This window comes from Dunckerocampus dactyliophorus, chromosome 3 (genome assembly GCF_027744805.1).
Source record: "Dunckerocampus dactyliophorus isolate RoL2022-P2 chromosome 3, RoL_Ddac_1.1, whole genome shotgun sequence".
Taxonomy (NCBI): domain Eukaryota; kingdom Metazoa; phylum Chordata; class Actinopteri; order Syngnathiformes; family Syngnathidae; genus Dunckerocampus; species Dunckerocampus dactyliophorus.
This window is the reverse complement of record NC_072821.1, coordinates 24,829,334-24,973,512: the sequence shown is the minus strand read 5'-3', so window position 1 is coordinate 24,973,512 and position 144,179 is coordinate 24,829,334. Positions and strand designations below refer to the sequence as shown.

Here is a 144,179-nt window from a genome sequence, read left to right as displayed (position 1 = left end):
GTGTCCTGGGGGATCTCCTCCCAGATCTGGACCAGGGTATCACTGCGGTACCTGGACGCATGGAGGAGATTCCAGGAGACAGGTAGTTACTCCAGTAGAACTGGACAGGGCCGTAGAAAGTCCTTCAACCCTCAGCAGGATTGATATCTGCTCCTTTGTGCAAGGAGGAACAGGATGAGCACTGCCAGAGCCCTACAAAATGACCTCCAGCAGGCCACTGGTGTGAATGTTTCTGACCAAACAATCAGAAACAGGCTCCATGAGGGTGGCCTGAGGGCCCGACGTCCTGTAGTGGGCCCTGTGCTCACTGCCCAGCACCGTAGAGCAACATCATTCAGCATGACTGGTTTGGTGGTGGGTCAGTGATGGTCTGGGGAGGCATCTGGACATTTGGAGGCATCAGGAAAGATATTCAAGATCATTTTTTCCCCCAGTTTAGATCTGATATGTTTTCGAAGTGTTCCTCTAATTTTTTTGAGCAGTGTATATTCATTAATAAATCCTGCTGTTTTGTGGTTGAATATGACCCATTATTGGTTTAAAAAAATGCATATTTAAGCACATTTTTAAACAATTTTAAAACATTTTTTGCATAAATTACAAATTTTCACGCATAAAAATGGCATAAAATGGCAAGACGTAATGGTATAATAATTTTATTCTACACTGGTCACACACCCTGGACTCTTTGCCAGCCAATGGCAGGGCACATATAGACAAACAACCATTCACACTCACATTCATACCTATGGACAATTTAGAGTCTCCAATGAACCTAACATGCATGTTTTTGGAATGTGGGAGGAAACCGGAGTACCCGGAGAAAACCCATGCATGCACGTGGAGAACATGCAGACTCCACACAGAGATGCCCAACGGAGATCTCACAACAGGCACAATAATATCATATAAAAATAATAATCATAATGATAATATATTTAGGACTTTCACCAGCCTCAACTTGAGAAGGCCAAGAAGATTGCAGAGGACGCTTTATCAACTCAACTCCAGTAGATTTTCTTGAGTTTATTTTGCACCTCAACTATTTACAGGAGCACAGGTTAGGTTGATAACCTTAGAATCCGAGAGGAATGGCATCAAATTATTACTCGTTACTATGCAGTTTGTAACTTAGGAACAACAATAGCCGTCACATACCAGTGGTCTCTCCGGTCTTCTCTTCTTATAATCATTTGAATAGTTGTGACAAAGATACTCGAATGTCGAAAGATACTTTAAGAGTCTTTGTTCTTTCCATTTGTTTACTTTGTACAACCCCTAAGTATTAGTAATGTGTAATAATGTGTGTCATAGGTCTGTCACATAAGTATTGAAATTCATCACATAAGTTCTAAACGACCAGCATCATCAGTGTCATGTTCTTTGATGAATACACGTACAGTCATGTGACACTTATTTTTAACAATATTCTCAAAGAAGCCAAATTTGACAGAACAATAACATGGGCAACCCACGGCAATCTAAAGCTCAACTCTGAACACCGGACGTCACTTCCTGTCTAACACCAGAACATATTTATAGCAACATACACGAGTATGAGTCTTATTTTTGTCTTTAATGGCTTGTTTTCTGTTATTATGTCTACTATATTGGGTAATACGAGTGTAAAGGTGACTATAGGGGTGTTATTTTCTTTTTCAGTGGCTTTAATAACATCGAGAACCGTATTTAGATGGTTGTAAACAGGTTTTCTGTGCTCTAACTACGAAATAATATAATATAAATAAATCAGACTTTGCGGAAATTCACTTATCGGTCGGGTCTGGAACGAATGAACCGTGCTAAACAAGGGATGAGTGTTTATTAAAGCAAAGGACTTTTGCAGGGCTGTCGTCTTGTTTACGTACGCTCTAAGCCACGTGTCAAACTTGTGCCCTGGAGGGCCGAGACGCTGCAGGTTTTCTCTCCAACCAGTTTCTTCAGCAGGTGATTTAATTGATGAGCTCCTTCCCTCAAACTGAAGGTGTTGATCATTAAAATCACCTGCTTTAGTGACCGGCTGGAAAGAAAACCTGCAGTGTCTCGGCCCTCCATGGCACGAGTTCGACACCCCTGCTCTAAAACTTCCACTTTCAGACACTTTAACAAAACAAAAGCGGTCCTGTGAAAACAGCCTCTTGAGATCCATTAGGGTTGCAGTGTCAAGTTGTTCACCTGATTACACACACTTGAGCCTTTCAGAAACACTTGACTACTGTTTTGCTTTGGAAATGTTTGGAAGACAAACATTTAGTTTTACTCCAAAGCTTCATGCAGTCATCTGTACAAAACTATGCATATTTCCCAGTGATTGGGAAATATTATGATTCTGATGAATCATTAATGCTTGAGAGCAATTTGCAGCCTCATATGATGCATATTATTTATTATTTAAAGGTAAAATAATACATTGTTAATACATTGTTTGAATTAAACACCAATACATTATACATACAATTATGTAAATAAGCATTTTCAGGAAGGTTATGTCAAACAAGCATGACTTGTCATGCTTCACGAAGAATGTTGGAGACCCCCGTTATGGGGGGCTGTCAAAGTCTCAGCAAGCCAGTCATGTCAGTTGGTTTTATATTAAAAGCACACACACTTATGTAACAGTTTGGATAAAAAAGACAAGTATACATTTCAGGAGGAAAGGTTCTTGCACGAAACCTAATAGTGTGCGTGTACACAATACACCTCTGCAGCTTTGGTGTTGGGGTGACGTTTCAGATGTTCTGGAGAAGAAATAAGTCTGCTTTATGTGACCAACTGGAAAGAAGTTAACACAGCCTCACAGCAACTGCGTTATGAAACAAGAAATGAGAACGATAAATGAAAAGGACATTCTGCACCCTCTGGCTAGAAGAAAGCAGCAGGAAAGGACTCTTCCCTGCACAAAAAAACAAGCTATGCAGCGTTTGGTCTCTCTGTCCAATACGAGGATGTATAACTTGAAGGATGAGGAGGAATAGCAGCAAATGAGCTTGACACTATGGTTACACATTTTGTAAATAGTGAAAAGACTCAAGTCTTTGTGGAGGAAATTCTCTCAGAAATGTTTTGAATGCTAAAATATGCCACTCTAAAGGCTATAGCTTCTCTTTAGCCTTTCTTTCTGGCTCTGTGTGACCAGAAGGAAAGAGTCGTCAATGATCACGCAATTTAAAAGGCTTTCAAATTGTATTAAAAAATAAGAGCAATATATTTGGTTACAGCGTTGGATCATCAATGAGGAAGACCGGGGGAATAGCCCAAAATGAATGTAGACAAGAGGCTACAGTTGCCGTGCCCCTCTAGAAAGTGAAAGTTAAGTTTGTGTAGAAGTGAGAGTTTAGCTTGTGTGAGTGAGAACAACGCATCTATTGTGTGTCTCCCAGTATTTTTCCATCAGTCATACGTGCGTGTTGCGCAACTCTGATTGTGCTATGTGAGTGTTTGTGTGTCTATGAGAAGCTAGTTGAAAAAGCACTGCGCTATTAGACTGAATTTATAGGTGTAATAATAGCAACATCTAACACTACAATGGAAATCAATAGAAAACTATAACTCAAAATGCACACACACACACACACACACACACACACACACACACAACATAACACTAGGACTAACTTCAGCTTATTTAGCAGCTAAAGGATTAACCCAACAAGTGTCTTTTGCTTCTTTGTCTTTTTTATGCAAAGACTGCGCTTGCAAGCACATTTGTCAAGGGACAGCACACTCTTGACTGTGTTTACATGAACTGTGGTACGTTTTTACACTTTAGCGATGATTTATTTTGCCATTTTTTCCAATGAAAATATACAACTCGAAATCTAAACAGATTGGTGATCTCGTTGCAGAAAAGAGTGTAATATTCTTAAAGCTTTCCAGTAGTTTTTATCCAGAGCAAGGACCTGCTTTTAGTGAGCATTTTTAAAGCATGTGCAGTCAGATGGGATATTTGCCACAATTTTGTGACAATCCCAGGTCAAGCATTTGAAGGTCATGTTGCCACAGCCCCAGAGCAGTCGGAGGCTTGGTGCCTTGCTTAAAGGCATCATGGAATTGTTTAAAAAGCATCCATTCCCAAACTTCATCCTGCTCAGTCTATAATGTCTTTTTTTGTTTGCATTTTGGGGTTGAATGCTGGCCTCAAACCTACGTGCTTGTGATCCCAGGCCCATCCAATCCCTTAGTGGCTGAGTCATTCAATTACACTTTCAGCTGAACTGAGTGTATACACTTCATCCCCGCAAACAAAAAACTTGAATAATTGAAACACCCATAAAAATGTCTATATTTGTTACACGAGTAAACCTAAAATATATAGGCACTCACCACTAATAAATGATATCCTAAGGTGATCTATGGACAGATGGAATCGGTGCCACAGTGTCGCCAGTCACATCACACAACTATGGTGCATTCAAGGCCCGCCAGACAAAGTGAGAAATGTCAACGCTTGACGAAAAACATTATCAGTGAAGCATATAGACATAAATGTAAAAATGGTGGGCTTTATAACAGTGGTACATGTATATTTTACATGGATAGCCACATATTTAAATGGTCTTTCAATTGTTTAACGCTTTTCCACCTTCATTGCACCCAAAGCGCTTTGACACTGCTAGCATTTACCGACTGATGACACAGCATCAGGAGCAACTGGGGGTTCAGTACCTTGCCCAAGGACACTTCGACACGATCACAGGAGGACGGAGGACCGAACCCCCAACTTTTAGGTTGGGAGACGACCATTCTACTACCTGATGCCGCCACTAACTGGCGGAGCAACACATAGTTACGTCGCTGCACTGAGAGAAACGACAATGTCGCTTTTGTTCTTTTTAGTTAACTATTTTAAGTTTGATCTCCATTATGACTCCCAAGGCAGTGAGGCAGACTCATCTGGTGACAGCACATAAAAGTGAAAGTGAAATTAAACATCGTAAGATGCTCAGTGGAGAAATCAACATTGTCTCCATGTTCAGTCTAAGCTGCTGAAACATGGCGACCATCATGAAGGATAAAGATAGTATCCTTGAATATGTTAAAGTATCTTCTACTATGAAATGGACAGTGATAACCGCATAAGCAGCGTAGCGGTGTCATTACTGAGACTTCCTCCTCCCAATACACCTGTCTCTCAGTCCGTGCAACACCCCCCATTTTGCCAAACAACCACAGGATGTATTTGATATGTCTTTCGTGTCCTCTATGTGCAGTGTGAGTCACTTTGAAGTTAATCTTGGTAATATTATAATTCATTATAGTCATTATTAATTCTCTCCGGGTACTCAAGCTTCCTCCCTCTGACATTCCAAAAACAACAAATTGGCGACTCTAAATAGTCCATAGGTATGAATGTGAGTGTGAATGGTTGTCTATATGTGCCCTGCGATTGGCCGGCAACCAGTCCAGGGTTTATCCCGCCTCTCATCCGAAGTCAGTTGGCATGGTCTCCGTTGAAGTCGAAGTCAACATCAGGGGTGCCGCTAGGAATTCTGGGCCTCGTGGAAAAAAAAAATCATGCCCTTTTTTAATTTTTAATTATTACATATTTTTGGGGGGCCCTGTTAGTCAGGGGTCCTTGGAATTGTTCCAACTCCCACCCATATGGCGCCCCTGGTCGACATACATGGTTTTTTTAGACCCAAAATGGGCAATTTCTATGAAAATTGAATCTGTTTATGTCATCGTGTTGTAGTAACGTCAACATGGTTATAAGTGGACAATCGCTGATGCCGACATGAGCCAGCCAATCTGAGGGACGTCGACTGAAACAGGTTCCACTGTTGGAGAAGAGAAAAAGAGCGGTCTGGCGTGGAAGGAGAGACGGTGGCTGTATAAGTAACATCAGTCATCTTATTGGATTGCGTAGATGATAGATGTGGTACATACATGTGTGTGCACCAGTTCAAACTGCGGCGCAAGAGTTCCCGTTGACTCCATTAGCGGGGACATGCGGTTTCCCACTAACAACACAGAAAACCTGGTCCAAACCCGAGCCTCATCTCATCCCCCTGTTGCCTCTTCAGTTCACCTCACCGCTCCGGCAAATCTCTGTTTCCTTTCCCCTCATTGAATGCATTATTCATTCCCATGTTCGCAGGCTTTCTCCCATCTTGTGCTTGATCAATAAAACATACCTGTGTGCTTGTTCCCTCACCTCTCCATCCTCTCACCTTGTTCCAAAAGCCAAATAGTGAGCCCATGTAGAGCAGATAAAACAGCATAGATGGATGGTCTTTTCAGTCTGGGCAAAATTGACTACAATTCAGGGCACCGCACCTTTTGCGTGAGCTGGGTTTATAATTTGGGAGGCACCATATATCCTGTAGTGGTTTCTCCGCAAAGCCAATAAGTGCTGTCGGAAAACAGACAAATAAGAACTGCACTTCTTATTTTTATTCTTTCACTTGAGAAAATAAAAAGTTCATTTGAGGGGACTGAATCTCTTGGACGCCCACGGGTGGTTTAGAGTGTGGCGGAACAATAAAATGGACTGAGACTTCACTAAGCGGACTGTTTGTTGAAAGGATGTGTGCAGGGGGCTGCTGTTCACTTTCTGTCTTTTCCACCATGAAGAAGAAAGCATCAGAACACTTCATACCCACAAGCTATAGTGTTTGACCTGGAGAGCCACTCGCATCTTGTGTTAAGATGTTAAGAGAACCCACCTGTGTGCTCCGCGATGGAGTCGTGTAGTACCAGACAACGCCACCAGCTTTTTCCAGCAAATAGTACTGTGGTACTCACAGGACTGATCATTCACAACCGTGATTGTACAGTAGTTTGCCGTGGTGTGGAAGTGAAATATACTGTGATCTGCTGATGGTTTACACTGCCTGGCCAAAAAAAGCTCGCCACCTGGATTTAGGTACTAGGTAGCAAATAGGTAAGAACTCCCCGTTGGATAATTAGTTAGTTTTCAGTTAGTTTCAGCCTGCAACAAGTTGCTTAAACCTAAGGCCCTGTCCCACTGCGCTGTTTATCGATTCTGTAGGAATAACTAAGGCGTCCTTTGGACTTTTTATGGGTTTTTCAACCGGCTTACAGACGTATCTAGATGTTGACAGACAGCCGTCATAAATTGTGAACATGTTCAAAATTTGCAATAATTACAGTATCATTCACAGTGTCTTTCAATGCCTTCTATTTGTATTTGACTTCATTTAGCTTCAGGCTTTAAACTTGAAAATGCTTATTTTAGCCAAAAACTATGTAAAATTCGCTTCAGTGTGTATACAGTATATTTTGACTTCTAATAGGCCATATTCAACCACAAAACGACATGATTTATTAATCTATTTTTGAAAAACCGTAACAGAGAGAAGCCGTGAAACTTGAACTGCAACGTGGCGAGGGACGACTGTACTGTAATGTTTGTTCCAGGAAGAATCCAGGCCCAGACAGCATCCTTGCTCCTGCCGTCACGTCTGGGCTGATCAAATGTCTTCCCACAGCTCTAACAGATTTGCCACGCAGTGTGAGTTGCCATCTACTTTTATTTTAAACATTATAATTTTAGTCCCCAAGAAAGCTGACATGAATGACTCAAGGCATAGGACAAATCCTGGACCCCCCACCTGAGGGTGTCAACTACATTTCAGACGTGCTTTAAACACTGTAATCCTGATGAATGTATCCTTCAATGTCAACGTTTCTCCTTGCATCTGAGAATGGATAGTAGCTTCCTAACATCCATGCCATAGCCACTCTTCTCTGATGCAGAAGCTCATTCACTGTTTGTTCCATCATCATAACAAGTGTTGTAGCAAAGCATTTGCACTAACCCCACAGGGGGTGCTACAAACAACATGACAACATTTCTCAGGAATGTTTCATTTGCTTGTCTGTATGTGCCCGGCGACTGGCTGGTGACCAGTCCAGGTTGTACCCCGCCTGTTGCCCGAAGACGTACCCGCGACCCTCGTGAGCACAAGCGGTACGGAAAATGGATGGATGGAGGATATATTTTTTAATAATAAATAATTAATTCTGAACACTGTCCTGAAAAAGATGATAACAATGGGCCTCATTCGTGAAACGTTCTTACGCACAAATGTGTTCGTAGAGCCTTCTTACGAAGATTTTTGGCATTCACGAAACGTGTTCTTAACTCACAGTTCTTAGATCTAAGAACAAATTCCACGAACGCTCAGGAGGACTCTAACGCACAAATACAGCTTGCACTTTCAATGCGCAATCGCCCTCATGATGGATTTTGCAACCTGATCCCAAAAAATGTAGTGCAAATAAAATATCCCAACAATTATTTATCATCAAAACAACTAAAATATACTCCATGGATAAATATATATTCAAATCCCAATTCACTCATCCATTTCCCTACCTCAATCGCAAACGGTATCACTCAGTTAATATCCAAATAATCTCAGATTCGCAACAAGATTCTGAATGTTGTTGCAAGTTTCCCAGGAGGTACACACGACTCCTACATTTTCCGAAATTCCTCCGTTGGAATGCGCCTGAGTCATGGCGCAGCATGCGACGGATGGTTAATCGGTGCGTAAAATGTTAATTTCTTGCCTTTTGCATGTTGTTATGTGGCCATTAACTTATTTTACAGGTGATCCAGGCTATGCCCTGGCACCTTGGCTCATGACACCACTGAATAATCCGCAGACCCCACAAGAACAAATGCTGGATGTGTTTGGACACTGCAGGTGGAAGGCTGCTCTACAAACCAGAAAAAGGTACAGTAGGTTTTGTAGTATTTAATATTAGCTTTTAGTTTATTTATGCTTTGGAATGGCAAAAAAATAAGAGACAAACATTCTGATTCTTTGTGAAGGCTCTCACTAATCCAGGAATTCTCCATTACAAATATGTTTTATTTGGTAAACTGGATAAATAATTGATTCTCTGTTGTTGCAGGTGTGCAGGATCATAATGGCCTGCTGCATCTTGCATAACATCGCAATGAAACGTGGTGTGTCTATTGCGCACGAGCACCACCAGATAACGACATGCGCCCCCAGCCACGTCTTGAGCCAGAGCACGGGGCTGCTGTATTAATTAGGCAGCGTCTAATCAAATGTAACCACAGAAAAAACTAATTGTCACACACAAACTATGTATTTTGACTTTATTTTTCCATCATGATTGTGTAAATATTTTCTAGAGTTTCCGAAATGGTTTGGTTTCTGATTGATGGCCCACCTCCCGTTTCCTCCCGATCCCTCCGGTGCAGTCCAATCTTTTTTTTAAGTCTATTTTAAGTCAAAACACTTCTTTTTAACCTCTGCGGTGGTGCGTTTTTCCGTGGAAACGGCATTTATGTTTCCTGCAATGGTGCTCCATGCCGACTCTTTTTGGATGGCCTGATGACCGGTGGATACACGTGAAAATAAGGTGGTCTTGTGTTCGGTCACTCCTTGTAAAAGCACCTCTATTTCTGTAGAATTTAAGTTTTTCTTTCGTTTGTTGTCCAGCTGCTTCTCAGTCTTGCCCTTGCGCGTTGCCATCTCCGCCTCCAGCTGCCTGTTGCACACGGCACATTTTTGCCCTTATATAGGAAATAATAGGCGGTGACCTATGCAAATTAGGGCTCACATGCACGGGCATCGCAGTTGGCATTCATCAACCTAAGAACACCGGTGCGAACGATTATCCCTACTTAAGAACGTGTCGTGAATGTGGCGCAGTTTCCAACCCGCGCCTTCTTAAGTACACTTCTTAAGAAGACTTTTAAGAAGATGTTCGTGAATGAGGGCCAATGTTCCTGTGACCACAGAAGAATCACAACCTGTCACTTGGAGCGCTGATTCATGTATTCAGTCACTTGGTATCTCCTGTATCGCAGTCTGGTTTGCTGCTGCCACACAAAAGACAAAGAGCAGACTGCAATAGACAGTTGACCAGAAAGAATGACAAGTGTCCTTCCTGCACACCAGAAGCACCACTAGACACTAGACCACTCTCTACCCCCTTGCCATCATCCTGTGAAACATTTAACCAGTATGATCACAATGTCACTTTCTCACTTTTTGACACGTTACTGTTTGAAGTGTTATTAGTGCCTTGCTGCACTTTATCCTTACTTTTTCTTTCTTCTGCCCCTGAATCTGCTCATGTTGACATGCTCTATCATTTATGAGGCTTTTGTCTCTTTGTGTTTTCTATACAGACATATTGTATTTGGTATACTAGATATTGGGTATGTGGATAAGTAGTGCTATAGTGCAGTGGTCCACAACCCCCGGACCGCGGCCCCGAACCGGGCAGTGGGTCATTTGGTACCGGGCCACACAGAAAGAAAAAATAACTTCCATTATTTATTTTTTAATGTTTCATTTGAAAAGTGGCCGGATTGTCTCTGTTACATCCGTCTCACATGACACATGTCCATTGTGCGTGTGCTAACTTTATCTCATGCCGCACAGATAGACTACTACTGTATTTTTACCATTTTTCTTTCACCTCATATTTGTTCTCAAATGCTGATACTATGTGGGAATGCATAAAGGTAAGTTTGAATGACTTATTGGGGGCTAATGTGCACATTTGTCTCAAGTTAATTCATGCTAGCACACTGCCTTTTACCACACACGTCAAACAGCGATGTAATCATCTCTCTGGAAAAACTTGGCTGGAACTTGAACTGGTGGATGGTGGGTCGGCATTCATTTTGTGCTTTTAATTTGATGTTGTTCATGTCTTAGTTTTACACAATACCTAATAATTAAGATAAATTAGATCGCTACAATGTATGACATTGTACATTGGGGTGGGGAGATTTCGGGGAACACAAGCCGGTCCGTGGGTCAAAAAAGGTTAGGGACCACTGCTGTAGTGTACAGGTCGAAAACAAATGTCCTATTTTTATTGTACATTACAGACAATTATGATTCAGATGGTTCTGTTGAGAAGCACCTCTCATTATGATGCGGTGCAATTCTTCACCATTGCAGACATCAATCATAGTAATTAACAAATTGTTCCCTGGCTGTCTCAATGAAGACACGACTATGTTATCCTCATAAAGGTCCATCCATCCATCTATTTTCTATGCCGCTTATCCTCATTAGGGGTATGCTGGAGCCTATCCCAGCTGACTTTGGGCGAGAGGCGGGGTACACCCTGGACTGGTCGCCAGCCAATCGCAGGGCACATATAGACAAACAACCATTCACACTCACATTCATACCTATGGACAATTTAGAGTCAGCAATTAACCTAACATGCATGTTTTTGGAATGTGGGAGGAAACCGGAGTACCCGGAGAAAACCCACACACGCACGGGGAGAACATGCAAACTCCACACAGAGCAACAAAAAGTGAGTACACGTTTATGTTAAACTGTACAAATTGAACCCAGTTAACCATTTTTGTTCCCTGGGGTCATGTGACTTGTTAGTGCTACAAGGTCTCAGGTGTGAATGGGGAGCTGGTGTGTTACTACACTAATAACGCTAATTGTTATCGTTCTTACAGTCTTTCACACTTGTAATTGGAAGTTCAACATGGCACTTCATGGCAAAGAACTCTGAGGATGTCGGAAAAAAAATTGTTGCTCTGTATAAAAACATTCTAGGCTATAAAAAGATTGCCAACACCCTGAAACTGATCTGAAACATGGCGGCCAAGACCATACCGTGCTTTAAGAGGACAGCTTCCACTCAGAACAGGCCTCGCCATGGTCCACAAAGGAAGTTGAGCGCAGATTGTGTTTGTTAAATAGACGTATGAGTGCTGCCAGCATTGCCACAGAAGTTGAAGGGGTGGGGTGCTCAGACCATAACACCGCACACTGCATCAAATTGGTCTGCATGGCTGTCATCTCAGAAGGAAGCCTCGTTCTTAGATGATGCACAAGAAAGCCTGCACTCAGTTTGCTGAGGATTATTGGAACCATGTCCTGTGGTCTGATTCAATTCAATTCTATTATATTGAATGTGTTTATAAATTAAATTCTATTATATTGACTGTATTTATAAATTAAATTCTATTATATTGAATGTATTTATAAAGCAACAAATCACAACAGCAGTCTGATGAGACCAAGATAAACGTATTTTCTTCAGATGTTGTCAACCATATGTGGTGGCAACCAGATGAGGAGGACAAAGAAAAGCATGTCTCGTTTATAGTCAAGCATGGAGGTGGGAGTGCATGAGTGGTGCCTGCACGGGGGTGCATATTCCATCGAGGGAAAAATGAACGCCAACACGTATTGTGACATACTGAAGTAGAGCATGATGCCCTCCCTCAGAAACTGGTCCGCAGGGCGGTATTCCAACATGACAAGGACGCCAAACACACGTCCAAGATGACCACTGCCTTGCTAAAGAAGCTGAGGGTGAAGGTGATGGATATAAACCCTACTGAGCATCTGTGGGGCATCCTCAACTGGAAGATGGAGGAGTGCAAAGTCTTTAACATCCACCGGCTCCATGATGTCGTCATGAAGGCCTCCACGAAGAAGAACTCCATGCCCTATGCTCTAAATAGTCACACTTTGGACACCATTTAGACATGAATGGCTGTGTGTTGGACAGCAAATGACACTGTTATCCAAGCTGTACACTGACTACTTTCGATTGTATCAAAGTGTTGTTTCTTTAGTGTTGTCCCATGAAATGACATCATAAAATATTTGCATACATTTTAGGGAGGCGCTGACTCTTGACACAGCTCCATATCCTTATCTTTGGCTCGTTTCCCCTCTTCTTCCTTCCTCTTTTTTTTTTAAATTGTGCAATCAATGGTTTCAACTTTCTCTTTTCCGTGTTGTTTTGTTGACATTAATCATCATCACCCACTGCTGACACGTCAACAAGTCGTCAAGACAAAACCAACTCATATCAACTCACATTTCGCCCATTTTTACAGTGAAATAACATATTGTAGCGTGTTGGGGAAGTGCGCGCGTGGGATGCCGCGTGTTTGTGTTGCTCACGCCGTGGTTTGACTTTTTGCTGTTCTTTTGTGCTGTGGGTGAGTGTTTACTGGGCGACTATGAGCGAATAAAAGAGAACTTCCATTAAGCAAGTGGAAGTTTGACCCTGACCATGAGACTCGGTTCGGTTTTATCCATTTCACGTGAGCAGTTTTGGGGCACCGGTATCCACCTGTAGAGGGCTCTTAGCATAAATAAATATTAACGTTTTTTCCCCCCTTTGTCCTTGCATGCACCCTAGAGGATGCTGCACTGGGCAATTGCACATGTGGACTGATGAGGATGCTACCACAGTAAGTACTTAATAAATAACACCATGTTAGCATTTTCCCGCAATAGCTTCTGCGTCCTTGTGGCTAAGAATAATAAGGACTCCCTTTGTTACATCTCAAGAGAGAAATTTAGTTTTTTCACTCTCTTTTATAGAACATGAACATGCTACCCACTCACATGCCTTAAAAACACACACTAATGGAATAAAGTGAGTATTTTTTGCTAAAGGGCACATCAACTTTGCTCATGTTGCACACAGTAATATCAGTAACTGCGGGGGGGGGCAATCCAGGCAATTTCTGTATCATCATGTTTGGAAAAGATTAGCATCTGGACATCAGAGAGAGGCTGTGTTATCAGGCACATGCCTCCAGAGTTTTAAAAAATAACATTCATCATCCAATGTAGGGCACCTTGATTTGAATATTTCACGCAAGGCGTCAAAACTATACTAAGATAATGTGATTAGAGACTATGAAGTATGTGTGTGTTTGTGCGTGTGCTGTTTTCCATTTCATTTGAAAGTGAAAATAAAGTGTCATTTCATGGAAGAGGTTGCAATCGCATCTTTTGGTGGTTTTAATTGGAAATAGTTGCTCTTGTTTTCTAAGCTCACAGGCTGGAGCATCATCTCTAATCAGCCCGTTGTGAATTTCTCATAATTTTCTCAAGACTAGAATTTACACCCCATGCTTTTTTTACCTCCCGTTCTGTTAGGAACAGCTGGAACGAGAAATTGAAGCCCAAAGCAGAGACAACAGAAAATGTGTTGCTAATGTTTCAACGTTAGGTTAATTGGGTGACTCGAAATTGTCCACAGGTGTGAATGTGAGTGTGAATGATTGTTTGTCTAGATGTGCCCTGCCACCAGTCCAGGGTGTACCTTGCCTCTTGCCCGAAGTCAGCTGGGATAGGCTCCAGCATACCCCCGTGTCCCTAGTGAGGAAAATGAATGAATGTTCAATCACAAAAAGGAGCAGTCAAAAGGAGTGGAAACACGCACAAAAAGTAAAAACAAAGTACAACACAAACGCAGGGCGAAGCCACAAAAATAGTCAACAACAACGGGAGTATAAGCCAACGCTAACAAAGTTATAAAAATCCAAGAGAATGAAAAGGCCAAAAGCCTGTTACACATAAAGTAGCAATTACAAGTCGATCATAGTAGGCATTGTTACCGCAGGCGAAGCAACGAGGAGGCGGCAACCTTCCTCGGTGTATTCCCTGTCGCGCTCTTGCAGTCTATTGTCCAAACGAACTGCCAGATCAATAAGTTCAACAAGAGATTAGAGTTGGGCTGAGCTTGTAACTTTCAATTCTCTACCACAGTTCCTACAGATTTGACATTTCATTTTTTTCCAGACTGTTTCTAGACTCAGTAAATAGTTGTGTATCATTAGAGCTGCAGCAATTAATCGATGATTAATCAATTTGCAATTAATCAAGGCTGTGAACATTCTCATTCACCCAGGTCATTGTATTCTCACGGCATTGAATTGCAACTGGACTGTTCAGGTTGTCTTTGAAGACGTTTCGCCTCTCATCCAGCAGGCTTCATCAGTTCACGCTCAATGACTGGGTGGGACACGCACCAGTCAGACTAGATAGGACAACTGTAGTCTGAGAGCTTGGTAGATGATGCAATCTATGTATCCTCTAAAGGAGGAGGCACGTCAGTAATGCTTTTCTTTTTGGTTTGGTTGTGCAGTCGTCCTTCACGATATTGCGGTTTGAATACCGTTCCCTCACTATATTGTGGGTTTTCAAAAAAGAATTAATTTATAAATTATCACTGTTTTGTGGTTGACTATGGCCTACAGTATTATTAGTGAATAAATATTGAAAGAAAAGTTATATGTAGTACCCTGCAGGTCACGAGGCATCAGTAATGTTAGATTACATTACCTTTCACACTGCAGAGCTGACATGCCATGGCTGAGATCAAATGAAAATAAGGTTCTCTTGTCATTTTGTGTGAAAGTGGTAGGTTTTTGGCTCCTCTGTCCTTCTCCCCCGCTCCTTTTGAAACGCTCGACTAGCTTGCTACGCTAGCGGCGGCTGTCTGTTATGTCCCTGCAGTGAACCCGTCCTGCGCAATGTGATGTAAACAAAGAATAGAAGAAGAATAGAAGTGTAAAAGTGACTATTGGGGTGTTATTTCATATCCACGGGGATCTAATAATGTTAAAAAGACGTATTTAGAAAGTCTTAAACAGGTTTTCTATGCTCTAACTATGAAGATATTCTGTTTATTAATATTGAATCCTACTTTGAAATTCACTTATTGCGGTCAATTAACCGTGATAAATGAGGGACAGTTGTATTTACTTTCAGCTGCAACGTCTTTTTCAGACTTTCACGGAAACCACACACGGCCAACATTGCTCCTGTTAACACATTAGCGCACGCTGTTGTTGTGATCTCGTGAGCTCTATTCGGCTGCTACTGCAAAGACGTGGGGGGGACGCAGTCTGGAATCGAGGGTTTGTATCGGAGTGCCAGTATTGGAGAGTTTAGATGCAAGCCGATACAATCAGATACTCAGTCTTTTGCCAATATCAGCCATATATATGTTATCAATATCAGATTGGGACACCCCTACTTGCACCTTGGCATTCACTTCACTCCTCAAGTTATCCACCAGTTTCTTAGTAAAAATATAACAATAAAATGCATGGACAATTGTGTAATAATATCATGAGGATATTCACAAGGAAACGGGAATATTTTTCCATATGTGAGTTTCCATTTTCCATACTTTCAGACCTGGAAATGTATCAAATCAAATACCATACTCTTCCATACTCGATCTGGAGCCCTGCTACCAAAACACTAGGGGGCAGTGTTTTGCTGAGAGTGGCCAATCACGACTCTTGTTGGCTAGCTATGTAGTTTCCTGTGTGGTAGTAGTGAACAACTGCAACAGAAGCAACATCCACATCATTGATATCCATGCATAACGTGCCACATTTCATGATCTGTCACGGTAACGGTAATTAATCACACTGTTATTGGAAAACTCCCAACACTGCATTTCAGACTCAGTTCATATTAAAATCCTAATCCTAGTTCCCCTCTTTATATGTCTCTGGTGGGTGTGTCCCCTGGGGTTGGTCACTACGGGTTTGTTGTAGCCCGTGAATGACCGTTTTGCGTAATGATGGGTCGTTCACCTGGCTGGTGGCAAAAAAGCTCCATCCATCCATCCATCCATCCGTTTTCTATCTCGCCTATACTCACCAGGGTCACAGGGGTATGCTGGAGCCTATCCCAGCTGACTTTGGGCGAGAGGCAGGGTACACCCTGGACTGGTCGAGCAAAACAACTCGTTAACGGGCCATTTTTACCCAAGAACGTGATGAGAGATATCAGGACGAGTTTGTAAGCAGATGATAGGTGATGGTGTCAACCTTCTCCTTTGTTCAGAGAGGGCCTTTCAAGTTTGATGCAGATGGCTTCTTTCAAACCCGCGGTCCTCGCTATCCAGAATTTGGACACCATTGTCCTCAAAGGAACATCTCTCCTTTTGGAAATGCCTGAAGAACCTCCCGTCCTATGTTGTGCCATACGTTTGTGTCTCACCGATGTAGACGTTGTTGCACTCCTCACTACATTGCACTGCATAAACAACATTGCTGGGTTTTCTTCTTGTTATTTTGTCCTTTGGGTGAACCAGATTTTGTCTGAGGGTGTTGTTGGGTTTGAAATGCACAGGTATGTCATGATTGGAAAAAATCCTTCTCTGACAAACCAGCCACATGAGGTGCGGAGGCGAAGTTTGGTGACACCTTACGCCGGTCCAGTTGCCTTGATTCAACCTTCTGCAGACCTGGATGTCTGAGAATCTACACAGACATAAAGCGTGGCTTCCAACTGCCAAGCACACAAACACAAGCTTTTTGTTGCTAACAAATTTGCCAATCATGAAATAAAGTCATAAAAACATAACCCCTGCCTTGTGGGATCCACGCCTGGTGGAAGGAACGAGGCTGAACAGCCTAATTTGGATCAGTACCACAAACTGTAGATCTGGATCAAGATCACAACTATTTTTTCTTATTCAAATCCACCCACAGCCCTTTGCTGTTGGATGTTGGATAATATACAAACAAACAGTCATGACAAACAATAACCTCCTCCGTTGGCAGAGTAAAAAATAGAAGCTCGATACCTCATTGAGACACCTGGCTGCATCACAGACCTGCATATGCAATGCAAGCAGGTCAAAACTCCCCCTCAAATGCTGCAGGAGGTGAATTACAGTAAGATTTGATGTGCCAGAAAGTGGGTGCACTGTGCCGACTGCCGTTGCCAAATGCATTAATGCATGCTACTGAAACCCATTTTTGTCTCCAGGGGGAAAATATATAGTTCATGTGAGGACAGAATGGAGTGTCACTGGATCTGTGACAAAAGAGGAAAAGGGGAGCTGTTTGAAAGCTGAGTCATGTGCAGTCAACTGGTGAAAATATACAAATATATGCCAATACATTGTTGACAGTCTAGAGTCAGACTGGACATGGTCACTGACCCCAGTGCTGGAGGATGCCATGTAGTCAATAAAAACTAAGAACAGAGAAAGATAGCGGAGTTGTGTTTACGGTTCAAGCCAATGCACTTGCTTGGATTTAACCTTTTGGAGCCCAGGGTCGTTTTTAGCATTTTTACATACTTTACGTTTAGCTCTATAGCTCACCAGAAAAACGGTTTTATCTTGACTTGATTACTTTGTTTTGTTTTCAGTACAGCCTCCCGTGTATGAATGTATAGATATTTTTTTCATTTTGACGCATTCAGTGCATCAACTAGGGCTGTTAAATGATCAGAATTTATAATTAGATTAATCCCAGTTTTCTAAATAATTATCCATGATTAATCACAATTTGCAACTATGTCTGAAGTATGCCCATTTTTTACTGTATTTTATACATTTTATTTTATTTATTTTTTTTATGACAGGACACAATAATATTATTATGTATTAACATGCACTGAAAATACATGCAAAAATACATTTTTTCAGAATAATTCTTTAAAAAATTATTGCGTTTCCATTCACGGGGTAAGTCAAGTTATAGTTCAGGGTTGTTTCTGAATGGACCTCAGTCGTGCTTTAGGCTGGTCACAATAAAAGGCCACTCGAAAATGTGCAGTTTCTTTGTATAGGGATGAACTTCCCTAAAACGGTTTCTGACAGCTTTGGTTATGCACACCGTTTTTTGCAGTTGCTGTCCAGGTGGCTGGTCTCAGGCGATCTTGGAGGTGAAGTTGCTGAGTGTGGAGATCCTTACATAGGGTCTACGGTTGTGAGGCCAGTTGGATGTTATGCCAAATTCTCTGAAACCCCTGAAACATTAAATTCACAGGCAACCGCTCTGCTGGAACAGTCCTGCAAAACTTGCAGCATCCGAGCATCTTGTGCCGTGTGATAAAACTCCATTTTGCAGTGCCCTTTTATTGTGGTCAATAATCTGCAATAATCATGCTGTCTAATCAGTGTTTTTTATCCTTATCTGAACATCCTTCCATCTACAAAAGTGGGGCTTTTGGCAGGCTGCAAGCTTATGTAAGGGATACACTTCACACTCAAGTAATTAAGCAAAACATATTATGAAAGAACAACTGTTATACAACCAAGATCAAGTTGACCTCTTCTTTAGTGCAATTGGAGTTCACAGAAAAATGAATTCTACAATATAATACCACACCTGTAAGGCGGATGAATTATTATTATTATTATTATTATTATTGAAGGAGAAGTGGTCACGAACACAGATGTAGGTCTTTGAGTTCAGCTCATGAAAGATGGGAGTAAAAACAAAAGTACATATAACATAGATATTAGGGGTGTCACAAGATCTCATGTCACAAGAGAAATTAAAATGTGACAAGATTTCTTGGGGTAATAAATAAACAAATAAAACACAGACAAATGAAAATGAACTTGCTAATTTTGCTGGCATCCATACACAGTGGTGTGGAAAAGTGTTTGCTCCTTCTTATTTTTTTTGCATGTTTGTCACGCCTAAATGTTTCAGATCATCAAACAAATTTAAATACAGTCAAACCTGTCTATAGCGGTCACTAAAGGGAAACAGCAAAAGTGGCCGCTATAGGCAGGTGGCCGTTATAGACAGGTTGGCGGCCACATATTAACATGTCTGTGATTAGAAGCTTGTTGTGTTTGTAGATACATATAATTATACTGTTACATGTTGACCAGTAGAGGGCACTATGGGACTGCGGATAAAAGTTGTAAACTACTAGGTTAATAAACCGCTGTTAATAAAGCGATTAAAGTGCATCAGCGACATGAGTCTCTCCTCCCCCACAACAAGGGGCATTACAGTATTTGACCAGTGCACATTGTCTCACACCAGGAAATAAACGGTGTCACTGTCTGCAACAAGCTCCAAAAAAGACGGCTTTTTTTTATGTGGAACAACTGACAGTTTGTGTGGATCTTGTGAATGATTGTGACCGAGCTACATCTCAGTAATTAAAGTCTACACAGCTTCATTGATTAAAAAACAAAACTTTTTCGTACATGAAGCTTCTGCTTGAGTCGGTATTTTGGCCGCTGTATGAGGTCAGATATTGACCAAGGGATACAAAATGGGTGGCCGCTGGCCACATTAGACAGGTGACCGCTATACACAGGGTCTATAACACGTACATTTTCTGGGCGGGGGGGGGGGGGAGACTTTTCAGTGGCCGCTATAGGCAGGTGGCCGTTCTATAAAGGTGGCAGCTAAGACAGGTTTGACTGTATTAGTCAATGACAACACAACTGAACACAAAAGTCAGTTTTTAAATAAAACTTTATTATTAAGGGAGAAAAAAATTCAAACCTACATGGCTCTGGGTGAAAAAGTGATTGCCCCTTCAACCTAATACCTGGTTGGGCCACCCTGAGCAGCAGCAACTGCAATCAAGCATTTGCGATAACTTGCAATGAGTCTCTTTCAGGAATTTTGGCCCATTCATCTTTGCAGAATTGTTGTAATTCAACCACATCGGATGGTTTTTGAGCATGAACCACCTTTTTAAGGTCATGCCACAGCATCTCAATAGGATTCAGGTTACTACTTTCACTAGGCCATTGCAAAGTCTTCATTTTGTTTTTCTTCAGCCATTCAGAGGTGGACTTGCTGGTGTGTTTTGGATCATTGTCCTGCTGCAGAACCCAAGTTGGCTTCAGCTTGAGGTCACAAACAGATGGCCGGACATTCTCCTTCAGGATTTTTTGGTAGGCAGCAGAATTCATGGTTCCATTTATCACAGCAAGTCTTTGTGGTGGAAACTTTCCGTTAGCACCAATGGAAAGAAGAAATAAACTGCTCAATGGCAGTTCTGTCTTTTTTGGGTTTTTATTCTGCAGATGGGGGAAGACAGTTGAAGCAAACAGTTGAGAGTCTGCCGCAAGTGTCCCCCTCAAAGGACATGACAGAAGTGTAATTATACAAACATTATCAGAATTTTATCAGGTGCAAGGACGTATCCTGGGTTAATCAGAACCTGCTGACGTGGAAACATCATTGTCATCATAGTTTGTTCTGCCAGCAAATCAGTCTGACATTAATGCATATTAAATACTGTATTTGTTCAAATCAAATGATTTAATGCTAAAATGTAAGATTTCCATCACACCTTCCAGAGCAGCAAAACAGCCGAAGACCATCACACTACCACCACCATATTTTACTGGTGGCATGATGTTCTTTTTCTGAAATGCGGCATTAGGTCTTGGGGTTCATCAAGATGTTTTATGGCAAAATTGAGATTAGCCTTAATGTTCTTTTTGTTCAGCAGTGGTTTTCGTCTTGGAACTGCAGGCTGTTTTTGCCCAGTGTCTTTCTTATGGTGGAATCATGAACACTCACCTTAACTGAGGCAAGAGAGGCCTGCAGTTCTTTGGATGTTGTTGTGGGGTGTTTTGTGACCTCTTGGATGACTTGTCGCTGCGCTCTCTTGGTTGGCCGGCCACTCCTGGGAAGGTTCACCACTGTTCCTTGTTTTCACCATTTGTGAATAATGGCTCTCACTGTGGTTCGCTGGAGTCCCAAAGCTTTCAAAATATCTTTATAACCTTTTCCAGACTGATAGATTGCATTTGTCCCTTCCCTTTGTAATTTCATTTTTTTTGCATACTTGTCACACTTAAATGTTTCAGCTCATCAAACAAATGTAAATATTTGTCAATGACAACACAACTGAACACAAAATGCAGTTTTTAAATGAAACTTTTTATTATTTAAGGAGGAAAGAAAAAACAAACCTACATGGCCCTGTGTGTAAAAATGATTGCCCCCCTGCTAAAACATAACTTAATTGGGATTAATTGAGATCTATCAGTGTGGAAGAGGTTATAAAGCCATTCCTAAAACTTTGGGACTCCAGCAAACCACAGTGAGAGCCATTATCCACAAATGGCAAAAACATGGAACGGAGGTGAAACTTTCCAGGAGTGGCCAGCCAACCAAAATTAGCCCAAGAGTGCAGCAATGACTCATCCAAGAGGTCATAAGAGACCACACAACAACATCCAGCCACTCTTGCCTCATTTAAGGTCAGTGTTCATGACTCCACCATAAGAAAGAAACGGGGCAAAAATGGTCTGCATGGCAGAGTTCCAAGACCAAAACCACTGCTGAACAAAAAGAACATTAAGGCTCGTCTCAATTTTGCCAGAAAACATCTTGATGATCCCCAAGACCTTTGAGAAAATACTCTGTGGTCTGACGAGACAAAAGTTGAACTTTTTGGAAGGTGTGTGTCCCATCACATCTGACCTAAAAATCACACTGCATTCAGAAAAAGAACATTATAACAACAGCAAAATATGGTGGTGGTAGTGTGACGGTCTGGGGCTGTTTTGCTGCTTCAGGACCTGGAAGACTTGCTGTGATAAATGGAACCATGAATTCTGCTGTCTAGCAAAAAATCCTGAAGGAGAATGTCCGACCATCTGCTCGTGACCTCAAGCTGAAACCAACTTGGGTTCTGCAGCAGGAGAATGATCCAAAACACACCAGCAAGTCCACCTCTGAATGGCTGAAGAAAAACAAAATGAAGACTTTGGAGTGGCCTAGTCAAAGGACCTTAAAAAGGCAGTTCACGCTGGAAAACTCTCCAATGTGGCTGAATTACAACAAAGATGAGTGGGCCAAAATTCCTCCACAGGGCTGTAAGAGAGTAATCGCAAGTTATCGCAAACGCTTGATTGCAGTTGCTACTGTTAAGGGTGGCCCAACCAGGTATTAGGTTGAGGGGGCAATCACTTTTTCACACAGGGCCATGTAGGTTTGGATTTTTTTTCTCTCTTAACAATAAAAAGAGTTTCATTTAAAAACTGCATTTTGTGTTCAATTGTGCAGTCATTGACTAATATTTAAATTTGTTTGATGATTTCGGTGTGACAAAAATAAGAAACAAGGAAGGGGACAAACACTTTTTCACACCACTGTATCTATCCCTAATGACAATATTGACAAAAAGCAACAAGAGTATAATATACTGTAGATACTTGTTTCCTTTCACCTGGTAAAGTTCCTGTAACTTTTACCAGGTAGTTTTCACACACTTCATGTTCATTGGATTTGAGGACAGACAAAAAATGTGAGCTGGTTTACAGGAAAATTTTAGTTGTGTCTTTGAAGCAGCGTTGCCTTCTAATCTCCAAAACAAAAATCCAGACACTGACGTTTTCTTCTGTGGGAATAAAGAGCAAGTATTTTTGTTTTTACATCAGAGAATGGATGTGCCATTTGCACAAAAGGCCGGTGTAATAAATAACATTAATTGGGGCTGTTTCAACTGGTGTTGCCAGGAGCAGCATAATGACTCACTTGTATTGGACCCACAGCGCTCAATGATGCTTAGCTATAATGTCATTATTTACTTCTTATTTTCTCCTCATAGATCTTAATGGAAAAACACAATGAAGACCTGCGTTTTATTTCTTAATCACCATGTTATAGGATGGTACACATTGTTAATGTGTACACTGTTAAGTGTGAGATGTTAGAGTAAATTTAACATGCTGTTTCAACACCTGATTCAGTTTCAGTGCATATGAGACACAGCGGTTTGGCACTGGATTCTGCAAGAATGAACATAGATTGGTCCTTCTTTTCACTTTTAAATGGTCGGATTTCGCGATCAACGGAAAGGGCCTTAACTGGGTCCGGATCCAGACCGAGGTCCGCCATTTGATGATTGCTGCCATAGACATATGAATGAGTGAACTGTGCGCGGGAACATAGTGTTTTCCTCAACGTTGGCAAATTATGCTCTCAAAACGATGTTATAATGGCCAAATCACGCAGTCTATGGGCCAAATACTATCAAAGGTAATTGTTAAGTCTTACCTGCGAAATGTTATTCCCTGAGAGTTGGTTGCAGCACATAAATGAGGCATCTTCTCCACTCCGACTATTGCTGCATCCAATGCAATGACGACGTATGGCTCAGCTCTTGATGGTCTACACACACATATATATATATATATGTAGGTCTATGAGCTACCCCAGTCACCATTACTGGTGGTTTGACGACCCACCAGGTCCCGCCATCCCGAACATGGTTAAACAAAACATCGGCTCAAGTATATGCTGCGTGTTGACAGTTATGGTGACAGCAATGTGGCTGGTGGTGCTTAAAGGGCCATGTCGGCTTTCATCATTGGGAATAAAACCGATAACGAGATTGATATTGACCGATATTACATTTTTATGCCAATATCAGGCCGTTAATATTGGTGGACCGATATTATCGGACATCCCTAATTTAAATAAGACTCTTTGAAAGTCTTAAAAACATAACAAGCTTTTGATGAACTGAAGTCATTTTGCAGGTCATTCCATGCAAAGTGTGGAACGCCGTCTTAACCAACTCTGTTCTGACTGTAGGAACCACCATCAGTATGTTTTCTTGAGAGCGCAGAGCACACTGTTGTTGGTATTTATGCATGTATGAGCATCGATAAGATGGGAGGAGCCAAAGAATACATTTCTAAATGAAAGTCAACCAATGAGTCCAACTGCAAACATACGGAGACGGAGACCCAACTGCAGCATACAACATACAATGGTGAACAGCATTTCCACAGCCAGTCATCAAGCGTATAGCAGATTGGTAAACAGTGTCGAGCATTTTGAAAAGACGCTCACATGCATTCATAAAAAGGAAGTCACCATAATCCAGTAAAGGTAAAAGAGTAGAAGAAATTAAAAGGTTTCCCTGTATAAACAGACAGTAGGATTTATTTCTAAAGTGTCAACTCCAGTTTACGTACAAGATGCTGATTATGTTGTTTCAAGGACAGATTTTCATCGATAACAATGCCTAAGTACTTGTAAGACAAGATCGTCTGAATTTCTTTCCCTTCAGCTGTGACTTTAGGGAGCTGAGAGGGTAACTGTTTTCCATTTGACAAGACCAAAATTTTGGATTTGTCTGCATTTAGCACTAGCCTTAGCTGATTTAGATGCGACTGAAGAGGATCATATGCAGACTGTAAGAAATCATAACCTTGCTGGATTGATTGATGGACAGGAACAATAGATGACTGTCATCCGCATTAAAGTGAAAACAGGTACACATTGACACATTGTGACAAAGATTGTTCACATAAATGGAAAACAGCAACAGACCCAGGACAGAACCATGGGTTACTCCTTTAGTTACTGAAAGGAAAGCGCAGGACAGCGCAGCAAGACGGACACGGTGAGTTCTACCTTACAAATAGTTAGAAAACCAGCCAATAGCAGTGTCAGATAGACCGATTTTATACAGCCGATTTAACAAGGCGGCAAGATTGACGGCGTCAAAGGCTTTAGACAAGTCAATACATAGAGTATAAATAAGAGTATAAGTAGTAAATACTGTAGTACATAACTTTCTACAATGAACAGCCTTGATGATATCAGTAACTACTTTAACTGCAGCACTTATTGTGCTGTGTCGTTTTCAGAAAGCAGATTGGTTGTTTGATAAAATATGGACCCCAATAAATGTTTTAAGCTGTACAGCAACACATTTCTCAAAGACTTTTGCCAGGATACGTAACTTTGATATTGGTCTGTGGTGATGAAGACTGGCCCCTCAATGAGTCCCCTCATTTCAGCAAGGTTGGGACATAAGCAGACTTCCAGACAGCAGGGATAACATTGTTTGAAAGACTCAGGTTGAAAAGATATGGCAAAGGTTGAGTTATAAAGTCTTTTGACGATTAAAAAAAAAAAAAGATCAAAATTGTCTGGACCCGCAGATTTTTCAGTTGCCAGTCGAGGCTAAAGTAACTCCTGCTGACACACAATTTGCTTGTTTTGTTAGTTAATATTTACGTACTGAAACAACGTACTGTGTTGTGAAAGTGTGCGTGTGGGCTTCCCAGCATGCCTTGCGTTTGTGTTGATCGCGCTGTGAGTGAGATAGCGGTTCAAATTGATGATCGCTCGCAATTGATGACCCTCTGTTCTTTTGTGCTGTGTGGGTGCGTGTTTGCTAAGCTGCTATTAGCAAATAAAAGAGCACTTTCACTTTCACACGTTCAAGTTTGCAACTCAAACGCTCCACAATATGCGTGAGACTCTTGCTCTGTGTTTGAGATGGTTTGGTTTTATCCACTTCATGTGAGCAGGATTGGCACCGCCAGGATCCCCCTGTACAGTATAGGGTGCCACAAATCAGCGCTGAGCATACAGTCCTCCCACGTTTACAGTGTTTAATCGTGTCCGGACCCCGACCGTGATAAGTGAATTTGGGCGATATAGGATTCACTGTTAATCAATGGAATATTTTCATAGTTAGAGCATAGAAAACCTGTTGATGACTTTGTAAATAACATTATTAGAACCCTGTAGGCATGAAATAACACCCCTATAGTCACCTTTACACTCCTATTATTCATTGTTTACACCACATTGCGCAACTCTTATGCAGCACGGACTTGAGACGGCCGCTAGCTAGCAAGCTGGCAAGCTAACAAGCCAGCAACCTAACTAGTTAGCCTCAAATTTATTTATGCTAATCTGGCGAAGCCAAAAACTTACCACTTCCACACGACTCTATCATGTCGGACATGCCATGGCTGACTTAATGACTTCATGAAGTGTCAAGGTAGTGTAATGTCAGGTAATGTCTCATAAATTCTTTGTGTCATTACTGCCACCTAGTGACCAGAACACTACCAGTCGCAATTGCTCTAAGACTGCAAGGGAAGCTCAGCTTCCCCTAAAATGTCCACAAAAAAAAGTGGTGAAATATGTACTGCTGTGTGTACGTTTCATTGATCAAATATGCGCTAGAATACCTTCATCTTTTGTTCAGAATCAGCTACTTATCACAGGCAACTGGCACAACACGACTCATTCATCCCCGCAGCGCCACAGCACTGTTACACAGCCGGACGCTGAGCGTCTACTGACTTCGATGGCGAAGCAAAGAGTGGGTTGTTCCCCTGCGCGAAACCAGACGGTCACCGGATAAATGTTGGGCTTTGTCCAACACATCGGGGGCAGTGGGCTGGCCCAGATGCTCGGCTTCTGCATCCATTTTGATTGACAGTGAAATGAGCGAAACAAGTTTTTCATTCCGTTGTTCTGAACTGATCCAGAGACTTCACTGATCCCCAGCGACTTTGTCTTTGTTAAAAACGACTAACGTTGTGTTTGGTATGGTATGGTTTCAGACATGCTTAACAAGTTGCACTAAGGAACATCACATGATTACATTTTCACAATTCAACATGTCCGAAAAGTATTAGGGAGAAGCAAGGCTTATTTATTTCCACCCCTTCTCCATATCTATTACTGTTCATTCATTCTCGCCATATCTTTTACATGTTGACACGTTTGGTTACATTTTGCAATTTGAGGTTCGTTCACTTCCTGTGTTTAGGCGTCACCGTTATTGAAAAATAGAGAAAACAATAGAAAATGTGTAGCAATGGATCGACAGTTTAGGCAGTGATGAAAGACTGAAAGGAAGAAAAAGGTGATAAATACAGTGATAAAGTAAAAAAAAAAATAAATATATATATATATATATATATATTATGACCAACTTTCAGGGTGAATTGGGTGAAATGTGAATTAACTGTAAAGGTGAAGGATTATAAGAAAAGATCGAAGATAGCTGCTTGAGTCATGTAGATGTGTCCAGGTATATTCAGCCTGAGTTCAGACTCTTTTCATTTAAAAGTTTTGTGCTGCAAGGTAAAATCTTTTAACCAGTGGCCTCACACCTACTGAATAGGGTTCACCTCTTTACTCAATCTCATGGCTTTTTGCCACATGAATGGATTGACCTAACACTTCCTCTAGCGATGGAGGCATGCTGAAGCTGCTGGTTGCATCTCCCCACTTCAAAGTCTGAAATGAGCCAAGTGCTATTGAATATAAATGAATGTGCTGAATAGCTGGAAAAGTGCACGACAGAGTGCAGCAAATTGCTCGATACTGCATTTAAAAAGACTTCATTTTTACCTTTGACCTTGGCTGACTTAAGTGGCTCGTGTCAGATCATTACAAGCAGGCTGAGAATCGGAAATAAAGATGCAACTTTGCTTTGGGTCGGGTGGTAGCATTGACAAGGTACACTTGAGCTTCTCACACTTCAACCCGGCTACTTCAGCATTCTTCCTTCAGATATATACATAAAAAAAACAAATAATTACATGAATCATCACATGTCGCTTAAAGCAGGAGTCACCAACCACGGATACCCAGAAACGATGCTGGAAACGTTCACGGGCAATGATAAAATAAAAACAACTCCGGAAAATTTGATGTAAATGGGTCTCCATTGTGGAAATATGGTCCATTGCTTTATTAAAACATATATAGTTAGAAATTCCACAGTTGTTTTGTTTCATTGTGTTTCTGCGAGCGACAATCCATCCCACTTTGTTCGACAGTCCTTGAACGCACCACAGTTGTGTGCGTGTGCTAACTTTCTCCCACGCCTCACAGATATACTGCAAAACTGTATTTTTCCTGATTTTCTTTCACCTCATACAGTATTTGGTCCCAAATGCTGATAGTATGCAGGAATGCATAAAGGTAATGTTTGATGACGCTACCGAGTGCTAATGTGCATATTTGTTTGTTATTTTCTATACCGCTTGTCCTGACTCGGGTAGCGGGGTATACTGGAGCCTATCCCAGCTGACTTTGGGCGAGAGGCGGGGTACACCCTCCAATCGCAAAGGCAAATATAAACAACCTTTCTCACTCACATTCATACCTATGGGCAATTTAGAGTCTCCAATTAACCTACCATGCATGTTTTTGCAATGTGGGAGGAAACTGGGGTACTCGGAGAAAACCCACACACATGCAAACTCCACACACAGATGCCCAAACGGAGGTTCGAACCCAGATCTTCTCGATCTCCCGACTGTGTGGCCAACATGCTAACTTGGCCACCGTGCAGCCGGTCGTATAATCTTCTCTGAGAAAGACAAACTCCAGGCTCATACTGGTGGATGATGGGTGTGTATCCAGTTGGGAGACATAGTCTCTCCAACGTGTCCTGGGTCTTTCCCGAGGCCTTCTACCGGCCGGACATGCCCTGAACACCTCCCCAGGGAGGCGTCCAGGAGGCATCCTCACCAGATGCCCAAGCCACCTCATCTGGCTTCTCTCAATGCGGAGGAGTAGCGGTTCTACTCCGAGCTTCTTCCGGATGACAGTGCTTCTCTCGTTACCTCTAATGGAGAGCCCAGCCACCCTACGGAAAACTTATTTCAGCCGCTTGTACCTGCTATCTTGTCCTTTCAGTCACTACCCAAAGCTCGCGCCTATAGGTGAGGGTAGGAACGTAGATCGCCCGGTAAATTGAGAGCTTTGCCTTTCGGCTCAGCTCCCTTTTCAACACAACAAACCGATGCAGAGTCCGCATCACTGCAGACGGCGCACCAATTACAGCAGCACATACCTGTATGAGCACAAGTCTTTTTTCTTTTTTTTTCCTGCCGGACCGGAGCAGGAGGGGACAGAGAAGAAGAGAAAATAAAACAGAGGGGGGGGTGCAGGGATAAGAGGGGGACAAAAAAAACGACAGAGACAAGGACAACAGCAGCAACAACAATTGTGACAACAAGAACAGAACAACAGAAACAAACAGGACTACATCAGCAAATGTCTGTGACGGCTATAAAGACCCTGACGGAAAGGACAAAATGATATCAACAACCACAATGATAATACTGCATTGAAACAGTCACACATCATAGTAGTAACGAAATGATGATGATACTATGATACTGATCAGAATGACAATAACTGTAATGCACACCATTGTAAAAACTATAATCACATTGCCGACATCACCGTCCCTCCACCGCCCAGAAAGCCCCGCCCCAAATAGCCAGGCTGAGCCCCCACCGCCAGAAAGTCACCAGGCCCACAGGGGCAGGCAGCACAAAGATCAGCACCACAAGAGCCAGCCCAGAGAGCCCTCCCCAATGGGAAGACCAGCAAGGGGCCGCAGAGAGGCAATCCCAACCAGAAACAGGGCACCGGGGGCCACACACCAGCAGGCTCAGAGACTCCCCCCAACCGGAAAGAAGCCCGCCCACGCGGGAAGCGGCAGCCCCCCCCCACAGAACGGAGCCTGGCCCGCACCGGACCACCTCATGCCCGACCCCCGACCGCCCCGCCCAGGGACGCAGGAGGCACTGCCCCCCCCCTCCCGACGGAGGCCCGGCGGCAAAGATGTAACACCCAGCACCTGACCCCACGGAGCAAACCCGTCTACCCCCCCCCCCCCCCCCAAAAAGTCTTGTCTTAAATGGCTTATTTACTCTTTTGTCTATTAAAAGTGTAAACGTGACTACAGGGGCGTTATTTTATAACGAGAGAGCTTCAATAACGTTAAAAAAACTGTAATTAGAAGGTCGTAAACACGTTTTCCATGCTCTAAATACAAAAATATTCAATTTATAAATACGGAATCCTACATTGCAGAAATTCATATCACATCAAATTAATTATCACAGTCAAGCCTATACCCACTTAACAATAAACAAGAGATCATTGTACACGGATCCTGTCCCTCCCCGGGAAAAGCTCTCATACTTTGCCGTAAAAGCCTAATCACCACCTGCCTCCCCTGATTGCACGTCACTCCTGTTCCTTAAATACAATGGCAAAGCCTCCAAAAAACAACGAAAATATTTGTTCCTGACGGCATAAAATGGTACGTGAAAATGCAATTTTTTATCCCACTTCTTAATATAATTGAATATATAATTTTTTTCCATCCGGTGGTGCTACTTTTTCCTATTCAAAGCATTCACCAAAAAGTTTCACCTTTTGTATTTAACAAAAGAGGCTTAATACTGAAATGATGCGTGTCCCTACTGATGTTGGATTTCCCCCCCCCCAATTAACTTGCTGTCTTTTGATATAATCAATATTAACACAAGATCGGAAGTCGTTTGCCTCTTTCAAAAAGTTAACCATTCACCTCGCAAAAAAGTACTTAAGTTGTATTTTGGCATGTTAGCAATAATTTGGGGCTGGAAAATCTTTTATTTTATGAACTACAGTAGAAACACGCCTTGTTGAAGCATAATCCAAACTACAAAAGCAGAAACTGACAAAGTGTGTATTGTAAAAACATACATTTGAATTTTTAAAAAATACATTACATTCGAAAGGTCAAATTCAGCTGTGTAGCATTTTGCAAATACATTGCTTGATTTTTAAGTGAGTGGCTCAAGTCAAGTAATGTCTATATTGTTATTTACAAATCAGTATTCATTTGAAGCACATGGAGGATGCTAAATGTTGACAAACACACAGGGTAACAGTACTAAAGCAAGGTTTATTAGAACAAAGAAAACATCACAAAGACAAAATAGCTATAAATCTATCATTTTCCTCTTTTTGTTTTCCATCAGACTGGAATAATAACTTTTAACATGTGAAAAGCTGTTGCATTTAAATTGTGGGATGCAAATAACTTGCTAACCAGCTTGGAACAGTCACAAATGTGCTAAAAGGTGGTGAGGAAAATGTCACTTTTCCGTATTTTTAGTCATACATCATTCCACACTACACACTCACTCACTCACTCACGCAGACCATTGTCTTCACTTTGGTCTTATCGGATGCTATGCTTCGCCAGGAGATTCTTCTCCAAATGAAGAGTGCAATTCTAGTGCACCTCCAAGGTCTCCACGTCCAACAAGCATGCACACATTTATTTATAATTATTTACACCTCTGCAAAGACTAAATCTTTTTTTTTTTCTCTGATTCATTTCTCCAGAGGAGCATCTTTGTCTGTGTCAGCAGGGCGTGAAAGGCTAGTGAATCCTGGTCAGCTCCTCCACAATCTTAATGACCTCGTCCACTGTGGCTTCACGCTTCATGCCACTGCCGTCATCGATCTGGAATTGAACATTAAACAGCAGGCTGTCAAACGTGAGGCAGACCTTACCAATGCTTATTATGGTATAAATAAACAACCACGGCAACTTTGTTTTTATTGATTTTTATCTCCACCAAAAGGAGAAGCTAAAAAAAAAAAGCCTTTTCTTTTTTTTTCACAATAGCAATGACATTAAATGCGGCAGTGTTTCTCTGCAACAGCCCCTTTTCCACCAACATTTCGAGGACCTTCTATTCCCAAGAACTTTTTCACCCAGATAAAATCATTCTTGGTACTTACTGTAGGTGGTTTGCTTTTGTATTTATGGATTAGATTTTATATGGCGCTTTTTCAAGGCTGCCAAAGCGTTTCACAATGAAGTGAACCCATGATTCATTCACTCCTCAGTCAAACACTGGTAACATACATCTGTAGACACAGCTGCCCTTGGACAGAAACGTGGCTGGCCACCATCACACCTTCATTCATATTCATACATCAGTGTGGGCAGCACTGGAGGCTGGGTGCCTGCCCAGGGGTACAACAACAGTGACTGGGTGGAGGGAGAGAGGATCGAACCGCCAACCCTCCGGTTTCTGGATGACCCGCTCTGCCTCCTGAGTCACTGCTGCCTGTTTTCTTGAAGCCTGGTTTATGCTTCTGCATAGTCACCACGCTGTCCCTAGCGGCGCCATCTTTCAAAGTACTACGTCAACTGCATCGCAGCTGTGCAATTCTGCATCAACATTAGGGGCGATGTTTTCAGGTCAGTCAACTAGTGAGGCTTGCTAGCTTCCTTCGTCACTAGGGAACAATGGCAACTAATGAGAGTGTTACTGGAGCAGAACTTACAATATTGAACACATCATATCAACATTTCAGCTTTTTCTTGTTACCTTATGGCTTTTGCTCAAATTTTCCCATGTTGCTGTTTTTTTGGTGAATTTTATTTCTACAATGTACTGTGGGGCAAATAAACGCCCCAAATTGGCCCTGGACAACCTTGCCTATATAGCGCTTCATCGGGGTGAAGCGGGTGACATGATGTCAACTCTGTCAGCAACTACAACTCTTGGCTTCCTTCGTAGCGAACAAAAGACGGGCAGTATTATTGCACCTGGAACTAATCGACACATCACAACTGTCTTTTTTGTGATGCAAATGTTGATAAGAAATTGGAGGTAGGCCGTCCACCCACTGTACGATCCGCGTACAGACAGGAAATCATGTTTCATGTACAAGCCGACCAATTGCAGCCTTAAATGGTCCACGTTGCTGCAACGCAAGGATTTTTTTTTTACGGTGCCTGTCACTGAACTCGAAACTGAAAGTGATGAAAAGCAACATAATGCATACCTGGAGAGCAGCAAAGCGTACAAGCATATTCAAGGGTTAAAATGCGGGCCGTGCATGAAAACTGCCTACATAGTTATTAGTATCACAATTTCTGGTTCTTCCCTTTATTTTATGCCTTTTTCATCAATTTTGCCAATTTTGTCTGGGTTTTTTGGTGTAATTTTACTTCTACGGGCAGCAACTGGCTCCTGGGCAGCACTTTGGACACCCCTGTCCCAGCAGGTGAGGCCTATAATCAGGGTTCCTACAGATTTGGCGTTTCAAAATTCCATACTTTCTCCAGACTCAGTAAATATTTTATTTATTCATCTTTTCATCTGTAAAAAAACTAAACAGTGGTAACAGTCTTGGAAACCTGAATATTTTTCCATAATTGAGTTTCAATTTTCCATACGTTTTCAGACCTGGAAATGTATAAAAAAAAATTCCATACTTCTCCATACTTGCGTAGGTACCCTTTATAATCTTCTAAGTCTTTCACACAATGATTCCACTACATTGGAAGATCTGAGCCCTAATGGTAACGTTAGCATTTATTCGCCTCTGCCTTTCACGCAGAATCCAGGGAACGGAACACTGCTGTAACTGTGCGTTGACACAGTGACAATTCCGCAATGAGACAAAACGATGGTGGGAATGGCGTATTTCAACACAAGGGCGAGTCAGGTGAGTCAGGTGATGGGTTTTACAATTTACAACAATGTAAATAAGCTTTCACACAGGCACTTTCCAGCTCTGTTACAGTTCAGATATTATCTCTGAAGCTGGAAAATTGGTGGGTGGACTACAAACCCGTCACGTGTCGATGCTATTCACTCCGAACAGCAAACCATGAAAAGACTGCTTTCAAGTGCAGTATAAAAACGGCTATTGTTGCATTGGTATGTTTTTGTGTTTATAATCTTACACGATAGGGCCAACATTTTAGCACCAATAAGTGCATCTGCGGTGATACAAACTTCACATGCCCACTATAAAACATTAATAAAATAAAACATTTGGTGTTTGAATGAATGGGTTATTGAATGAGTGAATGTAACCTACTTGTAGCGTACTGACCACCTCCTGCATCTTGGCTCGGCCGAGGTCCAGGAAGCTTTCAATCAGATCGCCATCGATGAATCCAGTGGCTTGATCAGTCTTCCGCTCCGTGTGGAAGGATCTCCAGGTGCCGTGGTGTCAAGGACAATCAATGCAAAGTTGATGCTCTGCCTCAAGATGGTACTGCAAATGCGTCACAGCAAACTATGCAAATTTGACGATTACGTCTAAACGTTATCACCATGCAACAAACAGACTGCAGCCCTGTGGGAAACACTGAATATTTACTGATGTTACCAATACAGTATATACAGTACAGCGACTGCTTAGGAAATGGCCTTTGTGAACATAAAACAAGGATATAAGCTGTGCTCAATCTTGCCCACACTCTTGATGACTTTGTTGAGGCGGTTCTGAAGGTCTAGGAGAAGACTGTACCAGCCCTCAGACAGGGAGGTCACCAGTCCTAACACACACACAAACATTCAAGAAATAAAAAGAAGACAAATTGTGAGGAGAAACAAACATTTCTATATGTCAGTGAGGACGTGGACAGAAGAGAAAAATCCTGCCTGTGCTGGTCATGCAATGGAACTCAAAACACTTGACGATAAATAAATAAAAGCATCATTAGTGACGGCGTTTCTTATAATGCAAGTTTCATGCTCGTATGCCAGAACTACTTTGTGTTGAGAGAAAAGAGACATTTTTTCACAACATTAAATAATTCATTGTGATTTTCTGCTAAATTTTACACAGCTGCAAGGCTTAGAGGATGCAGTACAATCTCCTCCTCAGTGTGGGGCTGGGGTGGGAAAGAAACAAGTTCAGAAAAGAAGAGTGCATTATTCTTATACGCCAGAGACATAATCTGCATAGATAGAAAGAAAGAAAGATTTTATATATATATACATATATATATATACACACACACACACATACACACACACACACACACACACACACACACACACACACGCACGCACGCACACACAGCTTCTTAAAATCACAGAGCAGCTGAATTAGAAGATGATCCTTCTAATGAATTGACTTCTCATGTATTCATCTTTAGAATAACAATGTATGGAGAACAGTCACACTTGTGACCTTCTCATAGAACATGCTGACATTAAATACTGTTGCATTCAAGACTAACATGAATTCTTCCAGTTTTTCATTTTTCTATTTCAGTTAAGCATGTATTTTAAGATTTTTAGCGGTTTATATTTGATTAATCCCACATAGGTTCGATAAGAGACCAGCAATTGATGGAATAAGGTCACATAATTTGAGGGTAGGATGCTTCTTTAATAACTCTAAATAAACTAGTTCTTTAAATATTTTTATTATTTTGCTCTTAATAGTCGTACAGTGTTAAAAAATCTTAAAATCTTTAAAATAAGATTAAAATAAAAGTTGAAATTTTATAAGAGTAATAAAATACGATTAAATTGTTAATAATAAATACGTCAGAATAAGTTAAGACAATAAAAAAACAAGTAAAAGCAAAGACATGAAGAAATTTTAAGACCAGTTGAAAAATTGAAAGAATTTACATTTTGCACTGTTGGATCTTAAGGAGGTTCCAAGTAGAGCTTCATAATGCAAAAAGAAGAAATGGGTGTGAGACAAAACACTTTTGAGAAAGCAATTTATCCCAACAACCACTAAACTGAAACAGGCTGTTCATCAACTGTTCAAAGGTTTATGACCACAGCCTTTAAAAGCCATTGCTGCTGAGGTTGGACACTGTAAGACAGTCATTTTAAACTTCTTAAAAATCCTAAAGGGTTATGGAACAAAAAAGTCAAGTGTTAGACACAAAAAAATGTCACCGGAGCATCCGATTGGCTGTCAGTCAAGACACGAGACCATCCTCGGCCCAAATGAAAGTTGTTACTGGTGCAAATGAAGTCTAAGAACTATCAGACGGCATCTGTGAGGGAAGGGTTTTAAGAACAAAGGCCTCGTCCCCTTCAACACCACAAACATGGGACATTGAAAGGTGAAAGAAAATGGTATGCTCTGATGAGGGAAAAAAATGTAACTTTTGACGGCCCTGATGGCTTCCAACGTTACTGGCATGACAAGGAGATCCCACCTGACATGTTTTCACACGGCACAGTGGAGGGAGCGCCATCATGATCTGGAGTGCTTTTTCCTTCAATGGAAAAATGGAGCTACAGGATATGCAGGGGTGTCAAATGGCAGATGGCTATGTGGAGATGTTGCAGGGGGCATCCCTCATGACTGAAGGCCCTCGTCTGTGTGGTAATGACTGGCTTTTTCAACATGATAAAGCTGCAGTTCACAATGCCCGCCTGAGAAAGGACTTCTTCCAGAGGAATAACGTCACTCTTTTGGACCATCTTGCATGTTCACCTGATCTAAATCCAACTGATAACATTTGGGGATGGATGACAAGGGAAGTTTACAAAAATGAACATCAGTTCCAGACAGTGGATGCCTTCCGGAACAACACTCACTCCTGAAAACAATGGCATCAGGCATGCCTGAAAACAATTTTTGAGGTGAATAACAAGAATGGCGTAGCTTCGCATTACTGAGACTTTTTTGAAAATTTTATTTCTATTTTGGTTTATGGTTCAATTTATTTTTTAACGTGCATACATTTTACATTGGAATACAACACAAATTGCACTCCCCAATTCATAATGTCCAAAGAGGAGTGGGAAGAAGCAAAGCTCTTAAGTTTAACTTTAATAATAATATATATATTTTTTAAGCTCGACTTACAACCTCCTTAAGATCCAACAGTACAAAATATAAATTTTTCAACTTGTCTTAAAATTTTGATCAGTAGTGAGGGCAAAATCATTTATCTTCAAAAGTATCGATATTTTAATTGAGCTATTTCAGTATTGAGCCGCCCATCACTAGTGTGCTCCACTTAACAAGTTTGTAGCAATTTCAAGGATTTTGTGCAATAAGAGTCAATATTTTCTTAACAAAATCATTCCGCGTAGGAGATTAAAAAGAAAGACGTCAAGAATTTTGGCTATATCAGTTCATGGACAACTTGTGTTGTGGGTGGCAGGAGTGGGGGTACATTGCCATGAGCCGCTTCACTGACATTTTAAAAAAAATAATTTTTGGATGACAAGAACTTTTACCTACATCTGTGACTATCTTTAACCAAGTCTCGCACAGTAAACCACACCTTTCTCTGACGTGCAAGTCAGATATATGAGACCTGATCGTTCAGAGAGCAGTAGATCGGATACATATCGGATTTATATGCATATGCAAATGAGGCCAGAGTTGCATTTGAAAAAAAATCGGAACTGTACTATAAAATTGTGCTGTTCACACTGACATGAAAAAAAATCTGATGCAGGTCACATATGAGCAAAAAAAATATATACCTAAAGCTGAACAGACCTGCAGTGTGAACATATCCCAAGTCTTTGTGTGGTGTGTCCTTTATTTTCCTTGTAGTCAAGATGATGTCATCAATATTTGTCCAGTTCCTTCATGTCTTTTACAACAAGTACTTGGGCTTCCCAACTTGAATTAAGTTGTAGATTTTTACAGTGCGGTCATCATTAATCATAAAATACCATAGATGTTGAGCTAAACAACACCAAATGTGGCAAAGTAACACATGAGAATTTATTTTAGAAATAAAGATGCTCAAAAGACTTCAATCTGATGTCTATATCATCTGATATCAGCATTTACAAAAATATACAAGGCAAGTTTACTTCGGTTTGTGAACTTATTACTTGGCTCCTGTGGCCTTTGCCCCCTTTTCAGAAGCATCAGATACATCACAGTCTCCAGCAACGATAAGGCTAACAGGGTTATTTTTCTTCGAAACACACCATGGCAACATTTCTACTGAAGTGCACAACAATGGTTCTTATTTCCTGTAAACCTACCTTGGAAACAAGGCGTTGGGCATTACAAGTCCTGTTTAATAGCTAAATTGCATGCTAATTTTGCAGAATAATAATAAAAGATAACGATAGAGACACTTAAAATGTACTCTTGTTGTATGCATCATGTAATTTTCATACACATTTTTAAAAATATTTAAAAACACAGTGGCACTGCATCTCTCATTAGTCCAACTGCTCTTTCTGAAGGATTTTATCTGTAGTAAACATATAGGTGATAGCTGTATTGTAAACGCCTGATGATGTAACAGTTTCTTGATATTACACACATTTTTTTTATTTCCAAATACATGTACAGTATGTGGTATAGATTTTGTGCATGCAAGTAAAATATATTAATGAATCAATATGTGTTTTATATTGAAGACCTTTACACCCTTCTGCTTGGACTACTGACTGCAACAAATGCTTCCCAACTGGTGAGGATCGATGCTAAAAATCTAACTGGTGTGTGTGCAACTGTGCCTACCAATCATGCCATTGACCGTGCCAAAGAGGACAGACCCTTGGGTAGGTGTGGAACTCTCTCCCAGATTCTGCAGTACCAGTGAACCATGGCAGAAGACATTAACAAACTCCCCGAGATGGAAGAGCCCCACTTCCTGTAGGTGCTGACGCTCCTCGTCTGTGGTGGCCGCACTGGCAGAAAGAGAGTGGATTGTTTTAATCTCATTATGTCATTATGGGACAGCCATGTTGAAAAAGGAGCAAGGGAATATGGAGAATTCCAATGAAGGGGGAAGACAAAGATGACAAGACAAGAATAGATATTGCCTGAGGTATGCCGAGGTGATTGATTAATCTGAAGAAAAACATGAAGACCAGAAACATCAGAGGCTTTGGTAAAGGTCGGAAAATGGAAATGGACACCTATGTCAGAAGTAGTAGAGAATACAACAGCAAGAAAAATGTGACACACACAAAAAAATCAATAAGACAGTGATCCAACTTGATGTATTGGGTAGATAACAAGTGGTGGCATCACCCAAATCGTTCTTCATATACTATTACTTCACTCATATTGTTTGTACAGTTGTCCCTCGTTTATCATGGTTAATTAGTTCCAAAAGTGACTGCGATACCTGAATTTCCACAAAGTAGGATTCAATATTAATAAATGGAATAGTTTCATAGCTAGAAAATCTGTTTATAACTTTATTAATACAATTAAAACTTTATCATTATTAGAGCCCCGTAGACCTGAAATAACACCCCTATAGTCACCTTTGTACTCCTATTATTCTTTGTTTACAACACAATGCTCAACTGTAATGTGCAGGCTACAGGATCACTGCAGGGACACGAGACGGCTGTTACTTTAAACATAACATGCTACTGAGCTAACTAGTTAGCCTCCAGTTTATTTATTCTTAACTTAGGAAACGGTTTCAAAACAGAGTGGGGAAGAAGGACAAAGTAAAAAGCCAAAAATGTACCACTTCCACACGGAATGGTAGGAGAACTTTCTTTTACTCTACGGCTGACTTTAATGTGCCCTATTCAGTTTCTCACCTGTCTTTCTGGCAAACAAACAGATTGAAAGCGTTCTCTGCCCCGAGGAAGTTGTCATCATCCAGGATTTCCACAGCACTCATCCAGTTAGGATTGAAGTCCCGTGCAATCTGTGGAACACATGAGATATGAGCAGCTCATCATAAAAAAAACAGGACGGTTGTGATCACCAAGGACACATATATCTATATCTACATATCTACGATCAAGAACCTTCCAAAGAAGACTTCATTCACACTGCCAGGATGTTTCAGCACTAAGTTGTTGACAACACAAACTACATGCACCATATGGAAAGAAATGTAATTGGGATCAGGGTTTATAATGGTTGGCAACCAGAGTGTCTTGGTAAAATGAAGTATTAAATAATACAATCAAATTGCTGGGTTTGGCTGACTGAGTAACTGAATGTTTTTTCATTTATTTTATTTGACTGATTAGGACAGTGCATATTAATTGACATATGAGCAAAAGCATCACAGTAAATATGCCAGAATTAGCTGCAATAGCTACATTTCATCTGTTGTCCTAAGGCAGACACCATAAAACACATACATTTACACAAATGACACCACGCAAGTACAGTAAAACCATAAAAGGAAGGTGTGTCTTTTATCATAATACGGTACCACTGTTGCTACAGTGGCTATTTAAGGGGTAGTTTGGATTTTTTGATGTGAAGTTGTATGACATCCCCATCAGCAGTGTAGCCAATTAACTGCGATTTGCCCCCCACTTGGTGTCCTAAATGCAGTTCTGGTCGGATTTCGGTGATGAAGAACGTAGGCCCCGCTTAGTTGCTGGGGCCATTTAAGTAAAGAGTTTGGCTTTAAAAATAATGGGCTCAAAAGAGTAATACATTTGCATCACAAAAATGCCTCCTCAAAAAAAAAAAAAAAAAAATCAGACCTCACAAAACACAGCGTTATATATGTCTCCCCCTGCGCACTGTCGCCTGTGCATTTGCATTCATGTGTATGTGATGAAGACACTCACATCTTCTTCCGCTGTGGAACACATACATAACCAAGATGGCCGTGGCCCTCCGTCGAGGAAGAAAGAGTGGCATTACCGCGAGTGTGTAAAATAAAAAAAATCTGAACTATCCCTTTGAGGTACATATAAACATAAGTTTTTGGAAATTGTACTATATAGTCTGCTTGATTTGAACTGCAAAAAAAGCCAACCCACCCAAGCTTTCCTTTCCCTTTCAGAGTCAATGCTGCCATGTTACCTCTTCAAAGTTGCCCTCCATGGGTTTGTACGCCAGCAGCAGCACAGACCTCATCAGGTCTCCCACCAGGATGAAATCGCCTTTCGTCTTCAGGTAAAGGGCCATGATGTTGTTGTAGTGGTTGCACTCGGTGCGCAGCTCTTTCTCAGCAGTCCACTCGTACAGACGGACCTGAAACACACATTCACGGTGAATAACTGTTTGTTTTGTGAACAAGCCAAAATCATTTAGCTGCACTGGTGTTTGATGTAGTTGCTGACTTTACAGTCAGAGCATGTTATTATTTCGGATACGGTGTGCTTCAGTGAGCATCACATTCAAGTGCTGATCTGCCTGAGTTATAAGTAGCCATATTACACAGCCGGCTAATTGCTAATCACCCTCAGCATTTCACGTTATCTTGAGGATAAATATGTAAATTGTCCTCCTGAATCTAACTTCCAAAACACTAAAGTGGTATCAAGAAGTTCATCTTGTATTCAAACCTCAGAACAACTGCGATGGTGCAAACTAGACAAGTCATAATTAATGCCTTATTTAATGCATCTCTAACCAGTTATTAATAACTGCAAACTTAGTCACACACAGACAAGCACATGGTACATGCGCACATGCAGCTTACGTGTCATATAATTAATGTGATGGCTCGTTATTAACCTTGCCTAGTAAAACAATACAGCGTCAAATAATGAAGCGGCCTGAGCTTGAATGCTATAGAGCACTTTGACTGCGGGGCAGCGGAAGACACGGGAGGGAAGGCGAATTGCGGTCCGGCACAGTTGAAAAAGCTCGATCGCAGTGTGTTGTTTACGGACAGTGTGCACTTTACATTATTGACATAGAAATCAATGGGCACACCAGATTTAGCCTCCAGCTAATGTCCATCTGTAGTCCTTAAAGTATAGCGTTCTGCAAAAAATCTTATTAAGCAGCATGATTAAGACTGAAATAGTTTTGACTCAAGGATTTGACTCAAACTGAAATGCATGCACAAGTAAAATACCCTATCTGGGTTCTGCAGAAATAGGTTTCAATACATTACTGGACATTGAACAAATTTGTTCAGTTACTGTATGTTAAAAAAAAAAAGTCAGTTGGCAGTTGTGGGGGGATTGCCTCTTAGTGATGAATCCCAGAATTGTGCAAGCCATGACTTTTTCATTCGTTTGATCTTAAGATGAGGCTGCTTTTCAGGCTTATAATCCTTTTAGTCTATCTATAGCTCAGCGTGGATGAGCATGACATTACAGGGCAGTAGTGGGGGAGTTGCTTCTCTCACACTATGCCGGTGGTTCCACAGAAGAATCTATACCAGATAAATCTATTTGGAAGACTTCAAGACTTCAAAATGACTGAGAAGGAGACATTTTCCCCAACCCGCCCTGCACTACTTACTGTATACAATTAAAGTTCAACATTGCCTGACACGCTCATACACCAGTTACTACCGTTCGGTTGCAGCTGACTTTCATGTTTGTCCGACTGACTACATACTGTACAGTACTATCTCAACAGGAGTTTAATAGAAAAGATGATAAAAGATGGAAGAGGGCATTTTGTTGGTATCCTGAGGTGCTCCCAGGCCAGTTGAGAGACATAGACTACGTTTACATGCAGTCAATACTCGGGTTAGGGTCAATATTCTGGTTTCTGATACATTTCGAATAACCCGTTTACATGCGTGACATGAAAAAAAAAACAAAACAAAAAAATAGCACGGACAATGTTTCGATGCAATGCAATGCGAGTCATTTCCGCTTCTTCCTGTATCCAAAAACAACAACACTGGCACGGCGCATAATGAACGCCTTTGTTTGCATTTGGTGCTGGTACTGACCCCACCAGTACTTGACACTATTCTGTCTAACTTTCTTCAGGCGAGAACGTGAAGAAATAGGAAATGGAGCCAGAGCTATGCCATCCATATCCATGCTATATCACCAGAGCCCTCCGGACACTCCTGAAGATGCATTCATACAAACCATGCTTCACGTAACTGCTTGCTCACGTTCTGATAGATTTCGCTATTGCTGTACGTCAACAATATAATTCACCACACTAACGAGGTGGCTGGTTTCCCCCTAGCTCCAAAAGTGTGGGGTTTTGCGTGTCGTCATGTTTACAAGTTGTTCCTGCCACAAGACACAAGATTCCTTTCGAATAGAACATCCGCCGAAAACAAATTAATGTTCCTTTTGATTGGGATATCCCGACAGGCGTATACATGACTCAATTTTCGGGTTAGAAAAGGAGTAACCCAGGGGTAATATTCGGCATTCCGGTAATATTCCGTTTTTTCAAAAGGGTTATTGGTGTTTACATGGCTGTGCGCAACCAAGTTATTGCTAATATTTCGGTTATGATAGAGTTATTTGACTGCATGTAAACGTAGTCATTGTCTCTCCAACGTGTCCTGGGCCTTCCCTGAAGCTTTCTACCGGCCCAACGTGCCCGGACTACTTCCCAAGGGAGGCGTCCAGATGGCATCCTGACCAGATGCCCAAGCCACCTCATCTGGCTCCTCTCAATGCGAAGGAGCAGCGGTTCTACTCAGAGTTCTCCAGGATGACAGGGCTTCTCACCTTATCTCTAAGGGAGAGCCCTGCCACCCTATGGAGAAAACTCACTTCGGCCGCTTGTACCCACTATCTTGGCATTTCGGTCACTACCCAAAGCTCATGACCGTAGGTGAGGGTAGGAATGTAGATCGACCAGTAAAATGACAGCTTTGCCTTTCGGCTTGGCTCTCCGATGTAGAGTCCACATCACTGCAGACACCGTACCAGTTCGCCTGTCAATCTCACGTTCCATACTTCCCTCACTTGTGAACAAGAAACCAAGGTACTTCAACTCCTCCACTTTGGACAGGATCTCATCCCTGATCCGCAGATGGCACTCCACCCTTTTCTGGGCGAGAACCATGGACTCAGACTTGGAGGACCACATCATCTTCAAAAAGCAGTGACCGAATCCTGCAGCCACTAAACCAGAGCCCTTCAACACCCTGGCTGTGCCGAGAAATTCTGTCCATAAGCATAATGAACAGAATCGGTGACAAAGGACAGCCCTGGCGTAGTCCAACCCTGGAAACTCGTCCGACTTACGGCCAGCAATGCGACCCAAACTCTGACACCGGTCATACAAGGACCGAACAGCCGGAATTAGTTGGTCCGATACACCATACTCCCGGAGTACTCCCCACAGAATTCCTAGAGGAACACGGTCGAATGCCTTCTTTAAGTCCACACTCCACACTGGGAGCAGCTGGACAAAGTAGCTGGGGAGAGGGAAGTCAGGACTTCCCTTCTTAGGCTGCTGCCCCCGCGACCAGACCTCGGATAAGCGGAAGAAGATGGAGAATGGGATAAAGGAACCAGAATTTACAATAATTACAATATCTACTAGAGATGCTCGTTATTGGCTTTTTACCGATATCCGATATACTGATATTGTCCAGCACTTTATTACCGATACCAATATCAACTGCTAGCGACATTGGCAGCAGCTCTTTCCTCAAAATAATGTCAGGTCACATGTCATGTAATGAATGAACACATTATGCTTTCTTTTACTGTGATGCCACTAGATGCATTTCACAAACAAACACTGTTTATTTCAACCATTTTGTCTCACCAAAAGTCATTAAAAAAATCATTACCAATTAATGGAAAACCTCTTACTTCCCCCTCACATAATGAGTGCTTTAACTGTGAATTTAAGCAATTTTTCTGAAACCATTATTTTGTTACATCCATCTGAAAGGATGTAACGTGCAGTGTATGTATTGTGAAGGCCGGAAGTGTGCTGGTTTGACTTTTGGCCTTGTGGTATGATGGTGAGATAAAGTTGCGTGCTAATACAAAGTGCCTGCTGATCTTCATGGCTGTCGTCCTTTCGTTGTGTTGAGCCTGCACAACGGCCACGAAAATCTCGCTTACACAGCTTTACAATCCAAAGGCAAAACTTAAATAACTCCAGACTGCAGACACACTGAACTAGCAAGCTTGTTGCTGTGCGGAGCACATGTTATTGTCAGGAAAAAAACAAAAAACAATATCAATCAATTATTATAATTGCAAATTATAATACAGCGGTACATAAATAGCGATAAATACATTTCAGCAATATAGGATTCAATGTTAATGGATGGAATATTTTCACAGTTTCAGCATAGAAAACCTTTTTGACTTTATAAGTACGGTCTTTATTATTATTACAACCCTGTAGACATTAAACAACACGCTTATAATCACCTTTACACTCCTATTATTCATTGTTTACATCACATTGCACAACTCTGATGCTGTAGTGATTTGAGACGGCCACAAGCTAGCTAGCTAATGAGTCAGCTTTACATTTATTTCTGCTAAACTTATGAAGCCAAAAACTTGACCACTCACACACGGAATGGGAGGAAAACTGTATTTTCACGACCATAAGGCGCAGTTAAAAGTCTTACATTTTCTCCAAAATGGACGGGGCGCCTTATAATGCGGGGCGCCTTATGTGTGCACCGAATTCCAAAATCTGTTAATGCTGTTGTGTGACTTTGATAAGTGCTCCGCTTGACTGACTGGAAGCATTTCCTGCCAACATGCTGCGTATATAGATGAAAGGCGAATGTGACTGAGGACAGCAAAGCAAAGGCGGACGTTAAAGGGGGAAGGGTGGGCGTGAAAGAGGATGCTAAAGGCATGCCCCCAGTAGGTAGTACATATTGCCAGTATGTGCATTGTGCATTGCAGAGGAACATGGGAATCGAGCAGCCGCAGTAGAATTCAAGATCAACGAAACGGCGCAATCTATCCATTCGGGCAAGGACTACCGTGGCGTAATAACTCCTATTGCAGTAAAAAAAAAAAAAATGCAGACAAACACAACCAGCCCAACCAACATGGACGACGTGCCGCTCACTTTCGACCTCACGGTGAACCACAATGTAGAGAAGGCGACCAGCACGGTAGCGATACACACAACGGGGCACGAGAAGTTGGCTTTTACTGTTGTGCTTGGTTGCCATGGTAATTGACAGAAACTGCCACCTATGGTGATTTTGAAGAGGAAGAGGGTGCCTAAAGAAAAGTTTCCAGCCCGAATCATCGTTAAGACCAATCAAAAGGGCTGGATGGACGAGGAGGAAATGGCTGAGCTGCGTGTACGGAGAGAGACCGGATGTGTTTTTTTCACGCGTCACCGTCCCTGTTGATCGGCGACTCCATGCGCGCCCATCTCACAGCCGCTGTGAAAAACCAAGTGCAGCAAATGTACTCGGAGCTTGACATCATTCCGGGAGGCTTGGCGAAGGAAATCCAACCGCTGGACATCGGTGTAAACAGGGCGCTCAAAGTGAAGTTGCGAGCGACGTGGGAGCGATGGATGACAGATGGCGAACATAGCTTCAGTAAGACAAGGAGGCAGCGCCGTTCGAGTTATGCCACAACTTGTGAATGGATTGTGGATGCTTGGGCTAACGTGTCTGACGCACTGTTGTTCGAGCTTTCACAAAAGCCAGCATCATGTCTGAGGCGCCACACGGCAACAAGACTGACTGACAATGACGAGAGGGAACCTGGCGTGTTTGATGGAGAACTTGCCCCGCTCTTCATTTGGGATACAGAAGATGAGGACTTTGATGAATGTATGGATGAGGATTGAACAAAAATAACATGAGTACATTGTTAAAATACTTCAATAAAGTACAACCGAACTCAAGTTTTGCTCCCGCTGCCTTTTTAAAAACATACAATAGCTTGCATGCTAGTGTATGTTTTAGCGTGCATGCATGCTAGCTTCAGAAGACCCCTATGAATAAACACACGAGGAGAGACCGCACCTCGCCCGGAAGTGGGATACCGGGGCCTCACCCTGGAGCCAGGCCTGGGGGAGGGGCTCGCAGGCGAGCGTCTGGTGGTCGGGCTTTCACCCGTGGGACCCGGCCGGGCTCAGCCCGAAGAAGCCACACGGGATCTCCCCCCCGTAGACCCACCACCTGCGGGGGCAAGCATAAGGGTCCGGTGCATTGCGTTTTGGGTGGCGGTCGAGGGCGGGCACCTAGGCGACCTGGTCTTCGGCGGCCAAATCTGGTTCTTGGGACATGGAACGTCACTTCTCTGGCGGGGAAGGAGCCCGAACTTGTGAGAGAGGTTGAGACATTCCGACTAGATATAGTCGGACTCACCTCGACCCACAGTTTGGGTTCTGGATCCAAACTCCTCGAGAGGGGCTGGACCTTGTTCTACTCTGGAGTTGCTGCAGGGGAGAGGCGGCGAGCTGGTGTGGGCTTATTAATAGCCCCCCGGCTCGGTGCCTCTGTGTTGGAGTCATCCCCGGTAAACGAGAGGGTCATTTCCCTACGCCTTCGGGTTGGGGAAAGGGTCCTGACTGTCGTTTGTGCGTACGCGCCAAACGGCAGTTCAGAGTACCCAGCCTTCCTGGAGTCCATCAGAGGGGTGCTGGAGAGCACCCCAACTGGTGACTCTGTCGTTTTGCTGGGAGACTTCAACGCCCATGTGGGCAATGACAGTGTGACCTGGAGGGGCGTGATTGGGAGGAACGGCCTCCCCGAACTGAACCCGTGCGGTGTGATGTTGTTGGACTTCTGTGCGAACCACAGTTTGTCCATCACAAACACCATGTTCCAGCATAAGGATGTCCATAAGTGCACATGGCACCAGGACACCCTAGGCCGCAGGTCTATGATCGACTTTGTAGTCGTATCATCAGACCTGCGTCCGCATGTTTTGGACACACGGGTAAAGAGAGGGGCTGAGCTGTCAACTGATCACCACCTGGTGATGAGTTGGATTAGATGGCGGGGGAGGATGCCGGACAGACCCGGGAGACCCAAACGTGTAGTGAGGGTGTGCTGGGAACGTTTGGCAGAGTCTCCTGTTCGTCGAGTCTTCAGCTCTCACCTCCGGCAGAGCTTCTCCTGCATCCCGGGGGAGGACGAGGATATCGAGTCCGAATGGGCTCTATTCCGTGCCTCCATTGCTGAGGCAGCCGATCGGAGCTGTGGCCGCAAGGTGGTCGGTGCCAGTCGTGGCGGAAGGCCCCGAACCCGATGGTGGACACCAGAGGTCAGGGCTGCCGTCAAGCTGAAGAAGGAGTCCTATCGAGCATGGATGGCTTGTGGGACTCCTGAAGCAGCTGACGGGTACCGGCAAGGCCAAGCGGCACGCGGCTTCGGCGGTGGTCGAGGCAAAAACTCGGGTGTGGGAGGAGTTCGGTGAGGCCATGGAACACGACTTTCGGTCGGCCTCGAAGAGGTTCTGGCAAACCGTCCGGCGCCTCAGAAAGGGGAAGCAGTGCCCGGTCCACACTGTTTACAGTGGGGATGGGAGCCTGCTGACCTCGACTGAGGATATAGTTGGGCGGTGGAAGGAATACTTTGAGGCCCTTCTCAATCCCACTGACATACCTTCCATAGAGGAAGCAGAGACTGAGGATACGAACGCGGACAGTTCCATCACCGTGGCTGAGGTATCTGGGGTAGTCAAAATGCTCCCCAGTGGCAAAGCTCCGGGGGTGGACGAGTTTCGCCCTGAATTCCTCAAGGCTTTGGATGTTGCGGGACTGTCTTGGCTGACACGTCTCTTCAACATTGCGTGGAAGTCGGGAACAGTACCTCTGGATTGGCAGACTGGGGTGGTGGTCCCCCTTTTTCAAGAAGGGTGACCGGAGGGTGTGTTCCAACTATAGGGGGATCACACTCAGCCTCCCTGGGAAAGTCTATTCCAGGGTGCTGGAGAGAAGGGTACGACCGTTAATCGAACCTCGGCTACAGGAGGTGCAATGTGGTTTTCGTCCTGGTCGCGGAACACTGTACCAGCTCTACACCCTTGCAAGGGTCCTGGAGGGTACTTGGGAGTTTGCCCAACCGGTCTACATGTGCTTTGTGGACCTGGAAAAGGCATTCGACCGTGTCCCTCGCGGTGTCCTGTGGGGGGTGCTCCGGGAGTATGGGATTGGTGGCGCGCTACTACGTGCCATTCAGTCCTTGTACAACCGGAGCAGGAGCCTGGTTCGCATTGCCAGTAGTAAGTCAAGCCTGTTTCCGGTGAACGTTGGCCTCCGCCAAGGCTGCCCTTTGTCACCGATTCTGTTCATAATTTTCATGGACAGAATTTCTAGGCGCAGCCAAGGTGTCGAAAGAGTCCAGTTCGGGGGCACTAGGATCTCATCTCTGCTATTTGCAGACGATGTGGTCCTGATGGCCTTATCGGGCTGTGACCTGCAGCGTTTACTGGGACGGTTTGCATCTGAGTGTGAAGCTTCTGGGATGAGACTCAGCACCTCCAAATCCGAGGCCATGGTTCTCAGTCGGAAAAGGGTGGATTGCTCCCTCCGGGTCGGGAATGAGGTCCTGCCCCAGGTGGAGGAGTTCAAGTATCTCGGGATCTTGTTCACGAGTGAGGGAAGGTTGGAGCGTGAGGTCGATAGGCGGATCGGCGCAGCGTCTGCAGTAATGCGGTCGCTGTACCGGACCGTCGTGGTGAAGAGAGAGCTGAGCCGGAAGGCAAAGCTCTCAATTTACCGATCGATCTATGTTCCCACCCTCACCTATGGTCATGAGCTTTGGGTCATGACCGAAAGAACGAGATCGCGGATACAAGCGGCTGAAATGAGTTTTCTTCGTAGGGTAGCGGGACTCACCCTAAGAGACAGGGTGAGGAGCTCGGTTATCCGAGAGGAGCTCAGAGTAGAGCCGCTGCTCCTTCACATCAAGAGGAGCCAGCTGAGGTGGCTCGGGCATCTAGTCCGGATGCCTCCCGGACGCCTCCCTGGTGAGGTGTTTCGGGCATGCCCAGCCGGGAGAAGGCCCCGGGGAAGACCTAGGACACGCTGGAGGGATTATGTCTCACAGCTGGCCTGGGAACGCCTCGGTGTCCTCCCGGTGGAGCTGGAGGAGGTGGTCGGGGACCGGGAAGTCTGGGCTTCCCTACTGAGACTGCTGCCCCCGCGACCCGGACCCGGATAAGCGGAGGAAAATGGAATGGAATGGAATGGCATGCTAGCGTATTGTAGCGTCGCTGGGAGCACGTGCTGTTCCCCAGTGTACTTTGCGGTACTGTTTGGGTACAAATGCTCTTAAAGCTACATGTTTGAGTTACATAGTTGTCAGTTATTGTTCTGCACAAATAGCGATAGTGTCTTGTCTGTTTTTGGCTATCTGTTGCGTTGCTATGTGATGTTTTTAGTTGTGCACCATGACTGTGACTCTTGTGTTGAGTGATGACCTTCCGCGATTTCCAGTGGGTTTGATAAACTGTATGAGAGATCTGTTCTTAATCTGCCCAAAGAAATAAACCACTATCGCTTCCTCACTGACTCTCGAGCGCCTGCGCCCAATAATACGGTGCCTTATATATGTGTTAAATACAGAAATAGCACCGGTAGCTGAGACTGCGCCTTATGGTCGCGAAAATACGGAACCTTTTTTCACTCTATCATGGTGGTGTAGTTTTAAGGTAATGTCATGTCTCATCAATGTTTTGTGACATTACTGCTGCCTAGTGACCAGAATACTACATATCACTTCTATTTCAATATGCTTTGACTAATAATAGACCATACAGTAGTCTACGATGAAACAGTGATCATTTATTCATTAATTAACTCATCCATCCATCCATTAGGGTCGCGGGGCATGCTAGAACGTATCCGAGCCGACCTCGGGCGACAGGCGGGGTACACCCTGGACTGGTCGCCAGCCAATCGCAGGGCACATATAGACAAACAACCATTCACACTCACATTCATACCTACGGACAATTTAGAGTCACCAATTAACCTAACATGCATGTTTTTGGATGTGGGAGGAAACCGGAGTACCCGGAGAAAACCCACGCACGCACGGGGAGAACATGCAAGCTCCACACAGAAATGCTCAAGGGAGAATCGAACCCAGGTCTTCCCGATCTCCAGACTGTTACTGTGTGGCCAACATGGTAAGAACTCATTAATTTTTGAAAAAACGAGATATAGCGAAGGAGTGATAATTGAACCGCGATACTGCGAGGGACAAATGTATGTTATAATTTTTATATTATCGAACATCATAAATGTCTACAACACAAAAATATTATATTCTAGGCAGCCCTCCTTTTCCAGCAGTTTATATAAAAGACAAAAAAATAAAAATAAAAGGCAAGTAAGAGCAATATAAATCCTGACGTAGGAAGTAAATGAGCAGCGGTGTATGGATTGACTTCTGCTTTAGAGCTAGTACTCCAGCAAGGCACATTGTCAGCCCATTCACACACTGAGGGCCTTTTTAACTGCACTCCAATCCCTTATTCCCCAAGACTTTGCACAGCAGCTCCAAGGTAAAATAACTCACTAGAACCTTTAACAGTAAGACAAAAACATATTTTGTGGAAGACACTGTACTTTTTCTTCACCTCTGTGCGTGCATGTGTTCATGATCATTAAAAAAAGCCAAGCACAGTGTTTGATATTAGATATTGTTAGAGGTCCTCTATCATGCTAAATTGACTTTTTACTGATGTTCTAACAGAGATGTGTGTCCCTAGATCCTGTCTGTGAGCACCAAACAGAACAAAAATGCATCATTTCTCCCACTTGTTTGCTCCACTTTTAAGAGAAGAGGCACTCAACAATCGGTTTTGAAATTGTCAGTTTTCAGGACGTCAAGAACAAAAAAATCTCCTTCCCCGTAGACATGATACCGCCTCTGAGCTTCCACTTCACAGAGGACAGCTTGTAAATTGTATCTGCCATGTTCAGAGTTAGTGTGTATATATAAAAAGTGGAAAAACTGTACAACAGGGCTTCTTTGAGACACATACTTGCTTATTAGCATTAAATCTATAAACACAAAAAGTGTGTTCCCGGTAGGGCTTACTAAAGAGATTTTTAAAACATCTAAACTTCAGTATGAATCAAGATTTTGAGAAACACACTTCAAATACACTATTGTGGGACCTCTGAGACTTAAGAAAATAAAATTCAAAAGTGTACTGTGGGACCTTTAACTTTTGAAGCGATGATTACCGTGCTATTGATGCTGGCCAAAAGTTTTCCATTGAATTCGACCATTGAATAGACAGCTCCTTTCACCTCCTTTTCTGCTACAGTTTGTAGCTTTCCTAAAGGGAAAAGTGCATCAATCAGTTTAAGTTCAGCAATTTAAAGCCTGATTTATGCTTCAGTGTCACGGTGCTGGGCTCCTGCCCCTCCAAATCCTCCGGCAGAGCTTGGGGTGCACCTCCAAAAAATTTTAACTTAGCGTCAATGGCGACACAAACCACAGAGCTGTGATCGGTTGGCTTTTTTTTTAGTACATCATTTCCAAGTTTTCCCTTCAGCGAAAGCACCAAAAAGTCCTCCAAAAGTGACTAATGAGTCACTAGTGACTAACGTTCCACATCGATTAGTTCCAGCTCCAACAACGATTTGGATGTCACATCCATCACCATTGTTCACTACTACACCAGAAGCTCAATAGCTGGTCAAAAAGAGTTGTTTTGGTGGAGAATTGCAAAATTCACACCTCCGCCCCTGCCGAAGAGCTATAACAGGATCAAGACAGCATCAGAAAGGCCAGCATAGTGACGGTGCTGAAGCAAAAATCAGGCTTAAGTGTTGCTCAGTTTCAACCTAGACGAGCACCTGCATCTTACAGAGATAGACTGCACTGCTCGAGTGTAGTAGAGATGTGTAAAACAGCTGTGCAGAATTGGAAAGTGTGGAAGAAATGAAAGGTGTGGCAAATAAATGAAAAGCAGGCAATATGGACGTTGAGAAGGACGCAGCATGAAAGGAAATGAGAGGAATCTGCAGTGGTGAGGGAAACGTCTGATAAGAAGTGATAAGAAATGATTAAGTGAGAAGCGAAACAAGAGCATGATAGGACAAACTGTCCCGGAGTGAAGAAAAAGGACAAAGTGGATAAAGAAGAAAATGAAACCGACTGGAGGATAACAAGACCAAAGACAAATGAGGTAGATGAGAAGACAAACAGTATATGGTTGAGAAACAAAAGACAAAAATGTTCAGTTCAGTTTGAGTGTGTTTGGAAAAGATAGGCGACACTTAAACGTCTCAGTACTGACCGTCGGTGTAGTGGAAGACAATTATTCGGCCCTGCTTGGGCTCAGCCTCCTCTGGGTAGACCATGGCAGTGCCGACGATGAAGTAGACGGATGGGTCTTTTCCCAGGCGGCAAGACACCATGCTGAGGGCATACTCACTTGGGAGGAACTGATGAGCATGGAGGACTGGTAGGAAAAAAAAAACAGCACAATCTGACTTTTGAATGTTGATTTCTGAGGAACAAATAAACAGAAAACCAACGACGACAACAAATAAAATTGCATGAACATACGTAGAATACGTATGAATATATTTTTTGAATTTACTTCGGGCTCAATAAAATATCTATCATCTTTTATCCACCTCCTCCATAAGAAAGAGAGAAATCGTATTGCTGGATTGTAAATCACTGAACATTTGATTTACACTTCAACATTATTATTTTATTATGAATTATGAAGAAGTCCCAAAGGAGACTATACTTCCTGAGAAGACTGAGGAAATTTGGCATGTCCACCAAAATCCTGAGTTGCTTCTACAGATGCACCGTCGAAAGTGTCCTTACCGCCTCCATCACTGTTTGGTACGGTAACTGTACAACACGTGATAGGAAGGCACTCCAGCGGGTGATCAAGACCTCATAGAACATTGTTGGGGCAGCGCTCCCCTCACTGCAAGACATTTATAAAACTAGAGTCCTACGAAGAACAAACAACCTCATCAAGGACAGCACACATCCACAACACTCATTATTCACACTCCTACCGTCAGGCAGACGCTACAGGAGTTTGAAGTCCAGGACCACAAGATTGGCTAACAGCTTTTACCCACAGGCCATCAGGCTTCTCAACGAAGCACTCACACACGCCGCACGCAACACACGCACACACTCATAGCACTTTTATTTATTTACTTATCTATTTATTCATTTATTTGTATTAATAATCTGTATTAATGTCTCTTCTGTTGTTGTTGCTTAATTTATTGGTATTTATGTTTCTTATGATGGTATTTATGTTTCTTATGTTCTTATTCTTTTTCTTGTGTTTTCTTTCTTTTCTTGGGAGAATGAACAGAATAAGAATTTCATTGCATAGTATAACTACCTGTTTTACTATGCATATGACAATAAAACTCTTGAATCTTGAACATGTTTTAGCTCAAAAACATTTCCACTGTAGGGTGACCGTCTTGGGCTAATACCTCATTGCTACAATTACACTAAAGACCTACAGTGGTGTGAAGACCTGTTTGCAATTCACATGTTGCAATTCAGGCACAATGGAGGGTTTTCGAGCATGAACCGCCTTTTTAAGCTCATGCCACAGCATCTCAGTAGAATTCAGGTAGGGACTTTGACTAGGCCACTTTTCTTCGGCCATTCAGAGGTGGACTTGCTGGTGTGTATTGGATCATTGTCCTGCTGCAGAACCCAAGTTTGTTTTAGCTTGATGTCAAGAACAGATGACCGCACATTCTTCTTCAGGATTTTTTAATAGACAGCAGCATTCATGGTTCCATTTATCACAGCAAGTCCTGAAGCGGCAAAACAGCCCCATTGGTATGATGTTGTTTTTCTGAAATGCGGTTACTTTTATGGCAGATGCAATGGGACACACTCCTTCCAAAAAGTTCAACTTTTGACTCGTTAGACCACCGAGTATTTTCCTAAAGGTCTTGCGGATTATCAAGCTGTTTTATGTCAAAATTGAGACAAGCCTTATATGTTCTTTTTGTTCAGCAGTGGTTTTCGTGTTGGAACTTTGCCATGCAGGCCGTCATTGCCCAGTGTGTCTTACTTATGGTGGCCTCACCAACACTGACCTTAACTGAGGCAAGAGAGGCCTGCAGTTCTTTGGATGTTGTTGTGGGGTCTTTTGTGACCTCTTGGAAGAGTCGTCACTGCACTCTTGGGATAATTTTGGTTAGCCGGAAGTTAGCCGAAAGTTCATTTCCATGTTTTCGGCATTTGTGGATAATGGCTCCCACTGTGGTTCGCTGGAGTCCCAAAGCTTTAGAAATGGTTTTATAACCTTTTCCAGACTGATAGATTTCAATGAGTTTCTTTCTCATTTGTTCCTGAATTTCTTTAGATCTTGACATGATGTCTAGCTTTTGAGGATCTTTTGATCTCCTTCATTTTGTAAGGCAGGTTCTAGTTAAGTCATTTCTTGATTGAACAGGTGTGGCAGTAATCAGGCCTGGATCTGGCTAAAGAAACTGAACTCAGGTGTGATAAACCAAAGTTATGTTTTAATAATAAAATGTTTCTTTCAAAAAATGCACTGATTAATATTTAAATTTGTCTGATTATCTAAAACAGGGGTCACCAACGTGGTGCCCGCGGGCACCAGGTAGCCCCCCACAACCACATGAGGTGCCCACAAACCTGCTTTTCATTCAGGTTTTCAGTTAAGAATGAGAGAACAGTAGAAAGAAATGCATTCAGAAATACAAAATGTGATTGTGGACACCAGCATTTTGTTAATGTTCTGGTAAAACAAGCATATTCACTTTGTTTGGGTTTAAAATAAGCTCTGAAAATAAATGTTACAAAAATAAGTAGCTCTTGGCCATTTTCATTTTGTAAAAGTAGCTCTCACAAGGAAAAACGTTGGTGACCCCTGATCTAAAACATTTAAGTGTGACAAAAAAATAAGAAATCAGGAAGGGGGCAAACGCTGTAAATAGTTTAATAATTTCTGGTATGAGTATGAACACTACCCAGAGGAACATTCGAGGATGTTTCTATCTTTAGCAATGCATTATTATGGACCAGAAAGCGCAACGGCCTTGCTACAAATTTTATGGCAAGGCATTCAACTGCTGATTGAGAAGTGGACAAAATGTATGGTATCATTCCACGCTACTCGCATAAAAAGTACCACTCAAAAGGAATAACTGTCATAATGATAGTGGATAGTAAATGTAAATTCTGTCTTGTATTAGCCCTCTGAAGAAGCATTTTCTAACTTTTGTTAAATACTGGTAAAAACTACTTAACACTGTATATCATTGTACTAGTGAGACTTCTTTCTAGCGATGGCTGCATATCAAACGACACCTTGTTGAGTTCCAGTGTGGGTAAGAAATAGAAAACGCAACGCCACCATGCAGACATGTCCGCAGTGTACCTTGGTGAAGTTGGTTTCACTTTGCACGTCAGATAATCAGCTCTGTAGCTACAGTGCTAGTTTCCCCTCACTGTGTCATTGTGCGGGGAGCTTGCACGCAGTGGCAGAGCTACGTGGTGGCCGTGGCCACCCTTGGCCACTCTCCGGCTACCCCACTGGCCATCTAGACATTTCAAGTATCAACTTATTGTCACCCCTATGTGAGTAATGGTCTCACCATGGCCACCCCAATGAAAAATTTCTGGCTCTGCCACTGCTCGCACAAGGAGTGCTGCTCAAACCGCTGGTTGTTTATACTAGGGATGGAAGTAAAAAAAATAAATAAATAATCATATATTCCAAAATCACATCACAAATTGATTTATAACCATGTCAAATGATTAGTTCTACCCTAAAAGTATTTTGCACACCATTTTTTTTCCAATTTGATCTTTTATTGTATTAGGGACCTGACTCTCAGAGGTTTGTTACAAAAGCCAAACAATATTGTTGGTCATGCTGTAAATTTAGAAATACTTTGGTTGCATTATTTTTAATACTTCGAAGAGCTATATTCATAATTATATTCAATTCCACAACTTAATGTTTTTAAGAAAAACTTATTACATACATTAAAAAAAAAGGATCGGTACCGGATCGGATCGGCAAGACTATAAAAAAAAAATCTGATTGGATGCCAAAAAATGTGGATCGGGACATGTGGTCAAAGGAGGCAGTTGAGGCTAAAAACTAATAAAAAGATAAAATAAACATTAACATTTGTCCATTGAATTGTATTATAAATGTTCTGTATTATTCTAATCATTTTTTATTTATTTATTTTCTTCAGCTAAAATCGCTGAGTTTGCATATTTACCGATCAAATGCAGGGAAGAAACCTGAGGTGAGGCCACCACGAGTGTGAGATCCCTGCTTAGTGCGCAAGCCCTGCCTACCATCTGAGTACACACTGAGTAGGCTCATGGCTCATTTATTTTTTAAACAAAGCAAATTATTGTCTCCTTTTTTGGTTGTCCTCTTAATGAGCAACCTGTATTAACATAAAAAAACCTCCAAAAGTATCAGTGCCTCACCGCACGTCACTGATGCACAAACACAGCAAAGGTACCCTAGGTTACCACCAGCTGAACAAGAATTATGTATGCAATAAAACATATGACACAACCAAAATCAATAATGTAGCATCTGAAAAATTTAGCCTGTTCATGTTCAAATTAGTGGCAGAGATTTAAGCAGACATTTAAAATGACTACAGATTTAAGTGGTTATTACGCAATCATAATCGTAAATTATAATACAATGAACATGCACACCCACTTCAATTCATATCTGTCAGTCATAGCCAACAGAGCACATAACCAATGCTATGGGAGTATGTCCATGTGTGATTGATGGAAATGGATTAAAAAAAAAAAAAAACATTAAAAATGAGCTCACACTGATAAATTGGATCTGCATGTAAACACAACCTGCTGATCCGTTCCCCTATTTACATTTATTTACATAATATGTGTGCTAATTTATGCAGGTTTGTGAAGCCCTGTGTCTTTTAAAGGAAGGGTTGGTGTGCAAGAAAATTTGCATTACAAAACAGAACAGAGCAAAATCTATCACCTTCAGCAGGGTTCACCATGGAAATTTTGAAGTGCAAACAAATGCCGAAAACACTCAATCATCCAATTATGCGGCCACACGCTTTTCTTGAGCAATAACGCAATATTTGGTGTGTGTTTAATACTCATAAAATGAGACACAACACGCAGGTTAAGGATAAACTCAAAGCTGAAGCGAGTAAATGCAAATGTGTTGATGCACCTGTTTTAATATGTATGAGAAAATAATAGTTTGATGACTGTGTGTCAAGTCAAGGCTGAGGAAAATTTGTTCTGGACTGACCTGATTCTACCCATTTCATCTCATTATTCTCCATGTTGTGGACACCATTTCATCATCAGAGGCGCCATATGAGGGTGCAAACTTTGAGATCAAAAAGAAATGCACATCTGGCTGTCTCACCTTCAAACGTGTGCTGATCCACAACTAGCAGGCTGTGAACCTCCACCTCGTCACCAAAAGACGTCTCATGGGGAGAGGTGCTGCTGGGGAAGAGCTTGCTAGAACTCACACTGCTAGAGAGAGCCTGAAAGTATGGAGATTTATGAGATGAGACAGGAACGTAAATTAATACAAAGAGAATTATAATAAGGTTTTATACAGTGATTCACATCTCTGTCTGAAGAGCTCCACAGGACAGTAGGCACCATCTGTTGCACACATGCACAGCATTTAAAATCAGGTACACACCTTCGTGGTCACGATGCGAAAGTCTCTGGCAATGATTTGTCGCTACAAAGTTGTGCGCCCTGGCAGTAAGTGCAATCTTAAAAACAATTAAGTGGACTCCTGCCCCTAGTTAAAAACAGTGCCGAATAGTGCATGTAACATAGATAACAGTAGTCTTCCTCTTCCGTGTCAGAATTGACCAGCATCATAATTCCTTGGTCTCACATGTCGTCGGTCTCTCGCTCCCTCTTCATCTGGCGATAGTCCAGCCTTTCGAAACCCGTTGATAGTTGTTTTTTTTTTTTTTTTTTTACACTGCTCCACGCTGTAAGGATCCACCGACAGACTTGTGCAAAAGTTTCTCTTTGCATGCAGCCGTCTGCTCTCTGTGTAGTTACCTTGTCTTCAAGCACGTTTTCTAGTTCCGGCCATCTGCTTTTCTTACCTCTAAAAGCTTTTATGGTCTTTTTGCTTTGTGTCAGCTTTTTCATGTTGCCGTCTCCAATGTCTGACCATAAATTCATTGATGCTAAGATTACGCGAAGCAGCCATGTTTCCTTGTCTTTACAGCAAAATCGATCGCCTTTGACTTGAAAGCGGCGTCATATCCATTTCTTCGGGTGTTTTCTGTGATGGAAGACTGTGACTACCATGTTGTCACTGCGCATATGCAGAACGCGCCTACATCCGGGCACCACGTCTACATTCCGGTACAGTAGGTGGTGGTATACACCTAAACGTTGGTTGCGACCCGCCATAAACAAAAAGAAGAAGAATGCGTCTACACCCGATCGCCTATTTTTCCGCAATGAGTGTTAGGATAGACAGATACATTATTCACCTCCAAGAGAACAACATGGCATTTTATGTTTTGTTTTATACGGTTTCTTCAATCTGTATTTCTATTTATTGATGTATAGTATACGTGAGTGGATATGACATGTTCGCCTGTGGCGCTACGTACATTGCCTAAGTTTTACGTAGGGTCACTTGGGGAATTGCTGGATTTTCGAGTTATCGCTCTGAACTTCAGGACCAGTGGTCCAGCTTTGAGTCTTCATAGTGCGTATCGTGGATGCAGATATGTGTCAAAAACGTGATCGCTGCACAAATTCCAATACATACCCTCTTTTATATGTTACGTTCTCATTTTGTTTTCATTCAACATAACAGGCTTTGTAATCTATATTTATGGTGTTTATTGAATAATCCAAATCCACCAATGTTTTACATTTGATTTTAGTATAAATTGTGCTTGTTATTGCTCACTGTAAAATGAAGTGTGTGCATGCACACCAGGCTTCATACAAGTAGAGCAACAGAGTTTGCAAATGCTGAGAATGGTGGCTTCTCTGTGTTTTGTGGTTGTTTCCTGAACTTTTTTTTGCTGTTATGGACTACCATAGTAATAGCATTTTAAGAAATACATATTTAAATGATCAGTAGTAGTTCTGAAGTATACAAGATGTCACGAGATTAGAACATGACCACATACTGTATTAGCCGCACTGCTGTGTAAGCCGCAGGGTTCAAAGCTTGAGAAAAAAGTAGCGGCTTTTGCACCGGAAATTACAGTATTTATAAATCAACACCAAGCCAGGGTGAATGAGGTGGGTTTTCCACCATATAACAGCTTAATTATGGAGATTAAAAGCATAAAAGGGCGGCTTTTCCCCACAAATAAAAAAAGTGATCCATATTCTGTGAAGTACTAACTAATTGATTTAAGGGACACACACAGAACAGACCCATCTATTAAATGGCATACAGTCGTCCCTCGTTTATCGCAGTTAATTGGTTACAGACCTGGCCGCGATAAGTGAATTTCCACGAAGCAGGATTCAACATTAATAAACTGAATATTTTTGTAGTTAGAGCATACACAACCTGTTTAAGACTTACTACAGTAAATATGGTTTTTACCATGATTAGAGGCCGGTAGACATGAAATGACACCCATATAGTCATCTTTACGCTCCTCCAAACAAAGAATAGTTTGCACCACATTGCTACATCAGAGATGGCCACCGCTCATAGCATATAGCAATATGCCCAAGCTAACTGGTTAGTCTCCAATGTATTTGTTCTAATTTTTTGAAAGTGTTTTAAAAGGAGCGGAGAAGGACAAAGTAAGAAGCTTGAAATGTACCACTCCCACAAGGAACGGGAGGAGAATTTATTTCAATCTGGACATGCCATGCATGTCGGACATGCCATGGCTCACTCTATGCAGCGTAACGGTAATGTAATGTGTCTCATCAATCTAACATTACTGACGCCTAGTGACCAGAATATTACACTATGACTTGTAGTTAAATATATTGTTTTGACTAATAATAGGCCACAGTGACAACAGCAATAATTTAATTAATACATTTTTGAAAAACCACGAGAGAGCGATATTCGGACAGCGATGTAGCGAAAGACGACTGTATCCATTAAAAAAAACCCTGTAGAAACATCATGGCAATACATTACCTGGGTGCTTGCACTTGGCCGCACAGCAGAGGTGGTTCCGCTCACATCCTGAATCTCCACCCTACTGGACAAGACGCCAAAACACTGGGAAACCTCCTGGTAACAGATTCGCCTGGGGTGTGAGCAACAGAAGAAAGAGGTGAGAGGACGCACAAACAGCTGTGGGCGGAAGCCGGCAAACAAGTGGATAAAAAAAGCACAGTGTTGAAGTGAAATGAATGAGACACAATGAAACTGTGTGAGCTCTTGAATTCTGATTGTCGACATACAATAACAAATCCAATCATTTACTGAGTCATTCCTGGTGGTCAAACAAGAAGGACAGCACAAACAAGATGACGACCAAATAGGACCAAACAGGCAAAAATGTTCACTCAGTCTATCTCAAAATTTGAGAAGGAGACCGACCTGGGTGACTCATACAACGGAACGGTGCGGATGTGGAGTTTCTGAATCTCATCAATGGTACCGATGGTCAGAGTGCTGTTGTTAGCCAGAGCCAGACTGCAACAAATAAAGTACAGATTAGGTAAAAGATTAAACCTTACGCATAATAATGAAAATAAACTATACAATGTATGCATTTGGTTGTGAAGCTTGTCGACATTTTTGCTGTTCCACTAAATACTGACCTGTCTGGATAACCTTCAGAGTTGAGTGGGCACATATAGTTGACCTCCTTGAGGTTGACATTAGAAAAGACCAGCTTATGGTTGGATGAATAAATGACAGTGGGGCGATCGGAACAGGCGAAGACATTGGAGGTGGAAAGGGATCTGAAGGTCCTCAGCACAGTGGGCTGCGTTCCTAGGGTGACCTTCTTGCGCTCACTCAGGGCACCTACAGTGATAGAAATACAATGCGATCAAATATTTGTGTGCTGAGCAGTTTTCAAATAGTCATGTAATAACAGCGAAGTACAAGGGATCACTGCTCAGTCGCGACAATCCAGTACAGCTCAGAACTCTAAAACCCTCATGGTGATGATAAAGGTCTGCTACGTAAATGTGGCATCTTACCAGTGCGACAGTGTATCTTAGCAATTACTGTAATTACAACAAAGAACGTACTGTCAACAAAGATTATAGAACAGTTAGCAGTTTTTTTTCATCTTGGCATGTTGCGGTTACATTGTCCTTGGTGAACACTGGCAACCAAGGTCAATACTGAGTGAATGTGCAACCTTTAAGAATGATAGCATAATCCACTAAAGCTATCTGAATAAGCCTCATCATCATCATCTTCATGACCTGAATGTCTTAGTACCGTACTTTTGGGTCCTTCGTGATTTAGTTTCATCTTCAATAATTTTTAAAAACAATAACTGGGTGCACAATTATACATTGATTTGGGATTTTCTCTAATTTGTCAGGATTACGGCATACATTCAGGGATCATGCCACCTAAACCTTGTTGGTGCTAAAGGTTTCTTAACTTGGCGATACCAATTAACTTCTTGTTCATGATCATGACTAACTGCAGCTGATGTGTTTCTTTGGCAGTATAAAATGATTTGTTTGACAGCACTTATAGGATCAACCAATACTCATAGCAATGGGAACGTCCTACGAACCTAAGTGAAGATCTAAGAAAGACCGCCTCGCAGTCACGATGTACAAGTTACGTAAGTTTCACTCACGCCTATCACAGCAACTATTGTGCGTTCGAGGTCAGCCGAACAAAGTGCGAAATCTCAACGCTTGATAAAAACACATTTTCCAGGAAGCATAAATGTACAAATTGTGGGCTTTTTAACAGTAGTAGAACTATGCTGTGCATTTTACCTGTTTTATCAAGCATTTATAAATTCTTATCCAATTAGGGTTAATGAGATGACCTTTCTGCAGAAAACACAGCCTATTACCATAGAAAAAGGAAATATTTAAACATTTTTGATAAAAAAAATCTACAAATTTGCAAATGTTGAATCACGAGTATGCGGGATACACTGTATTTGAACCTACATACATAATTTTAAGTATGTACATTTTTTAAAAATTCCAGATACAGCAAACCTTCGTTTATCGTGGTAATATTGCTTATTTATAAACAAAATATTTCGTAGTTAGACCATAGAAAACACATTTACGACCTTCTAAATACAGATCAAAATTGTTAGAACCCTTTAGACATGAAATAACACTGCTATAGTCACCTTTAATAGTAATAACAACAACAACAATAATAATAATAATGGACTACATTTTATATAGAGCTTTTCAAGGCACCCAAAGCGCTTCACAATGAAGTGAACCCATTATTCTTTCACTCCTCAGTCACACACTGGTGGTGGTAAACTACATCTGTAGATTACCCTGTAGCTACCCTGGGGTACTCTGACAGAAACTGGCTGCCAATTCACACCTACGGCCTCTCCAACCACCACGGAACATTCATTCATATTCATATTCATACACCAGTGTGAACAGCACTGTAGGCAAGGTGGGTGAAGTATCTTGCCCAGGGACACCATAGTGACTGGGTGGAGGGAGCGAGGATTGGACCGCCAACCTTCTAGTTTCCGGACAACCTGCTCTCCTCCTGAGCCACTGCCGTACACACTTGTATTACCTAATACAGTAAACATAAGATTGAACTAAGTCCCCAACCAACGAAGACAATTGGTTTCAGACGACCGTTCTTAAGTCGAATTGTTCTTAAGTAGGGGAAAAGGTAATATTACCAATGATATAGGTACTACATGTATGTGTATACATATATACACATATGTGTATGTATGTAAATATGAGTTTGGATGTAGTAGTAATATTAAATGAGAATAATTAATGAAAAAAAACAATAACAACAAAAATGATATAATAATACGTAATGATAAATGTTATTTACCTTTGAAGAGGAGTGGTCGAGCATACGTCGTTGGTAGTGGTGGTGGTGGTGGTGGAGGAGGAGATATTGAAAAAAAGGACAAATCGTTGTTAGACTCTTCTAAAAGAGGTAGTGTTATGTGGGTAGTGTAGAATTAAGCAGGCCTATTAACTCTTCATAAACTTTAATCACACGCTCTGTCCGGGTTACATCATACAGCTACAATTTAGCTTTCCATTTATGGTAGCTTTCTCTGCCCAGTCTAACTCTTCCTCTGTTGGTCACATTAGCAGTGTCACAGTGACCTCTACTGGTCAAGCATGTAGCAGTATAAATATGGACTTACAGTACAGTACTACAAGGCAAAATACATGAAAAAATAGACCAGTCGGCTTGTGTTCGTATCTCTGAAAGTTTGCATGTCGGATGTTCGTAAGTTGGGGACTTAGTGTACTCTTACTCCGTTTAAGACCTAAATAAGACTGATGTTCATGTGTGTTGCTATAAATGTGTTCCCTAAAGGAGCTGAGTAGTGGGCATACAGGAAGTGACGTCAGGGGTTCAGAGTTGAGTTTTAGCTCGGCGTGGGTTACGGCTGCAACAGTAGCCCGTGTTTTTATTATGGATTTTTATTAGAGATTATTGTGCCTGTTGAGAGATAATTCAAACCTGCAATAAAAGCCTTGTTCCTGCAATAAAGTCTGGTGTTTGTGTGTCTTAGATTATCATTATTAATCCCTGTGGGCAGAGTGATTTTTGATGAGAAAATGACAAAATTTGGTATTTTATGGATCTTTTCAGTAATTTTTCAGCCATCAACCTTGTAAAAACAACCAAGCCTTTATATTCCCTTTGTCTTCTGATACACTAAATTGACTTTCAAATGGGTTCTGGTCTGTTGCTCGTGTGCTGACGCCGAGAGAACGACATACCCGTCTGCAGATCCAGACCGAAGTAGAAGAGTGCACCATCTCCAAGGGCACAGAGCAGGTAGTAGCTGCCTTCAAAAGTCGTCATTAGGATGGAGCGAGGGATGATCTCTGGGGATGGTCACAGAAAAATGGTATTTTTCATGTTGACAGATGTAACAGATCAAAAACACACTGATCAATGTGGGCAAAAATGTCTAACATCAAATAAAAATCCACTAAGACTTCCACAAGGAGGCATACAAATAATTGCAATAGATAATTATATAAATCTATTATTATATATTATTATTGTTATTATATATTATATTATATATCTATTATCTGTTTGGTTTTGTGAATCTATGAGTAGGATGTGCACATAGAGCAGCTATTAATGAAACACACACTGTGTTATCTACTGTAAAATGTAACATTCTTAATTACCTCTCCAATTCTTAAATGATGACCTAAATGTGGAATTACTAGTACAACCCTTGGGCATCTGTGGAGAAAATCACTTCACCCTCCAGTGGTTCATAAATGTGGATTACAGGGTATTATTCTTTGACTTGTACTTTTATTTTTATTACTGAAAAAGGCCCATCACATAAAATGCCAAATAAGGTGCCGAACTGCTCTTGGCTTCCATTCAGTCTGCTGTTAGTTACAAAGCAATTTCCCTCGCCTTTGTGTTTTTCCTTATGTGAAGGTTTTTGAGAAGCTTTTGTCTTGCCTTCCAGAGTGCGTGAGCGGTTAGGAAATTTCACTTTAGTGGATTTGTAAAGTCCATTAAGGCATTATATGACTTTGACTGGGCCATGGAAATAAACTTCACTTGACACCCACAAAGTTTATAGAACTGTCTGAGAAGCCCAAAACAGCTTTTCTGTTTCCTTGTCAGTGCACCCAGCCTCCCTTTCCCTCACCTCCACCCAGCATTTCCTTGTGCAGGGCAGTGAAGCAGGGCAGTTTCAGCACACGGGCTGAAATGTCGGTCCACAGTCCCACAGCGCAAAGAGGTGACTCACCGCCACCTTCCCTCAGGGGCGTGATGTCAAGGCAGGCCACCTCATGCTCCATCTCTGTGTTGCTGAGAAAAAGAGGAGTTGAGTGATTCAAAGTGGGAAATGTTGCGGAATCAACTGGCTAACTTGGGTTTTTAGAGGTGCCAGATCACTATTTGTGTCTGGTTAAAAGGCAGATGTCAAACAATGTGGAAACACGAAAATATCAAAGGTTACATTCATCGTTTATATGGGATGATGACAATTGTGGCTTATGAAGTAGATAATGATGTACAGTTCTTGGTTTTAATGATAGGTGTGGCCAAGTGCCTTACAGGTTGATTTAAAAACACAGATATTTCAAATAAATGACTAAAGGTGTAAATTTGCCAAAGGTGAGGATATGAGTGTACAGCGGATTTTTGGTTTAAATTTTTTTTTTTTTTCCCCACAAAAAAAAACATCACATTCGCCCTAAGTCGTTATAATTTATACTGTACTTACAATACGGGATAACAAACGTAAATCATACAAAACACATATACCACTGTTAAAAAAGTTCCCCAATTGTTACATGTTTATGCCTTTATGCTTCACTGATGTTTTTTTTGGTGACTTTATTCGGCAGTCCTTGAAAGCGCCATAGCTGTGTGATGAGATGCAAAAGTTAAACTTACATGAAATTTTTAAAAAACTTTCTGCCACTGTTTAATAATGCACTAATCTAATAATAATAATCCATCTGTTCATCATCTCATCCATCAATCATCTTATACTATCATCATTCATTAGTACGTACTCTATACATTTTATACGTTTATTACATGTGGGAGGCATATTTTGGGATTGTGTTGACAGTAAACAATGGCAATTGAAGAGAGAAGGGGAGGGTTATTGGAGCTGATTCTCAACTAATAATTACAACAGTCATTTTAATTGCAAATGTTCATCCAAACTCACAGGAAAAAGTCAACATCAAGGTAGCAGGAGAGTTTGGAGGGGGAGGATCGAGCAGTGTGTCAAAAATGTTTTTAATGACATTTTTATGAGCGTAACAATTACTCTCAGATTTCCACCCTTCATTGGTAGGTCCAAAACATAACCATAAAAGGAAAAGGAGGGATTTACTGTAAATGGTCTGTGCACCCTGTTATTGATTGGCGACCAGTCAAATGGATGGGCGCAGGCCGTCATAACAAATTTTGGTGGACGATAATTGTCCTACAAATTATTGCTGATAAACAATGTTATTGTATTATTATTTTTGAGACGATTTTTCATACATGTAATGATAATATATGACATAATAATGCGAATAAACCATTTCAAAAGCAGTACATTTTAATTTCTCAAGAGCATTTAAAAGCTTTTAAATAAAATAAACAAACAATAAATTAAACAAAAAAAACCCAATGAAAATAAAATGGACTCTCAGCCTCTTTTAGCAAAAATTACCCTTAAATAAAAATCACAATCATAACCAAAAAATAAAAAAAAATAAGACCCTGTCTCTGCTAAGAGAAAAGACACTAATAAAAACCACACACGACAAGAAAAACAATAAATAAAATCTCTGGAAACAAAACTGCACTTGAATAAATAATCAACATTGGGTATTATTCCTTCACAGAAACGCTTAATGTAGTGAATGACACTGTGAGCACACACCATTTTGTGCTGTTTTGTTTATATTTATTTGCCAACCAAAACCAACCAAACGCCTCAGTAAGCGTCAGGACGAAGGCTCTGCTGCACCTTGAGCGGCAGTTTTTTTTCCAGATTGGGAAAACCAGAGAGGATGGTTGTGTTTGATGTGGGCATACAATTTGCTCGCATTCCCCTTCTTCATCGCTACTACTTTCCAACAAATGAGACATATTGGCTCATCTGTATTCATGGACTCACCTTGTTCAATTTGCTTAAAAGTGAAATAGTCCCACACTGGGGCTGTGGCCTTTGCCTTAGAAACCATCGCTTAGTTTTTATTTATTGTGCGGTTAATTGATTTATTGATTATTGACAGGCCTAGACTGGGTGGCATTTTCACAATGTTGTACAATGTTAGGAATCAGTTTTGCAATTTTGCCTCACCTCTCAGGAACCTGCCATCACACCTGTAAACAATCAGTGATATATTGTATGCATGCACCTGTCATCTACGCTCTAAGTGGAGGTTATCAAGGGAAATATACCTAATTCAACAGTAATAGGCTTATAAAATGTGATTAATATCACTAAATTGTGCATGACAAATCATCCTACCTAATCTGTTTGAGCTCTCCAGCCAGGATCTGGAGATAGTAAAGGGCACGTCCAACAGCAAGTACCACCTGAGTGTGGTTGCAAGCAGCCACACTGATGTTCCTGCCCTGTGGCTCCTTCCATTCGCTCACCAATGCCTTGCTGTCCTGAAGCACCAAGCGAACAGAGCCGGACGTGATCTGGAAACACACATGGGTTTGCCTTTTTAAGATTATTCAGCACAGGTGCCTCTGGGAAGTGACTGACGGTGAAAAATGAAGGTGCTTCAAAGCTGTATTTATTGTTTATTGTATATTTGGTTCCATGCCAGGATTGCTCCTGCCTGCAAAACAATTTTACCAATTACTTCACCAACATCTTTTATAAGAGGATCAATTACAATGCTTTTTTTTCCTCTGTCACTTCCACCTACTGTTTTAAAAATAAAGCGGAGATGCTCATGGGTGTAGTTTTTCTTTTTTTTTTCTTCAAGTCGAGGTCAAGACTCAGGTCTTTGCATAAGTGTTAAATTCAAGTCTCAAGCCTCTAATGGCTGTAAGCGTTGAATCATCTGCTGAATCTAATCTGCTCTGCCAAAAAATGACATTGTACTTCAAAGCATTTGGAACTTTTTTGAAAGCAATGTTCTGCAATGTTTTCACAGATAACCCAGCTGCTATGACATACAGATTACAACAAGTTTGACTTTTTGTAATTACATGAGAATGTTTATAAAGTGTATTAGCAGAGAGTTGCAATGTATTTGTTTCAAGTGTTAGTATTTTGCTAAGCAAGTTGAATTTGAATCAGCAGTAAATAACATCGGAGGACAGTTCCACTGTTTACACAATAGGTTACAAGAATGTTAACATTAGGTGGCAGACAGCACAGGACTTATCGGCCAAGGACAGCATGAAGTAAGATTGAAAGTCCCCCCAAACAGGGCATGTTTTGGTCAAGTGGGCTAATGTCTGTTAAGTGAATGTGTGCGGATACTACAAGTATGGCTCTATGATGTCTGCATTAACGGAATCACAGATGGAAACGCGGAATTGTCCAAGAAAAACAGATTTTACTGTTAAACGCAAAATAAATGATGTCATTGTGAGGAGAACGAACATTTATGTGGGGAAGTATTTCCTAGGCGGACCGCTTAATCGTGGCGAAAGCTCATCACAAACACTAACCCGCCCCCTCCCAACATAGACATGTTGAAATGGCGACATAAATCACCGGCAAACGTTGTCGAAAACTCCTGCTTACAGAGCATCAATTGAAGCTAACTGGGTTAGCTTAGCAAACCATACTCAGGCTCAAAAAGTATATTTTCTCCGTGTTCTGTTTTACCGCTTTAATGTAAGGAGCGTTTTACAATGCCTGCTGACGACGTGTTAAGTTCTGAGTGGAAAGCGACGAGAGGCACGTTTATTCTTGCATCCAGCTCGTCTTAACCGTAAACACCCACAGAACACGCTTCCGGCCTTCAAAATACGAGCGTTGTTTGCCACATCTCGTCTAACTTTGTAAACAAAATAAAAAATGCTTTGTGTCATAAAAAATATTTTACATTAATAATGCAATTGCAATTGCATCAGTCACATACCTTAATCACAAGCACGGGCATTACAGTTTCTTAAAGAGTTTGTAGCAATATGCGCAGAGGCTGACATCCCTTTACAAACTTAGCTACATCCATTTCTAAATTACTCGGCAAAATTGGCCAATTGCATCAATAAATTTAAGGATTTTTGCATTTAATAAATGGATATTTTATTCACTTACCCAAAAAGCACACACTCTATGCTGGTAGAATAAGTGTAAAACGTAAAAAACGGAATTCTAAAAAATGTAAACGTAAAAAACACAATTTGGGAAAAAAATAAAACTGATTTCATAGGGCTAGGATACAAACCTGAATGAGCTGCTGGTGTGCAACATTGCCACAGTAAAACGTCTGTTGGTTGTCCACAAAGCCTGGGAGTTCTGTCTCCTCAACCTCCTCGCCGCTCAGCATCAGCACACTATGGAAAAAAAAAACACACTCTTCAAGTTCAACTGACAGGGCATGTATCTGAGATGCTCCACCGCAGTCCCTTACCGTGTCTGCCCAACGAACGACAACACAAGCATGTCATCCGTCTCTCTGCCTGCCTCTGAACGGAGAGGCCACAAACCTGGAAGCCAATTCAAGACAAAGAGAGTTACTAATTGCAAAGGGCGTGGTACAAAAATCCAGTGAGTGTCAAGACTTAATTTTTTTTTATAAAGTTCACATTTTAGCATAAAGGCTGTCTATTGCTGTCAGAGTGCCATTGACTGGTTAAGTGAATAACTGTCTTATTCAGATACGGGAGGCAGCACCAAAGACTTTTAGGGCAAAGCTGATCAATAAACAACTGAAGCCTGACAAGTACAAGCAGACCTTAACCGGCCTGTGTGGCTCATTTAAGTGTTACAGCAATGTCCTGACAAAGAAGCCTCTTCTCTGGGATTAAGACGTGTCTGCCATCATTAACCCGTGACAGGACTGTTCACACTGACACTTGACATGTAGGCAATTGAACTGTCTCTACTATGCTGTGATATGAAACACACAACAGATTAACAAGTGCAACAACATGAGAGAGGGTCAGTCAGAGAAGACTGATGATTTTAAGGAGGTGGGAAGGAGCCCAATACATCAAAGTAGAATGGCTTTGCTGAACACAAGTTGTGGTACAGCTTTCTTGTGCTCCATTTCTTGGCAACCTCCGGCAATAATTTGGACACTTTTGACAGCCTGTTGTGTGGAAGGCATACAACATCTTGGTGTTCCATACAATGTGAATGCAGAGGAATGTTCATGGTTGTAAAGGCAGCAGAGTCAGCTTAAACAGTTTTTTTGGCTAGTAAGCCCCTTGGAGCCACGGTTTGTACTTCTGAGCCGCCGCTATTTTTTTGTTTTGTTTTGTTAATAGTAGTGATGTCATGATATTTGGTATGGGCAAATCTAAGTTTGTAAAATCCACCTTTGTTTGAGTCATTCTTACTTCCAGGTGCGCACAGACAACAGCTAAATCTAAATTTTAAAAAATAATAGCTACAAAACGTTATCGCTTATCGGTATCGGCCTTGAGAAGCAGTTATCTGTATGGGCTTGAAAAAAAAAAAAAAATATATATATATATATATATATATATATATATATCATGCATCCTTACTTAGCCTGAATGCCAACATCAAGTGCTCACCAGAAAATGAAATGTTACAGCCATGTGGTTAAGTGTGCCGGTTTATCAAATGAAAGGAAGTGTTTCGAAATGTAATCGTGCCAATTTTCCAGACATTTTGAAACTACTACGCCAAGGCCCATGGCATCAAAGCCATCTGTTAACACACAGATACTGAGCTTGGATGGGCACCAGCTGGTGTTTGGCAAGGCGACATAAGCAACTGTGCAGGTTCAAGTGTTTCGACTGCCAAGTAAGGGCAAAATGAAGGCCTTGATAAAGTCGAGGTTTGAGTAGGAGGTGATGAAACACACAGACACACAAACCTTTGATTCCTGGCAGGTCAATGCTGGCGTGCTCATGAATTCCGATGCCGTTGCGGATGATCCGAAGAGACCCTTCTTTGAAGGCACCTGAGCATGTAACCAGCTGACAACAGCAAAGCAAAACAGAAATCAAACAGGAGGAAAAACAGATAACTAAACAGAGAACTTAGATAACTTAACAAGGTGGAGCGGTATTAAAACAGTGGTGCAGTAGTATTTGTGAGCAATAATTATACATTAATGGTGGGTGGAGCTTATTTGATCAAGCACCCTAGATTCATAAATTGTCTCTGACTGCTGAATATCATTCAGCCACAGCTCATAACATATAACCTGACAAACACAATTTCACCCCCAGTGGCTACAAGCATCCTCAAACTACCAACACACCACACTACTGTAGGCTATCCAGAGTCTTCAAACTATGACTACTGGATTCTATTATTCAGAATTATAAACAGGCAAATATTTCTACTTTAGGTTGAATCTTGGGCAGATTGAAACTATAATTACTACAAAAGCTAATTAAACAGTTTATTTAATTTGATCAAAAATAGGTCATCTGGGTAGATTTCAAGAGTCTTTCTACAATAAAGGTGATGGCACTGCACTGCACTGCACTGGTGGCGGCAAGTCAAAGGAAGAAAAAAAAATAAAAATGATCTTTATGATGGGAAGAGGGGGAAGAGTGCTGCAGGTGATGTTCATTAGTGGCATGGTTGTTGAGTTTTTCAGAAGCTCATGAGTAACTGGTTTGAAAACAGTTGCCTCGTCTGACAGTCTCAATTTTCTTTGTATTTGGCTTCTTAATATGAAGGACTTATTTAAAAGACTTTATAAAGCCTTACTTATAAAGCTTGCGTGACGGGGCCGCAAACTTGTGTACGCCGTTTTCCATGCCAAGTATGCCCATCCAGGCATACTTGGCAGGGTATACCCTGCCAATCGCATGGGCACATATAGACACCTATATGGTATATAGGTATATGGTACCTATAAAAACACAACTTGACGTGAGAATGTGCGCACCGCAACGCCACCTTTGTAATTGGCATACACACTTTTTGGAGACAAAAAGGTAACGCACAGTTTAAGTGGCGAAGTGAAACCATATGTTAGAAATAAACATGCAATGGAGGCCAATAAAGATTTATCCACCATTGTATGAAAACATCACGCCATTATTGACTTCAAACATTTGTGGAAAGTGTTATTTTACATGACATAGATGGATAACATTGGTCATTTATCAGAAACACCATTATGCACGAACATACAGTATCTAAACTAAAAGATACATGAAAACCAACGCAGCGCTTCAATACTTCATCATTTTATTCTATAATCATGATAATATTATGTGTTTGATTAATATTAATTACAACAATCATCAGGTTGTCAAATAATTCTAGGGATTAAGTTTACAAGACACAGCTAATATGTCCTTATTGCTCCGTTTCTTCTTCTTTTTTTTTTTTTTAGACAATTTATCAAAAAAAAAAAAAAAAAAAAGAGTTTTTCGTTGCGCATGTCAAGTATGTCGTCAATACAAACATTTATTTACCGTGACCTCTATTTGCATGGACAGTGTCAGGGCTGTGTGCATAAACTTCGTCTTTCCTTTTCCACAAATATGGGCTTTTCTTTTGTTGTGCTTTGAAATAACATACATTAGTTCCTCATAAAATAATTATAATATACCTAATATTTTCATGGTGTTAAATGTTAATGTTAAATATTAAGTTAAACTATCCGTCTGGAATTACAGCAGTACATTTTCAACATTACTTCATCCCCTTTTTGAGTCATTGCGTCCAACTTTAATTTAAACAGATTTTGCTAATCTTATGTTTATCTAAAATGCGGTATAAATTAGGAAAAATGTAAAAACACCAGGTTGTTTTTTTTTATAGGAAACATATCTGCGTGTACGCAACTTTTTGACCCATTTTCTGCATACGCAAGCTTTATAGGTGATGCCCCAGATCAGATGCTACCTTGAATTGTTTCATGTTGCTGCCGATAATAATAATAATGAATTAGATTTGATATTGCGCTTTTCCCATTATTCATTCACTCCTCAGTCACACACTGGTGGTGGTAATCTACATCTGTAGTCACAGCTGCCTTGGGGTAGTCTGACAGAAACGTGGCTGCCAATTCACACCTACGGTCTCTCCGACCAATACCAAACATTCATTTACATTCATACATCAGTGTGGGCCGCACTGGGGGCAAGGTGGGTGAAGTGTCTTGCACAGGGAGACAACAATAGTAACTGGTTGGAAGGACAGCGTATCAAACCACCAACCTCCCGGTTTCTGGACAACCTGCTCTACCTCCTGAGCTAGTGGTATAATGCTGTGTAGTATTCTCCTGGCACACTCTGGGCTGGCAAGAATTTTACAGAATACTGCTTAAACACCAGAGTCTGCATGGATGTATGTATGTATGTACTTTATTTATCCCACAGCGGGGAAATTTACTTGTTACAGCAGCAAGCAAGCAAGATACGCAAGTAAAGAGTACAGTGTAAAGAATGCACAGTAACTACAACATGGTTCAGGTGGTGCAGGTGTTGTAGAGCCTGACAGCGGTCGGTATGAAGGACCTGCGGAACCTCTCCTTCTTACACCGTGGGTGTAACAGTCTGCTGCTGAAGGAGCTGCCCAGGGAAACAACAGTGTCATGTAGCGGGTGAGAGGTGTTGTCCATGATGGATGTCAGCTTAGCCAACATCCTTCTCTCCCCCACTTCCTCCACGGAGTCCAGAGGACCGTCCAGGACAGAGCTCGCCCAGGACAGAGCGGATGGATGATGGATGTGTCCATCCATCAATGACCAGTGTGTACTACGAATTTATTTATTTATTTAAGTATTTATTTTAAGTATCTATCTTCTGATTGACTTTAAATTAAATATTAAAAAGACCTGGGCCCTCACTTATAAAACTGGGCGTGGAAATCTGACTAAAAGTCTGCGTACGCCAGAAAGCCAAAATGTACGTACGGACAAAAATATTAATTGATGCAATTTATGCTTCACCTGCTGTTGAAATGTACGCATCTCCACCCCACGTCACGCCCTCTCCATGCCATTCAAATGGTCAATGCAAAGTAGCTCATGAATGTGGCGTCCATATTTAATGACCCTTGATTGCATTTCGCTCAGTTGTTCTGAATCATGGCTGCTGAGGAGCTGAAGACAAAGAAGCGGAACTTCACCGAAACTGAGGTGGAAATCTTTCTTGGAGAGCTGAAGGCCCATAAAAACATAATATTTGCAGGACACAGCAGTAGCACAACAAGAGGAAGATGAGCGAATCCGCTGTCAACAGCGCCAGGTGGAACGGGGCGCACCGTGCTAAAATAAATAAAATAAAATACATTTTAAAAAGTCGTCCGATATCAAGGCACACATTTCCATTTTTTGTTAGCATGTTTCTACATTTTTCCTAATTGATACCACATTTTAGATGAACATAAGCTTAGCAAAATCTGTTTCATTAAAGGTGGAGGCAAAGACTCAAAACATAATTAATTGCTGTAATTCCAGACGGATATTTAAAAAAATATTTAACTTAATGATGACATTAATACCATCAAACTCATTATTCACACTCCTACCGTCAGGCAGACGCTACAGGAGTTTGAAGTCCAGGACCACAAGGCTGGCAAACAGCTTTTACCCACAGGCCATTAGGCTGCTCAACAAAAAACTCACACACGCCGCACGCAACACATGCACACACTCATAGCACTATTTATTTATTTATTTATTTGTATTCATGTCTCTTCTGTTGTTGCTTAATTTATAGGTATTTATGTTTCTGATGTTCTTATTCATTTTCTTGTGTTTTTCTTTCTTTTTTTGGGAGAATGAACAGAACAAGAATTTTATTGCATAGCAGAACTACCTGTTTTACTGTGCATATGACAATAAAACTCTTGAATCAAAATATTAGGTATATTATAATGATTTAACGGGGAACTAATGTATGTTATGTCAAACCACAAGAAAAGAAAAGCCCATCATTTGTGGAAAAGGAAAGAGAAAGTTTACGCACGCGGCGCTGACACTATCCACACAAATAAAGGCCTGCTAAAGTATTTAAGAGCTGCGTTGTGATTTTCATATATCTTTTTGTCCAGATACTATATGTTTGTGCGTAATGGTGTTTATGATAAATGACAAATGTTATCCCATCAGTGTCTTGTAAAATTACCCTATTTTATTAAGGCGTGATGTTTTCATGCAATAATTGATAAATCTTTATTGGCCAATTCCATGTTTATTTCTAAGATATGTTTTCACTTCACCACTTAAAATGTGGTCACCTTTTTGTCTCCAAAAGGTGTTTATGCAAACTACAAAGGTGCGCACATTCTCACGTCAAGTTGTGTTTTTATAGGTACCATACTTGGCATGTGTCTACCATACTTGGCGTGGAAAACGACATTTGCAACTTTTCGGACCCATTTTATGCGCACGCAAGCTTTATAGGTGAGCCCCCTGGGCTCTGAGCTGTGTGGTGTGTTCTTTGTTGAAGTCTGAAAAAGACAGCTGAGTGCAAGCCTTGTCATGCACAAGTTTGCGGGGTAGTTCAATACGACCAACCTCATTGCGCATTTGCATTTTCACATCATAGCTGCCTGAAACATCCACTTCTGTTTGACACATTTGCAAAGCATGAGAAACTCCCACGAGACGGCAAAAAGTAATTGGCTTTAAGAGAAAAGAGCCAGCCCCTGTTGGAGGTGAGTAATGTCAGGTTTAAAGCACGTCGAGCCTCACTACATTATGCATATTATCGATATAAATATACAGCAGATTGATCAATAAGTAAATGGGTCACTTTTTCTCATATCTACTATTGCTTATTATTATTCTCCGTTTGAGTAATATCACTTCATCAAGCCTTTTCTAACATTTCACGCTACTAAACAAGTAATAAAAGTATGTATGATCTGTGCTAATATTGGATCAATATCAGTATCGGCCGATATTCAAGGCTGCAATATCGGAATGGGATCGTAAATAAAAAAGTTACATTGTAACACCCGCACTTTAAGCGCCTCATTGAGCACCTCGAGCCTCGCTGTATGGAAATCTAAGGGTACCTCACAATACAATATGATTTGCAATACATGGCTCATGATAAAGATAATATCTCGATACGGCAATGGGGAAACAAAAAAAATGTATTTCATAGTTATATTTTGCAGCCTATTTTAACCAGAGTACAGACAGCAATAGCGCAAAAACAATGCCGCTGTTTTAGTACGACAGAACTAAAAAATATTTTATTTTAGGTGTTTGACAAACTGAAAAGAGACAGACAATGACTCGGATAAGGTTGAGGACAATGTTGACAATAAAAGTAAATTAAACACATATTTCTTGATTGAACAACAACATTTAACAAATGAAATTATCTCTGCAATGGTGGTGATGAACGAGGTGGCTGTGCGTGATTGTCGTGCCGCCTGTTTGTCGTATTTTGGTGAGACACTTCTTACATAAGTCTGTAACCAGCTTTGCAATATCCACGTTATAAAATTGAGTCCTCCCTTTTGATTTCAACGATGCTGGCGCATCATTCAATTTAACTTCAACGCCCGAGTCCTCCATAGTGCTGCGTTTGTTTTTTTGTTTTCGTCTGTGACTTCCGCCCAATTTTCTGCCACTCTTATGAGGAACTCCTCCTATGGATGACATTTAAAATGGTGACTCGACTCACTGAGGAGGAATGGTGAAAGAAGTTCATAGCAGCTATATTTACAATATTTTTTTACAAAAACGATACTTGGTGAGAGCATCGTAGTGTTAAATATCGTGATAGTCCTAACGCCTACTGTGGGTCAGTTTTTCCTTAAACCTACTGTTGTTACTGTTTTCAGCTTGAGTACTATCACTTCATCAAGCTTTTTCTAACATTCCATGCTACAAAACAAGTAATAAAAGCATGCATGATATCAGATTGATATCGGTATTAGCCGATATACAGTGATGCAATGATGCATCAGTATAATATAGGACAGGGGTCACCAACGTTTTTCCTTGTGAGAGCTACTTTTACAAAATGAAAATGGCCAAGAGCTACTCATTTTTGTAACATTTATTTTCAGAGCTTATTTTAAACCCAAACAAAGCAAATATGCTTGTTTTACCAGAACATTAACAAAATGCTGGTGTCCACAACTCACATTTTGTATTTCAGAATGCATTTCTTTCTGTTCCAACGTGGTGCCCGCGTTGGTGACCCCTGATATAGGAAGTACAAAAGTTGCACGGGGACACTCCTATGAAAAATCACTCTTGAAAATGTCATAAGTTCACTGTACTTACACTAAATGGTCTGCCATATTCTTGGGGGATCTTGACAAGCTCGTTTTGAGTTTTTTCATAGCTCATGATTGGCTCCTATCAAATAAAGAGCTGCCAGGTCCTCACAGACTCATGCGCGCCATAATATGCCATTTTATGACATGGACACGTGTGGCTTATATATTGGTGCGGCCTATATATATATATACAGTATATACAGATCTGTTTTTTTCCTCAAAATTTTGTGGGTGTGGCTTGTACACCGGAATGTACACTATAATAAATATTGATGACAGACATGCACATCAATCTGCACGTTTGCAAAATAATATATAAAGCTAATTGAGAAGCGGCTATCACTGCTGCATTTTAACATTCCAATCAAAATATTGAAGTCATGTCTATAGGAACTGGGATAGGATCTGCATGCTAATGTTGGGTAAACAGTGTATACAAACAAGTGCTAAACAAAGCAACGGCCAGAGACAGAAAGAAAAAGGAGTATTCATACAAGATGTCCACAACATGAATCAAAATGATCTCTCCCAACTGCTAAAGCCAGTGACAGATTTGGGCTGTTCTGTGTAGCCTCGGTTCAACGGACAATGCCACTCAAAAGGCCAGCTACTTTGGTGCTTTGAGCCCTGGTTGTTCCTCAGATGATGACGAAAAAGCATATCACATAATGGAAACATTAAGGTACCATCAACTACACATGCTACAGTCAGAGACTTTGAAGTTCTCAAATAGTCGCAATGTCAACACACCCCGGATGATGCCCCAAGAAAGCTTTTATCTGAATGCTACCCAGTATTGTTTGCATTACTACTACTACTACTACTATTCCAGTCTCTTGTGTTTCTAGAAGGATTTTGTAATTTTGTGACTATGATGGCATCCCAAACGTACAGTGGCACAACTTTACACAGTTCTGTAGCTGATGGTCTCGATTACACACAATTAACTGATCAGCTAATAATATCAGCAATACCCAACAATCAACAATAAAAGATTGTGTCACAGATTTTTGGGAAATGCTTGAAAGATGAAGCATTTGCTTGAAACAAAGAATTTGCTTTCAAGCAAATGCTTGAAAGATGAAGCATTTGCTATGTTTCTTAAACCAACTATTTTGATGCAGCACAATACAATGTCAAGAATCAGTTTCCAAGTTAGAAAATACCTGAATCATACCTTTTGTTCAAGTGACAAACATGTCATATTTAGACACATCAGCTATTTTCCGCTCTGCACTGAAACACCTTAAGTAAAGCTCTTCAAAAGCCATTTGCCAAGCCTGGTAAATATCATTTTGCATTTACCATGTCATCAATCTTTGTATGAAATACATAACAAGAACTAAGGCTGGAAGGAGGATCCACACAATTACAGGGAAATGTAAAAGTCATATAAGGAGTCAGCATTCACCTGGCCTTGGCCCTGTCTCTCCAGGTCTACCACACACATGTCCACAATGGGCCCCAGATTAGTGAAAGTCTCCATGACAGCCACGTATGAGCCTTGGTCATTGCTGTCCACATTGAGCTGTCGAAAAAAAAAAAAAACAGACCTTTTATGAGAAAGAGAAGCTGTAAAAACCCTTGCATGACAGCACACAGGCACATTCAGCATTTCTAAAGGAGTGCTTTGACAGTATTTATTTCAGTTATTCCACTACGTTTTAGTGGTCCACCGATTATTGGTCGGGCTGATAATCGGGGCCGATATTTGGAATTTTTATGTATATCGGTATTGGCCTTTATTTAAATGTGACAGACCGATAAAGTAATCAATTTATAACTAGGTTATTTCGGCTCAGACGCGCCTCTCTCTCTCTCTCTTGCCGGCTGAGACTTCTGTCTCCAGCATAGCTCCACCTATGGCGCCATCTGATTGGTTAAGCAAGCCAATCTGAATCGGGCACTGTCCGCACGCACGCACGCACACACGCGGCAGCAAGAGAAGTTTCCTCATGTCGAGAACGTCCTGAGAGCAAACACACATGTAAAGGTAAATGCAGAAAACTCTCTCAAAATTGTAATAAACATCTCCGTGCTCTATATCTCGCAACTTCAGTAAGTCCCCAACTTACAAACACGCGACTAGCGAACATTCGCAGATACGAACACAAGCCGACTGGTCTATATTTTCATGTATTTTGCCTTATAAGTCCATATTTATTTATATTTAAGTCCATATTTCACATGCTTGACCAGTAGAGGGCACTGTGACACTGCTAATGGGACCAACAGGTGATGAAGTCCAGGGGGAAGAGACGTGAAGAAAAGCTAAGTTTAGCTGTACCATGCAACCCGGCACAGCTTGTGATTAAAGTTTATGAAGAGTTAATAGGCCTGCTTAATTCTACACCACCCACAGAACACTACCTCTTTTAGAAGAGTCTAACGACGACGACGATTTGTCCTTTTTTTCCCAATATCTCCACCTCGTCCACCACCACCAACGACGTATGCTCGACCACTCCTCTTCAAAGGTAAATAACATTTATCATTACGTATTATTACATCATTTTTATTATTGTTTTTTTCATTAATTATCCTTGTTTAATATTACTACTGCATCCAAACTCATATTTACATACATACACATGTACTGTATATGTATACACGTACATGTAGTACCTATATCATTGGTAATATTACCTTTTACCCTACTTAAGAACAATTCGACTTAAGAACGGTCGTCTGGAACCAATTGTGTTCGTTAGTTGGGGACTTAGTGTACTACTAACGTTACAGTGAGCAGCAGAATGACGTAAGAGCGGATTAAACATTAGCAGCGGCTGTGCTAGTTCGTAGTACCTCGCGACATGTCTGAATTACATGAAAGAAGGCTGTCTCCAAGATCCCTGGTCTCAGCTGTGTGTGTGTGTGTATATATTATATAATATAATATAATATAATATACAAAAAAAATCAATAATAAATCAATGGCCTAGGACTCAAAAGAGACGTTTCCTTACCTTTACCAACTGAGAGTCCCCCAGTCTGGAGCCCACAAAGACAACACCGTTATCCAAGTAGGTCAAACACTCAGCAATGGAAGTCTGTTAGTGAAGACAACAAAACATCAATTTGTTAACACATGCTCAGATTTCTTGCCAATTACATGTGTATATATGGATAGCCAAGGGTTTCCACTTCCAGGTCTTCCCGTTCTTCCTTCTTTTGTGTTGCACTGTGAATGTCATTGAATGTAGATACATGGCTTCCTAATTCCAGTACTTCTTGTTGAGCAGGCCCATGCTATGTGGCATTGATGTCAAACGTTATTGAATGCAATCCTTTGAACTGCATGGTTCTTTCTTGTATTGTTGTATTGTCCATTTTCCTTGTTGTCATGGTAATATGATTTTTAATATTTATCCAAATTGTTGATATCTTTGACAACAAGCACTCTTGCCTCTACTGGTCCTCCGTTTTGCTTGATGTAGATTTTGCCGTTGGTGATCCAAGTACTTTGTATCTTTCCCTACTTCCTCAAGTCTCGTGCTTTCTTAGAGCATCTTGTCAGATGCTCATTCATGTAGTACCTTTCAGCTTCTTTCCCTGTTTCAGCAGCGCAGTTTTCAATTCCCCATTGATGAACTTGACGCTGACAACGGGTGTGGTGTTGTTTCTGCCATACAGTGGGATGCAAGTATCGATGGCGCCGATATCTACATCCACCTCCTTTGTCCTGAGTGTAATTCAAAGCCCTGTGAGGAGCACATCGTTCATTTGTGCATTCTGATCCATCTCATCAATTGTATTTTTCCATTTGCTCAGTGATATTTTCCTTTGCTTCTTTTTCTTCCTAAAGCGTGGCGGAAGGCAGCATTATCATCCAGTCGTGTCTTGATATCAATTCATACTGCTCTACCTTCCTCCACAGGGTTTTTAACCTCCTTAAAAGCTGCGCGCAAGGCAGCATTATCATGTTGTAGTACGTTGTTATCATCAGTACTCTAGCTTCCTCCTTAAGCTTGATGACTTCATCATGGATCTCAGAGAATTTTTAGTTGAGGCTGATGTTCTGCGATTAAATATTATATATATATTATACATTTTATACATTTCCGATCTGTGTTAGCAGGCCTCTAATATCCTGCCTTATTTGTGCTACAGTTTTCCTGTGTAGCTTTCTCCTCTAACACTTCAAGGGGTGAAATAACATCAAATTTTGTTATCTACAAGTTCATAGAATTCTAGCTCTGGTTTTACATTCAAGGCGCCATCCTCCTCGTACAACAGCCAGAATCTGTTTCTGATTTTGGATCTGAATTTCCAAGGCCGGTATCTTTTTGCTTTTTGCTTGGCACTGTTCCTAGGCAACCACTTTGAACTTCAGCAGCTAGCCGATTAGCTTGGCTTGCTAGCAGCTGTCAGCACTTGTAAGTCTTTTATTTAATATATCGCCTTTCCGAGTTTAAGTTGAGGGTGTCAGCAAGCTGTTCTGATCTTGTGTTCCTGAAGTGTCAGGAAAGCACCGAAATAGTTACAAACTCGACAGCAGAGCTCTTGCCATGTACATCCTTTCATGTAAAAAAAACCAACAAAAAAAACCAACAAAAAAGTATCTTGGAAGTAGTCGGTGAAAGGATTCTTCGAGTAATTCAAGTGTCTCAATTACAAAAAATAATCCAGGATCTTTTTCTGCCTCGAGGAATCCTTTACGTCACCAGTGCGCTGACGACACCCACGCAAAGGAGGAAGAAGGAAGCAGATGTTTAGGTGAAGGAGAAGGAAGATTAAAGAGGAAAGAGAAAACAAGTCGACGAAAGAGAGGGAAAGCAAAATTTACAAAACATAAAATGTCGAAAGTGTGGGAGCATTTCAAGCTAAATAGCAAGTTGAACACCGGGACGACTATCCATTGTAACGCGGCACTTGCAGTACATACCACAACAGCACATCTTCCATGTTGCAAATCCTCCAAATACACCCAGAACGGAGCAAATTTTACCGTGTCTCGGGACAAGGTAAAATTAACGTAGTGCAAATCGATGAGATGAACATTAAAGGGATCGTTGGGATTTTTTGACATGAAGTTGTATGACATCAACAGTGACTTACCCCCCTCACTTGGTACCGCAAGTCCAGTTCTGGTCGGATTTCCGTGACGAGGAACATAGTTACGCTTAGTTGCTGGGGCCATTTAAGTAAAGAGTATGGCTTCTCGAAACAATATGCGTTCAAAAGAGTAATACATTTGCATCACAAAAATATTTCCTAAAAAAAAAAAAAAAATCAGGCCTCAAGTTAAATTTGTCTCCCGCTGTATCCCTGATGAAGACGCTCACATCTTCTTCCACTGTGGAACACACACAAGGTGGTCGCGGCGTTCCATCACTGAAGGAGATGCGAGCGTCTTCATCACATCCACAAGAATGGCGACAGTGCGCAGGGATACGACAGGAGAAAAATATAACGCTGAGCGATTTGTGAGGTCAGATTTTTTCGAGTAGGCATTGTTGTGATTCAAAAGTGTTACTCTTTCGAAAGCATATTGTTTTGACAATCACACAAGTCACTATTTATGTACTACACTGCTGATGGGGATGTCATACTACTACATCTTGAATCCCTTGAATGTACCTTGGGGGGGCTAAGTTTCTGTTAATTATGACTACTGTTGAATGTGTGGCTACTTTATTACGAAAGCATGCCCCTAACTTCATACGGAGTTTATTTAATCTGCAAAAAGACAGCGCTGTGAGCTAAGATGGAAAATAAACATATTAGCTCACCAATCAGTAGCCGGTCATTTCTAGCCGACAACACCGTGTAATGGAACAAGAACGTGTGTGTCTCACTCTCTTGGTTGTTTGATAAAATATCCTAATTTGTTCCACTACAGTAGGTGTCTTAATTTTAGTTTTAGCTAGGCTTGTCACGATAATTGATAAATCAATTAATCAAATCTCTTGGTTGTTTGATAAAATATCCTAATTTGTTCCACTACAGTAGGCGTCTTAATTTCAGTTTCAACTATGCTTGTCACAATAATTGATAAATCGATTAATCGAACTATAAAAACAAAAAGATGTCGATCATTTCTGCCACCTTAGAAACGATGGTTTCTAAGGTGAATTCCACAGCCCCAGTGTGGGAATATTTCGGTTTTAAACAGAATGAACAAGGTGAGTGCATGAACACCGACAAACTGATATGTTGCATTTGTTCAAAAGTAGTGACCAGGATAAAGCGGAATACGACCAACTTGTATGCACACCTAAAACAGAGGTGGAAAGGAGATTTCGTCCCGACAGTCAGTCAGTGTCACTCGCTACATTGCAAAAAGAAATGCAACAATTCAGGAAATGTTAGAAATGTTTGACAGTGCAAATTGCCTGGGAGATTGCCTGGAAGAACATACACAATTGCCGTCACAAACGGCAATTCCTGAATTGTGTAACCCAGTGAAAGAAGACGTGTTGAAGGACATCAGAAACATTGCGTTTTACTCCACCACCACAGATACTGTAAGTGGTCCAGCTCAAATGTGACCCCCTACATTAGTTTAACAATATACTACATAACTGCATGTGTGTAGTTTTTATTGGAGTGTTTTTTCTGTATAAAACCAAAATATTCCCACACTGGGGATGTGGCAGTTGCCTTCGAAACTATCACTTTTGTGGCGTCATTTATGTTAGCGTATGTCGGCTCATGCGGCTAATTTGCCGCTAGTCAAGGTAGTCGCGCCGCCATGTACAGGGACAAAGAGAGGAGAGACGACAGGAGGGTTCACGCTCTCTGTTCATTCCACTGCAGCACCAACGCGCACAGACAGCTGCTGAGTGAACCCTCTTGTCATCAAGCCTGAAAGAGAGATGAGGAATACAAACACGAATGCATGTACATGTCAGTTTACTGAGACCGATGAAAATGGTTGACGTCTTTTTTTTGTAATCGTTCAATTAATCGATTTATCGATTATCATAAAAGGCTGAGTCAGACAGTTATTTGATTGTGAAAAGTGCCTGAAGTTAAGCTAATTCAGCATCTATATGGCTCTCCAGTATGTGGAATAAATGTACACTAAAGATGGACCTCTTTTTCATGATGCATGACAATGCAAAGATGCCCATCTGACCTGCCTGCTCATCCAAAAGGCCTTTTGCCTTTTGGATGAGCAGACAGGTCCTAACAATAAAGCAATCTGTCTCCTCCTCAGCAGTAGCAGTCTTCTTGGCAGCTTCTAGCTCCAGTATCACTCAGAGGACTTGGAAAACACCATTTACTACTCTCTTGGCAGATCATTAAGAGAAAGATGTCACAAGCCAAAAGGTGTCTGCCTTTCACTCGAGATTTGGTTTTAAAGGCTAGTACTGATGTGAAGCAGTTGACTAAATCACTTTTAAATTGATATATGACACCCAGCTAAGCAGACAAAGAGATAGGATGTATAGGATTTGTCACATCCGCTGTACAAGTGTAGAATGATCCATTAGGTCTTGCCAAGACTATAAAACACTAAAATGTCTATATTAGCAAAGGGGACCAAGGAAGATGAGAAAACTGGAGAAAAAAACAAGCCAGAGACAGAGTTACCATGCAGGCTAAGAATGGCAAAAATTCCAGGAAAGAGGCAGGTGGGCAAACACAGTGAAATAGGATGGAGATAAAATCACACAGATAATATAATAAAATGGGGTACCTCTCCTAACAACTCCACATGCAAGTCTTTAAGCGCAACCGTTCCATCCATTAGTTCCTCCTTCTCCAGCAGCAACATGAAAAGGCGGCCCTCCATGTCTCCCAGCAGGTAGCGTGATCCATTTGGGTCCACTCGGTTGTGACAGACAATAGTGCTTTGCTGCAATCCAAACACAAAGACCACATGAGTCTTGAAAAATCATCTTTGACACCGCAGTCACCAAAATGAGGCATACATCATCAGAACAAAAGTACCGTATTAGAAGATTACACAGAAACTATGATGAAAGAAAATACAGTGAAACCTCGTTTTTTGTCATGCAATAATCTGAAACAATAATAATAATCTGTTCCAGACACCCAGAAATATGAACAAAAAATATGTTTTACAGAGAATAATTATAGTTTTAAATGTGAAATACATGTAAATGATGGCGGAATTGAAAAAAATAGAATTAATAGTTTGTTTTCAGTATTCTGAAAATATATGCCATTATGTCATCAGATAATTTCCAGGAGATTATAGCTACGTAATGTTGCTCATACAAAGGCTTGGAGGACGATAAAAGAAGAGGGCTGGCCATTCAACCTGTCAGTCTTCCCAAATGTTGTCCAGGATGCATTGCCTACGGCGTGCTCTCACACAAACATCTTAGCAGCCCTAGCAAGCGTCTTAGAAAAACAGATCCATCCATTTCTTTGTTTTTGTTTTTCATAGTTTCATTGTTTAGAAAACAGAACAGTAGAAACAGTGTTGGAAGCATAAATATTTTTCTATATTGCGACCAGTCCAGGGTGTACCCCGCCTGTTGCTCGAAGTCAGCTGGGATAGGCTCCAGCATTGCCCCGCGACCCTAATGAGGAGAAGTGGTATAGAAAATGGATGGATGGATATCAGTTTCCATTTTTTTCATACTTTTCCAGACATGGAAATTTCTGAAATCAAATTTCGTATTTTTCCATACTTGCGTAGGAGCCCTGTAGATTCTGAACCAATGTCTATTCTTCACACAGAATAAGTCTGTAATAATCGAGACAGTGTACGAAAATCGAGACATATTTTTGGCAGTAATTTTAGTCGAAAAACAAATCCTACAAAAGGTTCCACTGTATGGAACTGGTCTCCCCCATTTGCATTTATAACAGCTTCTACTTCTCTGGGAGTGCATTTTGCAAGAGGCTTTTTGGAAATACATGCGGAAGAACATGTGTGACGTCAGAGGTCATGGATGTTGGCTCAAATTCATTGTCTCAATCTCTGTTTTCTTTCATCCCAAAAGTACTTGATGGGGTTGCAGTCAGGGCCGTGTGATGACCTGTCATCTTCCACCAGTAGACCTCCACAGACTTGTAGATCTTGACAATGCACACTATTTTACTGGCTCGTGACAACATCCCTTTCTGCGCACTCTTCTAATAAAACGCAACCCCATGAACTGAACCAAAAGATAATAGGTAACACTGGAGAAAAGATATCTAAAAAGGTTCTGTCCACATGGAGTGGGAGTTGTGAAAAGTTTGTAGATTGTCCCTGTTGTTTCATTTCAGAATGTTTGCCTGGGGAGAGTTTCCTGTCTGCTGTGACTGAAGGACAAACCAGATAAAAGAACAGTAGTCATGGTACCAAACTCATTCTGCCTACTTCACTTTTAAAGCCTTCCTTTCAACAATGTTGCCTACTGTGTAAACTAAGTCAATGTATAAATTATTAGAATCCTTCATCTATTGGCATCGCAGGGATCCTCTTTCAACAGATTCTAGCCATTTTATGAATTATTTATATTATTGATATCATAGTTGATTTATAAAATATAAATGTAATCAATTTGATGTGGAGGTCCTTGAGGGCTGACTGTTTAATGTAAGACAAAAATAAAAGAAGCATGTAATGATTATAACCTAAATCAATAATATCTCTGGAAAAGAAAAGTGTGTCAACGTGTTAATCACAACTATTTTGACAAATAATTTTACATTTGTATTCCCGATTTCAGGAATGTTTAATGAATGGGATAATGTAATAGACCTCATCTGTCTTTTGGTGTTAAAACACTGGGGGGTGAAGATCTGTCCAGCTTTTTAATTTCCTGTTTATGAGAGGTAAACACCACAGCTCCCACAACCATATCATCAGACTTTTGTGTTTTCCATGATGCAAAAAAAAAAAAAAAAAAAAATCTCCTCTACATAAAAATTTGACGTTGCAATTACCTTGATCGTGGGTGGTGCAATGGCCAAATATTTGTCTCCATTGTGGTAGGAAATGGACTCCTGTCCTATGATTATAGCACCACCAAAAGGCTCAGGCACTAAAATGCAAGCACAATAAGTTAAACAGGCACTCCCAGAGACACTCTTTCTGACACTGATGACAGATCCCAAAAATCCCAATACATGCAGACTTTGATAAATCAGACCACTATTTTAACGCATAAAATTATTATTAAGTAGTGAAATGAAAGAAGTTCCAAAAACCTGGGATGACCATAGATGCTTCAGCCTCAACGTTCTCCTGTTTCCAAGGGCCCTTGTTGAACTCTTTTTCCCTCAATGAAACCTCATAAGTCTTCACATGTCGCCCCTGAGGATCCTACAATATATGACAGAGACGACACGTGTTCTTGGTAGATAGATAAGACAAGAAAGCTTACTCTTACATTGGTGAGACTTAACAACTGCTTCTGAATGAACATCTCGAAGATTTTATTTGCTATCAATTAGTATCATTTGATCATTCTTTCAGCTATAGAGTTAAATGAAAATCATAACTGCAAAACCTCAATAGGTTTTAGTTTTAATTTTTTATATTTTATATCACAAGTGCACTGATAGCTTCTTTCCTCTGCAAAGCGTACCTGGTAGATGAGGCACACAGTCGGGGCCTGGCAGCCATAAAGGAAGTGTACGTCAATAACTTGCAGCTCCTCCAGTCTGATGTTAAAGGCCTTAAGCTCACGATTGTCCCGATCCAAAGGGATCACCTTGAACAACCCGTCATACAGCCGCAGGCCAATCATACGGCATTCTGGGTCAACTATTCCAATAATGCCCGTCTCTGAGGGGCGCCCAATGCGATCCTGAAAAAGTAAAAATGGAGAAAATATGGGTGAAGTACAAAAATCCACATCTTCAGTGTTTTTTTTGGGGGGGGGTTGTTTTTACAATACAAACAGTATAATTTCATAATGTGACACAAGTGCCTTCAATTTAACACATTGTTGAGGGAAAAATATGCCTCTTATGTCATATGTCTTATGTTAGTTAATAAATCACATAAATAACGGATGAAATCAGTATATTGCATAAATTCCCAGATTAAGATCACTCTGGCTGATGTCTTGCATTACATTTATTCCAAAAAAGGACCAGCATCAACAAGGTGTATTTAGCGAAGAATACATAAGAGAAACACACATAAAGTTAAACTGAGAAAGCAGAGGCACATTCAAAGCAGTAAGACTCTAGGAGTGTTGGTTTGCCTCTTGATTCAAAAGGTAGTGTGTTCTTTTGTTTTTACATCTTACAGTGGTTATTATTTTTACATGTGTGAGACAAAGGGGTGTAACGATTCTTTTTAATAACGATTCCATTCGTATCACGATTCGTGGCAACCGATACGATTCAAGGACGATATTGGTTCATTTAGAACGATACCATCTGAAACGATTCAGTAACTTTAAATCAGTTCAGTAACGTTTTAGCCCAAAACTCAACCAGTGTGACTGTGGAATAAATACCTGGATACTGGACAGTACACGTGAAGTTTCCTAGATTCCCGTTGTTTTTTTGGTTAGGGAATCAGGTATGAATTATTAATAATTCTGACATACTTAAAAATAAATTATCAATGAGTACAAAAAAAATAGTTAAAAATGCAATACAAAATCAGTATGGGTGAGGTGGGTATAGCTTGCCATGATTAATTATTTAATTTAAATAGTGCAATCAAAATCTGACCTTTGCACCCAATGACGGACAATATGCAAATTCATTAGCAAATCAATCTGGTATGGTATCTTCAATTAGCAAAGGTGTTCTCTCCAGTATGGCCAATGGAAGCAGGGTTTTTTGAAAGAAGCAATTTGAAAGAACGGTGCAGTAACTAGCAAGAATACACTGACAGACGTTTTGCAGCGCACGTATGTTAGGAATGTTAGAAAATTTTGAAATTTGTAAACTCGAGTGATTAGGGTCGCACGGTGGCTGAGTGGTTAATTCTGTCTGATAAAAAGTTCAATCTGCCCCAGAAGCTGCTGATCCACGGCAATTATTCAGTCTGTTCTGTGTACTTCCATCACTGTCTGGTTTGGCTCTGCAACCAAACAGGACAGGAACAGACTACATGGAATCTGTAGAAAAAAAATGATTGGACATCGACCTTCCTTCCATATGTGATTCGTATCGGTCCTTGGCCAAGAAGCGGGCAGGGAACATCACTGCAGACCCCTCACACCCCGGTCAAAAACTGTTTAAACTCCTCGCCTCAGGTAGGCGCTACAGAACACTGTACACCAAAACAACCAGGTACAGAGACAGTCCTGTTTTTTTGCTACAAATGTAGATAATGCTGGCAAACAGCTGGCAAACAGCTTTTACCCACAGGCCATCAGGCTTCTCAACGAAGCACTCGCACACGCCGCACGCAACACACGCACACACTCATAGCACTTTATTTATTTATTTATTTGTATTATTTACTTGTATTAATGTCTCTTCTGTTGTTGTTGCTTAATTTATTGGTATTTATGTTTATGTGTTTATGTTTCTTATGTTCTTATTCTTTCTTGTGTTTTCTTTCTTTTCGTGGGAGAATGAACAGAATAAGATTTTCATTGCATGGTATAACTGCTGTTTTACCATGCACATGACAATAAAACTCTCTTGAATCTTGAATCTTGAATAATGGCCCAGTTTATTAATCACACATCCACTTACTTGAATTGCACTGTCATTATATTATTATCCCTTTTGCACATCTCAATCTTACTTTTTAATTATTCATTTATGTCTGTGTATATGTACAGTGAGAGCTAATTTAACCGAAATCATATTTCCTTGTTTGTGTAAGCATACTTGGTCAATAAAGCTGATTCTGATGTGCGCTTCCAATAATGCCTTGAACACTGCCACTTCCATATTACTGTATTATCATTCATAGTAGACCATGACATAGTTCACAGTCTTGGTTGGCTTCCGGCTACCCTGTTCTCACGATTCACCTTTTCTCCAAATGTGAAATCTCGTCACGTTTTAATCTCGAGACACCCCTATTAATAATGAATTCATTTTAGTTTTACAATATGCCCAGGGCAAATAAAAAAACGAGCTGTGGTTTCAGACAGGTAACAGGTCCTTTATTACTGGGTCACTTCCGGGTTTGACTTGGAGGTTAAGCAGTCAATAGTAGGGATGTCCCGATCCCATCTTCAGGATCGGCTGCCCATCCGCTGTATTTTGACGTTCGGATAATATTGGCTTCCGCCCGAAGATTGGGCTGATCCAGTTGCCGTGTAACGCTTGTAACTCTGGGCTACACTCCAACATGGTAGGCGCGGTAACACTTTTGAGAACTTTGAGCCAATCTCCACTTCTGTTCTTAAAAAAAAAATCAGTCCAACAGTTAAACCCCACCAACTGCCCTCGAGATGTTATGCCTGCAAGGATAATGAAGGAGGTGATGGATACCATTGGTCCCAGAGCCTTGGTCTTTTTATGAACAGCTGCTTCAGGCTGGGTATTGTCCCTACTGCCCTTAAGCAAGCTGTAGTTAGACCACTTCTTAAAAAAACGAACCTAGCCCCATCAACTCTGTCCAAATTCCTTCCAATTTAACATCTGCCCTTCCTGTCCAAGGTCATGGAGAAACTTGTCTTCTCACAACTCCAGTCATATTTGTCGCTCCATAATATTGCTAACAAATTTCAATCAGGCTTTAGAACCTGCTACAGAATATCGCATTATTGACAGTACACAATGACATCCTTAAAGCCCTTGACGCTAAAAACTCTTTTCGACCTTATAGCTGCTTTTGATACTCCACCTCAGGCTCCTGGCAAAGGTAAAGCCATACAGATCTTGAAAAAGTGATTCATGCTTTCATTAGCTCAAGGCTTTATTATTGTAATGCCCTCTATACTGGAGTACATTAGTCCCTCCTCCGCAGGCTACAGTTGGTACAAAATGCAGTTGCTCGCCTCCTTACTAATGCTCCAAAACACGCACATCCTCCAGTTCTCCGTTCTCTTTATTGGCTCCCAGTACAGTATAGAATCAATTTTAAAGTCCTTTTACTTGTGTTCACGGCCATTAATGGCCTTGCTCCAGTATACTTGGCTGAGCTTTTAACTGTCCGTCACCACTGCAGGGCCCTGCGCTGTTCTCAACACACAACATTAGAAAGTCCCAAGGATGAAATACAAAAAATGGGGAGGATCGCGCTTTTGCTGCGTTTGCCCCCACACTTTGGAACTCCCTTCCACCTATGTTACAATCTACTACAGGGTTATCAGTTTTGAAATCTCTTTTAAAAACTTATTTATTCAGACTGGCTTTTGACACGTGATGATTACATGTATTTTAGTTGTGATTCTGTGCATGCATTTTTATTTTGTTTTAGTTGTTTTTCTTATTCCATCTTATCCCTGTTCGCTATAACCTGTTTTTACTCTTGTGAAGCACAGTGGGGAACCATTGGGATGTTGTAATGTGCTTTACAAATAACCTTTGATTTGATTTGATTTGAAAAGGTGTTGCTATTCGACTCCACCACCCGCAAGAAGCAGGAAACGCAAAACTACCGTGCAGACATGTCCAATGTGTATGTGTATGTATGTACTTTATTTATCCCACAGCGGGGAAATTTACTTGTTACAAGATACGCAAGTAAAGAGTACAGTGTAAAGAATGCATAGTGACTACGATATGGTTCAGGTGGTGCAGGTGTTGTAGAGCCTGACAGCGGTCGGTATGAAGGACCTGCGGAACCTCTCCTTCTTACACCGTGGGTGTAACAGTCTGCTGCTGAAGGAGCTGCCCAGGGAAACAACAGTGTCATGTAGCGAGTGAAAGGTGTTGTCCATGATGGATGTCAGCTTAGCCAACATCCTTCTCTCCCCCACTTCCTCCACGGAGTTCAGAGGACCGTCCAGGACAGAGCTCGCTCTCCTGATCCTGATGTACTGTGGTGAAGATAGTTTCACGTTGGACGTTGGATATCCGGCTCCGTATAGCTACAGCAGTAGTTCCCCCTCACTGTGCTCAGACTGCTGTGTGATGGTACGGGCAGCTTGCACGCAGTGGCGGAGCTACGTACTGGCTGTGGCCGCCCTTGGTCACTACCTGCTTGTTGTTTATACTAGGGGCTGTCAATAAATCACTACTGCGTTGAGGAGAGTTCGTATTAAAAAAAATAAATACAAAAATAAAAAAAAAAAAAATTAAAGTCATATATTCTAAATCACACCTCAAATTGATCTGTAACCATGTCAAATGATTAGTCCTACCCTAAAAGTATTTTGTATGCACATTTTTTTCAATTTTATCTTTTATTTGATATTTTATTGGATTGTGGGCCTGAAAAAAATTGCATCGGAAGCCAAAAAATGTGGATGCGGACATCCCTAAATAAGCCACTGTTGAGTTACCACAGACATGCACAGATGTCAAGAGTATTATAAAGGTTTACAGCCAAATATACAAAACAAATATCTTCAAAAATAGCTGAATGTCATGTAGATGCATACACTGTTAAGAAGAAAGACTTTTCTGACCATTTTAATGATTTTCCCAACATCACCACACGATCTGGTGGCAAGGAATTTAAGAACTACACAACTATTGAGATGCCTCATTTCTTTAGATCTGGACTGTCCATAAATTAGGTGTTAAAGCCATGAAAGACAATGTTGGACTTATTGGTGCACGGTAACGTATTTGATGGATTGTAGATGCATGCATGACATCTTTGTTTATCGGAGTGTGTTGTCCAGCAATTCACTTATAACTTTGTCCGTATTCTTCTTCTCAAATATTTGTCTGTCACCTATAATTTGGCATCTGCAGTTGCTTTAAGGGCATGACGCTAATGTTTTGCCTCAATGTTTTGTTTAGTTTAGATGACTCAGTTGCTTCCCTGTTGTCCAGTAATGTTTTGTGCAAGTTTAGATTACGTAGATGGCCTCCATATCTTATCGAAGATGAGCTTATTGCAAGTCTTTGCAGAGATGTTTAAGTCTTCAGTTGCTTGTTGCTGACAAGCATCTTTTGCTGTCTTATAAACAGAGTTTATACATTTTTAGTGTAAAGCAATTTTTTCAGCATTTCCCATTTTCATAAACATTTTGGAGTTCCAACAATATGTTAACTTTGGTTTTAGTCTAAATTTTGCTTGTTTATGGTCACTGCTAATTTGAGCGTTTTCATACTCGGTTCCTTGCGACCAAGAGTACCTGTAGTTATTCATATGAGTTTCACTCACCTGGACATTGCCGTGGGCGCGAGTGATGATGTCAATGCTCTCGCCGTTCTGTTTGTATTCAAGGATACAGGCATTGTACTTGGATGTCAGAATAAAGAGCAGATCCTTGTTCTCACCCTGCAGAAATTAAGAATATGACACTGAACCAAAAACTCCTCCGGACCATTGCAATTTATCTTTATGCCTGTCATCAACACAGCCTTGGCTTTCTGTTCTCCACCACTTTGTTTTGTTAATTGTTAATTAACTGTAATTGTTAACTTTGTCACCAAAAAATACATCCAAAGCAACATCACAGAAACGTGTAATTCAGACTGGTATAACAGATTAGAGCAGCAACAAGCATGTCACCAAAAAAACATCTAACTGAAACAACTGAATACATACCTTGGGTCTAAAGAGCTCCATGACAGCGATCTTGCCATACATGCCCACTTCCTTGACAGGTCTGAGACCTTCAGCTGTGACAACATAGATCTCCAATCTTGTATTTTTTGCTATTAGCAAATTGAGGTCTTCTGCAGAGGTGAAGTGGCCTGTAAAACCATCATCAGGACATGTAACATGCTGTTTACAATACTGTTTATGTCAACTGAGACAAAGGGGAAACACATTTTGACAGTGGCTCAGTTTGCATTTAATAATTAGCATGCCACTATCTTATAATACGTACTTTACAACATCATAAATAAAGCCTGCGTGACCAACAGTGTGTGCTAATGTGTTAACAGGGTAACAAGAAGTAGGAGTGATGTCGGCTGTGTGTATTTGTCGTTAAAGTGCAAACACAGCTCAGTTACAGCTGAGTGCAAAACCGGGGAAGTTTAATACAACCAAACTCATTGGGCATTTGAATCCCAAGAAGTCATTAGCTATAACCAAGAAGAGCCAGTCTCTGTCAGTGGTGAGTAAAGTCTGGTTTAAACACTTGATTGAGCATCCCCAATACAACAAAAAAATGCTTGGAATATCTTGTTGCATGACCCAATATTAAAGTTTAGAAGAGCTGCACACAGTACAACATTCCTGTCAAAATGAAAGAAGAAATACTTTTAAAAGGTGAAGTGCATTATTATTACATTATTGCCAGGCTTTCGCGAGCCACATACAATGATGCGGCGGGTCTCATCTGGTCCCCGGGCCTTGATTTTAACACCAGTGACTTAGAGAATGTTACTCATGTTATTTCTAGAGTGAACTGATGTCAAATCAAATGTTTATAATAACTCATCACTAGCTTTATTAGCTCTACAATATACACAGTCAATTTTCAAAGAACTTAAATGTTAGCTGTGACGCATGTTGGCTATGTTTATGAGCAAGATAATACTGCATTCTGTAAGTACGTAGATATTAAACACAAGTGTTTCCGTCAAAAGCCGATCGTATGTGAGCTACCAAAAACGGCAAATGCATTGCACGTTGAGTGTGACACTTTACAGCCATGACAAGTAAACAACACAAGCGTAACAAAACAGGAGCGGGCGGCTTCTGCAGGCCCGTGTGGAGCTTTAGGACTTGCAGCGCGGGAGCCCAGCTAGCATTCACGTAGCTTTCCGTTGAACGCAGCAAAAACGGCATACAAACTGGCATTTACCTGTGATGCAGGCGTTGACCGCCGTGGGCTTCTGAGCGGTAACCACGTAGTTGTATGACATTTTCACCACAGTACAAGACAAACACCAAAATAGTGTTATATCTCTCACACAAGTGACAAAATCATTGAAACTACAACTCCCGGAAGTAGTTAGTTAGCACAGCCGCGGTATCCATCTATGAAGCATGGCAAGCTAGCAGCGAATAAAGGCTTGGACGCCCTCTATTGCCATGGAGGTTCCACTTAGAGTACAGCACAGCTCACCTTCCCAATATCATAACCGTTTCGAAAGTTGCCTTAAGAAATGACAGAAAATTTCAGTTACAATAATGCTTTAATTATTATTACTATGCAAAAATAATGTTAATTGACTATGTGAGTGTTCAATAAGCTATTATCAGTGCAGTGTTTTCCATACATTTGCTATGACCCAATTTTATTGTAAAATATTTTACAATTATTTTTCTATTCATCCAGCGTCTATAATCCTACTCTGGGTTAAGATGGGTTGGGGACTGCTGTGATGCTTTATATAACATATTGAGACCCAGTTGCCTTTTTCATGAAATAATTATGTTGGGTGAAAACAATATGCCACAATAGTGGCTTTGTTAGAAAATAAGTTCATTCATTTTCTTATTCCAAGTCCATTGCAGTGGACAAGGTAACCGGAGCCATCATCTTTTCTACTGTTGAAAGGACCAATATTTTTTTTATTTTATTTTTTTATATTTGTATTGTAACGGAGTTTATTTATTCATTTGCTTATATGTTTTATATCCTAAAGTTGTCAGTAATGTTTCCCACTTTGCGGTATAGCAGTTGTCCCTATGACGTCAGGGCGTCCGTGCTCAAGTGTAAAGAAACCAGGTGGATCCAACCGAAAGGTGCCTTTAAGGACTACCGTGAGGTATTTTAGGTACATTGTTGTTTAGCTAAAAGTGAAGTTAAATGTGACGATACCTTTAAATATGAATTATATTCGATTAGTGATGATATTTCTGTGATTTGGACGCTGTTTGGATAGATAGCACGGTAAAACTGGGAAGAAAAAAATTGCAACAGATTCGCTCTAACTCATAGCAACGGCATCCTTAAACAAAAAAAGACACTTTATGTCGCAATTTTAGGGAAGATACAAATTCGTTTTAGCGTCCAAAAACGGAATCATTCCGGACTGGATTGTAAACATTGGTTGCTATGGGCGACAGTGTAGGGACTGTGACTGCAAAGAGCAAAACTGGTCGGTAATAAGCAGTGGCGGAGCTGCGTGGTGGCGGGGAGGTCACGCTTCGGCCAACCCACTGGCCATCTAGACATTTCAGGTATCAATTTATTGCCATTCCTATGCCAGTAATGGTCTCACCTTGGCCACCCCAATGAAATATGTCAGCTCCGCCACTGATAAAAGCGCTTGTAAATGACAGGGTAAATCTTTTGGTCAAGTTTAATGAATTTTAACTAGAAAATTATTTTTATTGCTATGCTATGCTATGCTTTCGACATTCCGGTACTTTTTGTCCTACAAGAATGTTAATGTATTTGTAGCTACAGTATACAGTTTATATTATAGCATCACTTTGATGTAGATGTGACTAACTTTTAGGGCTGGGCAACTGCACAAAAAATGTAAATCACAATTTTCTTGCTTCAAACTGAGATCCGAATTGGTTTTTATGTCGTTCTTCATGGGAGGTACCAGAAGGACAGTTGACAGGGACTTTCTTTGACATTAATGCATGTAGTAACGACAAGCCAATTCATTAATGTGATCGCTCCTCCCTCATCATCGAATAGAACCCGGACAGTGGAGTCAACTCACCCTGGCGAGGCTCGCTGGGGGACGGGGTAGAGCTCGAAGGAAGTGGTGTCAGTCGTCAACTGCAGCAGCGCAGTGTGAGGGTTGTTTGCAATGCAGCTCATTCAATAACATTTATTAAAAATTGTTGTTAGAAATTGCGATTTTTTTTGGCAGCCCAATATTAGTTTTAATTCAGTTAAAGAAAGAGCACCTGATCAGGTATTCACCTATACTATACACTACCACACTATCATTGTACACTTGTCAGGCAGCAAATCTAACGCTAACATTAGGTGAAATATTAAACACTTTGTTTTTATCTCTGTGCCTTCAGCATAGCTCAAGAAGAGGAAACAAGGCAAAGCCTGTACAAGGATTAGAGGTGAGGTTACATTCAAAGAAATACCTTTATATTAAAGATTTCATTGAAAAGCGCATCAATTTACAATTCTATTACTTTCACCCTTTGCAGGTTGTTGTACAGTTTGCCTTAAATAATGGAGCCTGCTGTAGACAAAGTAGAAACTATTTTTTACATCAAATTAACTATCACTCGGGCAACTAACATGGTGAGTGAAGAGTTCATTTGCTTAGTTTAAATTGTTGGCATTCATTGAGAGGCCGGCTGTCAATGTGTCCCTCCACCCATCCCAGTTCTTACATGTAGATGTTGGATGACTATTTACCAAGTGACTGCTAACGAGTTGTGTCGCTGCTTTTATAATGTAAGCACCAGTTCAGGACAATATAGCTGAAACTGTGGACCACTATATTCCTTCTGTCTTTTTGATGTATCATTTCCACACCTAATTAGAAAATCTGTTTTCGGTAAGCATGGGAAAAAAGCAGGAAACCTCCAAAGTCTTCTTCGGGTGGAGATCAATGGTGCAATCGTGGGAGAGTCTGAAAAGAAGCCAGTCGATGTCACGGCCCAGTACATCGAGTATGACTACACGTGTAGCTTTGCCTGCTGCAATGATGCCCTGCCTCTCAGCGACATCTCCCATAAACCAATCATAGGTACAGTACGTGACGTCTGTAGCTTGGTACTTTGCTAACATACAGCTCCATCACTTTAATTACCTTTTTTTTTCTTGTTGTTCCATTGTGCAGTCCACATATAAGAGTCAAACATTATGTGCAATAATGATATTAAGTGGCATGAGTTACAGAAAGCACAGCAAATATTCCTGCTCAAGTAGCCGAGTGACATGAGTTACCGAAAACATAAATATTCCTTTTCAAGTAGCATGAGTGAGCCTAACTTTAATTGCATCCTGTAACATGATTTGCAGTGGAGGTCATTATTGATGACCTGCTTGCAAAAGACACACACCGTTTCTTCTACACTGATTATATTGATTAAGGACAGGAACTTTGGAACTTTTCCAATAACAATCGTTAGCTTTCGTGTCCTCCGCCATCACACACGTTAATCAGCGTGGGGAATGCCTTTAACACCTCATGCTTCTTACACACACCAGCTGCAAAGCAAGAAGCTAGGCTATAGTTATGGGGACAAAGTACTCCACTTGAACAAAACATTATTAAGTTAATTATGTATTGATATCTAAAAATCGTACGGTGTCCAAATCATCACAATTGTTATCACTGACATGATTGTTTTGTGAGTGCAAGATTTTATTGCCACTATTTTTCCTGAACGTAACATAGCGTGCACTTCAACTTCACGTTTGATCAAGTTTGTCCGACAATTATTACCTCCACCAAACGCAGCACAAAGTGCAAGCTCAGCGTGGAGGTTATGTTTTTGCCGGCGTTGCTGTTACTGCCACATTTCTCAACCGATTCAAGCCATTCCAACATCAAACTTTTCTTTTTTTTCCCTGAACTGTTCAACATGTTTAAGACTTTCAGGCTACCTATATTTATACTGAAAAAAAATTCAAAATGTTCCCAAAATTCACACTTTTCTGTAAAACTGCTATTACCTACTACTTCGTCCACGTTTCTCAACCGATTCACCTCATTCCAACATCAACTCATTCAACAAAGTCAGGACATTCATGCTATTAGCCACAGCACAAAAAATTCCCACGTTTTCTTGCGGAACGCAACATGCCTGTGATCTAAAGAGTTCTAGCTACTTCCACATTTCTCAACCAATTCAGACCGTTCCAATATCATAGCATTCACTAATTAAGGACATTACATTAGGGACATATCAAGAATTCCCACTTTTCTTGACAGTCCCATTTTTTGGAATGCAAAATCCCTTTGATCTTAAGAGGTCTAAGTGCTTCCACATTTCTCAACCGATTCAGACTGCTCCAAAGTCAAAATTCTCAACTCATTTGGAACATTTTGCCTTCTCGGTACATTGCGCTATCATGCTAGGTGTTAGTATGCTAACGTTAGCATGTTAGCATATTATTCTTTAAGTTATTCAAACCCTGATTACAGCACATTTCAGCACAATTCTACATAGACTACATATTTCAACATTCGTTCTACATTTTACTACTCTTCCATTTTGCACTTTTTCCTACTCTTCAACACATTTGTACCTTCATTCAACAAATTCATGCTCCATTCAAATATTTATACATTTCAACAGCATTTCAGTACAGCTTCACTTCATCTTCCAAACAATTCCTACAGTCATTCTACATTTCATTATTCAACCATTTTACAGCATTTCAGTTCAGGCATTCACATTATGCCATCCAGGCATTATGAATCCAATTGCTAATGGTATGTTTTCATGGTCAGGGAATCTAAATATGTTGCTAAAATAAATGTAAGACTAATATTAATGGAGTCAATCACAATACGGGGGGAACTAAGGTGCCTGGCAGAGGTCTGCGCTCTTCACCTGCTTTTCTAGTTGTATAAGCCACGCATACAGTCATGGAAAAAATGATTAGACTGCCCTTGGTTCTTCATTTTATTGATCCATTTTAATGCCTGGTACAACTAAAGGTACATTTGTTTGGACATATATAATGATGATAACAAATATAGTTCATAAGTGTTTAAAGTGCTGATATCTAGCAAATTCTATGGTTTTCTTGATAACAACCAAAATCACTTAAGTTCTTACATGAATAACTATAGCATTGTACTGCCAAAAAAATGTAACTCTTATGAGCTATTTTTGTTGTCATTGTTATATTTGTCCAAACAAAGGTACCTTGAGTTGTATCAGGCATTAAAATGAACAAGAAACTGAAGAAACAAGGGTGGTCTAATAAGTTTTTCCATGGCTGTATATGCCAGTTTCCCACTTTACTGGGTTCTGCATGAAATGCACAGATGAATAAAAGGGGGATAGACTGTTACGGCTCTGATGCACCAAATTTGCTGTATGTGTTTGTGAAAGAGGCTCCTGTTGTTATTATTATTATTATTATTATTATTATTATTATTATTATTATTATTATCATTATTATTATTATTATTAGCCTTTGAAAAGCACAATATGCAACTATTTCCTCAACAATGTTGACATATGATTTGGTCAGTCATGCTTTTGATGAAAATTCTTGACATGTTTGCTTGCAGGTTGAACTGTATTTGCACATGACAAGGCTACTTTTCATCCCACTTTGAATGTGAACAATTTTATTTTTGTCAGTGACTTTGGTTGAGCTTGTTCCTGAGAAGAAAAAAGCGGAGCCTAAAGCGATAGTCCTTGGCCAGGCAGTAATTGACCTACTGCCATTGCTGCAAGGTAAAATAACTCCTTAATAACACTTGATTGATGCTTTCATGGCGTCTTTTATGCCCTTTTTTTTTTTTTTTTTGCTTTCTGTCTTCAGGTGAGTGTTGCTTTTCATCCACGGTTGCGCTTCATACAATAAATGCCCCCCCAGAAAAGGGTTCAATCCCAGGACTCAACTCCAAGGTTGGTTAGCTAATTGTGTGTGTGTGTGTGTGTGTAGGTGTGTGTGTGTGTGTGTGTATGTGTGCATGTGTGCATGTGTGTGTGTATATACAGTACACACACATATATACACACATTATAACCGTACTGTATTATGTGTGTGTATTATCTATTATCTAATATAGGTATATATAAAAACTGCAACAATTGTAACCTTGTAAAGTTAATATTTAATTGCCCCTCACATACAGTAGCTACTACTTCAGATGGTCATCTTAGTAAAAGGTGTCACAATCTGGAGAGGAATTAGAAATATTTTTGCGGTACATGGAAATAAGCCTATATTCAGGCATGTTTTTTGAGGGGCCTGCTCTTAGAAATCCCAATAAGCATGAAGTCATAAACTTCATGGATGCAAGTGGAGCAACCAGGTCAGCTTCCAACAAAACACATTATTTACTTAGTTCTCATAAACTTCAATAGCCTACAGTGATATAGCACGGTGCAGGCCGATGGGCGTCAGTACTTTATGAAAAATTCAATGAATACTACAAGTAACACACTTAAATGTGTCGTTTTCAACAGGAAGTTTCACTTCACTGTCTGTGATTATAGTTTCTAAACTGTTCTATTTCTATGTTTACATTCATTTCCATCAGACTGTGGAAATAGGAACTAAATATAAAATGACCCAGTTTGGGATTCTGATAGCGAAAGACAAATTCATTGCTTTTAACGTTCCAGTGTTGTTTTCACCCAATAATCCAGATCCTTTACCCCGTTTAGCAGCCGATTCTGGATGTGGGTGTCAGCGTGTCAGCTCCATTACTGACAGAGGAAGACCTTTCAACCTCCAACCTGGTGAAGGTAGTTTTGGAGACTGCCTACTCTCTCCCTGATACATTCAATCAGAGTTGTGGGCCTGGAGCCCCTCCATACATATGCGCTGCCGCAATGGAGATCCCATGTACAGCAGAGGTGAGTGTAACATCTTTTACTTGCACGACTAAAGATACTAGTGTAACATTGGCCTTTCTTAAAAAAGTAGGTCTGCACTGAGTCTGAGATGAGTCACATATCAAAAAGTGTTCTTATGTTCTTCTGACTCCCAGAAAGATCAGCTCTTATTGTTCAGTGAAGGCCAGCTGAAGCCAGGTGGGCACAGGGAAGAAAATGGCCGACAGAAGAAGAGGCCACATCACGCCCTCCTGGCTCCAGGGAACCATTTCCTGCCAGGAGCCGTTTTCAGCACCCAACCTATTGATCTTGAAGATGGCGAGCTTTCTGGTTTAGAGGTACCTGCAAATTCAACTACAATCTATAGCAGATAGTACAAGTCTTACACGTAGTCACAAAGATGTTCACATAGTGCATGCAATTATTCAGGTTGTAAAACATTATGACACTTACAAGGTAAAGTGATTAAGTAGGTACAGTTTAGCTCATCAACACACAGCCTAGAAATATTTTGGCTGTGGAAGAGAACAGTGAAAAGGAGTCACAAAGCTGAAGCTCTAAATGTCAACCACAGGATCGTGAGTTTCGTAATGAAGCAGAGACCTTGCTGAACAGAGTAAGCTGGGATACAGAAATGTCCTGTTTTCTGGATGCAGGTGGAGCAACCAGGTCAGCTTCCCACACAACACATTATGTACTTAGTTCTCTATTTGGCAGCTGTGGTATGTGTATTGTCGTAGTGTTGAGGCAGCACGCTGATGCACATGCTAAGCATGTCTGACTCAAAGCAAGGAAGTTTAGGGTTCAGGGATGGGCACGATAACCAGTAAATTGATTAACTGATTGTTAAGCCGTCAATAAGGTGGAATGGACTGAAGCAAAATGGAGTGCTACTTGGTTGCACTAGTTGAAACCAAGCAGTGCAACCAAGTAGTTTTTTTTTGCCTCAGGCATCATGACGTCAGCTATGCTGTTTGTTAGACGGCATGTAATGTTCACATGTTTTGTTCTAAAAAGATAAATAAAACAGTCAGTCAGTTGTTCATTTTCTTAGTCATCCATTCCTGTTTTTTGGCTCAGTCCTTTCTGTGCTGATTTGCATGTTACCCCATGCCTGCGTGGGTTTTCTGCATGTAATGTGGTTCCCTCCCACAGTCCCAAAACATGCAGTACTTCCTGATTCACTAAAACTCTACATACAGGTTGCTCATTAAGAGGATAACAAGAAAACCTTTGTTAAAAATGTTGTTTTCAAATACCTCTTAGTACCATTTATTTATTTATTTTTATATTAACTTATTAACTGAAAAACATGTGTGGTCTGACCTTTTATTTGAAGTACATGCACCCTATAATTCTGTAGGAACAGCTCTGACACTTTATTGTAAATGTCTGATCACCTTCTAGCGAGCTTGGGTATACAATCCGCCATCATGGCAGTCAAATTAATTAATTCCTTCATTCATTCAGTAGAGCATGCATAAAATATATATTTAATGCGTTTTGACTTGCTGCTCTCAGGCTGGTGCTACTGCTGCTGTCAAATAAAAAAGAAAATCTGGCTTTTCCTCTGTATGGAAGGACGGCATTGACGGCACCTTCCATCTCACGCACGCCCCCACTCATTCAGTATGAGAAAATTATTGCAGCGCCTCTGTGTATATGACACTCACATTAAAGACAATACACAGGCTGTAGAAAGTCATGTTTCTGAAACATTATATTTTTGGCGACATGCTGACAAACAAAAACTGGCAGGCGACATGATCCAACTCAGCGTATAGTGCACTCGAAGACAGTAGGCGAGAAGACACGCTCACGGCAGCCTCATCTTAGGTTCCTGCCCTTTATTTGATCAGGAAATGTGTAAATTCATCAATTTTTACCTAAGAAAATATTAAAAACAAATTGAATCATGTAGAAAATACATTTATAATACAGTTGAATGGACAGATATTAATATTTATTTTATGTTATCATTATTCTTTTTAAAATGTTTCATTATGACAGATGAGATCTGTCTCAGATCGCACGTCACTGCCCATAGGTGTGAATGTGAGCGTAAATGTTTTTTTGTCTGACGTGTCCTGGGCAGTTTTGGGCAAATTACTTAAAAACGTGATTATAGTTACTAGTTACTTTTGCAAAAAAGTAATTGAATTAGTAACGGAATTACTCCATCATAAATGTAATTAGTTAGCAGGGAAAGTAATTACTGCGTTACCTTTTTGAAGAATCTTCATGTGTCTGTTCACCCATCGAAATGATCTGTATCCGTATCTGTACTCTGCGTGGGCGAGGCATAAACCGGAAGTGGGCGTGGTTTAACAAGAAACGGGTCAAGCTTAAATCAGTACATCTGAAATTGACATGGATTGATCAGAAGTTGCTATATTTATTGTTTATTATTCAGCTACTGTATATGTGTACTGTGGATGTGTGTAAGTGATATGTAAGACTTTATTAGTTAATTATTTTTTAATGATCTCTGTGAAGTTGGTGATTCATGCAAACATCCAGTGATGGCAAACAAGGAAATAATCTGTCAGCCTCGTTCACTGTAATTTTCTCAAAAGCACCGCGTTCAGTGCTACGAGCAAAGATTTCCAACTGAATTTATATCACCAGCCAATTTAGAAGCAAGCAGATGAAAAACTAAAACAAACACCAGCAGTGACCGACGCAACACGAGAGGTTTACAGCTCTGCCTTGTCAAATGAACTGCGTACGTAATGAAACAAGTTTACCAAGTAACTTTAGATACGAGCTAAGCTGAGGAAAACCCGTCCAGAGTGGAGGTAGTGACCAACGCGACACGAGCCTTTTTAAACTCTGTCTTGTAATTTGCACCGCATACGTGAGGGAGGAATGGCTCCTGTCTGACTGCAGCCTGCAGCAAGTCTGTCTAGGTAGGGGCGGTTGCTGTGTGTGGCTGGCCAATCACAGAGCGTGAAGAGTGAATACATGAGTAGTTACCCAATGTAGTTAGCCAATGAGGATAATGACGAGCTGTACTCATTTCATGCTCGTACTGGGCTCGGCTAAAATGAGTATCCGGCTCATCCCTACTTCATACCGTTGTACCTGGTTTCTAGCAGTTAATTTGCTCCAGATCTGACCGTGTTCAATGAATTTTTGCAGTATAGGATCAATGCTAATAGATGGAATATTTTTGTAGCTAGAGCATAGAAAAACTGTTTTTGACTTTCTAAATATGTTTTTAACACTATTGGGGCCATTATTAGACATTAAATAACACCACTATAATCACCTTTACACTCGTGTTGTTTACACCGCATTGCAACTCTCATACTGCAGTGTCTCAAGAGCTAGCGACCTAACAAGCTAGCCAGCTAGCGAACTAACCAGTTACCGCTTCCACACGGGCTGGAAGGAGAACTGTTTTCTACTGTATCATGTTGGACATGCCATGGCTGACTTCATGACTTTATGTAGTGTAAGGTAATGTCTCATCAATATTTTGTGTCATTACTGCTGCCTAGTGGCCAGAGTACTACATATCACTTCTATTTCAACATGTGTTGACTAATAATAGATCATAATCTACCATAAAACAGCGATTATTAATTAATTAATTTAAGAAAAAACAAGATATAGCGAGGGAGCGATAATCAAACCGCGATATTTCAAGGGACTGTATATGTCAAATAATTTGAATTTAGCTTTGTAGTGCCGTGTATGTTGAGAGATGTTTGATGAGATTAGGGCTGAGGGCTGAGCTCGTGACTTGAAATTCTCTAACAAAATGCTATGGGGCAGTGCTTTCCTGAGAGTGAGCAACCACAACTATTGTTGACTAGCTATTTAGCTTCCTGTGAAGTAGTAGTGAACAAATAAAAACAGATAGTAACATTATTAGCGCTGTTACTTCCAACACTGGTCTTGTTTGATTGGTGATCAGTCTATGGTGTACCTCGTCTCTCACACAAGTAAGATGGAGTAGTCTCCATCCCAGTGACCCCAAAGAGGATAAACGGTATAGAAAATGGATGAACTGTTTATCAGTCCGCTTTGTAATGTGTCTTGTTCTTCCTACTGTAGTTTCCCCTAAAGGAAAATTCACACGCATCACATTACAAAGAGCAAATACACACTTGAAGTATAGCCTACACCAGGGGTCACCAACGTTTTTCCTTGTGAGAGCTACTTTTACAAAATGAAAACGGCCAAGAGCTACTAATTTTTGTAACATTTATTTTCAGACCTTATTTTAAACCCAAACAAAGCGAATATGCTTGTTTTACCAGAACATTAACAAAATGCTGGTGTCCACAACTCACATTTTGTATTTCAGAATGCATTTCTTTCTACTGTTCTTTCATTATTAACTGAAAACCTGAATGAAAAGCAGGCTTGCGGGCACCTCATGTGGTCGTGGGGGGCTACCTGGTGCCCGCGGGCACCACGTTGGTGACCCCTGCCTACACGTACAAGTGTAACGGATGCCAGCCAGTGAGGCTGCGCAAGTGTACGTTGGTAAACCTCACTCCCTCTGCCTTGAGAGCTGCGCTGAACACACGGTCGACAGTCTGGGCTTTTGGCCGTGTGGTCAGCGCTCTCGCCTCCCATTATGAAGGTCCTGTGTTCGAGCCCCAGTGCAAGCGGTGCGAAACAGGGCGGTTTACACAAGCTGAAATGATGTCCATAATGCTCACTGGGATTTCAGGTGGCGTCAGAAGGTGACTGAGAGCAGGCTGTGGCCACTTGAGATTATGAAGTCTTCGGTTCCTAATGAAAAGTCAGGCGTTGCTTCCAAAATGGTGAGACATTGTCATTCTTCTAGGCTAGACACTGATTCATTTTAGGTTACCTTGATATAGTGGACGAAAAGCAGAAAAATACACCATTGCACTGCTGACCACCAGTGGCGGAGCTCTTGTCCAACAACATATAATGAAAAAGTGTATTCATACAGGGAACAGAGGAGGACCCGCATATACCCTCCCATGGCGTGGCCTTTATTGACATGGGCCGTTTGCTGTATCCAGGAATTACCCATATCCGAGGAGCATACCAAATTCAGCCTTACTCAAGCACGTTACTGCTTAACAAGGTATTGCAACACGCATTTTTTAAACCTCATAGTAGTCCTACGGTGTATTGTGACTTCTTAGTCATTGATCCTATTCTTGTTCCACAGGCCAAGCGAAGTGTCAGTGTGTTAAAAGAGCTTTTCAAGTCTGGAGGCATCAAAGAACGTTGTGGCACAGCTTTAGGCTTTTCTAAGACAAACGCGGGAAAGCCCAAGGATGCAAAAGGAAATGTTAGTAAGGTTTGTAGGTTTAGGAATGCATTAATTTGTATTTGCACAAAGTGTTGAACTCTACCTCAAAATGGGATGTGAGTGCTCAATCTGACAGCAACAATGTAGGAGGAGTGTGAGTGCATGGTATTTGCTGCCAAAGACGATACTGGCTTTCTTACAATATCCGATATGCTAATACTGTCCAGCACTCTTTGATACCGATATCAAACAATACCGATATATGTAGCTGCTCTCCCATAATACTAATGTCAGGTCACATCTTTTGTAATGATGAAGAAACACACAGTTACTGTGATGCCACTGCGTGCATTTCACAAATAAACACTGTGCAAAATGACAAATACTATGCAATGTAAGTTAATATGCAATATTATATGCTAATTATATGCAAATATGTGCAATGTAAGTTATAGAAAAAGTGTCATATTTATTTTAAACACTGTCTCAACAAAGTAGTCATTAGTCGTCATTAGTATGATAAGTTAGTCTTTTGAATAAATTTGAAAATAATAATCCAATTAAATAATGCTGGCAACGACACATATTGGAAAGCTGATTATTTTTATGTGGCACAAACATTCATATAGAACAAACTATGCAACTGTGTAGTTTACCACAAAACACAAAGCTTATTGTTTTTTAAATGTCTATTTCATGTTTGTGCGTCAGGTGCCTGGCAGTGCCAGTTTGACAGATTTGGACGGAACCGACCACATCCCTTCAGACAGAAAAGTAAGCTTCAAAGCAATGTAGTGTAGAAAATGAATATGAGTAGGACATATTCCTGATGGTCGGTGTGGTTTAACAACTTTGCCCAAAGATGATTTACTTGACTGTAAATTGAGAAGTGTAAGCATGATGAGCTCACTTTCCCATTAATGGCAGGCTTATACGGAGTCCAGATCATACATTTTAATTGACATTTCCTTGACGAAACCACTAGTGCCCATAACATCTTCAGAGGAGCTGGCTAGAAGGTATGCTCTGTGTTCTACCTATTTTCTTACCTGCAAGATTCTGGCACAGAACTGTCGTAAAAATTGGAACTTGGAAAAAAAATTGTCAGCACATGTTCCATTTAGAGTTGACACTTCATGCTTGGTGGCACAACAAGTACAAATATTCTGAAATCTTTCTGTAGGGTGAAAGCACTGATCCCCCCACGGCCTCCACCTTCAGTAGGACCCAACAGAGCTGAAAGAGTAAGTGTACTCACACACTTTCTACAGTTTATTCTGTAAATAACTGTGTTAGCAAAGTGCCCCCAATACCAAATGAGTACCTAGAGTATATCCATTTTTTTTTGTTTATTTTCACGTGCCTTTATTTACCCATATGCACACACAACAAAAACGCAGGTAAACAACTATGTGGCGGTATACCAGTAGGTAGTAACAGCATGGAAGTAAAAAAAGATTATGCAGACACAGCTGAGTTTGATCATACAAGCAACACACTTGGTTTTATTTGCCATGGGTGTGTTGTTCAGATTGTTTGTTTGTATGTCCGGGTCACAATGACATGTACTGTACACTGTACATGTTGGACTGTGGGAGTCAGAGACTGTGGGTCAAAATGATGGCAGATGAGACTCAGTGAGGGGCCAGCTTGAGAGTGAGTCTCCCTCTGTCTGGGTGACCAACACCTTCCAGTAGGCCTCTCATTTTAAGCCCTTAAATGTTGTTTTCAAAGCTTGTTCAGTATAACTCTAAGTCCAAATCAAACATTCTTCAGAAACCAAGTAGTGTCCACAGAGCTTTATTCTCACACGTAGCCCAAGTGCTCTTTTTGCTTGAGGTACCCTTAGTGGTCATGTTATATTGATGTCATATTATTCCAATAGATATTTATACATTCCCATATATATTCATATATTACGCCATTGTTCCGAATACAATGGATCCCTGCAAATTAGCAGACTTTTGGTAAAAAAAAACAAAAACAAAAACAACAATTTCATTCATTGCCCAAAGTCAGTAACAATTTACGTATACGCGATAATACAGGTAAAATGTACAGCATACATGCATCACAGTTTTAAAAACCGACAATTTTTACATGTTTATGTCTTTATGCTTCACTGATAATATTTTTCCGACAATCGTTTGTTCGGTGACCCTTGAACGAAATGGTGAGTACCTATACGTTTTATACTTTCAATTTGTTTAATAAGTGTGTGAGGATATTTAGGTCTTAAAATTAGATTGTGTCACAAGCGAACAATGGCAGTTGAAGAGAGACAAGGAGAGTTCTGAAGCTGAATCTAATCCAATAATCTAGTCCAAGCTAGCAGAAGTGTGGGGGGCAGAGTTGGGGGGGAGCTGTGTGTCAAAAATAGACATTTTAATGGGTGTCCCAATCACTCTGGAACATAACCTCCGTGAAAAGCAGGGTTTTACTGTACAATAGCATTCCATATGTTACCAACATGCATGTCGAACATACCTTGTATTGGGGTCTTAAAAATAGGTATCTAATTTAATTACGTCCTTATTATATAAGGTCTTTATCCAATGGTTTTATTCATTGAATTCAGAAGTTTGTAAAGTATAGTTTATAAATAAGAGCCTTTTAAAGGAGGTCACAGAAAGGTTACACAAATCATTGGTGCAGATATTTACAAAGAAAACATTCCCTATACCTCTAAAAGGGACACCACGCCAACCACAGCGCAGGTGCAATGTGTAGGTAGCCCAATACGCATGCACATGTTAGCGTATGCACATACTCACAATCAATCGTAAATCTCACACCCTTTTATGCACAGAATAATTAACACGGCTGTTTCCCTTGTAGGCAGTATTGAACTTCCACAAGCAGGTGGGCAACGTGGTGAAGCACATTTCGGAGCAGTACGAGGAACTGTTTGGAACAGGATTTAAACGGCTCAGTAACTGCAATCAGGAGCAAATGATGGCTCAGCTGATGGGAGCGCTCAATGTCTCTGGGAGATATTTTGCCTTTAAAGAAAAAATGAAGGTCAGACTTGTGCAACATGGATGCATTCGATGTGTTAACCAGGTGATATTTACCCCTGCAGTTTCTGACCAGATGATTGTCTGCTTGTGTGGTTGCGATGTGTAGCCTGCTGTGGTGAAGTTTGTGCGTGACAAGATGCAGCAGACAGACTCATTTACAGAGGAACAGGATCTGCATGAATTTGTCAGCAAGCTCTATGTGGACCTGGTGGATGAGATGCATGTTGCTCTCAACAAAGTATATGCAACACCCACCCCAAAACACATACACACACTGTACAGTATATACAGACATAAATCTTTACCACTGTAATTATTTCCTCCTAATTAGATTTATTCACATGGTATTGAGGATGACTCCATTAATGAGATCCATTTGAGCATTTCTCATCTTAGACATTTTGCTCGAGAGGCTCAGCTCATGGGGGATTATCATCTGGCTGTTCGCTACTACCATGAGGTACGATAACACCTGTAAAACATCTGCTGCTCGCTAAAAATAGGCCAGTGTTGAAAGAGATCCAAAAATTAAAACCAGTAAATCTTGTGTGTATTTTGCTTCAGTTGGTTGTGAGGGAGCCCCGTGAGCCCTCCCACAAGTTTGAGTGGGGAGGGCTCTACATGCAAACTGGAGAATACATAATGGCTAAAATGTGCTTCCATGATGCCGTTGCTGTTCAGCAAGCACACCAGCCCAGGTCAGACATGAAACACAATAAAAACATAGCATACAGTGCTTACAAAAAAAGAGATTGAGTTATCTGTAAGTGCATGTTATCATAACTTATCTAAGGATACATTTTGTTTAAGATAAAATAAACCATTGCTTTTTGGTTCTGGTTGCAGCAAGTCTGTCCAGGCTTGAAATTGTACTTTTTTAAAATTAAAATGTGAAAGGGTTGAAAGCTGACTCAAAGCCTGTGTGTTTGTTATTTTCTCCCTTTAGTCTGATGATGTGCGGTGTGCTGGCAGCCATGTTTAATGATTTTGAGCAAGCTGAGATATTCTTGGAGCGAGCCACCAGCATAGAGCCTCCCAATGTGGTGGCCTGGACTTTGCTGGGTGAGATCCAAGTTTTCACTCTGACTGTTGTTCAGCATTCAAATAGACACATCCTTAATGCAAAATCTTCTATCTGTGTTGATTAGTGTGGACATGTTTCCTGTCTTTGAGCCACAACAATATCATTTTTAAACATCGCTCTTTGGTTTGTAATAGATTGGGCAGGTGTACCTAATGCTGTGAATGTGAGCGTATGTCCTAAATAATTCAAAGCTTCTAAAATGACAAACTCAAGAGAGCTCAGAGAAAAGCCACTTTCTACATGTCTGCATTCGTTTTCCAGGCTTGGTCCAAGAGAGCCAGGACAAACACATCCTTGCTGAAAGGGCTTTCCTGGAGGCTAAAAGCCATCTGAACGCAAAGGAAGAAAGCCATCTGAACGCAAAGGAAGCAAGCCCTCTTAAAGGAAAGGAAGACGATAATGAAACTCACAAGGCAGAAGATGCAAATGTGGATGAGGAAAGCAAAAATCCAGTGGTCCAGGAAGAGGAAAATCCCATTCTACCTCCAGGTCGGTATCCCGCTATTATTTTATTTATTTACTTGGGACAGTGCCCATTAATGAACACTCTTATATTTCTGTGCAGACTGTGATAAAACAGATTATAGCATAGTTGCTCATTTTCACCTGAAGCACCCAGCCAGGAAGACACAGAAGGACATTATGACAACATATATATACTGCTAAAAAAAATTAGAGGAACACTTGGAAAACACATCAGATCTAAACTGGGGGGAAAATGATCTTGAATATCTTTCCTGATAATAAGTGGGTGATGTATTAGTAACAAAATGATGCCACATAATTTGATAGAAATGAAAATGATCACCCTATAGAGGGGGGAAATCAAAGACACCCCAAAAATGAAAGTGAAAAAATGATGCAGCAGACTGGTCCATTTTGTCAAAATGTCATTGTAGCAACTCAAAATGATTCTCAATAGTTTGTGTGGCCCCCACGTGCTTGTACACATGCCTGACAACGTCGGGGCATGCTCCTAATGAGACTACGGATGGTGTCCTGGGGGATCTCCTCCCAGATCTGGACCAGGGAATCAATGAGCTCCTGGACAGTCTGAGGAGCAACCTGGCAGCGCCAGATGGACCTAAACATAATGTCCCAGAGGTGTTCTGTTGTGTTTAGGTCAGGTGAATGTGGGGGCCAGTCAATGGTATCAATTCCTTCATCCTCCAGGAACTACCTGCATACACTAGCCACATGAGGTCGGGCATTGTCGTGGACCAGGTGGAACCCAGGTCTCACTGCACCAGCGTAGGTTCTGACAATGGGTCCAAGGATTTCATCCCGGTACCTAATAGCAGTCAGGGTGCCGTTATCTAACCTGTCGAGGTCTGTGCATCCTTCCAGGGATATGCCTCCCCAGACCATCACTGACCCACCACCAAACCGGTCAGGCTGAATGATGTTGCAGGCAGCATAACGTTCTCCACGGCATCTCCAGACCCTTTCACGTCTGTCGCATGTGCTCAGGTTGAACTTGCTCTCATCAGGGAAGAGCACAGGGCACCAGTGGTGTAGTTGCCAATTCTGGTGGTCTATGGCAAATGCCAATCAAGCTCTACGGTGCTGGGCAGTGAGCACAGGGCCCACTACAGGACGTCGGGCCCTCAGGCCACCCTCATGCAGCCTGTTTCTGATTGTTTGGTCAGAAACATTCACACCAGTGGCCTGCTGGATGTCATTTTGTAGGGCTCTGGCAGTGCTCAACCTGTTCCTCCTTGCACAAAGGAACCGATACCGATCCTGCTGAGGTTTGAAGGGCCTTCTACGGCCCTGTTCAGCTCTCCTCGAATAACTACCTGTCTCCTGGAATCTCCTCCATGCGTCCAGGTACCGCAGTGATGCCCTGGTCCAGATCTGGGAGGAGATCCCCCAGGACACCATCTGTAGTCTCATTAGGAGCATGCCCCGACGTTGTCAGGCATGCGTACAAGCACGTGGGGGCCACACAAACTACTGAGAATCATTTTGAGTTGCTACAATGACATTTTAGCAAAATGGACCAGTCTGCTGCATCATTTTTTCACTTTCATTTTTGGGGTGTCTTTGATTTCCCCCTCTATAGGGTGATCATTTTCATTTCTATCAAATGATGTGGCATCATTTTGTTACTATACATCACCCACTTATTATCAGGAAAGATATTCAAGATCATTTTCCCCCCCAGTTTCGATCTGATGTGTTTTTGAAGTGTTCCTCTAATTTTTTTGAGCAGTATATATATATATATATATATATATATATATATATATATAAAACATAAAAACACAAACGGAGATAAAAACACAAGGCACACATTCAAAAATTTTACATTACAACAATAAAATTTGTGAAAGGTAGTGAAGACACGACTGTGAACTTTTAAACTTTTTAGACGCTTTTAAATGTGTAATAAGTGGGACATTCTCCAATGTTTGTTGGGAGGCTGTGACTTCTTTGGACTGACAGAACTGAAGGTTGCTTTTCTGTGTGGGATCTCGAGCTCTCCTCTGGAGGAGGCTCTGATGCATAAACATCTGCCAGTCTGTAGTTTAATGTATGTAGAAAGTGGAGGTGTGTTTAGTCAGTGAAGAACTTAAACAGTGAAAAACACTGTTTTTTACTTGAATCTCCTGACACAAGGTAACAATCTGGATGTGTGTTTGCGACTTAAATGTTATTGCGTTGACATGTTTCATTTTATTCTATATTTTTGCATTTAGGTATTCAAACATGGGAAAACAAGGTGTTCATTACCAATAGTATCTTACTGTTAATTATTACATCAGTGGTGTAATATTTCTTTTTCAGAAAGATTCAAAGTGTTTATTGTCATGTGCACAGTAAAGAAACATGTTTCCCTGTACAATGAAATCCTGTTCACTCAGAACACCAGCATAAAAAAATAGTGTAAGTCGTATAGGTATAACAATAGTGAAAAATAGCGTAAAAATAGATAGGACAAAAGTAAAATAAATCAAGATAAATATGAAGTAGTGTAATGTTCTGATCAGCTGTTTAAAGGGGACCTATTGTCACGTCTTGTCTTTGGCATTGTGGCGATGACCCCAGTATGAAGAAAGCAGGCACCAATTGCAGGAAAAACTTATCTTTTAATGGGAGCTGCAGCACAGCAGCAGGAACTCAAGAAAGACAGGTTTGCTGTAGCGTGTCAGGCTTTCACTAACAAACACAGACAATGCAACAATAAACTAAGATGCACGCACCTGAACTAAATAGGAGAACTCAAATTAGCAACAGGTGCAAGTGATAAAGGAGAAAGCAAAACAGGAAGTACTACCAAAATAAGAGCATAGAACAGGAACTAAGGCATAAAAGTGTAAACACACTAAACTGTCACGCAGGCTAACTCATACTGTAGATCGTGACACCTATTATGCTTTTCCTCTTTTCTGACCTATAAAGTTTGTTAGAATGTTGTATTCTCGTGTTAAACGATGCCAAGGCATCAGATAATAAAGTTTGTGCATTTGGAAGTGAGACCTGAAAGCAGTTTTGGGTGGCTCTGCACGCTGTGTTTTACAGAGTTTTTTTAAAACACAGAGTTCCATTGACATCAATGCAACCCAGACTTCCTTATATGGGCATGCCCAGGCAAACGCTGTAGGCCTGCCCTCCCCGCGCTCTGCTCTGCTCTGCTCTGGTTACCGTGTTAGCCCGTGTTGCTCCCAGGAAACGTTTGTTCGAGTGTGCCTAAAGAGGCAAGCGTCAGGCAGAAGTGGTTGGAGTTGCTAATTCCCGGCCAGCAAGAGAAAAATATACTCATCTGTCAACGGCACTTCACACGAGACTGTTGTGAACATGGGCCAATACGAAGCAGGACTATCCACCAAACTGTTGCTCAAGTCCGACGCCTTTCCAACATTACTTGGTGTTGTTGAAGAGTCACAACAGCAAGCTGTTAGTAACAATTTATCAGTGCCCTAACTGTGTTTATTTTGTGGTAATCGGAAAAAAGGGGTTGGGCAGCTGTCCGGAAGTCCTCGGGAGCGCAATCACAGCGGAGTGGCCTCGACGGGAGGCGTACCTGGAGGAGGGCCGGGGGTGGAGTAGTGGAAGATCTAGAAAGCTTTCTGTGCGGGTTATCATGTGTAGCTGCTCTGTAGGAGTCCAGAACTCAATACAAAGGCCCGAAAATTAGTATAATAGGTCCCTAAATGCAGTCAACACAGGCAAAACCTGTCCTACCCAATCTGAAACTGAGCGAAGACATTCAGTGCTATTTATTGATTAAATAGATAATGTAATAGGACCCATCTGGGCAACAAAACATACCGTCATCAGTCACATGTCCCAATACTTTTGCCCACATGAAAAATGGAAGGGTTCAAACAAAAGGTGACATCTTTTATCCAGATGTAAATACCTGGAAAGAAAAGATGAAATGTTGCTCTTTGTCTTATATTGTCTTTTGATGTCAAACCCACATCCACATGCAAAAATAAAGGAATTAACCTCACTGTTCCAAAACTTCTGGAGGGCTCTGTACATGTTTTTTGTCTTGTGTGTAATAGGGTTTAGATGCTTAATCCCAAAATGTACATACAAAATAAAAATCACAATGGAATATAGACAGAAAACTGCATAAAATGAATAGTGGACTGTTGATGGTACATCTGTTTTTGAAAGCCTTTAGCAGTGGTTATGTGACTTAAGTTATGATCTCTTCTTCCCAGACACGGAGACTGATGACCAGGACATAACAGTGCACACAGAGTTGGAAGAAAACAATGTCATGTCCAAATCTATTTACACAGAGACCCTTGAATTTCTGTTGCACAACTATGCCCTGGAGGTAAAGAGACACACAGCAGCTTGTTTGCCGAGCTAACCATCATGCAAGACTAGCACTGTTAAAGTATATAGACAAAAACAAATGGAAAAATCCACTGGTGTTGTAGAGTAATGTTGTAACCCTGTAGGCAAATTGGATCATTTAAGTAGTCTTTCTTCAACATTTTGAAAAAATAAATGCAAACGATGGTTGTGATTTGTTGGTTAAGTGTGGTTTAGTGATTTCTATTTAATGTACTATCACGTTCCTTCTCTTTGTCAGATGGCAGAGCACGCTCTTTCCAAGGAGCTTTCTTCAGAGGGTGATCACAGGTTTCATTTGGCTCGTGTGGAGCTGCTCAGAGCTGACTATTCTAAAGCTGCTATCACCATCAGTGAGGCGCTACTTCAAAAAGAACCGGTAGGGCCAGAAACTACTTTATTTGCTGGATAATATGACATGTTTGGCCTCCTTTGTATCTGTTTTGTTACTCTGGCCTGTAATGGTAATTACCAATGCCTGTTATATTGTCTTCACTGTTTGTTAGGTCCAGAATTATTTGGATAATGTAGACGTCACTCACTACATCACGGCTCGAACATCGCTCGCTCACTCTATCACATTGTTTTCAAGAATTAATTCATTAAGAAATGGTTTCTGTTTCATGGTTGGTTATGGCCTATTCTTAGTCAAAAATATTGAAAGAGCAGTTATATATAGTGGTCTGGTTACTAGACGTCAGTAATGGTACATTAGCTTAGATTACATTACCTTAACACTGCATGGAGTCCATGGCGTGTCCGACATGATAGAATGAAAAAAAAAGTTCTCCTGGTTACAGTGTCTTGCCCTAACTAACGTCTTGGGCAGCGTCCTCCTCCCACTTTGCTTCACATTGCGCAAGCATGCCGAAACAAAAACAATCATGTCTGCCATGTGGAATGTAACTGCCAGCACATGCCACGAAAACTATCTTGCGGGGATAGCGCATTAAAAAGCTTTAATTTAATACGGCATTTGGAGCACACATGATGAGTTTTCAAGGCTCACAGTGTGATCATCAGTCAAACGGTAGCTAACGCAGCCATGTGGACCACACTTGCCCGTATGTGTGTGACAGTCAGAAAGCTACATTCCGGTACAGCAGGTGGCGGTATGCACCTAAATGTTGGTTGCGACCCGCCATGAACAAGAAGACCGGTCGTTTTCGGTAGTCAGAGTTAGATGGATAGATAAATACTTTGTTCATCTCCAAGAGAACAACACTGCAGCTTTATTGTATCTGTATTTCTATTTATCGATATACACTGTGTTCCAAATTATTCTGCAAATAGGATTTTAGTATCATAAACATGTTGTTTTTCAATTAAATTCATGGATGGCATTGTGTCTTGGGGCTCTTTGGATTACTGATATCAATCTCGGACAACTGTCATAATTAGTTTGCCAGGTGAGCCCAATTAAAATAAAACTAATTAAAAATGATGTTCCACATTATTAAGCATGCCACAGATTTCAAGCAATGTGGGAAAGATAAAGGATCTCTGCTGACAAAAACGTGTCAAATATTGCAATGCCTTGGACAAGGCATGAAAACATTCAATAATTCACAAAAACTTTTGTACGGTGAAGATATTTATGGCTGATTCAGATGACAGCCGGGATTGTGTTGATAAAGGCATAATGAGAAAGGTTTCTGCCAGACAAATGTATTGAATCAAGAGATCATCTGCTAAAATGCCATTACAGAGCAGCAAACAGGTGTTTGAAGCTGCTGGTCCCTCTGAAGTCCCATGAACCCCAATGTGTAGGATCCGCCAGAGGCGTGCAGTTATGCCTAAACCTACTACTTGGCCTCCCTAACCAATACTCACAAGCAGAAACGTTTGCAGTGGGCCAAGAAATACATAAAAATTAATTTTCAAACAATCCCGTTTACTGATGAGGGCCGTGCAACCTTGGGTGGTCCGGATGGATGAAGCAGAGTATGGCCAGCATATTTCAACAAGGCTGTCAGCAAGGAGGTGGCTGAGTTATGTTTTAGATCGGAATCATTGGGAGAGAGGTGGTAGGGCCTTTATGGTCAGTGAAGATGTGAAAATGCCCTCAGCAAAGTATTTGGAGTTTCTGAATGGCCGCTTTCTTCCATGGTACAATATGAAGAACCGTTCCTTCTGTAGCAAAATGACCTTGATGCATGACAGTGCACCATTTCATGATGCAAAGAATACGTACCTCTCTGTCATTGGCTGTTATGGGCATAAAAGGAGAGAAACTCATGGTTTCACTCCCTTTTTTCCTCTGACCTCAACCAAATTGAGAACCTATGGCGCATCATCAAGGCTTTGCAATCGTGTCGGTATATTTATGGTGTTTATTGAATAATCCAAATCCAACAACGTTTTACATTTGATTTTAGTATAAACTGGGCACACTGTAAACTGGAGTGTGTGCGTGCATAACCAGCTCCACTCAAGAGAGAGCAAATGCGAGGGTTAGCAAATGCTGACAATGGTGACTTCTCTGCATTTTATTGTTGTTTTCCTGAACAATTTTTTTGCCCTTATTATGGACTACGGTGAGGCCGCGCTTCAGTTCTGTGCTGCCAAAATCTGGAACAGTCTTCCAGAATATGTGCGACAATGCTCAACTTTGGCAATGTTCAAATCCAGGCTGAAGACACTTCAACTGCTCATTTGACAACTGAAAGTATTTTATCTGCACTCTTCTTTTAATTTGTTGGTTTTATGGAATATTTAGGAAGTGATTTTACCCTTCTTTTCTGTAAAGCACTTTGAATTACCTTGTGTACAAATTGTACAAATGCCCTGTGATTGGCTGGCGACCAGTCCAGGGTGTACCCCGCCTGTTGCCCAAAGTCAGCTGTGATAGGTTCCACCATGCCCCCGAGACCCTAAAGAGGAGAAGCGGTATAGAAAATGGATGGATGGATGGATGGACAAATTTTACAAAATAAACTTGCCTTGCCTTGACTATCTTAATAATAGTGCTTTCCGAAATACATACTGTACTTAAACAATTAGTAGTAGTTCTGAAGTATAGGAGATGTCACAAGATTAGAACATGACCACATCAAGCATCATGGGAAATGTAGTTTTTAGGCACATATTAGCCGCACCAATGTATAAACTGCAGGGTTCAAAGTTTGAGAAAAAATTAGTGGCTTATACAACGGAATTTACGGTATTGAATTAGTAATTACCTATTTTTTGGGCCCCCTGGCAGTTAAGGGGCGTAGGAGTTGGAATGGAATAAAGTTGGAATAATCCTAACCCTAAAGCAGGGGTGTCAAACTCATTTTCATAGAGGGCCACATCGCAGTTGCGGCTGCCCTCAGAGGGCCACTTATAACTATCAGTATATATGAATATAAATTTGAATAGAACCTCATGATACTATTACACAATTGCCCATGCATTTGATTATTATATTTGTACGAACAAATTGATGGATAACTTTCTTAGAAATGAGAAGTAAAGTGAGAATGTCATGGTGACAAGCAGACATTCAAGTATTTACTGTATTTTTGAAAAATGCGTGGAATATCGGATCGGATCACAATAACGGATCAAATACATTTAGAAGGACAGAGGTGAAGTGCATTATTGATATACATTATTCCCGAGGTTTTGCGGGCCACATAAAATGATGTGGCGGGCCACATCTGGCCCCCGGGCCTTGTGTTTGACACCTGTGCCCTAAAGGATAAAACAAAACTGCACATTTCAGAGTGGCCTTTTATTGTGGGCAGTCTAAGGCATACCTGTGCACTAATCATGGTGTCTAATCAGCATCTTGATATGGCACACCTGTGAGGTGGGATGGATTATCTCAGCAAAGGAGAAGTGCTCACGATCACAGATTTAGACAGATTTGTGAACAAATTCTGAGAGAAATGGTGATATTGTGTATGTGGAAAAAGTTTTAGATCTTTGAGTTCACCTCATAAAAAATGGGAGCAAAAACAGAAGTGTTGCGTTTATATTTTAGTTGAGTGTATCTTTTGGAATATGAATGACTAACCAACATGATGGTAATGTTTACTAGAGTATTTTCCACATTGTGATCAGTTTGCAGATATGTGGGCTCTAAATGGCCACTGCCACTACTTGTGTGAGTCATTCGCTGAGGCTCAGGGGAGTTATGAACGGAGCCTGGACTTCCCACAGCAGCCATCAGACACTCACGTCGTGCTTCTTCGCTTGGGAGCCATTTATCTCCAGGAGAAGAAGGTTAGACATGACCATACACTAGGCCTGTCACGATAACAAAATGTTCCTGGATAATAATTTTCCTACAAATTATTGTTGATAATCGATATAATTGACAACTTTTTTTAGACCATTTTTTCCATTAATTAATTGGCATAATGAGGTGAGTACATCATTTCTTAAGAGTATTTAACATTGTAATTGGAATGTCAAGAGTTTTTTCAATTGCAGATGCAATTGTAATAGCTTTATTAATGTAAGCTATTTTTATGACACTCTTATTTTATTATCACTATTTGACAGGATGTGCGCCGCTGCTATTTTGAAGGCCGGAAGTGTGATGTGTGTTAAAAAGGTGTTTTGACTATGGCTCAGTGAGATAGCTATCGAGTGCCTCTTGAAGCCGTGGCTGTTGCCCCTATTTCACACACAACTTGCACGAAGTCAGCGGCCAACCTAAAATGCTACATTAACAAGCACTAAAGCACAACTCATACAGCCTGAGTGGAACACACACACACACATACACACACACAGCCGCATTAGCATGCTCCACTAAACCAAGCTCACCCAGCTTGCTTATACTGGCTATTGCTGGCTTACTTTCGGTGGCTAGTAATAGTATCAAAGTTTTTTCGCCGATTTAGCTAATGTTTGTGGTTGCAGCCTCGACATGTTTAGTTCAGGAGAGGGCTGGTAAGATAAGATAAACCTTTAGTAGTCCCACAAGGGAAAATTCCAGGTTTACAGCAGCATAAGTCCAAAAGCAGACACGAGCAGAGTAGAAAAACACGCAAGAACATAGAAAGTGCAAAATTACAAAATGACGTGAAAATGTATTATATTATTACATATTTCACTGTTATTACATAATGGGTGGCCTTCTTAATTAGCTTCTCTAGCCTCTTCCTGTCAGCTGCTGGGATGCCGTTCCTCCAGCAAACCACGCCATTGAAGATGGCAGAGGCCACAACAGAGTCATAGAAGGTCTTCAAGAGTGCCCCCTGCACCTCAAAGGACCTCAGCCTCCTGGGCAGATAGTCTTCTCTGACCAGTTGTGTTGTCAGTACAGTCCAGCTTATGGTTCAGACGAACACCCAGGTACTTATAAGATGTCACCATCTCAATGTCCTGGCTGGTTAGTGTTTGTGAAGATGTGCCACACTATTTCCACACACTCTTCCCGAGCGTGCCCCCCGCACCATGACAGAGCAGTCCGGGCACAGTGAGGGGGAAGCACTGTTGTTGCTACGGAGACGAATATCCAACTGCCATTGTGAAATTTAACAGCACGTCCAACATGAAACTAACTTCACCAATGTCCAGACTGAGCCCTCTTGTCATTCAGCCTGTGCGGTAAAGAGAGAGGAGACAGAGGAAAACAAACACGCATGCACATCTGAATGTATCGAGGTTAGCAAAATGACCAACTTTTATCGTTCGATGAATCGATTTATTGATTATCGTGACAGGCCTCCCATATATTTGCACGTCAGTCATTACTGTATGATTGTACAGTGTAAGCATGGCAGCTAAGTTGCTGTGGGAATGGAAGCAATCTTTCAACATAAGTCACTAATTCAAGCTGTCATTTTCTCTTTCTGCTATTCCCCATTAGTTTGAGCAAGCTAAAATGGCCTACCTGCAAGCGTGTGAAAAATCTCCCTCCTGCCTTACCTGGTTGGGCCTTGGTATCGCCTGTTACCAGGTAAAAAGCCGTCTGTAGTACTTGTATGGACCTGAAGATATTTGTTTTGAGCTGTCTTAATTACTTATGTGTACAGTATTAGCTGTACTCTTCATGCACATTAACATTCTTTACATCCTAAAAATTAGACATTTATCCCGTGGCTTCTTTTGAGTGCTGGAGGTCCTCGGGTTACGTACGAGTTGTATTCCTAGACTGTAATGCAAGTCAAGTTTTGGTGTATGTCGGATGTTATACCTATATTAACTCCTAAGTCCCTCTCACTCTAGACAGAACACATGAAGGACATATAAAATACAGTAATAAAAATATTAAAGACTATAGAATTAGATAAGACAGTCATAAAAAAGACAGAACTCCACTTTTATCCCTGTGATTGCATTGCAAAGAGGGGGGGAGAGGCTTATCGGGAGCAGGAAGCCTCAATAACAAGATCACTACACTGCTTATGCTGTTATCACTGTCCATTTTATAGTACAGGGGTTGGGAACCTTTTTGGATAACAGGGCCATGAAAGCCACATATTTTAAAATGTATTTTCGTGAGAGCCATATAATATTTGTTTAACACTGAATACAACTAAATGTGTGCATTTTCAGACAAGACCAACAATTTTAGAATATAGTAAGTCTCTGCATTTAGTCTTTTAATAACGTTGCCATACTGAAGCTAATCGATAATCAGTTAAAATACTTATTCCCATAAATGCGACTTCTGGTGCTGCATGGTTTTGCTGATGGCTTTGTAGTCTGGTCGAAGAATGGTGACGTTAAGCTTCATGTCCTTCACTTGTTTCCTCCACTTGATTTGCCATCATGATGGTACGAACGTGAACAGTTCTTGCTGACAGTGGCACGTCTTTTATTGATTTCACTATCTTGTCTTCATCCGAAAAGTCGTCGAAAGGTTCATTCGCCACATCAAGCATGAATGTTTTGGCATATTAGTTGGCCGAAGACCAGTCAGCTTGTCGGTTCCATGCACGGAGATGCTCCTGACTAGCTTGCACTCGGGACAGTAGCTCTTACTTCTTGACCTTTCAATGACCCGATAGGCTACTGCATTATCAAATTAAGCTCGTGCTGTGGCGTCGGACCCGGAAAATATCAGAAGGACAGTTAGCATCCGCATTGCGGTAAAAAATGAATAGATGGATGAAAATGCATTATAATGTTTTATATTTTGAACATTATTTTTAATACTGTGATTTCTGTAACGTTTTACTCTAAAATGTCAGCGAAAAAAAAGAAAAAAAAATGTACACAGTGTTAAGAATGTGTGAGAGACAGATGCAGACATCAAAAGAGCCATATATGGCTCGCGAGCCATAGGTTGACAACCCCTGTTATAGTAGATTTTTTCACATGTTCAAGAATACTTTCACATGTTCAGGAATACCATATTTATCCTTCATTTATCCTTCGTGTTCTCCATGTTCAAGCAGCACTGGACTGGGAGTGCAGCCAGTGTTGGTTTCGCTACTGAACGTCTTACTATGTTGAATTTTACTTTGACTTTGCTTCACATGTTACCACCAAAAAGCTCTGCCTGACTGCCTTGGGTGACAAAATAGAAGTTAAATAATGGACTAAAAAGAACAACAGTATTTTACATGTATTCATCCGCCTACGTTGTACTCCGCCATGCGACTTAACTAGTTCTTTTTTATAGTATTAATCAGTTATGGCAGTGCCTACATAAGCACAAAACATCATAACTCGAAACACCGTAAACCGAGGACCACCTGTAGTCAGCCTGATGACCTAGTCAGGATTTTTTTTTGTTATCAAAAAAATGTTGTTTTCATAAAATAAATACATTACAATGAAACCTAGTTTCGGACAAAAACCGTGTACAAAAACTGAAGTAATAATGTAAATAATGTAAATTTTTTAAATACAATTATTCGTCTGTCCCAGACACCCAAAAATATTAACAAAAAATAAATTTTACATACAGAAAACAATGAGAAATAGATATAAATGACTAATGAAATGGATTAATGAGCATTTATCATCACTTTTACCTTTCTGGAAGACTCATTGGCGTATGGAAGACGGTTAGGAGGGGAGAGGAAGGAGGAGATGTTACTGTTTGGAAGGGAAATCCCACGCCATAAGGACCTTTAAACATCATCGATCCTTTGCAATCTTGTTAACACTTTTACCTTTGGCAACATTACCTGCCTTGATTTCTTCTTTCTTCACCGGGATGGCGAGATAGGCCAGGACGTACTTCCTTCAGTTCTTTCTTGAATTCAAGATTGTTTCTCACCTTCTTTATCAAAGTACTGGCATACTCAACGTTTTTTTTTTTGGCCCCATGGTGGGCTATTTAGCAGTCAAGACTAGAAAAACTCGAGTCAGGATTTTCATGATGTTGTAGAAAGATGTTTTAGTTTTGCTTTCCCTAAAGGAAAAAAGAAGCCTGTGTTGAATTTGTGTTTGTGTCTGAGTGTATAGCTGGGGGAGCTTTGTGTTGCTGAAGAAGCTTTGACGGAGGCCAACCATTTGAACAATCACAACGCAGAGGTGTGGGCCTACTTGACTCTGATCTGCCTCAAGGTGAGTGACACTTGATTTGTTCAAGTAAAAAGACCTCAGGTTTAACATCAGATCAGAGAACACTCTTGTACTTAAATACAATTCACTTTGCATGGGCACCATACATCACTACGATTTTATGAAACATCTTTAGTGTGACAGACACGAGGAAGCAGAGCTGTTCTACAAATATGCTATCAGGGTGAGTTGGACTGATTTTTACCACACATTTCCTAGCTACATGTACAAACATTTTGTCAGCTCATTTTCGAATATATTGGTTCACAGTACAACTTGGAGAATGCAGCGCTTCACAGGGAGGTAAAAGATCTTCAGAATCAGGCCCAGATCCGTCCGCTGACATCATGCTTTCAACCAAACGCTTGACATGTTGTTTAGAACATTGGAAGCCAACTAATTGTTTTGCATTATATTATTCCTGAATAATCTGTAATATATATTACAGTCATCCCTCGTTTATCGCGGTTAATTGGTTCCAGACCTGACCACCAAGTGAATTTCCGGGAAGTAGGATTCAATATTAATAAACGAAATATTTTTTACAGTTAGAGCATAGAAAACCTGTTATGATGTTCTAAATACAGTTTTTAACGTCATTAAAGCCCTGTAGACATAAAATAACACCAGTCACCTTGACACTCCTATTATTCTTTGTTTACACCACATTGCGCAGGCTAGGCGATCACAGCAGGGAAGAGACGAGAGACGACTGCCGTTAGCATAGCAAGCTTCCGAGCTAACTAGTTAGCCTCTCTATTTTACTTTTTGTAAACTTAAAGGGATAGTTTGGATTTTTTTTACATGAAGTTGTATGACATCCGCATCAACAGTAACTTCCCCCCGACTTGTTCCTGTGAGCTCAGTTCTGGTGAAGAGGAATGTAGTTCCGTTTATTTGCTCGGGCCACTTAACTAAAGACTAAAGAATATGCGTTCAAAAGAGTAATACATTTGCATCATAAAAATGCCTCCTTAAAAAAATCAGACCTCACGCTCTGCGTTACTTTCTTTCCGCTGACAGTAACACAGAGCGATTTGTGAGGTCTGATTTTTTCGAGGAGACATTTTTGTAATGCAAATGTATTACTCTTTTGAACGCATATTGTTTTGAAAAGCCAAATTCTTTACTTAAGAGCAACTAACTGGAACTACGTTTCTCTTCACCAAAATCCGACCAGAACTGGGCTCACGGGGCCAAGTGTAAATCACTGTTGATGCACTACACTGTTGATGGGGATGTCATACAACTTCATGTCAAAAAAATCTGAACTATCCCTTTAAGAAAGTGTTTCAAGCAAAGTGTGGAAGAAGGATAAAATAAGAAGCCGAACGCTAACGACTTACTTAACTTAAAACTTATCATTCTATCATGTTGGACATGCCATGGCTGACTCCATGCAGTGTGAAGGTGATGTAGTATAAAGTCATGTCTCATTGATGTAACATTACTGACCGGCTAGTGGCCAGAATACTACTTGCAAATTGTCTAGCAATATTTTTTTTTAATAAAAATGGGCCATAATCAACCACAAAACAGCGATCATCAATTAATTATTTTTTGAATAGCTACAATAGAAAGAGGGAGCAATGTTGGAACCGTGATGTAGAACAGGACGACTGTATATGTTATGTCTTTGTACAGTGAATTTACTCAAGCCGTTCCTGCTTATGTCACCAACCCTTTTATGTCACCAAGTCCTGACCCACTGTTGTTATTACTGTATTACTTGTAGAATTAAAATGGACCTGCTTAAGTCGACGTCAACATACATGCTCGATCGCTTTTTTCCGTATACGTTGACATGTGTTGTAATATTGTCAACCTTGTCCGTATCGCAGCTGTTTGGTTTTACAGCACTAAAGCACACACACAGTGACTCCCTATTCAGTGCAAAATCTGTAAAAGAATTGTCGTATTAACCCGGATTCTTCAAATTTTTAAAAAACAAATCATTTATTATTTCTCCTTCTGCTTATGTCTTTGGTGCAAGTCACAAGCAAATATGCAAGCAATGGTTAGTTTCGGTTTGGATTTATGTCGTCAACCACCAATGTCAATGTCAGTCAGCCGGAAAAGGGGGTTCCATTGTATTTTAAATATGTATATGTAAAATAACATTTTACATTTTATGGGGTTTGCCCTGCGATTGACTGGTGAACAGTCCAGGGTGTACCCGACCTCTTGCCCAAAGTCACCTGGGATAGGTTCCAGCATACCCCCGTGACCCTAGTGAGGATAAGCAGCATAGAAGATAGATGGATTGATTTTACGTGGTTCTTTTTCCTGAATTAAAACAGGATACAGTTGTCCCTTGGATATTGAGGTTAATTGGTTCCATACCAGACTGCGCTAAGTGAATTTCCGCGAAGTAGGATTCCTTATTTATAAATGGAATATTTTCAGAGTTTGAGCATAAGAAACATTATTAAGACTTTCTAAATATGTTTTTTTCGCATTATTAGAGCCCTCTAGACATGAAATAACACTCCTATATTCGCTTTTACACTTGTATTACTCAGTTTAATTGACATAATAATAAGACGTTTGAGACATATTAGACTCACACACGTATTACACTATTTAGCCATCTTTAGGATTAAAAATGCTTAATTTGGGACAAGAATACATACAATTTGCTTATATATGCATATGTTCAGACAATAAATAGGCTGTATTAAACCACGAAACAGTGATCATTTAATTAATTTTTGAAAAACCGCCATAGAGTGAGGGAGCGATGTTCGAACCACAATGTAGCAAGGGACAGCTGTATTTAGTTTTTATTGGCCATGACACATTTGCAAAAAGTGAGAAAAAACATGAGAATCAAAGTATGTTTAGAACTACAAATTAACTTGATTCTGTTGCTTCTGTTTGTCGTTTTCTTTTAATTTCACTAACAAAATGGAGCAACCTGTAAGTGCTTTTACATTGGGCAGGGGCCCACAGGAGCACTCGCTGCTCGTTGAGAAGAGCAATACATGCTCGTGCTTTCATGTCAGGCTCTCCAAAAGTCTCTTCACTAGATTTGTTGTGAATCGGTTTTTGAATAAAGAGTGTCAAGAGGGCTCTGATTATTCACTAAATAGCCACAAAGTAACTAAGTTGGCAACACCAATTCCTTTTGCTCCGTCTTCTTTTTCTCTGGCAGACCAGAGAAATAATGTCCCCGAGGAGACATGGAAAAATAAAAATTGAGTAAAAAAAAAAAAGACAAACTTTTGCGAGAGCTCTTAAAACATTTGTGGGACAACGCAAAACTTTTGAAAGAGAACGCAAAACTGTTTGCAAGCACTGATCTAAAAAAAAGACTGGATCGAGCAACCTATTGTTTTCACGCGCCAAAATTTTAAGCCAGATTTTTTCGATCGCCGCCATCTTGGTGAGACCACCTTACGCGCCACAGCTTTGTGATTGTGCTGGTATACGAACGCAGAATTAGTGAAAAATCATCAAAAACATCAGGAGTGCCAGTGAAGGAAGCGAGGATGAGGAAACACAACTTAAAAAGCACTTCCCAAGAACCTTCCACTCGTAAGTACTTTTACTTGGCACCTTTTTTTGACCTGATATATGTGCCTCTACTTGAACGGCTTTGCTTTGAAAAGTTCTCGAAATGTAACCAAAAGTTAAAGTATGAACTTTGATGGGTGGTTTTGCCAGAATTTTCTAGTTACACCTTCCTGTAACAACTAGGCCTTTTTTGGTGCCTAGCCTAGCAATCAATGATAAAATTATTTCTATGCAGTTTTTTACAGTAGGCTTTGAGTATTTGCACTTATCTAATGTCTTTTTGTACCAAAAAACAGCTTTTTTAAAAGCTACCACAACTACCAAGTTACATTAATTCTGATACCACACATGATTCACGCAAAGGTAGAAGACATGTGACAAAATTTCTGCTTTCTTCCTGCCTTAACCTTATCCTGAGATAAAAAAAAAATAATGGTTTACCGTAGGAAAATAATTAGACAAAGATAGACTTTAAATTCCGTACGTAAACAATGTTTGCAGGCTGCCACACAGCCAATTTTTCGTCCGTCTCGAAGCTAAAATACATCTTACTAGCTTGATAAATGACACAAAAGCGTATAAATCTGAGTAGTTATAACCTTTAGCAGTTGATTTTGGTGGCTATACGATCAATCGAAGTTTTACCAGTGCGTTGCCATACTGTTGTCTCACAGCAAAGTGGTCTCACCAAGATGGCCGCCGCAAATTTCCATTGGCTTCAAAAATAAAACAATAGAAGCTCGATCCAGTCTTTTTTTTAGATCAGTGTTTGCAAGAGCATTGCACTTCCGTGTTCAGAGAAGATGTTTGAGTTGAAACTTCAAATTAAGAGCGGCACATTTGTTGCTGAGTTTGATATGACTGATAGGACAAGTAGTGCTTGTAGTTGCAAGAATGTGATGTATGGCAATCAGTGTGTTTCCTTTCGAGAGTGCTGAAAGAGTGCTGTTCTTAATTTAAGTTTCACCCCAAACATTCGCTGTGAACACGCAAGTGCAATGCTCTTAATGCAAACAGTTTTGCGCTCTCTTTTTTCTTAACCCCTCAATTTTTTCTCCATGTCCCCTCGGGTCTCTGTACATTATAATGTGTTTATGAACGAGGGCAAACAGGTGGCACCAAATCTATTTGTGGCGGTCCGCCAGTATAATCTTGTGCTCATCAAATTCAGTATGCCGGAGATGTGTGTTGCTACAGTTTAGTAGGATAAAATAAAGCACTGTAATTTGTCGAAAACTGACAAATCTACAGGAATAAAATGCAGTTAAATTATTTCCAGATTTGTCGAAACTCAAAATATTGCGGAATGGTAAAATGTAGCCGATTTAGTCCAACATGCGTGTTTATGTTCATGAAGCCACCATCATAGTAAAACTGTTTAATATAACATTGCAGAGACATGTTAGTAGTCTGAAATGTATTTTTAAAAAACAACTGAAAAACAGCCTTTAAAAGCGTGCAGTAAGAATTCAAAAAACAAAAAAGGACATGTGGTGCCTGGAAAATACACAAACATTCAAACTTCACTTGAAGAAATACATATTTTGGCACATTTTACACAAGCATATTTTTCCTGTGTGAAATAAAATGCTGGCTTTAAGACTGTATCCAGTTATACCAGTTGTACCTACTACACTCAACAAAAATATAAATGGGGCACTTTTGTTTTTGCTCCCATTTTTCACGAGCTGAACTCTAAGGTGTAAAACTTTTTTTATGTACACAAAAGGTATATCTCTCAAATATTCTTCACAAATTTGTGAAATTTGTGCATTCGTCATTCATGATTGCTATCTATCCACCTCACAGGTATGGCATATCAAGATACTGATGAAACAGCCTGATTATTGCACAGGTGTGCCTTAGGTTGGCCACAATAAAAGGCCACTCCAAAATGTGCACTATAACTGTATTGGGGGGGTGGCGGGATTTGTAGGGGTCCAAAAACCAGTGATGTGACCACCATTTGGCTCAAATACAAATACCGTATACACCAATCCAGATGCTCACTATCTTCAAAACGCCATCAATAAAATACACCTGTTTGTTGTCCATAACATACGCACCTGCTCATAGAATAACCCCACTGTCACCATGGGCCACTCCATCCACAACACAGGTGCATTTTACTGTATTGATGGCATTTTGAACGCACAGCGATACTGTGACGAGAGCATGAGGCTCATTGTTATGTCATTCACCCACAAGCATCACCTCACGTTGTAGCATGATATTGCACGACCCCATGTTCTGTAGGATCTGTACACAATTGCTGGAACACATCCCAGTACTTGCATGGTCAGCATACTCAACCATGTTTGGGATGCTCTGGATTGGCATATAAGGTATCTGAGGCAAATGGTGGACCCCTCCGGACTATCCCAATACAGTTAAACTGTACATTTTGGAGTGGCCTTTCATTATGGCCAACATAAATCACACCTGTGCAATAATCATGCTGTATCATCAGCATTTTCATATGCTACACCCGTGAGGTAGATAGATTATGAATCATCAATGATGAATGCTCTCTAACACAGATTCAGACAGATTTGAGAGAAAGGTCTTTTGTGTGCATAGAAAAAGTTTTTCATCTTTGAGTTCAGCTCATGAAAAATGGGACAAAAAACTAAAGTGTTAATTTTATTATATTATTTTTTTATATTTGTTGAGTGTCCCTGTCCTGTACCGTTATAGTGAAATATGACTCAAACCAGACCTTATCATAGATCCACTTTCCATTTAGACATTTTTCTTTGGTCCCATTTGCCACGTGCCCAATCTCATGTCCGCTGCGGCATCACTGGTCTGTTGAGAAATGTCTGGGGTCACTGTCTGACTCGTTCAAAGATATCTCGCAGCCACGGTGAATCCTCGTAGAGGCGAGGATCACCCAAATACTCTGAGGTCCTCTTGTAGAGGTAGTAGTACAGCACAGAAGCTGTTAACACACACATATGAATACATAAACACACACATATGAAAACATTAAAATACAGAACATAGAGACCTTTAAAAAACTGTTCAGGGAGTACTTGTTAGTGTTGTTTAAGCATAAAATATCACAGAAGGTTAAAAAAATCACACCAAACAATGAAGCATGGCATGAAATAATGCGGTCATGTGGAATACTTAATTTTAGTGGCCATTAAAGCTGCTATGTTCGATTCAATTTGAATCTGTTATATACACTATGAATGCATAAAGGCTGGTTTATACACACACACACACAAGTTCGTATTAACATCCTTTACCACAGAGAGATAGAATTGGGATTGGCAGCACCCAGGAAATGAAAAAGAATGAAACCAACTTGACACTTCTTATTTTTTTGAGTGTACAGGTGCACCTCAATAAAATAGAATACCGTAAAGCACCGTGTATAAACCGCACCCGTGTATTAACCGCACCCCCATTTTCAGGCTCATGGCGGGGAATTCTTTTTTTTACTTCATAAATGCTTGCCAACTCTTTCATTTAAAATCAACATGCGTAAAGGTACTAAGCAATTTAAAAAAGAAGAATAAAGAAGAAATCTGAACTTCGGCATCTAGATCTTTAATATTATGGCTAAGCACAGATTAATAATAATAATTAATAATAATAATAAACTCCAACGTTGTATTGTATTTTACATTGGAAGCTTAGGTTAGCTTCAGTGTATATAGAGATCGTTTCACTGTGTGAAAATACAAACAGCCGTCAGATAAGTTAGTTGCATACACAAGCATTTTCAGCAACTGTACAGCAGAGGGCGCTAAGTCAAAGCAACTGTCTGACCCACAGACGGCTATTCTAAAATGAACTTCTCGTCAATTTCTGCGTCTGGTCACAGACCTGTCATCGTGTATAAACCGCACGATTTTTTGCTTCTTACCAGTGGGAAAAAGTGTGGTTTATACACGGTGCTTTATGGTATGCTAAATTGAGGTGTTTTGATTTTAGGTTCAATTCAGATGAAGAGACCAATTAAAGGTTCAAGTTTTTGCAGTTCATTTGCTGATTGGAGCACGAACCAGTAGTCTACAATAATTGAACTTTTTATTAGCTGTAAGCCACAGTATGTCAGAAGAGTGAGACTCCCCTCACATTTCTGCAATATATCATTTCATGGGACAGCCCTATGGAAATTACATTTTAAAAGTACAACTCTTACTATCTATAGCTTCACAGCACAGTGTGAGATATTTCAAAAATGTGTTTTTTTTTTTATTTTGCAATCATTTTGATTATTATACAGTATGTCACAAAAGTGAGTACTGACCTCACATTTCTGCAAATATTTTAATATATCCTGTCATGGGACAACACTAAAGAAATGACACTTTGATACAATGTAAACTAGTCAGTGTTTGGATAACAGTCCAACAATTTACTGTCCCCTCAAAATAACTCAACACACAACCATTAATGTCTAAACCTCAGGCAAAAAAAGTGCACCCCTAAGTGAAAATGTCTAAATTGTGGCCAAAATGTGAATATTGAGTGGATAGAATTATTGATATATATATTCATATATAATTATAACACCACCTTCTCTCTCTTGGGCATGGCGTTCACTAGAACAGCGGTTCTCAACTGTTTGGCAGTGGGACTGACCATCACCTCTCAATGACAAGTTGCAAAATTCTTTTCAACTCAACTTCTCAAATATCTTATATTTACAAGGAGTTTTTTGCAACACAACATGAGCTGCAGCGGTGAGTTGCTGTCCTCTCCATGGCTCGCTCTTTTCCAGCAGATATCTGTAGCTGTGTGTCGGATGTTAATTCCCCAGTCGATGTCCTTCCCCTCCCGCTCAAGCTCGACAAAGTCACTCAGAAACATGGCATGCACTCTGTGGGAGCATAGCAAGCGAATAGCACAGAACAAGGATGTGCGGTGCATTCACAGACATTATATATTTTTTGCCCAGGCATAGACCCACTGAAAACAGCTACGTGACCCACTTTTGGGTCCCAACCCACCAGTTGAGAATCGTGGCACTAGAATATCACAGGTTGCCTCTAGAATCCTCTTTCAGGCCTCCATGACAACGTCATGGAACTGGTGAATGTTAGACATCTTGCACTCCACCTTCTGTTTGAGGATGCCCCACAGTAGGGCTGCTGAGCCCTTTGCCCTCAGCTTCTTTAGCAAGGCAATGGTCATTTTGAGGTGTGTTTAGGGTCCCTATCATGTTGCAATATGCCCTGCGGCCCAGTTTCTGAAGAGATGCTCTGCTTCAGTATGTCACATTAAGTGTTGTCATTCATATTTCCCTCAATGAACTACTGGGTATGCTCCCCAGTGCTGGCAGCACGCATGCAGACTTTACGTCCCCAAAGTGTCTAGGGTAGGATGGGACGAACAAAGTTTAAGAAAGAAAAATGCCAGGCAAGGAAAAATAGTGCACTGATAGGTTCAAGGAAAATTAAGTATTTAATTCCAGGAATAACAAAAACCAATCCACACAAAAACTGGGGACGGAACAAAAAACAATTCTTAAAACCAGGACGTGAAAAAACTAGTGAAGCCAAGTGCACAAAAAAATACCAAAAGGGAAACACCAAGACTCAACAGAAAACGGTCAGAATGAGTAAACCTCTCTATGAAAACTAAACATGTCATGCTTGGCAAACACACAGTTAGAAACAAAATGGCTGAGCACAGCAAACAGCACAAATATGGCAAAGAGAACTTCTGTCTTGTTCACACAAGACGCGTGCGCGCATGCAAGAGCAAACCAAGGATGCACCTTCCAGGTGGTCACCACTCTGCAAAGGGGGAAAAAAACACAGACACACACGCAGCCACGGCCACTATGGGACGTAGCAACCCCTCCCATAAGAACGAGCCCCCCTTTTCTTAGAGTCATAACCGTCAACACTAACTGTATGAACCATCAAACTAAATTGCGGGACATTGCGAGACCAACTCCGTTTATGCAGTCATCCATCCTTGGCAAAGGGAATGAATGAGACACATTAAATTCACGGAAGTCAGTATAAAATCTGGGAGTTTGGTCAGACTTGGGCACTACCAAGTATGGTGAGCCCTATGAGCTACAACTGGGACTAGCAAAACCGGAGGAGCATCACCCACTTCAATATTGTGTCCTAACACATTAGTGCGAGTTGGTACATCACCCAACACTACTGGCTATGTGCAAAGTGGATTAATTATGTCTCGTTTCTGAGATCTTGACAGAGAAGACAAGTGGTCCTCAATTGTTGACAAAAACTCAGACTGATGATCATCACAAGACATGACCAAATCTGTTTGCCACTCTGACTGTGCCTCCACCAGGGAACACACCCGCCACTGCAGCCTTTACGGACTGCCATTTTTCCCCGGCAGCATCTCTGGAATGGCCGCTCTACTTCTTCTTTATCATCTCCAGTTTTTATCTTCATTGGAGCAGAAGAAAGTGACCCTCTAGCAATATTGTGACAGTGAGACTTCTCCATAACAGCAGAGGAACACCTAGCTAACAACGGGCCACATCCCTGAGCTTTGACGATGGGCCTCATGGATCAGGGGGACTGGTGAGTCAGTAGGCTCCACGTCAAGCTCAGTCGCTCAGCTGGATACAGCACCATAGACAAGGCAAGTTTATTTATAGAGCACATTACCTTGTACACAAGGTAATTCAAAGTGCTTTACAGAAAAGGGTAAAAGCACTTCATAAAATCATTCCACAAAACATAAAATCATTCTAAAATCATTACATACTGTAAAATTCCATAAATCATTCCATAGAACCAAAAAAATTTTTTTAATGAAGAATGCAGATAAAATACCATCAGTTGTCATATGCACAGTTGAATAGAAGTGTTTTCAGCCTGAATTTGAACATTGCCAAAGTTGAGGGTTGTCACACATCTTCCGGAAGAGTGTTCCAGATTTTGGCATCATAAAACAGAAACGCAGCATCACCATGTCAGTCCTGACTCTGGACACCCACAGGAGACCACTCCCTGAGCTTCTCACAGCCCAAGATGGTTTATGTGGATCTAACATGTCAGAGATGTACTTTGGCGCAAGACCATGAAAAGATCTGTACACAATCAGAGCTGTTTTAAAGTCTATTCTCTGAGTGACAGGAGGCTAGTGCAGAGACCTGAGTACTGGACTAATATGGTCATATTTCCTGGTTCTAATCAGGACTCCAGCAGCAGCATTCTGGATGTACTGCAGCTGTTTTACAGCTCATTTAGAGAGCCCGGTAAGAAAGCCGTTACAGAAATCCAGCCAGGAGACAAAGGCATGGATTAGTCTCTCTAAATCTGTCTTAGATACTACTCCCTTGATTTTGGTAATGTTTTTAGGTGGCAAAAATCTGTTTTGCATTCACACACTAATCTGTTTGATACAGTGACAAAGTAAATCTGCAGGACCGTGTTCACCTGCCGTCAGTGACACATAGAACTGAGTGTTGTCTGCATTGTTGTGGTAGGGCACATTGCAGCTGTGTATTATCTGGCCTACAGGAAGCATGTACAGATTGAACAATAGGGGTCCCAGGATTGACCCCTGGGAAACCCCACAGGTCATAGCCATTCGGTCTGAGATTCGCTCAGGTCTACCAGATCAAAAAGTGAGACTTTGCTTGGACTTTGATTGGAAAGTATGAAACACATTGTTAGAGAGGATAAAGTCTGTAAGCCGTTGGTATACAACCTTTGCTAAGACTTTTCCCATGAATGGCAGGATTGATATCACCAGAGGGCAAAACGTCCTCAGAAAACGCAGAGACAGTTATCGAATCAGCAAGGTCAACTTCTTGTGGTTGCTTATGGGATTGGGTTCTGGTCAGCACACTAGCAACAAAAACATCTGACACTCTGCTATATCACTATGGGACTCACGGAGGGGAACATTAACCACCTTAGGAACAGGGTAAACTTTACCTCGTGCAATGTCGTTTCCCATGAAGAATTCTACACCGGCAATTGGAAATCTTGTGTGTACACCCACATTGAAGAAACCATGTACTATGTCTGAAGTCATGAATTCGGTGCAAGGGCGCAGGTACAAAACCCATTTCAATACCTCTTACCACAAAACTGGTTTCAGACTTTAGGTTCAACGGCTGCATACTGGAGAGGATTAGTGATTGAGAGCATGCAGTGTCTCTTAATATTTTAACAGGGTCTTCAGCATTTCCTGTAACAGACACGTGACCATCAAAGACAAAAGTCTTGAAACAGTCAGGTACAGAGATATACCCCTTTTGGCTGTTGCACAACTGTTTCGGCTGTTTTTGCTTCCATGCTTTACAATTAGTAATAAGGTGGCCAGTCTTGAGACAGAAAAAACATGCCCTATTCTGTCTCACGTGGAGGGCGTGACACGGTGCCACCACGCACCTGTGCAACGGTCATCAGTGAGGGTTGCAGATGTTGCAAGGTAGACACCTTCTGCTCATTTAAATAGACAGAGGTGCGTTCTGGGTGGCAATTTTTAAATTCCTCCAACAACAACATTAACTCATGTACAGTTGCTAACTCATTAGCTTTACATACTCCACCTTTCTCTCTGGCAAAGTCAACATAAAATTGGTTCGGTGATTTCCTAAGACTGTGAAATCGCTGTCTATATGTGTCAGGCACCAGCTCATATCCACGAAGAATAGGGTTCTTGACCTCGTCATACATAAGGCTGTCCTCCACCAATAAGGTGGGGCAAGCTTCCTGAACTTTGCCAACCAACTTTCACTGCAGCCAAACAGCCCAGAACTCACAGGCCAGTTCAAATCAGTTGCAATCCGCTCAAATGCTCCAAAGTATGCCTAAACTTCAATTTCAGGAAAACAGGAACCAATGAAATATGCTTACTCGCATCAAATGTTGGTGTTTCTGCAGGAGCTTTGCCTGCATCCGGGTAGCTACTATTGGAGGCTTTCTGTAGCTCCATCCGATGTAACTTTAAGCACTAAAGTCGCAAAATTGCAACAAGCAACATTGCTGAATTTAACAAGCCATAGAGACAAATATGGTGCCTCATGTACTTACTATTTTACACCAGGAGATGGCGGACATTTGTAACTTCATTTTGAGCAACATTTGTGGGCTTATTTTTATGCAATGTTTAGGAGTTTTATGAGTTTGAACCCTGTGTGCTGGCGGCAGCAAGTCCACTTGCCATGATAGTCCACAGGCAGCACATTTTGGAGCCGATGCTTTGCATCACTGGTCAGGCCTTCACCCGTGGGGACCGGCTGAGCCCAGCCCGAAGAAGCCACATGGGATCTCCCCCCCGTAGACCCACCACCTGAACTTGTGGGAGAGGTTGAGACATTTCGACTGGACATAGTCGGACTCACTTCAACCCACATTTTAGGTTCTGGAACCAAACTCCTCGAGAGGGTCTGGACCTTGTTCTACTCTAGAGTTGCTGCAGGAGAGAGGCGGTAAGCTGGTGTGGGATTATTAATAGCCCCCCACCTCGGTGCCTCAGTGTTGAAGTCATCCCCAGTGAACAAGAGGGTCATTTCCCTACGCCTTCGTTTGTGCGTATGCGCCAAATGGCAGTTCAGAGAATACTCAGCCTTCTTGGAGTCCATCAGAGGGGTGCTGGGGAGCACCACAGCTGCTGACTCCATAGTTCTACTGGGAGACTTCAATGCCCATGTGGGCAATGACAGTGTGACCTGGAGGAGCGTGATTGGGAGGAATGGCCTCCCCGGCTCTGGATGTTGAGGGACTGTCTTGGCTGACATCTCTTCAACATTGCGTGGAAGTTGGAAACAGTACTTCTGGATTGGCAGACCGGGGTGGAGGTCCTTTTCAAGAAGGGTGACCGGAGGGTGTGTTCAAACTGTGTGGGATCACCCTCCTCAGCCCCCCTGGGAAAGTCTATTCCAGAGTGCTGGAGAGAAGGGTACGGCCTTGGCTACAATTGGGAGTGTGCCCAACTAGTCTACATGTGCTTTCTGGACTTGGAAAAGGCATTTGACTCAGCACCTCCATATCCGATGCCATGGTTCTCAGTCGGAAAAGGGTGGATTGCAGCCTCTGGGTTGGGAATGAGAGCCTGATATGATTGAAAGAGCGAGAGGGAGCTGCTTGCTGTCTGCCTCCTTTATGCCTCCACCTGATTGCTAATCACCTACACCTGGGATACACCTTCCAGGTGTGTCACCACTCTGCAAAAGCGAGAAAAAAACCACCCCCCACACACAAACACACCCACGCAGCCACACTCACTACAGGACGTAACACAGCCACATACGTTACACTCCCACCACGATGCTTGACTGTAGACTCATCTGTAGACTAATCTGGTTGCCACCACTGTGCACCAAATACATGTATCTTGGTCTAATCAGTAATCCATGTCCTTAGTCTGTTTGTCTTCAGCAAACTATTGTGCATAATCTTTAGAAGAGGCTTCCTTCTGAGATGACATTCTTGCAGACCAGTTTGATGCAGAGTGCGGCATATGGTCTGAGCACTGATTGGCGGACCACCCAACCCTTCAACCCCTGCAGCATGCTGGTAGCACTCATACATCTATCTTACTACACACCCTCTGGATATGATGCTGAGTATGTGTATAAAACTTATTTGGTGGACCATGATGAGGCCTGTTCTAAACAGAAGCTGTCCTGTTAAAGCACTGTATGCTCTTGACCACTGTGCTGCAGGTCAGGTTTGGGGTGTTAGCAGTCTTCTCAGAGCCTAGAACATCTTTATGTAGAGCAACAATTCTTTTGTTCACAGCCTCAGTTGTTTGCCATGAAGTGCCATGTTGAATTTCCAGTGACCAGTATGAGAACATTTGAGAGCGATAAAGCCCCAGTCACACCGCCCGAACTTTGCTGTAGCGTCCCTGGAGCGGTGAAAAAAATTAATCACCGCTCGTAACCGTTCACCGTCGTTTAACAGATGTTGGCCCCCGTTAAGGCAACGCCGTATACGATCGGCCACCGCTGATGGTCCCTCCTACCGCTCCGAAGGTTTTGAGCTGCACAAAATATTGCGAGCGGTGAGGAGCGGGCAATTTTCCTCCACGGCAAAGTTCATCACTGCTCCAACAACGCCCAGTGAAAGTTTGGCGCCGCTAGACGCAAGTTCGTGGACGCTTGGGTCCGCTAGGCAGAATTTGGCTATAAATACGGGGAGAAATGGACCAGGAGCCCATTTGGAATAGCTGTTGAGTGCAGACCTCAGTTATATCGAATTTGCTCATCCACTACAGGGCGGTCTCCACTTGTTTATCTGCTTGAACTGTACTACCATGGATGCTGAGAGACTTGCTATGATTGGTGCACTAGTCCAGCAGCAGAATCAGAACCTCCTCAGATTGCAACAAGCTGTTGACAGAAGGAGAAGAGAGAGAAGAAGGAGAGACATAGTAGTGTGGGTCAGACAGTGGATACTGAGAAGCCCTGAACATGGAATGTATGACAAGCTGATGGTGGAGCTGAGCAATGAGGATCCACGAGCCTTCCAGCACTTCATGAGGATGCCACCAGCCCGCATGCGCAGAACGCCGCTCTATCGACGCTCGCGTCACCGATAAACCAACGTTCCCTACAGTTAAACCAACACTAAAACAACGCCGGCTTCAGCGGTGCACTGCTAGGACAACGCCCGTGTTTTCTATTTTTTTCCCATTTTGTGCGCGGTTTTTCACCGCTCCAGGGACGCTACAGCAAAGTTCGGGCGGTGTGACCGGGCCTTAACACCAAATTGAAGACCTTATAAATCTAACAAGTCACATGACCCTGTGGAGAAAAATTGGCTACCTGGGACAAATTTATAGAGTTTCATGTGTGTGTACTCACTTTTGTTCCCAGCGGTTTACACATTAATTGTTGTGTTGCGTGTTTTTGAGGGGACAGCAAAGTTACACTGTTACCCAAGCTGTACACTGACTACTTTACATTGTATCAAAATGTTCTTTAGTGTTCTTCCATGACAAGATATATTAAAATATTTGCAGAAATGTGAGGTGTGTACTCACTTTTGTGACACACTGTATAATCACCAAAATGATTGCGAAATTAAAAAATACATTTTTGAAATGTCTCACTCTGTGTCGTAAAGCTATAGAAAATAAGAGTTGTACTTTTTGAATTGAACCACCAAAATAAAGGTATTCTAATTGACTCATATGCACCTTACGTGACGATCGAAAGTCATTGCATGAAGTGCCTTTGGCCTTCAATGAAAATGAAAACTAGAATAATAATGCAGAGAGATACTTAAAATGTGAAATGATGAGTGAAAGCTTGTTGAAGTAAAAGTGGTTCAGCATGTTGACCTTGAGCAACAAACAGTAAGAGCTGTACTTTAATTCATTTCACTTTTACAATTTTGAAAGCAGCAACCACAGTACATACACGTACTCTTATCAAACATCTGAAACATATTCCATTAATATTGTTTCTCATTTGGTTTGCATTGTAAAGAAGATTGACTATCTTACCAGCTCTTTGGAAGACAAACAGCACCTGAAGGCCATCTGTCCAAATAAATCTGTTGGTACTTAGCCAGCGCAGATTCTGTAAACGTAGAGAGAAGCATCACTGTTGACTTTGCTTTTAACACAATATAAATAGTGGATGTGGAAATAAAATAGATCCTGAATAAATTCAACATAATGCACATTTTGTTCATTCAAACAGAAGGGTGGCATAAGAGAAGTATGTAGTTGCCAACCTGTAGTTGCCAGATGTCATGCCAATGGAATGCCTCAAGGACAGGAGTGTTGCAAAGTGCTGCTTTACAAAGGATTTTACATTTTGGCGGTGCTGAACTAGCCAGTTATAACTAGCATATAAGCCCACTGATTGTATTAGTCCAGAGTGTCATACTTTGCACTTTGTTCTTATACAGATGTTTGTGCCACAAAGAAATGTGCAGCTTTCCAAATTGTATCGTTGCTGTTGATAGTAAGAAGACATTTTATAAATGACTATTTTGTTGAGTCAAAATGTTTCAAATAAATATGGCACTTTTCTAGAACTTGTATTGCATGTTGACGTGTATGTCTTACAGTATTAACTGTTTATTTGTGGAATGCATCCAGTGACATCACCGTATAAGAAGCATAATGTGTTCATTCATTACACGAGATGTGACCTGATATTTGTTTGAGGAAAAAGGTGCTGCCAATATCATTATCGCTTTATATCGGAGATCGGTAATGAAGAGCTAAATCATTTTGGTAACTGGATATTGGTCAGAAAGCCAATATCTAGCATGTGTACTTACTTTATTTTTGTATTGTATTTGTACTTTATTTATCCCACAGCGGGGAAATTCACTTGTTACAGCAGCAAGCAAGATACGCAAGTAAAGAATACAGTGTAAAGAATACATGTTTACTGAAAGTTAAATTGTTATTTGTAATTTGGCTACCTATGAATGCCTCCCACTAATACAGTATATGCGCCTTATAGACCAAATTCATGTTGCCTTTGTTAATTTCTTGTATTTTTGCAAAATCTCTGCTCCCACTTACCGTGAGCCAGGAATGGAGTATTACACTGAAGGTCAGATAGAGCGCAGAGAGCATTAGCAGAGCTCTAAATCTCTCCAACAATATGGCAACCAGACCAACCTGGAACACGTATGTGTTAAACAGCATCAAGAGAATGATGATGAGGTTCAACAGGATGGCAATGTCCTGAATGCTGCCAATAAAAGACAAGAAAATAGGGGAAAAGGTGTTAAGAGACATGGAATGCTTTAGTTCATCTTGAGTATGTTTGTGGAACTTACATGAAAAGTACCAGCTGTACTGCTTGTTCATCCCTCAGCAGCTCACTGAAGGAGTTGACAAACAGGTCAAAGGAGAGCAGGCTGAGCTGAATAAGCAACACCAGCGAGTAGTTACTGGTGTGAAGTGGCTCCGTCCCATAGGCTGGGCGCCCGGGCGGATTCTGGTTCCACGATGGATCCAAGGCTGCACTGCTCTCATGCACACTCGATATACTAACATCAATCTAACCAGGGAAATCCTACTTATTCCAAGGATGTACTGACGTCCTCCAAATTGCTACGGTGTTTTCTTTGATTGGAACTGATGTTGGGTGACTGCAGCATTAGGAGCCTTTTCAAGGTTTGCTTCTTACTGGATCTTCATGTTTAAACTTCCAATAAATCTGGATACGGTAGAAAACAACACAGTATTCAACATTAGTATTCTTGTTGAGGGCTTCAGGCTGCAAATCATATTCACCGCATAGTGCAAATGTCATTCTCTTACATATTTGCATACATTTATTCATGCCGTGTCTTGACTTTGATTGGAAAATGCACACGCACAGAGATAATGCACACACACAGATAGGGTCTATGTGCTTTCAAGCTGTCACATGGGATGGAGGAAGAGATGAGTGCATCTAGCTGTACATCATAGACCTAAGTAATCATGACTGCAATAAAGCACTTGTTATGAGGTGAAATACTGTATGTGTGTTTGTGTTTGGTGACTATGTTGGCACAACTCATTGCACACGTCAAAACAATCAGAATATATGAACTGCTGGGTCACATCTGGTTGGCAGTTAAGAACTATGGCTTAAATGCAGTGGTGTGCAGCCAGGGCCAGCAAAACCTTCTCGGCGGTCCCAAACACTGACTGGTTTGTTATGTGCAACATTGTACAAAAATCAAGGCAAAATTCTGGCAATTTTTTTTTATGAAAACCGAATCTGGGGCGCACGAAAACCGAGGTTTATACCAAGTTTTGCTCGAGCAGGTGTTGCTACTTTGACTGCTCTTTGGTTTTCAGCTTGACCTTTTATCATAAATATAATCAACAATTGCCTCAATTTATGAAACTATGTACAATAGATTAGTAGTACTAATCCATGATAGTACAAAATTATTGGAAATTGAAAAAGAAAATAGGCATTGTAACATGAAACATGTGCTTCCCAATAAAACACCTCATTTACTGTTGGTATTGAATCATTTATGTTTCATAAAAAGCTACATTGGTAATGATGCTGGCCAACGTGTGTGTGCTAATTCATGTTTACCTGAATGCAGAACACTTCATGAGTCATTTCCTCTTGTGATTACTTTCAATATTGCAGAAAAAAAGAATCCTTTCAAGTTTCCATCCATTTCAGGAATACGAATAAGTCCAATTCTTCACCATCTCTCACAGATTCGTAGTAAACGGGTCCATTTTTCACCGTAGTTGCTTCCTTTGAGCCAGGATCAATGCACGACAGGCTGACACCAGGTGGATCCTCTTTTGCCCCCTAAGGCCCATGCAGGAGACGTATTAATAGCATGGCACAGCCATAGCAGGTGTGAGGGAGATTAGGCCTCCTTCTTAAGACGGGGACGACGACCCAGAGACCAAATAGTGCTATACCTATGGATTCTGATGAATAGAGTCAATAAACAAAGACAGCAATGACACTGGTAAAAGCTTAGAAGTAATCATTTTTATAAGGTGATATGTTTTCAGACATATAAAATATTTTTTTGTGATTACTTGGCGAAAAAAACCCTGTGGTCTCATCAAGGAATGTGTAGTTGATAAACTGATAATTTTGTCTTAGTACTGCATGACTTAATCTTCTTTGAAAACCCCCTGACAGCTTTCCATCAGTGAGATTATATTCTTTATTTTACACCCACAGCAAGTTAAGCTGCTACTCAAACACAAATACACGTGTGGCTATGAAAATGACATGCATCTCTCCACAGCACAGTGTCCTGTACTGTCCCAGTATGAGGTTGTATCCCTTTAGCACACTGTTAACGTGCATGCTAACATGCACATGAGTTTGTAGGTAAAGTACTGTGCGGTGGTTTAACATTTTGAACACCGGCAAGCCACGGTGATGACAAATTGCAATGCATTTATTTTTTTGTGAAAATATATTTGTCAATTTTCAGTTTCAATGTTATGTTTATTCATTTGATCTCAAGTGCATAATAACGAAAGCAATTATGCTGGATGCATAATTGTCGAGTGGTTAGCATGTTGGCAACAAAGTCAGAATCTCCATTTGGGCATCTGTGTGTGGAACTTGCATGTTCTACCCGTGCGTGTGTGGGTTTTCTCCGGGTACTCCGGTTTCCTCCCACATTCCAAAAACATGCATGTTAGGTTAATTGGCGACTCTAAATTGTCCACAGGTATGAATGTGAGTGTGAATGTTTTTTTGTCAGTGCCCTGCGATTGGCTGATAACTAGTCCAGGGTGTACCCGCCCCCCTCACCCGAAGTCAACTGGGATAGACTCCAGCATATCCTCGCGACCCTAATGAGGATAAGCGGCATAGAAAACAGATGGATGGCTTTTCAGCCCCTCTC

General features: G+C 41.0%; 3 protein-coding genes across 6 annotated transcripts; 1 reads left to right on the top strand and 2 right to left on the bottom strand.

The window, feature by feature from the left end:
* Positions 1 to 31,002: 31,002 nt before the first annotated feature.
* On the bottom strand, positions 31,003 to 95,346 carry ddb1 (damage-specific DNA binding protein 1). 2 transcript variants are annotated; one of them, XM_054770573.1, is made up of 27 exons: positions 95,161 to 95,345; positions 93,951 to 94,099; positions 93,564 to 93,680; positions 87,943 to 88,164; positions 87,563 to 87,677; positions 87,299 to 87,396; positions 85,089 to 85,247; positions 80,410 to 80,493; positions 78,855 to 78,971; positions 71,100 to 71,202; positions 69,663 to 69,738; positions 69,477 to 69,585; positions 67,586 to 67,764; positions 65,246 to 65,409; positions 64,341 to 64,448; positions 61,215 to 61,422; positions 60,991 to 61,086; positions 60,583 to 60,694; positions 57,838 to 57,961; positions 52,708 to 52,872; positions 51,647 to 51,741; positions 40,631 to 40,801; positions 39,397 to 39,506; positions 38,354 to 38,523; positions 34,328 to 34,430; positions 33,968 to 34,091; positions 31,003 to 31,586 (listed from the first exon to the last, which is right to left on the bottom strand). In XM_054770573.1, the coding sequence occupies exons 1-27, from the start codon at positions 95,219 to 95,221 to the stop codon at positions 31,503 to 31,505; spliced, it is 3,423 nt and encodes a 1,140-aa protein (XP_054626548.1). In that variant the 5' UTR covers positions 95,222 to 95,345; the 3' UTR covers positions 31,003 to 31,502. The 2 variants fall into 2 exon arrangements, with proteins under 2 accessions (XP_054626548.1, XP_054626549.1); XM_054770574.1 differs by lacking the exons at positions 31,003 to 31,586; positions 33,968 to 34,091; positions 34,328 to 34,430; positions 38,354 to 38,523 and adding an exon at positions 38,544 to 38,754 and having other exon boundaries at positions 95,161 to 95,346.
* Positions 95,347 to 95,999: 653 nt separating this feature from the next.
* cfap70 (cilia and flagella associated protein 70) lies at positions 96,000 to 125,168 on the top strand. Of its 3 annotated transcripts, none has more exons than XM_054771038.1 (28): positions 96,000 to 96,070; positions 97,296 to 97,343; positions 97,434 to 97,530; positions 97,795 to 97,981; positions 100,560 to 100,655; positions 100,744 to 100,829; positions 101,595 to 101,786; positions 101,921 to 102,103; positions 102,340 to 102,434; positions 106,453 to 106,546; positions 106,702 to 106,839; positions 106,927 to 107,049; positions 107,722 to 107,784; positions 107,938 to 108,029; positions 108,194 to 108,254; positions 109,849 to 110,031; positions 110,137 to 110,268; positions 110,362 to 110,490; positions 110,595 to 110,728; positions 110,977 to 111,092; positions 111,376 to 111,603; positions 115,791 to 115,909; positions 116,171 to 116,308; positions 119,980 to 120,141; positions 121,739 to 121,828; positions 124,291 to 124,392; positions 124,526 to 124,573; positions 124,660 to 125,168. In XM_054771038.1, the coding sequence occupies exons 3-28, from the start codon at positions 97,459 to 97,461 to the stop codon at positions 124,756 to 124,758; spliced, it is 3,162 nt and encodes a 1,053-aa protein (XP_054627013.1). In that variant the 5' UTR covers positions 96,000 to 96,070; positions 97,296 to 97,343; positions 97,434 to 97,458; the 3' UTR covers positions 124,759 to 125,168. The 3 variants fall into 3 exon arrangements, with proteins under 3 accessions (XP_054627013.1, XP_054627012.1, XP_054627014.1); XM_054771037.1 differs by having other exon boundaries at positions 106,927 to 107,058; XM_054771039.1 differs by lacking the exons at positions 96,000 to 96,070; positions 97,296 to 97,343; positions 97,434 to 97,530; positions 97,795 to 97,981 and having other exon boundaries at positions 100,639 to 100,655; positions 101,577 to 101,786; positions 106,927 to 107,058.
* A 4,109-nt stretch (positions 125,169 to 129,277) lies between these two features.
* LOC129178584 (transmembrane protein 138-like) lies at positions 129,278 to 142,912 on the bottom strand. The gene is made up of 5 exons (XM_054770935.1): positions 142,886 to 142,912; positions 141,621 to 141,844; positions 141,361 to 141,532; positions 140,323 to 140,398; positions 129,278 to 130,846 (listed from the first exon to the last, which is right to left on the bottom strand). The coding sequence occupies exons 1-5, from the start codon at positions 142,910 to 142,912 to the stop codon at positions 130,734 to 130,736; spliced, it is 612 nt and encodes a 203-aa protein (XP_054626910.1). The 3' UTR covers positions 129,278 to 130,733.
* Between the last annotated feature and the right edge of the window lie 1,267 nt (positions 142,913 to 144,179).

Bases quoted from the DNA above. Each gene is read 5' to 3' on its own strand.
- cfap70 (XM_054771037.1), top strand. From the start codon at position 97,459: ATGGAGCCTGCTGTAGACAAAGTAGAAACTATTTTTTACATCAAATTA. The intron at 102,104-102,339 runs GTACCTGCAAAT...TGTCAACCACAG, and splicing joins GCGAGCTTTCTGGTTTAGAG to GATCGTGAGTTTCGTAATGA. The intron at 120,142-121,738 runs GTTAGACATGAC...ATTCCCCATTAG, and splicing joins TTTATCTCCAGGAGAAGAAG to TTTGAGCAAGCTAAAATGGC.
- LOC129178584 (XM_054770935.1), bottom strand. From the start codon at position 142,912: ATGACTCATGAAGTGTTCTGCATTCAG. The intron at 141,533-141,620 runs GTAAGTTCCACA...TTTTATTGGCAG, and splicing joins GTACAGCTGGTACTTTTCAT to CATTCAGGACATTGCCATCC. The intron at 130,847-140,322 runs GTAAGATAGTCA...GTGTGTTAACAG, and splicing joins GTTTGTCTTCCAAAGAGCTG to CTTCTGTGCTGTACTACTAC.
- ddb1 (XM_054770573.1), bottom strand. From the start codon at position 95,221: ATGTCATACAACTACGTGGTTACCGCTCAGAAGCCCACGGCGGTCAAC. The intron at 88,165-93,563 runs GTGAGTGAAACT...TTACTTTTTCAG, and splicing joins GCGCCCACGGCAATGTCCAG to GATCGCATTGGGCGCCCCTC. The intron at 87,678-87,942 runs GTACGCTTTGCA...CATATATTGTAG, and splicing joins CTGTGTGCCTCATCTACCAG to GATCCTCAGGGGCGACATGT.